General features: G+C 54.7%; 1 protein-coding gene and 1 long non-coding RNA gene across 5 annotated transcripts; one reads left to right on the forward strand and one right to left on the reverse strand.

Annotated features, from left to right (window-relative positions):
• Nucleotides 1-11446: 11446 nt before the first annotated feature.
• Nucleotides 11447-62445, reverse strand: CD82 (CD82 molecule). Of its 4 annotated transcripts, XM_053899814.1 has the most exons (11): nt 62310-62429; nt 46109-46353; nt 41327-41399; nt 35953-36035; nt 30249-30321; nt 25325-25449; nt 25162-25236; nt 15784-15885; nt 13532-13735; nt 12700-12783; nt 11447-12391 (listed from the first exon to the last, which is right to left on the reverse strand). In XM_053899814.1, the coding sequence occupies exons 4-11, from the start codon at nt 36013-36015 to the stop codon at nt 12314-12316; spliced, it is 804 nt and encodes a 267-aa protein (XP_053755789.1). In that variant the 5' UTR covers nt 36016-36035; nt 41327-41399; nt 46109-46353; nt 62310-62429; the 3' UTR covers nt 11447-12313. The 4 variants fall into 4 exon arrangements, with proteins under 4 accessions (XP_053755789.1, XP_019325723.1, XP_019325724.1 ...); XM_019470178.2 differs by lacking the exon at nt 46109-46353 and having other exon boundaries at nt 62310-62445; XM_019470179.2 differs by lacking the exons at nt 46109-46353; nt 62310-62429 and adding an exon at nt 44085-44108.
• A 3479-nt stretch (nt 62446-65924) lies between these two features.
• LOC109279214 (uncharacterized) lies at nt 65925-67649 on the forward strand. Its single transcript, XR_002086077.2, has 2 exons — nt 65925-66588; nt 67431-67649. It is a non-coding gene; the product is annotated as an uncharacterized LOC109279214 (long non-coding RNA).
• Nucleotides 67650-141532: the final 73883 nt, after the last annotated feature.

Below are 141532 nucleotides of genomic sequence, written 5' to 3' on the forward strand. Positions count from 1 at the left end.
GACTCACGGGCTGGAAGTGGAGAGCAACTGTTTTCTGGGCTCCCGATGTCCCTTTATGATTCATTCTTGGGAGGAAGTTCTTCCTCTGTTCCTGGATGGAAACTTCTGGTAGTGCCACAAGGTTTCTGAGCTCTGTTAGGTGACAAAAAACTCTTAGGTCCCTTTAGGTTGCAAACACAGGGTCCGGTGAACAATGAAAAGCATCTGGGCCCAGGTAATACTCACAGCCTTGAGCTTAGGTTAGAGTTTACACATCTACCCGTGCTCCCCTCCCCTCCACGGGCAGTGAGCCCTGAAGGGGGTTTGGCCTTCCTGCCCCCACTGCATGCGTCCTCCCTCCTCCGCCCCTCTTCCTCGTCCTGCTCTTTGCAGTGTCAGAGGCTGCTTAGAGAGGGAGAGAGAGAAGGAGAGGCGGAGGAAGGAAAAGTTTACTTCGCTCGTCCTGTTGTGAGCTGGCTCTGCTCACGGGGCCTTGAAGAGGGTGGGACTGACTCGAGGGTCTTCGGGCCCCTTCCCGACCGAGAACATTCACCTGTGCCTCCCAGACGTGGACCATGTACCTCCTTCACCGGGCTGCTCCCCAGTCTTCTCTGGCTTTCTAGGTCCATACACGCTCTCTGTGTTTTGTTCCCCAAATTTGCTAGACCACATAACCTTGATGATGATGAGGAGGAGGAGGAGGAGGAAGAGGAGGACGAGGAGGGGCATGTTCTGTGTCTTGTGAAACACATTGGAAGACCAGGCCCGTGTTTGGTCCTCAGAAAACACGTGTCCTGTACTCTGACGAGCTGTGGGCATCCTGGCCCATCCCGCCTCAGACACGTCTCCTCTCGTTCAGCCCGGGCCCCAGTGCCTAGAGGAGCATCTCACACCCCAGCACACGCTGTGCCCCTGCCCTCTGTCCCCCATGGCCTGGTGGACGTTGCCCATTTCCATGAAACCCTTGGCTGTCAAGGCTCTCTGTCTCCTGCAGGTGCCTCCTTCCTGTCTCCCCAGACAGCTAAACCTTAAAGATACGAGCGGTCCTGTCTTGCCTGGAGCTCTCAGAAGGCTGTCGGTGGGTCCTAGAGACCCGGATCCCTGGACCACGGTGCTGACGTCTATGTGGACACCTTGGAACTCCTCTACGCATTCACTGAGCACATCCTGCAACCAATTCTAGCCTTAATGACTGCTCTGCGGCTCTAGATGGGCCATGACAGAAACGGGGAATGTCAACCATGAACCCCCTCGCCCCCAGCCCTCCCAGAACCAGGGGAACCTCCTCCAGGTGAGGCCAGTTGGCCTAGTCATAGGCCTGAGGCTTTTTCCCGACTGGGATTCCTTTAGAAAGTGCTGCCCTGACCCCATTCCCTCCCAAACAGGACAGACAGGACATCACATTCCTATACTCCCCTGGGACAACCCGATTCATGGAGCCCTGGACTTGGCCCGCAGGGGGGTTACTGCCACCTCCCTCTGTCTTCTGGATGTGGTCATTGTGGTAAAGGAGCTGGACGCCCCTGGCCCCCGTGTCTTCATTCCCAGTCCTCAAGGTTGGCCCCAGCGCTGCCTCCTTCAGGAAGCCCACCAGGTTTGTCTCCTTTGCCCATTCTCTCAGGAGGGCACCCTGGCCCCAAGCCTCTGGGCCATGTTAATGGTGTATCTGCCCCTCCCTCTTCTGTGGATCTCTCTGAGCTTTGTCCTAAGCCAGCATTTCTCAAAATGCCTGCATCTGTGAGTCAGAGGTGCTTGTTAAAAGCACAGGTTCCCAGAGCCCCTCACAATCAAGGAATGAGAATCTCCAAGGGTGGGGCCCAGGAATTTAGATAAGAAAAGGCTTAAGTGGTTGTTAGGCAGATATGGGGCACTCACCGTTGCCTGAGTTAATTTTTTTTTTTTAATGTTTATTTATTTTTGAGAGAGAGAGAGAGAGAGCACAAGCAGGGGAAGGGCAGAGAGAGAAGGAGATACAGAATCCAAAGCAGGCTCCAGGCTCGGAGCTGTCAGCATAGAGCCCGACGCGGGACTCGAACCCACAAAACCGCGAGATCATGACCTGAAGTCGGGCGCTCAACTGACTGAGCCACCCAGGCGCCCCAGTAAATATGTCTTAAATGTCCTTTATGTGCTCAAGCTGGGGCAGGGTGAGGAACGAGCCAGAAGCTCTCTCTGCCCCGAGGAACCCAGAGTCTGGGGAGAAGACGGTGGGGAGCCAGGAGAACAGAGGCCGGAGGAGCAGGACTCCTGTGTGAGCAGGTTAGCACAGCAGAGGAGCGCAGGGCATGAAGGGAGTTTGGGGCTGGCAATGCGCTTCACATCAGGCAAGCAGGTGTGGAAGCAGGACCCGACACGCAGCCGGTGTCCTGGCAGGACGTCGAGGCATTTGTAAAGGCTCCCTCCCCGGAGAAGGGAGGCCAGCAGCCATGAGGCCGAGCCCCCGGGGCTGGGAGTCAGGGTGGCTGAGTTCAAACACCCTCTGGCCATCCACTCACCAGCTGTGTGACCCTGGGCAAGCTACTTAACTGCTCTGAGCCCCCTCGGTTTTCTCATCCGCAAAATGGGGACGAAGCTGAGAACTCTTAGGCCTTAGCGTTGTTGGGGGGAAACAGCTGAGATAACGTGTGCAAAGCAGGAGCGCTCACTCAACCCGGGCTACTTCGTGTCTGTGTGGTAAGTGGCTCTCAGCGTTCTCTGATTTGACGAGGAGATGGAGGTCCAGAGAGGTAGACTTGTCTCAGGTGACCTGTCGAAGGTTTCTCAGCCGATGGGGGCCCCCAGCGTAGGGGTCTTTCCAGCACCCAAGTCGCCCCAGGGGAGGGCAGTCAGGTGCGGTTGTGGGATAAGATTCCCCCATTGCCTAGAAGACCGTCCAGCCTCCTAGCCTCTCATATCTATACGTCTCCTGCTCCCACACACACACACACATCTGCTGAAGTTCCTGGGCCACAAGAAGACTCTTTGTAGCTGGATTCTGATCAACCGGGACACCTGGGTGGGGACAGCCTGGAGGAGGCAGCCTCTGTAGGAGTTGGGCTCTGAGAAACTTGGGAGGCCGATGGCTAAGTGCCTACCCCAGGGATCACCCTGGAAGGCAGAGACGGCTCAGACTGTCCCTGAATACCCCATTTGTAAACAGGTCAGCAGGGAGGGGAAGGGCACTGTGCCCAGCACCCAGGGCCGGCAGGTGGCTTCGGTCCAGCAGCAAAGCAGAGGGGCGGGGCAGGCGGGTGGCGGGGAAGGTTGCCCGGGGCTTGTGGGCCAGACACAAGGGGAGCAGGATGGAGGCTGAGGTTATCTCTCCAGCCCCGGCAACGCCACCTCCTGACGGGCCTGATGCGCACCCCCCCCCCCCCCCCGGCAGCTCCCAGGGCCCGGACGTCGTGCAGGGAGCCGGCCAGCTCCGGGAGTCAGGGCACAGTTTCTAATACCCCACTACCCTTTCTCCTCCCAGCCTCCCAGCCGCCTGCCTGCCATACACAGAGCCCAGGGGAAATTCCAAAACCCCTTCTTCAAAAGCCACAGCTATGGCGATAGAAAAAGAAGAGGCTTGGCCTGAATTCGGCCAGACCTGGAATGGGATCCCGTCCTGGCCACTTACCAGTTCGGTGGCCTCTGGGTGGCCACTTCACTTCTCTGCAACCTCAGTTTTCCCGTCTGTAAAGTGGGGGGTGGCCCTAACTACCGCGGTGCCGTCTGTAAGGACTCTATGTGCTGAGTGAGGGCCTGGCACCCAGCGAGCGTCCGGGAAACGTCACGAAGGAAAGAACATGATGGAAATGGGCTCGTGACAGGCCCTCAATAAATATTTGCTGATTAAATAGGAAGTAGAGTAGAAAAGAAAGACAGATGATCCCAACATCTGTGCTTTTGTCTTTCTTTCTAAAAGCGCGCTGGGATTAGAGGCATCGGCTGGGGGTGAGAGAAGAGCCGGGCGAGACGCGGCATGATTCTTGGGGGACGGAAGGCTGAGAACATTCTAAGTGACGTCAGCCCCTGTGTGCAGAATACATTACTCCCTCTCAGCGCCGCTGGCTTGCCGTGACATTGAGGCTCGTCTGAGAAGGTGATTCAGAGCCGAGTCCAGACTTAGGTTTCAATCCCGCCCCTGCCTCTCACTGTTCAGGTGGGCACGGACGAGGGCCTTCTCCACCCCTCTGTTTTCTTGTCTGTAAAGTGGGGATCGAAGTACCAAGTGTGGGAGCCAATGGGAGGATCCCAGGAGGTGATCTCCATCCAGGGCTGGGAGCTGGGGCTGGCGGACAGCAAGCCCTCTGCAAATGGTAGCCGTCATCGTTATCCTCTGAGGTCATCACCGTATCAGCCAGCTATTGTAATATTGTAATAACTGCCCCCAGATTTAGGGGTGGAAAGTGACCACCGTTTGTTTACCTCCTGACGCGCTGCCTGTCAAAAACGTAGGTTGGGCGCGGCTGGGTGGTCCTTCGGGCCTCCTCTTGCATCTGTGGCTGGCCGTGGGTGGGCTGGGTGGCCCTGCGAGGGCCGGTTGGCTGCCAAGTGGGGTAAAGAGGTGACGAGGCCACCTGCCCTCAGCCCCCGGCAAGCTAACCCGGGCTCCTTCACGTGCGGTGGCAGAGTTTTGAGAAAGGGAGAGAGTGGGAGAAAGGGAGAGTTTTGAGAAAGGGAGAGGTTTACGAAACCTCTCGAGGCTTGGGCTCAGAATTGGCCCCCTGGCCACTCCCCGTCTCCTATTGGCCACGGCAGGATCTCACGGCAGGGTCCGGGGAAGTTCTGGCTGCACGGTCACATTGCGGGGGGCGTTTGTACAAGAAGGGGGACAGAGTGATCATTTCTGCCCGCCACTGGGGTCAGAACTGGGTCTCTGGATTCTCAGTGCAGTGATCCCACCTCGGCTGCCCTCTCTGCCCTGTGACACCAGCAGCAAGGTCCGTGGCTCTCCCAGATGGCTTCACCGCTCCATTTTTAGCCTCAGAAGCAGGTTACCACCTTCAAACTCCTTTACCCTCAGGGGATGGAGACCAGAGTCCAAACAGGGCCCGCCGCACGCATGCCACACGTAGGGTCGTGGGGACCTAATGACCTGCACCCCCTCCGTCCTCAGAGGCAGGACGTACCCCCAGCGCACCTGGACACCCCTCCCCACAGGGCAGCCCCAGCCGTCCCCCAAGCAAACTCAAACTCTCCCGACGAGGCGGTCGACCATCCCAAGCTCCAGATAGTTTCCCTCGGCTGCCTGGGAAAGGTTTCCCTGCCCACGTGGAACCCCCGGGAGGCCGTGACATTTATATCCACATTTTGATTGGCTCCTGTGCCTCCTCCTGAACTCCGGGCCGGCCAGCCTCCTGGTGGAGTGGCCGTCCCCACGTAACCCCAGGCAACGAGGACATCAGGTGACGCCAGCCGGTCTGGGGACAGGCTTCTTCCGCCAGCTTCTGTGCACGTACTGATGGGCAGAGACAGTCCTGATCATCTGTCCCCGACACGGGGCCCATCTTCTGGCTTGTGTTTCTTGCCTGTGCCCCGTCTCTAGACTGCAAGCTCTGTGACACAGGGACTTCGGTCACCTGGCTGCGCCCTGATTCGCTCCCCAGTGCCTGGCATTCAGTGGGTGCCCGACCGTTACTGCACAGATTGTGGATGGAACGTCAGATTTCATTGAGCTGAGCCTCTTCGAAAAGGGACCACCTCCTCAGCTCCTTTTCTGAAACGGGTTGGTGGGGGGGGGGGGTCTTTATGCCCATTGGCATCCCCAGTGGAGAGGGCACTGGACGCTGAGCCACAAGCTCCAGGGACCAATCCCAGCATCCCCACTTGCGTGACCAGAGACACACGGCAGTCACGGGCGGTTTTCTAGCAAGCCAACACTAGGGGAAACCACTTATTTAGACTACAGTGTGAATGACTCCTCCCAGATTCGTGCAGAGGGGCAGCCTGTGGCACACAATGTAGCTTTTCCAAGTCTCAGTTTCCACAACCGACAGGGGGTGGGGGGAGCACTCGTGTCTGCCGTGCTGGCTGGGGGGGGGGGGTTGGACATCAGCACTATGTACAAGGTGGCTGCTGAGATTGTCGCTGCTGCTGCCTGGGTGGGAGGCAGGGTCCAGGGAGATGCACCTGCCCGGGCCTGCTGGCCTCCCGCCCTCTCTCCTCCAGCTGCCCTGCCCGCCCCTTTGCTGCCCAGGGCACGCCTCCCCCTGCAGAGCTCTTCCTCCAGGCTCCACCTTGGGCTGGGGTCCTGTTCACAGTATCCTTCTCACGCCTGCACTCCCTCCCCCCTCAGGTGTGGAGCCGGCCCCTCGGAGGAAAGGCCTCTCTCCTCCCATCCTACCGGACACAGGATACCTCCTGGCCCCAAGGCCCGGCGTCCTCCATAAAGCAGCACCAAGAGGACTGGCTGCTGGGAACACAGGGTCGCTGTCACCCTGGCCAGTCCCAAGCTGGGCTCAGCCATGTGCGTGCTGCAGGGGCAGAGGCTACACCTCTTCACTTCTGTCAGCTGCCACCAGCACCCCCCACCCCCCACAGCCCCCCAAGAGGCTGCTGGGGCCTCTCTAGACCCCACCTTCCATCCGTCCCTCCCCTCCAGCCCCTCTGCACTCCAGCCCCCCACTGTTTCTGCCACTCCACACCACCAGCATCCCGCAGGAAGCCCTTTCCTGCTCCCAGGGGGCCTACTTGAGGCATGTGAGGTGACATAGTGGGCGGGGAGGGACTGGCTTCTGTCCGGACTGCCCTCCCCCAGCCCAAAGCAGGTGCCGGGGGTGGGGGTGGGGGTGCTCACAGCTCAGAGTTCCTCCTACCTGCTTGCTGCACCTTCCCCGGAAGCAAGGGGACCCCACTCCACGGGGCGGGGACTGGGCACAGATCCCTTCCTGGCCCCTCCCAGCCTCTCGGACCCATCCACAGCTCCTGCCCTGGAGGCACCCGAGTTCTCCGCTGGCCTGTTCCTGTCCATCCCGCCGGCGGATGGGGGCTCCCACTGAAGCGGAGGACCAGGCAGGGGGAGAGGCTGCATTGGAAACAGCTCGTTGTGTCTGTTGCCTCACGCAACTCCCAATGTTAACACCGGGAGTTTGGGATTATAGCCTCCGTGTCCCAGCAGAGGGAGAGGTTTGCGGCCGTGGCTCCTGAGCGCGGGAGCTGCCTTGGTTTGACTTGTTTCCATCGGGAGGGGGCTGCCAGGGGGCCCGATTCCTGTGGCGTGTGGCTGCAGGGGGGAAGGGGGCCGAGTAGGAGTGCTTCCGCACGCTTTCCTGTTTGTCCGCTGGCTGTTCATTATTCTGCTTCCTTCCACAGGATGCCAGAGGCCTTGGAGGGGCCCCCCGGGATCCCACGGCAACATTCTGCAAGGACTGTGGTGTCAGCGGGGCGGCGTGTGCACACGTGTCTGGGGGTGGGAGGGGGTGTCCAGGTGAGTGCGCCAGAGCCCTTGTTTTCACCGGAATGCAGGTGCCATGCGGTCGCGGATTTTCTTCACTGCTGTGTCCTCAAGAGCCTCGAACAGTGCCTGGCCTATAGGTGCCCACTTAAGTATTCATAGAATGAACGAACGAACGAAGGAATGGATACGTAAATGGACAACCAATGAACAAAGGAAGCTTAGCCCAAAACCGCCAGAGAGCAGCCAGATAATTTGCCCCGAGGCGGTGCGGCAAGTTGGGTCCCCGTCCCCCTGCAGGGGAAGGATGCGGCGGCAGTCCTTTGGGAGGGGCCCCGGTGACGGGACACTCCAGGGTCATTGGTGACATTAGCCTCCTGCACCATGTCCCTCCTCAGCCTGGGAAACCTGTTCACTTGTAAGACCCCAGGGAGGGGGCTGGAGAAGGCTCTGCTAGGGAACAGGCAGGTTTGGGGTCTGCCAGGGCCGGTCCGGAACATTCCAGGCTGGCAGACGTTTGGCCTTTTCTGCCTGCCCAACACTGGCCACCCACAGCTTAGTCTGAGGACAGGCTCCAGGTTCCCTTACAGATGAGAATGGACCGAGCCTTCAGGGGTGGTGGGGCCTGTGTGTGTGTGTGTGTGTGTGTGCCATGGCAGTTACTGCAAAATTGCCATTCTTCTCTCCTGGTTGACAACAATCGCCTCCGGACTGCCTGCCAGTCTGCACGGGACCTTATTCCAGTTCAAGTCTGGCTTCCACACCCAGGAATGAGAGAAGCCGGACTGTGCTCCCTCCCTCCGGAAGAAACGTCATGAGCCCGGGGGGTGGGGCTGGGGTGTTGGTAAGGAGGGCAGTGGAACCTGGGCCCTCCCCAGGAGGTGGGAGTGAGGGCCCCACAGGCTCGGTGCTCACAGCGCCCAGCCCAGGCGTCACAGAAGTTAGGCCAAGCTCTGACAACACATCCCAGCCTGGGGGCGTGTCCAGGAACCTGGGAGGCAGTGGAGGCAGGGGGACATCTTAGAGTCCCATCTGTACGGTTCCAGTCCTGGCCCTGGCACAGGGACAAGCCTCCGGAGGAAGCAGGCTGGGGGTTCAGCCCACCCTCTTGGTAACTTCTGACATCATCTCAGCCTTATTTTGCAGACACAATTTTGAGCTCACCCCTGCTTTATGTGACCCAGGGTCACACAGACAGAGGTTCAGCTAGACCCAAACCCAGGTCCCGGGCCCCCGATGACAAGGAATTTCTGAAGAGCCATCCTGAGAGGCTCCCTGTACCCTCCCTAAGGGTGAGGTTGTGAGGGCCCATTAGGATGACAGGGCCCTGGAGAATAGGCCAGACAGAATCTTCCAGCTTCCCCTGCACTCTGCCCACCCAAGAGGGAGGCAACCAAGGCCAGAGAGGGCACCTGCAGCCGACACCCCTCAGCTGGTTCCATTTAGGCTGGGGGTCAGCAGACGGCCTGGGAGAGTGCTTACCTCGGACCTCTCTTGTGTCTCCCCTGCACCCCCCACAAAACTCCCAGCCTCAGCCCCAAACACCCAGGCACCGGGGTCACCCACATCTTGGTGCTCTGTTCTTGGCCAGCTGACATCCGCTGCTGCTCTTTGGGCGGACTTGGCTTCCTGGGCCATCCCAGCATCCCATTCTCCCCACTACCCTGGCCTAAAGGGGGTGAGGAGGGGAGACACAAATGGGGGAAGAAACGGGCCCCCAGTTTCTCTGCGTTCTTCTGATTGCTGGCCCCACCCCGGGTATTGTCTCCAGGGGCCTGATGGAACCCTGAGAGATCACGGGGGCAGAGACCTGGTTTGGGACTCTTAACCCCCTCCGCGGCCTCTACTCCCTGGGTCTCATGCCCGGAGTTCCCCACATGGGCATCCCTGAAGGGCAGGAAAGTGGCTCCATCCGGTGGCCTAGACTCTATGTTGCCCCCTAGGACCCCGTGCTCCTCGCTCCCCACCTCCTGCAGACCCTCACCCCCTGTAGGACCCCCTTGACGCCTACTGCCGCGGACCGGGCCGGAGACCGGAAAGTCTGCTCAGCCGGCAATGCTGTGAGACGGGCACCATGGCCGCTAACTCACTCTGGTTCGGGGCTCCCAGGGAACCAGGCACCTTGCTGAGGCCTCTACATCCCTTCACCTGAGCCTCGCACGACCCTGTCTCCATCCCAGCGTTCAGATGGGGAAAGGGAGGTCCCCAGGGGTGAACGGGTTTGCCAGGGGTCGTGTGGCCGCAAAGCACCAGAGCCTCCGCTGGAACACGGGACTGCTCTTCCCACGGCCCAAGCCCCTCCTCAGAGAAGCCCTCCCTGAGACCTGGGGATGTGGGACTGTTGAGTGGGCACCGAGGCACCTCTGAGCTGAATCCAACTGCGTCCCCACCCCACACGGCTCCGAGTCTCCTTGTCTGACCCACAGGCGGGGACTCAGCCTCTCTTCCCCTAGGAGGCCATCATCAGGCCAGGGGTGGCATGTGGGTCCCTCCATGGGCCAGAGTGGGCAGACAGCCAGTGTGGGACAGCTCCCGGATCTACCTCAGCCTGTGGACCGTGCCACCAGAGGGCCGGGGTGTGACTCTGGCTCCTGTCGGCGACAGCAGGATGTTGAAATCATTTGATCACTTGTTCATCATCCTGATCCGTAAACTGGGGAGAATGAGGGATAGGCCCCTCATAGGATTATAGTGAGTAAATCCGCTAACCTATGTCAGGGAGGCCAGGACAGGGCACATGCTATTTAAGCACCGATTACTATGTGAAATGGTCACCCAATTGCTTTGCATGCATTCACTGGGTCTTCCTGTCTACTCCTTGACAGACGCACAGCTTCTGTTCTTGCTGCCAATAACCAGCGTAAGGTCGGGCCCGGTAGGCTCACTTATCCTTTTTGCTCCAGTCACGAAGGGATATCAAAGTCTGTGTGTTTGAGGGTGGTCTTGAATTCTAGATTCCAGCCAGCCACACTCTTCCTAGTAGCTAAGCTAAGGAAACCTTGGGAAATGAGAGCTATAAAGCTGACAGTTTCCCTTTTTGCTTTGACCACCAGGAAGCTCGGAGGCAAAATTAGATATGGCTCAACCAAACAACCAGAGCTCAAAGACGGCAACTGCTTTCATTTTGCATGCCAACTTGATTTATGGATAGTACCGACTAGGGAAGGATTCCGAGGCTGCAATGAGTAACATTTGCTTTGAGCATGGCCTTGGCATCTGGGCTAAGGCGATGAGAATGGCGATCGACTAGTGATGTCTGCTCTGAGTACAGCCATGGAGAACACGTGAGGTGCACAGCACAAATGTGCCACCACCAGGTGGGGCAACTCAGCAGCACTTATCTCACCCATGCCTCTATTTCCTCATAATTTTGTATTTTCCCTGTTATGTTTTATATTTTATTACCCGTACTTCCCCGTGGAATGAAGCAGGTCATAAATAAGCTGGAATGGCTTCACTCAGAGCCCTCAGACCTCCGCACACTGTAAGAGCTCCAGGGAGAGCCTCTGACTGCAGCAGAGAGCGGCCTCCATGGAGCTGCAGGGTTCCTCGGCCCCTGGGGCTGTCCCCGTGCCTTCCGCGGGCTTGAGCCTGTGGAGCAGCCACAGAAAGTCTTTTGCAAGAAATTAATTAGGTTCAGGTCAACAGACACACTGTCCCTAAAGTGTGTGCTCCTACCTCCCGGCTGGAGACAAGGCTGTCTGGCCTGCCCCCCCCCCCCCTTTGGGGAGCATCTGTGGCTACATCTTATCAGGGCCTCATGAATCAGGAATCACTGGCGGGCTGCTAAAAATGCAGATTCTTTTCCAACCCAGATCTGCTGCATCAGAACCCCCGGGCCCTGGAATCTGCATTTTCACCAGTGCTCCCGCTGGTATGAAAGGCTCACCAGCCCGGGGCTGATGGGGTGCCTGGAAGTAGCCATGGAAGAAGAACAACTTCGGGCTCCGCCGGGCTCCTTGGCTGGGACAGCAGCGCCACCTGGTGGGCCCAGCGGAAACACCTCCCAGCCACGGCCCTTGGGGCCCCGCTTCAGGGGCCGCCGGCCTCTTCTCTGTTGGTCCTCCCGACCTCAGACCTCAGAAACCGTATCTCCACGCAGCAAACTGGATTGTTACAAATCCTCTTTAATAGTTAGTTGTCAAACCTCGAACATGTTTTACAGAGCTATGCACAGAGCCTCTCCCCACCCCCTCACAAGGCACAGCCTCACCCACCCATTCCCTAGAGGGCAGACGACAGGCCAGCCTAGCTTCTCCTGGGGGAAAGCATCCTTCCCCCCATCCCTGGATAGCGCGGGATCCTGGCGAATGCAGGGTCAGCTCTGTGTCATGCCCCAAGGGTTCGCCCTTCGGATTCCCTAAGCAGCCCGGGGCCAGTCCAGACTCCCTTGTCTAGGGGGCTCTTCTGCCAGCTCACGGCAGGGCCTAGGCTGAGCTGAGCTGCCAGGGCGGGGCTGGGGCCGCCTGGGGAAGGGTTGCTGCTCCTACGGTCAGGCGAAGCCCGCCCTCTCCCACTGCCTTCAATGAAAATGTGAAAACCAAAGACAGAAGCGTTATCGTGGAAAAAAAGTTTACCCACGTAGTGGGCATCCCCTGACAGCCCAGGGTGCCTATCCACCCCCCACCCCCACCCCGACCCTCAATTTTCAATACACTTTGCCATCCAATATATACAGCTCCCAAGGCAGGTAGAAACCCAGTCCACCTGTGCAGGGACGCTGCGGGGAGCGTTTTCTCTGGATTGCTAAGAGAACCCTGTAGGTAAGCAGAGGATCCACAGAGCACCCGGGGCTCAAGTCTGGAGGCAAAAAGGTAGGGAGAGGGGTCCAGGCCCCAGAAAGCCCCCTGCTTCCAGCCGGCACAGGATGGGTGTGGGGGAGGGAGGTGGGAGGTGAGCCTGGAGGAGAGCCAGGGAGACCCCGAGAAGCCATGAGGCTGGGGGACGGGCAGGGAGGTGGGGGCGGCAGCTGCCTCAGTACTTGGGGACCTTGCTGTAGTCTTCGGAATGGATGTGCCGGCACAGGCAGATGGACAGGAGCATCCCCAGGAGCTGTTGGGGGAGAGGGCAAGAGTCAGAGGGAGGCAGGGCCACCCAGGCCCCCGGAGCGGCATCTCACTGTCCGGGTCAGCGAGGGTCACGGGGTTTGCGCAGGATTAAGCAGACCCACAACTAAAGCCTCATGCCCAGCCTGTGATTCCAGCGGCAGAGGGGCCCGGGGAGGGGCAGTGGTCAGGCCAGGCCTGCTGCAGGGCCTCTAGAAGCTGATGGGCCTCAGCCTCCAGGGGGCCTCAGCAGGGCAAGGACAATGGGATATGGCTGGGGGGGGGGGGGGGAGGGGGGGGGGAAAGGATTCCGACCTCAGTGACAGCCACGCCCACACACACGCCTAGGATGATGCCCATGTTCTCCTGCAGCCACACCTGCACCTTCTTCATGCAGCCCTGCAAGGGGAGAACACAGCCATGTCACCCATGCCCAGCTCTCCTCTCCCATGCTCACCTCTCCATGCCCAATCACCAGGAGGGCCCGCCCCCAGCGCAGAGGGCCTGCAGAGAGGGGAGTATGCTCCTTGAATGGATAAATTAACAAATATGTAGAGGCAGGTACAAATGACAAGCAAACAGATGAATCAAGGGCAGGAACAGCTAAGGGAAGGAAGGGGGGAAGGAGGGAGGGAGGAGGAAGGAAGGAAGGGAGAAAAGAAGGGAGGGAGGAAGGGAAGGGAAGAGGGAAGAAGGAAGGGAAGGGAAGGGAGGAAGGGAGGAAGGTTAGGAGGAAAGGAGAAGGAAAGAAGAAGGTTAGGTGGGAGGGAGGGAAGGAGGAAGAGGGAGGGAGGGAAGAAGGGAGGGAGGAGGAAAGGAGGGAGAGAGGGAGGAAGGAAAGAAGGAGGAAAGGAGAGAGGGAGGAAGGAAGGAGGAAAGGAGGGAGGGGAGGGAAGGGAAGGGAGGAAGGGAGGAAGGTTAGGAGGAAAAGAGAAGGAAAGAAGAAGGTTAGGTGGGAGGGAGGGAAGGAGGGAGGAGGAAAGGAGGGAGAGAGGGACGAAGAAAGGAGGAAAGGAGGGAGGGAGGGAGGGAGGGAAGAAGGAAGGAAGGAGGGAAGGCAGGAAGGAGTAGCCCAGGCAAGCCTGACTGGCCTGTGCCCGAACCCACGAGTGCCCCAGGCCCAGCCCCAGCTCCACCTTGCACGCACCTCACGGTACACGGGCCAGAGCTCAGGGTTGTTCCCGCTCTCGGTCCTGTTGCCATCAGGGGCCTCGCAGAAGCCCGTCTTCACAGGGAAGCTGTCATCCCCCTCCTGGTCCTCACAGGAACAGGGGTAGGTGACACTGGTGTGGTTCATGAGCTCAGCGTTGTCCGTCCAGTTGTAGAAGCTGACCCAGCCGCAGCACTTCACCTGCCGGGGAGACCAGCCGCTTGTGGCCACGGCCCTCAGGCAGGCCGCCCTCCTGGCCAGGGTGGGGTCTCCCAGGACGGAGGCTCGGATCTGCCGCTTTCAGGTACCGCCCCCCCCCCCTTCCCTGCCCAAATCGCCAGGATCAGAGTTCAGGTTTCACTTTGGCTTCTGTGAGCCACGGGGAATTTAAAGGGGCTTTCAGGAAACACATACCATAAATATTAAAACAGGAGGAAAAATAAATTGGGAGCAGTAAAAATAATAAAGGAGAACAGGAGGGACGTTCAAGTTGAAAGACAGAACGTAGTCGTATAGGACACAAGAAAGGTGAACGGCACATAGTTGAAGAGCGGGGGGTGGGGGGGCGTCTAGAGTCGGGCTACAGGGTTCAAATCCCAGCTCTGCCACTGACCAGCGGCTCAACTTTGTGGTCTTTGTGGCTTAGGCGTGTGGTCTGTGCCCCTCGCCTGCTTCCCTCCCATCTCAGGGTGGCAGGTGCCTGACGAGCAGCCCGGTGGCCAGCAGGGGGCGAGCCAAGCACGCTCAGGCTCCCCGGGCTGCAGGCAGCAGTTCCTCCCGGCTTCATCTGCTCCGGTACTTGGCTGCCTCCTCTGGCAGGGAGGCTGACGCCTCTGAGGGGCACCCCCAGGCCCTCACATGCTCAGCAAAAGCAGACAGGTCTCCTGGGCCCTTCCACCACCCCAGGCAGAGCCTCCTACCCTGACTGGTGCCAGGATCTGTCTCCAGCCACCACTGGCCCACGTCTCAGTGGTTGTGCAGGAACAATAAAACCTCCCCACTCACGTGGTGCGTAAGGGCCGTGGGCTTCAGAAACATCTCACGCGGGCATGGATCAACAGCCCCATTTTACAGACGAGGAAACTGAGGCTCAGGAAGTGTCACAGTTGGTATTCCAGCCCCCGGGAGCCTGACTCAGTCAGCTTTCTTAGCCCCAGTTCCAAGCAGCGTCTGACAGAATGATCTGGAGGCCTTGTCTGCCTCGGGAACCCCCCAACCAGTCAGCTACCTCCCACGGTAGGGTGCACGCCATCCCTCGAGGGACCCAGCTCTCCCCCAGACTCCTTGAAGGTGTACGTGCTCATCTTGGGACAGCAGCCTCCTTCTAATCTCAGCAATGGCGGGTCACACGGAGCGCGTGACGAAAACATCTTCCTGCGCGCACCGAGCCTTCCAGCTGACACAGCCCCCCCCACGCCCTGAACTCGCCCCATCTGATCCTCACCATCACTGGGGTCCATTTGTGGGTGTGGTGAATGGTTCACCACCAGGGCAGGCTGGGAACACAGAATGCAAGTCACTCACTCACTCATTCATTCATTCATTCAGCCATTCATTCATTCATTCATTCAGCCATTCATTCATTCATTCAGCCATTCATTCATTCATTCAGCCATTCATTCATCAGCCATTCATTCATTCATCCAGCCATTCATTCATTCATCCAGCCATTCATTCATTCAGCCATTCATTCATTCACTCAGCCATTCATTCATTCAGTCAGTCCATCTCTCTCACTGTAACTGAGGCAGAATACACAAACACTGGCACAAACAGCTTGATGTTCACACACACATACTGGCATTAACTGCCAGTTGCATCAGGATTTGGATAGAACCTTCCTCTCACCCCAGAAGGTTCCCACGGCACCTGTCCTGTCAATACCCTCCCAGAGGTAGCCTCCACTCAGACTCGTGTGAGCATATCAGCCTTGGCACACGGTTCCTCAGCCCCCAGGACGGACTCCCGACACTCCCCAGCCTGGCGTGACACGAGGGCCTTCTTCGTGACCCCAGACCGGAGCGCTGCGAGCCTCGGGCAGCCCCCAGGACCCTGGGCCCCCTGAGCGAGGGACTGTGGTGGCTGGGGCGCCAGGGAAGGGGACGACTCAGGGGCCCCCTTGGCCCCAACAGATACGCACGCACAGACACGGTCACTGGCACGTTCTGTCAGGGACACGGACACCCAGACCCAGACCCACACAGGCCGGGACCCTCACGCCTCCCTGTCCCTGCCACCCCCCGCCTCACCTGAGCCTGCACGTAGTCCCAGGCCTCCTGCAGCCTGTCCTCGTGACCATCCTTGTAGTTCTGAATGAGCTTGGTCACGACGTTGCCCATCTCCTCCTTTAGCTGCAGAGCGGAGAACAAGATCAAGGGCAGATTTCCTGAAACCCGTGCGCCACCTGTGGTCACATCTACTCAGAAGGCCTCTCTCCTCACCCACCCCAACTCTAGGGACACGCTCTTGGCTTGAAGGCATTTCACTGTCCATTCCAACTACTTTCCTGGTACTTCCAGGGTGCCAGCCGCCTGCTGGCCGCCACACTAAGCCCGGAGCGGTCAGGGCCAGCCACTCCCGCCCTATGCTCTATTCAGCAGTCATTGGCTGCAGGACCCTTTAAATGTGCATCTTTCCATGTCACTGCTGCAAACCCTCCAGTGGCCCCCTGTCCCTCTCGGGGAGAACTCCAGCATCATCCCCTCAGTGGCCCACAAGGCCCTACGTTTTTTGGCCCCAGCTCCTCCCAAACCCCCTTTCCTCTGCTCTGGCTGCTTCTGCTTCGATTACACAGGTCTCCTTGCTATCTTCCTGCCAGGCGCACTCCTGCCCCAGGGCCTTTGCACTTATTATTCCCACCAGCTGTTTTTCCCCTTCTCCCAAATATTGACAAGCCTCACTCCTCCACCTCCTCCAGGGCTCTGCTTCAATGCCACCTCTTCAGAAAGGTGTTCCTAGATCACCCTATAGAACACATCCCTTCTCTATCCCCTCCCCCCACCCCTCCCAGGCCCTCCTCGACCTGCAAGGGCAGGCAGACTGTGTTTTCCTTCCTAGTGCTGTCTTCCCGTGCTCATTTGTTTTCAGGATTTATTATCTCTCCCCTTCACTGGGATGTCAGCTCCATGGGAGCATGGGCTGTACCTGCTGAAGCCTGGCCGGAGTAGGAGTGGTGTGCCTGAATAGCGAATGGGTGTGTACTCTGTGACACGCCTCACACAAGGCTGGTACTCACACTCTCCCAAGTAACTAATCTTCATGCCTGCCAAGGCCCCACAAAATCCAGATCCTGACCGTCCTGATCCCCCTCCGTGCTTGGGAATTCGGGGTCCCTCAGTGACGGAGCGAGGCACCTGAACCCCACCAAGAAAACGGCGGTTCGCAGAGAAGGCAGAGAAGGGGTGCAGGGGACAAACGGTTCAACCCCAAAGGCCCTTCAGCAGAGCTCCAAACAGAGGCTCGCAATGTGGCAGCTTTTGAGGAACAAGTCAGCTGTGCAAAGGGAGGCAAACCCGAAACCGGCTTTGAGAACTGAGAACAGGGAGGGCCTCAGGCTCCAGGTAGGAGTGGGGGGGGGGGGGAAGGGGGCAAGAGCCAGCCCCAGCCTGGCCCCGCCTGGCCCTCCTGTGGACTTTGTTCTGGGGCCTTCCTGGCACATCAGCATGAAGAGGCTGGTCACAGCCTCCTGCTGTCACCACAGAACCCCAGGGCGAGGGGCCAGGGGGCCAAGGGGACGGCCGCAAACCTGCCCCTGGGTTCTGGGGAAAGGATTAGGATATGGGACAGGTACTTCCAGGCAGGGGTTTTCAGAGCCAAGCTCATAGTGCAGTGAGTGGGTTTCCGCGAGAACCCCACAGGCGGCTCTCACATAGCGCTCAGAGAACCCACATCCTCCGGATGGACCCACAGCCCTGGCTCCCTGTTTCCTGCCCACCCCCCCTACAACCCTGGGAGACTAGCCTCCTCCCCAGGACGGATCTCTGCCCCCCCCCCCCCCCCGCAACCCTGGGACCCTAGCCCCTCCCCAGGATGGCTCTCTGCCCCCCCTCACTAACCCTAGGACACTAGCCTCTCCCCAGGACGGCTCTCTGCCCCCCCTCACTAACCCTGAGACACTAGCCCCCTCCCCAGGATGGCTCTCTGCAACCCCCCTTACAACCCTGGGACACTAGCCAACCCCCCCCCCCCCAACTAACCCTGGGAGACTAGCCCCCTCCCCAGGAGGGCTCCCTGCCCCTCTCCCTCTTGACACAACTCCCAGCATGGTACTTTCTGTTTTACTCCCCCCCCACCCCCACCCCCGTGAGCTTCACGATTTGTAAAGCTTTCCTGTTGGTATTAATCACAACAACAGTGGCTAGCTTTTATCAAGTGCGTGATCTGCACCAGCACCGTGCTAAGCACTTTGAGGGCATTGATTCATTTTAAGCCTCAGGGCAGACCGGTCCCTCATTTTCAGAGATGCGCAAGGCGAGGCCCAGAAAGATTAAATAACTTGGCCGGGCTCACGCAGTCAACACGTGAAGAGCTGGGATTTAGACCCAGACTTGTCTGATTCCCGGCCTAAGTGTTCACCCATTAAGCCCTGCCAGCACTTAAAACGCATGGCCAGACCTTGCAGTAGGTCAGGGCCGTGTCAAGGAGGGCCCAGAGAAGCTGAGTGGCCGGCCCCTGTCACACAGCTGGGGCCGGCTGCCTGCGGGTCTCGGGCCTTTGGGCCCTGACCGTCTGTTCTCCACCTCTTCTCCCCAGTGGGCAGAGGATCCCCGAGGCGCGGCAAGCAGGGGGTTCCCCAGAGGCATTTGCATGGCGGGCTGCCTCTCCCACGGCTGTCCCACCTGCCCGCCCAAGCGACCTAGACTCTATTTATTCCCCAGCGTGGTTGCCACAGCAGCCCGGACTTCCCTATTTCAGTCCCCCTGAAATGAGAAAGTGATGGAAGCTGGGTGGTTTCCTTCGAGGCTGGGTGGTTTCCATGGAAACACCACACCGTCCTGCAGCCCAGAAGGTAGCTGAAGGACATAGCCGGGCCATAGGGGCCAGGGCGTGGGGCTGGTTCAGCCCAGAGCGGATGTCTGGGGATCCTGAGGCCCAGGAAGCCATGTTGGGAGCTCAGGGAGGTCACCTTGGCAACCAGGTAGTTCTCCTGGGACGCGAAGGAACAGGGAGGGGGAGCAGGAAGATGCCCACTATCTCACCGCACCCCTGCCTCCGCAACTTGTCTGCTCTGCACTGGATTCTCCCTTCTCGAAACGGTACTTGCTTTCCTCAGGGGTAACCACCCCTCAATACGTCCACGGGGGTGGGAAGCTCTGTCCCTCCCCCCGCTGACGCGGGCAAGTCCCAAGCAGCCACTTGGCGCTTTCCACACCCTGAGTAGAGTGAGTGGTTCAAGAACGGGCTCGTTACCCGGGGGGACCTTCTCTTTCCACGAGTCTGGCGGAATGAGGGCCTATGTTGCTGACGGCCACCTCAGGCTCTCCAGGGGACGGCCTGCCTGAGAAGGGAGCCGATGGAGGAGAACAGGAGCGAGGGATGGAGAGGGACAGAGTCCTGGGATCCAGCCAAGCCTCCGGCCAGCTCCGGCCAGTTTGGGTTGTGGCACTATCTGTGCGATGAAGGGTCCTGCCCAGGACCGGCCGTGTAATCAGAGCCCAGTGCAAAACGAAAATGCGGGGCCCCTTGCTTCAAAATGAGTAAGAATTTTGGGGCGCCTGGGTGGCTCAGTCAGTTGAGCGTCCGACTTCGGCTCAGGTCATGATCTCGTGGTCCGTGAGTTCGAGCCCGGCGTCGGGCTCTGTGCCGATAGCTCGGAGCCTGGAGCCTGTTTCAAAACGATTCTGTGTCTCCCTCTCTCTCTCTGACCCTCCCCCGTTCATGCTCTGTCTCAAGAAATAAACGTTAAAAAAAAAATTTTTTTTTTTAAAGAAAAATGATTAAGAATTTCAACACAGCCATCAGAGTATAAACCAAGCATGGACTCTTGTAAGTGTAGGACCCTGTGTCACACACCCAAGGGGCCAGCCCCGGTCCCGCCCAATACTACCACCTTCCCCATTTCCCAGAAAACAGGCCAGAGAGTCAGAACAACTTCCCAAGGTCACGCAGTGAGCGAGCAGCAGAGACACGACTGTAACCTTGATACATGCAGCCCCAGAAGCCTGAGATCTCAACCACAGCACTCCCTGTTACTACAATGCTGGGCTTTTATTTCACCTTGCAGTGGCTTTTCACAGAAAGGTAGAATGAGAAGAGACCTTGGAGTCCCGCACGTCATCCAAATGTAACAGTCCTTCCTACACTTGTCCAGGTTCTGCTTAAATGCTCCCTGTGATGGGGAACTCAGTACTTCACAGAATAGCACATCGCAGGAGCAGGGAGGCTTTTGATACAAGCAATGCACTTTAAGTTGAGCTCAAATGACTTCTACCCATTCCTGTTAGTTCTCATGTTCCCCCTTCCTCCCAAGTCCCAGATGGGAGCATACGGGAACAAATCAAATCACTCTCTCCCAGGACAAACCATTCAGATACTCAAGTCCACACTGTGTCTCCCTTTACCCCCTCCTCTCTGGATCCTCTGACCACTCCTTGGGATGGTGTCCAGACCTCTCTCCACGCTCTTTAATGCAGTCAATTGCCCCCTAGGAACAGGGTGCCCCCCCCCCCACCCCGGCCATGCAATGTAATGGACCCACGTCTTCCTGTCCTCTCCTGGGGTTCTCACAGGATACATTACCAAGGGCTTTGACAGAATGAAGATACAGGGGCGCCTGGGTGGCTCAGTCGGTTGAGCGTCCGACTTCGGCTCAGATCACGATCTCATGTTCCTTGAGCTCGAGGCCCGCATCGGGCTCTGTGCAGAGAGCTCAGAGCCTGGAGCCTGCTTTGGATTCTGTGTCTACCTCTCTCTCTCTCTCTCTCAAAAATAAAAACGAAAGAAAATGAAAAAACAAAAAGGCATGCAGATACAGCAGATCTGAGGCATCATCCTGGGATCCCGATAGGAAACGCGGGCCCTTTGCAATGGTGAACTCAGAGGGGGAAGCCTGTTTATTCCTAGTCCCCACCGCCTACGTCTTTCCTGAAAGCCAGCCACAGTCTACACAAGCAGCTAGCCCAGAACTCCCCAGGCTCCCGTAGTTCCTTCGGGCAGAGTCTGAGTCAGGCACTGCCCTCCACTGCCATGGAACCACACAGGCCCCAGCACCTGACAGGTACGCCAGTCTCCATCCCACTCTCTCCATGATTCCCTTCCAGAAGGGCAGCTTGGACGCCTTCTTCCCTTTCCCAAGGGGGAAGGGAAAGGCCACCTCTCTCTGTCCTGGCTCCAGCTGCCCACACCCAAGGCTGGTAGAAATCCAGGCCGGTGGACCAGGAAGTTTCCAGCACAGTGAGCAGGCATCTCACAGAACTGCATTGTCCTCAAGGAACCCGTCTTACCACCTGTACGTTAGGGTGTGGGCACACTGGCTCTTCTGAGCTTCCTAGGTGGGAAAGAGGAGGTGGGGGAAGGGCATCACAGTTCTCCTGACCAGCCTCCCGGGGGAGCATCCAGCAGTGTGGCCCGGCCACTGTCACCACCTCTACCCCGCAGCTCCCACCCAGCCCACGCAAGCCCTCAGCCCCTAGGCCTTCTGTTCAAGCCCCCGGTGGAACCCACCGAAGCCCCGGTGGCCTCCCCCGTGCGGGTTGTGGGTGGATTAGCAGTATGGCCTCCTTAAGCATGCCAAGGCCAGTGCCCGACATCCTAGCAAACAGTATGTTCACGTGCTTCCTCCTGACCCTCTCCCACTCTCCACTGCCTGCAGAGAACAAGTCAGGATCCCAGAGTGTCAGAGCTGGGAATGGCCCCAGACCACAGCTGAGACTCAGAGAGGCCGGGTAAATCATCCGAGCCCACCCCAGAACACAGGGCCTCTGGAGCCCAGACCTGGGCTGTGTCCACTAAATAGGCTGGATAAAGAGTCAGATGAGGAAACAGCCAGAGGGAATCTTCACTCCCAAATCCCGGTGCCCACAGCTCTTGCTAATACTCAGGTTCCACCAATGGCAACAGGTACGGCTGCCATTTACTGAGCCCTTACTAAGCATCAGTGAAGTTAATGAGGGTGACAATCGCGGTAGACCCTTGCCACGGAGCCAGCAGATGTCCGCCCTGGGCGGGCATGACGCTATGCCCTTCCCACGCGGCGACAGTCTTCACCCTCAGCAGAGCGCTCTGAGGTGGCCCCAAGGGCCACCAGCGTGCCCTGGCACCGAGGGAGGTTCCACTTTTAGAAAGGGACTGGGGTTTGTGCCACACCCCGCGGTCCCTCCCATTCATAATTCCCGAGGGACTCCTAAATGGGGGTAAACAGAGGCCACAAATAGCCTTGCTTCTGCTTAGGTTTCATTTTGCCACCAAATGAGCTGCAAATGGCATTTTTTGCCTTTCAAAGTGGTTCTTGGGTTTTAGGATTGCAGATAAGGGGGGGTGGACACGCACGGTTACCGCTGGTTGACCTGCGAGGCGCGCGAGGCGCGTGCGGCACAGAGAGGTGGGCGGAGTCACTTGCCGGGGGGCCTCACAGCAGGCATCGCCACCCAGGCAGTTAGGTTGTGGACTTGAGGCCTTGGCCCCCACCCTATTTTATACACGTGTTGCAGCGTGTGCTAGCTTCAGCCCTGGGAGTGGGGGCCCAGCAGGCTTCCCCTCGATTTACAGATGCCGTAACCCAGGGCCTGAGAGGCCACGTGTCTTGCCCAAGGCTCCCAGCCTCCCCTGTCGCTCCCCTGGGGACAGTGGCTGCTGAGAACTTGGGGCAGGAAGAACCAATGGCATCCCCGGAGACCTCTTCAGGGGGGGCCCGGTGGCTCGTCCTTCCCACCTGCCTGGGGGGCCTGGAGAGTGAGGGGAAGGATGGGCCCTTGCTTTTAAAAGGCCTCTTCCCTTCAGGCTCAGCAAGGCTCACCTCCCCAGCTGGACCTCATCTGCAGGAATAAACATCATCAAGGGCATGTTTAGTCTTCCACCGGGATTTACAATGTGCTGGGAAAGAAAAAATAAATCATTCATTCCAACTTGGGGTGATAGAGTGGTGCCAGAACTTCCCCAGCAGAGCCAGGAAACATCCCTCTGCCTTCCAGGAGAAGAGGGGGGCCAAGCTGAGGCAGGCTGGGACCCGGAGGCATGAGATGTGGAGCCCGAGGGGGGTGGGCTGCGGTAAGCAGGAGGCAGAGGAGGGAACAGTGGGGTGTGACAGTCTGGACTGGAGTCGGGAGTCCTGATTCTCCAAACAGGCCTTGCTCTGGGGCTGTGGGACGCCTCTGAGGCATAGCTCCTGGTCACTGGCCAAGCAGAGATTATACCAGCCCACAGGGAGGCAGCATACCGTAGCGGGAGGCATGGGCCTTGGGTCAGAGGGATCGGGATGGAATTCTCCACTCTGACGCATCCGAGTTATGTGTGGCTGTGTCTAAAAGTCATTTTGCTTTTCTCAGCCTCAGTTTCTTCAATTGGAAAATGCTTGTACAACTGAACCAAGTACCAAGTTACTACTCAGATCCTGGCACGCGCTTGTCATCCGATAGATGACGGTAGATGGGGAAACACACAGAGGATGAGAAGGGGACCACTCAAAACCCTTATAGAGTCGACCAGCTTCTGAATCACAGGAACTCACTGGGGCCCTGTTTTTATTCACCCTGATTATAAGGTACCACGGACTGGGTCTCAGAGAAGCCCTGGGTGCCAAGAGGGCTGAAATGAAGACCGGATCTCACGAGCTTTCACTGGGAAGAGTTTCCCTCCCTTAAACACTGCCTTCCTGTCTGATCGCCAGGCGAACTTCCTTTCATTGACCGAAACCACTATTTCCCCTTTTGCCTTGGCTGCCAGGAAGCTCAGCATTCAAGTTAGCCCTCAGCTACCATGAGCATCTCGTCCCCTGGCTTCAGGGACACTGGTTTTCCTCTTCCTATCTCTCTTTTTGATTTTAGCGACCCTGTGCCTGTGTTGGAATTCAGCTCTAATTCTCCGGAGAAACAGGCTGGGTGTGATTTATAAATAAATAAGGCAGACTCAGGTAGGGACCACTGCAAAGCAAATTTCACCAATGTGAACCCAGAAAGCGAGCTGCCTGGGTTCAAATCCTGGCTCTGCCACTTACTAGCTGTGTGACCTTTGGTCACGCTGCTTAATTTCTGTGCTCCCATGTCTCAAAACGAGGGTACCATGCCCACGATCTCCTAGGCCTTTTGGTGGGGAAAGCACAGTGACTGTCATGTGCGTGCAGCAGCCAGTACCGGGCCTGTTCCAGACTCTGTTCGCTGTCAGTGGCTGATGATGGTTGAATGCTCTCTCACCTTCCTTGTAAGAGTGATCTGAGGCAACTTGACCTTCAAGTGCTAACAGGCAGGGGCCCGCTAGCCACCAGCTCTGCCTCCCCCATTGGTGGACAAGAACTGTAATGCTGGAGGAAGGCAGGGCCCCCAGGGTCAGCTGGGTCACAGGCCACGTGCAGTGGGTCTGGGGCGAGCTCTGGCCGAGAGTCCGGGAGTCTGTGCCCTCGCCTGGCCCGGCCACCGGCTGGCTGGGTGCCCTCGCCCTGCACCCATAGGACGGGGATTCACATGCTACCCTGAGAGGGAAGGCATGGTGAGGATCAGTCAAAGAATGAAAGTCAAGTGGCCTACTATTATTGTTGTTCTGGCCACACCCACCCCTCTCAACACCTGCCTCCCCGTCTGTCAACATAACACAGTGCACAGCTGCCACAGAACAAGACCGTGTGGGAGAAGCTTCTAGAACATACCATGTGCACATAATAGGCGCTCCATAAACGGTAACTTTGACGGTCACAATCGACTGACCCACCCCACAGCTATTCCCGGCTCCCTTCTCCTTTGTGCCTGTCTTTGGAGACCCCTTAAAGCCAGGGGTGCCTTTGCGACCCTGTCTGGGGAAGGCTGTGGGAGGACTTACTTTGCCTTTGTCCCTTTCCCTTTCTTCTGGCTGCAGCAACACAGATGTTGTGCCTGGTGCTGTGGCAGCCGTCTTGTGACTGTGAGGTGAGTGCTGTCACATAGTGAGTGGCACGCACGGTCTTTGAGACTCCAAACCCGGCTTCTGGTTACGTCGATGACAGACGTCTTTTGGGTTTAAGCCACAGTAAACCTGCTTTTCTATTCCTTAAAGCTGAGTGCCTTCCCTGTGACACAAATGTTTTTGCTGACAGTCCCCTCCCTGGGCCTCATGGCATGATCTAGTACCTGCTGAGGTGCCTAAGAACAAGGACAACCATGCCAAGCGCTGTGCTGGGTTTTACCAGAGTAATCTCACTGAATGCTCACCAGAACCTTGGGAGTTGAATGTATTATCGTCCCTAGTTCCCCAGTTTGCGGAAGGCGAGACGGGCACAGGGGCAAGCGGCTCGCCCACTGCCCCGCAGCTACAAAGTGCTGGGGCACAGCTACCACGTTCAGGCCCTGCAGCAACTCTGCGCGAGACGGGAGATCGCAGGGACCGCAGGCCTGAGAGGCTGCCAGGCACCTCCTGGGTTAGTCTGGGACAACTCAGAGGGCCCCTGTCTCTCGCCCACCCCCGGGGCCCATCCCCGCCCAGCGGGGACCCGGGAGGCTGCTTACCTGGCCCATGTTGAAGTAGAAGAGGGCTCCAGCGGTCACCTGAGCGATGAGGATCAGGAGGAGGAAGGCAAAGTACTGGGGGACACAGAGCAGCACGGAGTCAGCCGGGCACCGCTACCAGGCGCCCCCACCCCGCCCCCCTCGGCGGGCCAGCCGCACTCACCAGCCCCAGCAGGCAGCGGACCTCCTTGATGGCACCGATGCAGCCCAGGAAGCCCATGAACATGGTGACAGCCCCCACGCCGATGAAGACGGAGGCCCCCACCTTGAGCGAGCTGGAGGAGGTCTCTGGGGATGGAAAGAGGGGCGTTGAGTGCAGCCCGGGGCGGCTCACCCTCTTGAAGCGCACCACCGTCAGTCCGGAGCAAAGCCTGCCGGTCTGGGCCCGCTCCTAACCGCCCCACCCTGGAGTCAGAGTGCTGGGGTCAGCCCCCACCCAAGGACCCGCTCCCTCCCCGCTTTGGGAGCTGCCTCCCTTGGATGTCCACGCCCCCTCATCGGTCCTAATCCCCAGCCCTGCTTTGATGCTCTCCTGGGCACTTAGGATTGCAAAGACTATGTTTTACTGATGTATCCTGCTCCTGGCCTACTGGCTCCGAGAAGGGGTGAGCCGGATGAGGGCGGGGACTTTGGTCCCCGCTGAACCCCCAGCTCCCTGAATACTGTCTAGTGCAGCAAAGAGCTACCTGAATGAATATCTGCTGAGTTAATGGACTGCGGACAGGCAGGTTCTGCTGGGGCCACAGACACTGAAGGCCTGCTTTCCTCCTTATCCCTGTCATAATAAACCCCAGCCTCTCCGGCCCACTCTGCCCTCCAGAGCCTCACGCACACCGTCTCTAGCTCTGACGTCATCCTGCCTCGTCTCTAGCTCTGACGTCATCCTGCCTGGTAGGCTGGGGCACAGCCACCTCACAGAGGCTCAGAGAGGCCCAGGGGCAAGCGCCGAGCTGGGGTGTGGAAAGCTGCACGCCCCCAATTCCACGCTCTTTCCGCTGACGCATGGGGCACGCATGCCGACGTAGGCGTGATGCTCGTTCATTCACTCAGCCAACAAACCTACCAGGTGCCCGCTGCATGCCAGACGTCGTGCTGGGCTGCTGGGGGTACAGACTGATGAGGTCCTGACACCGAGGAGCTGACCTCCAGTGGGCTGGGGCGTGGGGGGCCATATGTAAACAGTACAGATCTCTGGTTTGGGGGCAGGCCAAGAAGCCACGGAGGCCGGCTCAGGTAGAGAACCACGGGGCAGGGAGTGGGTTGGCTGGGTCGGGGAGGCCGGTCTGAGCAGCTGACATGTGAACTGAGACCAGGACGGAGAAGTGACCTGGTGAAGACCTGAGGGGAAGGCAGTCCAGGCCGTGGGAACAGCAAGGAGGAAGCAGTGGGCCTGACGTATTTGAAGGAGACAGAAGGCGAGGGTGTGAGTCTGGCAGAAATATGCGTGAAGCAGAGCGAGGGGCCTGATGGCACGAGACCCTCTTCAGGGCCTCGGGCGGGCCGAGTCCACCCCAGCGGGTGCAGGTCGGGGTTCCAACAGAGCACGTGACCAACATTTCCCAAGAAGCCCATCACATCACTCGCGACAACAGGGCACAGCTCCTGCCCGCCTCCAGCCTGCCGGCCTGGGATGCGCTCTACCCGGAGGCCGTCACGTGCCTCCCATTGGCAGGGGCTGCGGACTCCTCCCACGACAGCCCCTGCACTCTCAGGGAGACAGCCGGGACAGGATGTTTCCAGAAACCTGGTGGGCAGCCTGGAGTGTATTGGTGTGGATTCCTGGGTCTGTCACAACTAACAGACTTCCCTGGGGACCACCTGGAATCTGGAAGTTTAACCTGCTCTCCTAATGACTCAGCCTTGGCCAGGGCTGACACAAGTGACCGTCAGCAGGGAGAACACTGGCCGGCTCTCTGGGGGACCTCGGAGAAGCTGAGATCCCCACCCTGGCCACCGAGGGGGTGTTAGTGCCCTTAAGAAAAAACTACAAAGCCGAAATGTGGGTGGATAGGAGGGCCTGATTCAGTTCCACTTCCTGGTCACAGACAGAGTGTTCTGGAGCTCCGGAAAAGCCCTGGACAGCCCACCCCATTCTCGGGGTGCCAGGGCTGGGCTGCCTCCGCCCAGTTCCTCACAGGAGCCCCCAGGCAGGCGGGCAGTGCCCCTGCTGTGGTGAGTGTGGGGGGCTCCGGGCACTGAACCAGTTTTCATTCCAGGCTCTCGGCAATCGGCACAGGCAGGGGGGAGGCCGTCAAGGGTCACTTTCTCTAAGCTTCCCGGGTTTGGGTTCCTCCCAGGGACACCTCCCAGAATAAAGACACTGGCACTGCCTAGAATCCACTGTGTGCCAGCCAGAACAAGGCCCTTTATCCGAATCATCTGCTTAATTTCCACAACAGCCCGATGAGGGTAGATTTACATCCCGATTTGTCCCTACGAGCCTTGAAGCCCAGCGAGGCTAACAGGCGACCCAGGTGCCCAGGGCTGAGACCCCCAACTCGGGTTCTCCCCCAGGAGGCCAGCCCAGATGTGGGGTCGCAGTTTCTCAGAACAGTTAGTGGACACCAGTCCCTGACCTCACCCACGGTCTCAGGCTGGCCCTGGTCTCAGCATCTTGACTTAGGAAGGGGACAAGTGGACATTCTGGGGTGGCCCTCCACTGTGCACAGCAGAAACATCTTGGTCTCACCAGGCCTGGCAGCTACCAGTGAGGTAGGAAGGACCCAGACCGAAAGGGACTGGGGCTCAAATCCCAGCTCTGCTGCTAACAGGCTCAGCCTGGGCAAGCCATTCTCTGGCCTCTATTTCTTGCTCTGTGAAATGGAACGAAATCCTACTTCTTAAAGATGTTGTTATAAATGTAATCACTTGTGTAGGGCTTACTTTTCACCAGGAGCTGTTCTAAATGCTTTTCATGTATGAACTCACTGCATTTCTCACAATAACCTTGAAGTATATTCTATTATCCCCATTTTCCAGATAAAGAGGCACAGAGAGGTGAGGTAACTTGCCCAGGATTACCCAGCTAGTAAGTAAGCAGCAGAGACAGGATTCAAACCATGGCAGCCCAGCTCCAGAGTCTGTGCCCCTAACCACTGCACTCGCTTCCTCTAGTTAAGGCATGAATGTGTGGGACCCTGCAGGACAGGGGCTTGGGGCTCCGGGAGCTCAGGACCCATGCCACCTGGTTCATATCCCAGCTCTGCCTCCTAGCTGTGTGTCCTTGGACAAGTTACTTCCCCTTCCTGTGCCTCAGTTTCCCCCACTGTAAGATGTAACGCCTCGCCCCGTGGACCCACGGTTAGGTAAGGGAAGAGCTATGTCATGCAGGCCAGGGACACAGGTCCCAGCTCTGAGCCTCACTTTGTGTGTGATTCTTAGTAAGTCTTTTTCCTCTGGTAGGTTAGTGTTTACAAGCCCTGGCTGGGGAAGCACCTGGGGAGCTTTTTCAAAACCATAGTACTCCAGGCCCCCACCCACACATCAATGGAGTCAGATCCCTGGGGGCCCTTGTATTTGTGAAAACATTCCAGGTGCCCCTAGGGGACCTCTAAATTCTGGCAGCTCCAGAGTCTGAGAACTGATATGGGAGGAGGCGGGAGAAGCGGCAGGAGGTTCCTGGAGCCTGGGGCAAGGTGCAGAGGGCAGGGATGCAGTGGGCAAGCCGGACCTTAGACTCTGCCCCATGGCGTAGTGCTTGCTGGGTGTAGGCCATGGCCAGGAAGTGGGGAGCCTGGGCCTCATCAGGGCCCATGGAGAGTGGGCACGGGGAGCGTGGGCACCCCGCTGGGGTGGGAAATGCAGACCCTAGCCCCAGAATGGGGGTACAGTCTGCCGCCCCTCAGGAAGAGGCCAGACTACCAGCCCCAGGCCACATCGGATGTGGCTGGAGGGTGGACCGTCCTTGCTTCCTTTCAGGTCTGAGGGGCAGCCTAGCCCCCTGGGGGCACAGTGACAGGTGTGGCCTCTCCATCACCCATCCTAGCCTGGTTCCGCTTTATTCAAATCAAGCAGCTGTCACGGGCCTGAGTCCAAACCTGCTGCCTCAGCAGCAGCTGGGAGGGAAGCGAGCCAAGGATGCACTCACTGATGGGAGTGGCATCCCTGTGCTACTCGGGGGCCCTCGGCCGTGCCTCCCTTCCACCTCAGGGCAGCCATGAGATCAGTGCAGCAAGCCTGGCAGGCTTCCTGGAGGAGGCTGTGTGTGTGTGTGTGTGTGTGTGTGTGTGTGTGTGTGTGTGTGTGTGTGTGTGTGTGTGTGTGTGTAGACCTGGAAGGGCTCTTGTCAGCGGTGCAAGAGTGCCTTGGGCTTCTTTCCTCCTGCTTCAAGAGTGAGAGAAGGGGCCTCCCTGCTGTGGGTCCCCTACCATGGGCAGCGTTCAGGACCAAAGCTCTCGGGGTTCGAATCTCACACCTGTCACTCGAAGCTAAGTGAACTTGAGCCAGGGACATCACTCCTCTGAGCCTCCTTTCTTCATTTGTAAGGCAGGAACAGAAGCGTCCCTACCTCACGGGGCTCTTGAGGGACTAAGGCAATTGTCATGTGTAAAACGTTTGGCCCCATGCCTGGCGCATAAGGAACACAAACAATGGTTGCTGTGCCCGGTGGTTTCCTCCTCAGCCCACAGGCCCCATGAGTCTGTCTGGCACCAGGCACATAGTAGGCATGTCACCAACTCCTGACAATCCGTCTTTCCCGGCCTTTCCTCCATCTACCTAAACTGACTGGGGAGGGACTGTTGCCCACATTTTGCTGAGCCGGCAAATGGAGGGAAGGAGAATATAAGAGGCTTTCTCAAGGTCAGGGCTGAGGGAAGGGCCGGGAATGGGAGAGCAAGCCTCCCTCAACCCCCCACTGTTCTCCAGACAACAGCAGCTTTGTTTAGGGAGGGAGAGAAAATTCCTTCTGAAAACCCCTGCAGAGGGGGCCCAGGGCAGAGTGCTCAGCACAGGACTTGGGCCAGGCCCTGAGGGCAGCTGGAAGAGGGACCGGCTTTGAGGCTCAAGTCCTCGTGTGGTGGCCCTGCCTGCTGCCCCGGACCGCCACTCCAGAGCCAGCCGGGCAGGGGGATCAGAGGGGTCCTTACGCAGCACAGAGATGAAACTGCTCCTGTCGGCCAGGATCCACACCCCGAAACCCAGGATCACCGCGCCCAGGATCTGGAAAGAGAGGGTGCAGTCAATGGGGGCCTCTGAGGGCCCCGCGGGCTGCCCCTGCAGCCAGGCCAGGAGGACACGGCGGGGGGAAGGGGGAGCACCACCTCCATCCCCGCCCCAGCCCAGGGATGTCAGGGTGGCCTCAGGCCCTGCACCCCAAGTCCCGGTGCACCCCAGCCATCCAGACAGCAGGGCCTGCCTCCAGTCTCCCCCACCGTAGGCCCATGGGTGGTTAAACCAAGTCAATCAGCCTCCCCCCAGGGATGCCCTCCTGCTTTACCTCCTGGCTCTTCCCCAGGGCCATCCCCCCTCACCCCCAGCCCATCTCAGGGGCCACAAACATCCCAAACCACCTCTGGGGAAAACCCTGCACGGACTTGAACATCAAGGCCCACTTGCCACTTGCCCCTCAGAGCTCGGCTTCCACAGGAGCCCCCCTGACTCCCCCAGGCCGGCCAAGGGGCCCCTACTCTGTGGCAACCACTCCTGCAACCTTCTGAACAGCCATTCCCGCTGGCTTTATTTTCTTTTATTTTTTCAATGTTAACTTACTTATTTTGAGAGACAGAAAGCGTGCCTACACACGAGAGTGGGGAGGGGCAGAGAGAGAGGGAGAGAGAGAATCTCAGACAGGCTCCACACTGTCAGCAGACTCCCAGCTGAATCCCACAAACCCGTGAGATCATGACCTGAGCGGAAATCTCTAGATGGAAGTTCAAACCAGGGGACTGAGCCACCCAGGCGCCCCTCCTACTGGCTTTCACCAGCTGTGTGTGTCCTCAGGCTACATGGTGAGCTCCCTGAGGGCAGGGCTGGGCTGTATGCAGCTCTGTATCCCCAGGGCACCTATCTCACCAGGTGCTGAGTGCTCAGGAAATGAACGAGATCCGGAACCCACTGTAAAGGCAGGAGTAGAAAGGTAAACCTGGGGAGAATGGGTGGCATAGGCCCAGGGATTCCCTGCCTCACACCAGGGTGGCCCCCAACCTGAGCCTACTCCCCAGGTGGGACCCCAGCAGAGGCTCACATCCCCCCAAGCCAGCAAAGGCTGGGGAAGTGCCTGTAGCCGGGGCAAGAGCACAGGTTCCCTTTGGGAGCAGAGGACCCTGCATCACCCCACAATGCTGGCCTTCACCTGGGGTCTGGCCTGAGCCCACCTGAGGGTCCTAGCATGCCACCTCCCGCCTCCATCACAGGCCCTGGGCTCCCCGCTCAGCCATCAGGTCCTAAGCTGCGAGGCCAGCAGCTGCTGATTGAGCCTCAGCGTGGGGTGAGCACCCCAGCCCACGGGGCTTGAACAGCCTTGCTGTGCTGTCATTAAAGCTGGAGCCAGGACCACAGTAAGGAAAACGGGGTGCTTGCCTTGGGCATAAAAATTAAGAGGACACACACACACACACACACACAGCCCAAGATAAGAATTTGCAGCAATTACTTTTTAAAAACCAAAATTCATTTTAAAAATCTATGATGAATGAATGGGGCGCCTGGGTGGCTCAGTCGGTTGGGCGGTCGACTTCGGCTCAGGTCATGATCTCGCGGTCCGGGGGTTCGAGCCTCGCGTCGGGCTCTGTGCTGACAGCTCGGAGCCTGGAGCCTGTTTCAGATTCTGTGTCTCCCTCTCTCTCTGACCCTCCCCCCGTTCATGCTCTGTCTCTGTCTCAAAAATAAACGTTAAAAAAAAAAATTAAAAAAAAAAAAATCTATGATGAACAAAATATCAAACTTTTAAATAAAGGCAGGATCGGTACCAGTGATGTTTTTCCTTCTGAAAAGAGCAGAGCCCTGAGAGGGCACAGCGCGGGGCTATTTCTCATCCCCAAGTGAGTGCCTCACGCACCTTGCCCTAGTCTTGACCCCCTTAGAGACAATAGCAGCTGATGGCAACCCTACATTTTTCCCCCACTGTCTCCCAGCAGGTCATGAGTCCCCTCCTCCCTCCTTGCCAGATGGGCCCTGTTACTGTCATTTTGCAGATGGGGAAACTGACGCCCCGATTTGCCGGAGGTCGCCCATTCCTCCCATCAGGGGCTGAAAGCCAGGTCTATTACTCTAGGCCAGATGGTGGCCTCAGCAGGGATACCCGGGGTCTGTCCTGGGTCTTCACCTGGAAAGCCAGCCTCTGGGGACAGTGAGGCTACTGGGACCCTGCTGAGCCAGAGGGCTCGAGTCAGGTGGGGGTGCCTCGGACTATATAGCTTGCTGGGAGGAAGCAGGACTTTACAGAACTTGGGAGTTTGATTCCCAAAGACTCCTGAGGCCCTGCCCACCCCAACTCTGCCCCTCACAGCACAGCTGGCCGATGGCCAGGCGTCAGGCCCACAGTCTGCTCCTGTGCACCTCTGACCCGTATGGCATAGCCCCTGACTTGCTCACTCCCTACACTCACAGGGCAGGACAGAAAACTCCCTGTGGGCAAACATAATCCCAAGTAGGTCAAAATCCAGGACTTCCCAGCTAACTTCCTCGGCTCGCCTCAAGACACCCAAAAAGGAAGTCCCCGGCACTCATCCATTCAGCCCCATGTGGGTCTGATGTCCAAAGACTGACATCTGTGTGGCTGGACCAGCCGCCAGGCTGTGAGTCAGCCAGGAACAGCCCCAGCCAGGCAGCCAACCAGAATGGCGGAGGCACCCTGGCACTCTCTTTCTCTGTGAACCAAGGCTGAGACCATGGGGCACCCCCACCTTAACCGACAACGCCCAGCCCCCCAGGTCCACCAGAATCTCCCCTCAGGGCTCAGCCGGGAGCCAGGACCCTTATAGCAACGGCTTCCCCCAGAACAGTACGGCATCAGCAAGCGGCTTCTGGGTTTCTGTGAACCTAAGAAAAGCTGACTGGGCAATTTTCTGGGAAGCCCAGGGTCAGCAGGGAGCCTGGCAAGGATGAACACGTGTACACGTATGCATATGCGAACACACACAGCAGCCAGAGCGACTCTTCCAAACCACAAGTCTGATCACGTAACTACTTCCCACCATGCACCAAATAAAACCAGAATCCTTCCTGGAAGGCTTGCAAGGCCCGCACCCCGGAAAGCCCCACTCTGCCCCCTGCCCCCATACGGGACTCATGCAGAAGCCCGGACTCCTCTCTCCCCACCCCCCACACGTAACTCCAGGGAGCTGCAGCTGGCCATCCTGACAAGGTCAAGTGCCCTATTACCACCTCTCCTGGGGGCCGTATCCTTCATGCCCAGCACACGGGACAAATGCCGTCTTATCATCCATTTGAAGAAATACTTGACTGGAGCCCCCCCAGCTCCACCAAGAACGTAGGACAGAAACCATGGCCCTTCTGTTGGTGAGCGACTACCCGGGACCCATGACAGGGTCTGAATATGCACAGGTGTCTAGGACACACATGGCGAACGAGGGAGGAGTGAGTGAACGAACAAACGTGCACTGTCCCTCTGAGTCTCTCCTTTCCCCTCTCCCTCCTCTGATGAAAGCTCCCCTTCTCCCTGCCCACCCCCTCTCACATCCTGATCGGCCATTCTGGACCCCAGCACGCGGGGAGTTAACACCTGACTCCTGCCAGCCCCCAAAACTCTGGCCGGAGACAAGCTTTTCCAGCCTCTGGCTCCACGGGGCAGGCTAGGAGCAGGATGGGAAGGGACCCCTCGGCCAAAACCATCAAGCCTGCTTCCTTTCTCCAGTCTCTACCCCCTCCCTCCCACTGCACGGGGTGAGACGGGCTGTCTGTGTCCCTGGACTCCAAACCCCGGCGCTCCCCAGGCTGTAGCCCAGACCCCTGTCTTCAGTCCCTAGAGTCCCCACGGGTAGAACCACAGCACTCCCACCCTCCTGTCCCCCCAGTCCTGGCCGGACTTGAAGCCAGGAGGAGGCCCAGGAACCAAGCACCTGCCAGGGAAGGCTTGGCTCCTGCTGCATCGGCAACTGTTTTCCAGAGGCCTGGCCCAGCCAGGAGGGACCTGACCGCCAAGCTGGGGAAGCCCAGGTGCCCAGGCCCTGGCTGCGGTAGCTTCTAGACCCGGCTGCCATCCGGGGAGGACAAGAGCCACAGCAAAGTCTCAGAGGAGGGGGCTGGGTGGACAAACGGCCCAACAGGCAGCACCACAGCTGTGCGTGCACGTGCATGCACATAAGGGTGTGTGTGTGTTTGCGTGTGCCAACACACTCATAAATATCTGTTGGGTTACGGTTATGAGGGGGGATTTAGAATGACTCTTCACTTTCCAAACTGTCTACAATCCTGTGTAACTTGACATAAAACGTCTTTTCCCCACAAGTAATTCATGTGTATTGTAGGAAGATTTGGAAAACGCAGAGAAGCACCCAGAATAAAATCCAAGTTCTGAGGAATCCCAACACTAACACGGAGAGGCATTTTCTTCCCCTCTCAGAAATATTCGTGTGTGTGTGCGTAACTTTTAAAAATTAAGTCGGATCATAATAAATATCTTCTTTTTCAGCCTGATTTTTAACAGTATAGGGTAAACCAGCAACACAGAGGAGACATAGCCCCTAGCACCACCCTGGGCCCAGGAGGGCCTCTCAGGCCACTCCCCCACCCCATCACACACACACACACACACACACACACACACACACACACGCGCGCGCGCGCGCACGCATACATTCACACACACGCTCACACACGCGTGTACATTCACAACTCATGCATACGTGTATAGTCACACACTCGTGCACATACGTGTACATTCACACACGTGCACTCACATGCACATGAACACGTATCACTCTTCCCTTGCCCATCACACACATTAATACATACACACAAGTACAGTTACACACATGCGTCACACTCCCCCCCCACCGCATCACACATGCATGAACACTCACACCCATTGCTCCTACACTCATACACACGTCCATCCTCATACACACTCACACACATACACTCATACACACTCACACACACCCTGTCTCTCTCTCTGTCACACACACACACACACGCACACCCCAACATCATCCTTGCGACTCCAAGCAGGAAGAATCAGTCAGTGCCAGGCCAGAGAGGAAAATTGAGGCCCCAGGAAAACCAGCTCCAGATGTGCACTGGGCTTACATCTGGGCGGCCCCATGGCTTGGGGACCTGGTGAGGCCTGCCAGGGTGGGTCTGGTGAAGGGGGACTGGGTCCCCATGCTGGCCCCAAGCCTGGTCTCTCCTGCACACCCTCTGGGAGCTTGGGTGTGCCCCCCACAACGGGCGTGAGGGAGGAGGGGGGCAGCTGAAATCTCGAACCGTAACAGGAGTTCTTCAGAGGGGACACAGGTAGGGGGAGGGCCAGGACAGGACAGGACAAGAAAGATTTCAGAGAACTCCCTGCTGATGAGTTAGGGGACACCCAGGGGGCTCTTCCACACCCGTGCCTACTTCCAACCCTGACTGCCCAGGACCGCGGTGCTGGGGACAGGAGAGGGGACAGCTGGGAGAGGCATCCAGTGCTCCACCACAGAACCAGCTGGAGGGGAGGCTATCTCCCGGCTGCCCCACCCAGTTCCGTTTGCAGTGGTCTGTCCTCGGCCCTCGCTGACCACGTCCCACTGCCATCGCTGGCCTGGAGCGTCTGGAGGGTCCTCAGGCTGGGCTGCCCCCAGGAGGAGAGTCTCTGTTGGAGGCAATCGTCTGGTGCTTGGTCGTACTTACAAAGAAGAGCAAGTTGAAGAGGAAGAGAAAGTATTTGGTGACTTTGACACAGGCTGACCCCATCCTGCTGGTCCTGGAGCTCCCTGGGGAGGGGAGAGAAGGCAGGTAGGTCAGGGCCAGGCTGGGCCAGGCGGAAAGGGAACAATGCTGACCGCTATCAGTGACCCAGCGGCCCCCAAATCATCCCAGCTCATCCTCACGGCAATCCCAGAGGGAGGAACTAACACGAGGTCTTGTTTTATGGTACCCGGAGGCCCAGAGAGGTTCGATGACTGGCCCAAAGCCACACAGCCAGGAAGTGCGGGCCTACAGGCCATCTCGGTTGCCTGATGTTTGACAGTTAGTCTGGGTTGGCCACTCAACTGGGCAGGGCCTGGAGGGAAGTCACGTAGGACCCTCTTGGGCTTTGGAAATGCCCAGATGGATGCTGGTCAAAGGGAGGAGGCAAGGAAGTTGGCAGGTGGTTGCTGGAGACTCAGAGGTGAGACCACAGCTTATGGCACAGATTTGCAGCCCCGTCTGGGGCCAGGGGGCTGCTGGGAGAGAAGGAGAGTTCTGGCTTCTTAGAAAATGGACCGAGTGCGCCCTCCACCTTTTCCTCAAAGAAGGAACAAATATGCACGGTAGAATATCCAACGAATACAGAATAACACAAAGGGAACAAAAACTTTTATCTTACCCCAAAGATAAAAACTGTCATCATTTTAGGAGCTATACTTCCAGCATGTGTGTTTAACAGATGGTTTTAAACAAAACCGGGCTCATACTGTATAGAGTGGTTTGTAACCCGCCTTTTTCATTCTACAATATACTATCTCTGCATGCTGATAAAATGTTCTATGACACAACTTTACATGTTGTGTAGGATTCCATACTGCTGATCATTTGACACTTTGGAGGGCGAGATTCCTCCAGAAAACTCATGTATAGGCAGCATTTTGCAAATAATTTCCGGAGGTTTATAGGCCCCACAAAGCTCGCTCAGGAACCCCCAAGGATCCTAGGGTTAAAGTCCCGGATACAGATATATCACAAAGCATGTAATCAATACTCTATGATTAGACCCATGGTTGTTCCCAATTTTTCACTGTTTTCCTGGGCAATACACTCGTGCTTCTGAGACACAAACTGTGCTTGAGCACACTGGCTGTACCTCCCCACACTGATGGACCTCAGGCCGGAAGAGGGAAGCTGGAAGCTGGCTGCCCTCGCCCCCTCCCTGAAGACACACAATCCAGGAATGACAACAGCCCAGCTCTTGGGCTCCGTGGGGCGAAAGGAGCCAGGGCCGGGCAGCTGGGGCCGGGACAGCTGCATGGGGCAGCTGCATGGGCAGAGCTGGGCTTGGGGGTGGGGAAGCAGGCACTGGGCCCAGTGCCGTTCCCACTGGCCTGCGGACGGGAGGTGGAGGGGCAGGCCACAGAGCAGAGGGGAGGAGGGCCAAGGGGTGGGCTTTACCCCTTCCTCCTCTTGCAAGGGTAAAAGGCAGCCCTAAGCCTTGTGAATACATCCTGTCCATATGGAGGTCCCCTCTGCCTTTTCTGCATGTAATAATCTTCTATCATCCTTGCCAGTGGGAGCTCCGCTTTGACTTTCCGCACCTCCAGTAACGGGGGAGAGGGCTTAAGGGGGAGGACCCACCACCTCCCAAGGGACCCAGTTCAGTTTTCTCACGTCTCAATTAGAGAACATTTTCCTCAGCTGCCTTTCTGCGCGTCGCATTTGGGCACAACATGAAGCAAAGCCGTCCAAAGAAGGAAAAGGCTATCTGAGTGGTAATGAGCGCCCTGTTACAAGTGGCATGGAAGCAAAGCCTGAACAAAGGCTTGCGGGGATTCAAGTACAACGTGAGGAGAGGGGCCTGAACGGCTCTTCCAGTCTACCAGGGTCCAAGGCTGGGGTCTGAGAAACGCAGGGACAACAACGGGGAGTTAGGAGCCAGGGAAATCCCGGCCATAGCAACTCCCCCCGGGGCCTATCCCAGATCCGGAGCGGGGAGAACAGGGGCTCCCTGTGTCAGGAGGTCTAGAGATCTGAGACCTTGAACCGAGGCCTGGCCTGAGGGAGACCTGCAGGGGACGGTCCCCATGAAGGAGCGTGACTGTTCTCTTCTCCCCCCTCCAGCACAGAAGACCACAGGTTCTTCATGAACTTGTGCGGAACAAGAAACAGCAGAGGAAAGAGTCTCTCTTGGAGGGGAAGGGGGCGTGTTTCTCATGCTAGCCTGGCTAGGTCTCCTCCCTGTAAGTGACGCGGGACGCCCCGGGGGGCTGACCCAGGCTGAGCCCCAAGCAGTCTACAGACAGGTCACGATTCACTGGAAGAGCCTCGCGGAGCTCTGGCAGCGGCCAAGGGCCCGAGCAGCGCGCGCTGGGATCTTGTGCAACCGGAGACACACGCAAACGGTCTTTGGCAACCGTTGTCTGTCTGTTTCTAGGCAGTACGGGAAGGGAGTTTCTACACATTCCACTTCCACATCCTCTGCTCAGGCTGGGGCGCCAGGGCAGCCTCACAGGGTTGTGGGTGCTCAGGAAAGAAAGGGCAGTTGGCGGACGAGAGTAAAGTCTGGGCCCGCTGAGTGAGGAAGAGAGGCCGCCAATGAGTGGCACCGACTCCAGGAGGCCACCCGCGTCTCACGCGCCCAGAAAGCGAGGGAGGTGTTCCTATCCCTGGAGGCCGCGGCTCAGAGAGGTGAAGTAACTCATCCAAGCCGCACAGTGCCCAAGCAGGGGTGGGCTCCAGAGCCCAAGACCCTTCCCCTGTGAAGTGCGTCCTGTCTGAGTGGCCTCGACTATATAAAGGGATCTCTGGGGACGGCTGGGATTCCCAAGCGGGCAAGAAGGAGACAGAACCTGCTAAACTGGTATTCACGGATGCTCCAGACTCTGAGCAACCTCGCTGGTCTCGGGCACTCACATGAATTGTACTAGACATTGGGCAAAGCCCTTCCGTGTCCTATAAGCAAAGAAAGGCACAGAAGGGTGAAGGAGCTTGTCCCCAGTCACTGGTATGTTGACCAGCAAGGGCAGAATTCAGGCCACCTAACCCCTTAGGCCACCCCATCTTCTCTGGGAGGCAGCTGGGGAGGGGGGGTGGGGCTCAGATGTTAGAACAGGAGCCAGCAGCCCCATGACTGGCAGGCAGTTTGGCCAATCTGGGAAGCCCCAGAGGCTCCCTGGGGATCTCCTGAGGGAGGAGAAGGTGCCCAGAACCAGTGGCACACTGGCCAACATCCAAGGGTGCAAAGTCTCTCTTCCCTGTAAGGTACAGACATTTCCCCCTCAAAGCGACACGGAGGAGATGGGTAGCCCCAAGAAGGTCCGGGGTCACAGCCCAGGCTGAGAACGTGCCCCGGTGGCTCTGAGACGGGGTGTGGCAGCAACATCAGGGAGCTCCCAGAGTTGGGGTCAGAAGGCCTGGGGATCTGAGCCTCAGTCTTCTCATCCACGAGACAGGCGGAAGGGCTGGTGTGGGGTGAGAGTTGGCCAACTGGGTCTGTGGAGCAAATCCAACCCACCACCTATTTTTTGTACAACTTGCGACCTAAGAACAGATTGCACATTTTTAAATAGTTGGGGAAAAAACATAAAAAGATTTTGTAGCACATAGAGGTGGCAAAAGTTGAACGTAAGGAACTGCAGTCAGGGAGGAGACAGAGGACCCCGGATAAGAGTTCAAATACTGGCTCTGCCAACACGTGGCCACAGGGAAGGGACTTCTAGGTCCTCGTTCTCCTCACCTACAGAGTGAGGGGCCTGACTGAACCCACTGCTGTAAACGGATAAGTCAGTACCTCGTACGGTCAGGGCTCCCTGGGCCTGTGTCGATCGGTACTTGTGGAAGAAGTAAGGGGTGAGGGTTTCATTTGCAGATGAAGTTGAAGAGAATGTTATGCTTCCTTGTGTATACTTTCCGTAAACACTGGTGGGTCTGCCCACGCCTCCTGGCAAGCGTGTACGGATGGCCGACGATACAAGGGAATGACACGAATGCGCGTTTTATTGGAAAATTCCAGAGCAGTCTCCGACAGCTGTCTGAGCAGTAGGTAGGAGGGACTGTTTTATGTTATACTTTATAGCAGGTAAATTGACCATTTCTAAGCAACCACAATTTAAATTGACCAAATACACCATTTTACGCCTAATCAATTTGTACTGAGAGATTACTGCGCTGATATTTTACCAACGCCTGCTCATCCTTCAAGACTGACTTCAGAAACCACCTCCAGGAAGACGCCTCTACTCCAGCCAGCCTTGTCTCTACCACCATAGTCACCTAGTCCCTGTCAACACAGATTGCTGCTTAGCCACGCCCCCTCTCTGCTTCCTTCCAATAGCTTCGGATACTGGATTCGTTGTTCCAAGAACAGGTTCCGGCATTAGAGGGCCTGCCTGGGTTTGAATGTAATTCTCTCATCTCCCAGCTGCGTGATCTTGAACAGCTGACTTAACCTCTCTGAGCGTCACCTTACTCATTTTTGAAAGGAGGAAAATGAAACCCATTTGGAAGCTTTGTCCGGAGATTAAATTAGATAATGTGGATCAAATGCCTGGCATATGGTAGGCTTTCAATAAATGGAGGTTACCACTAGAATTCATGATGCTGTATGGTAATTGTCTACTTCATTGTCCATCTCCCCTGTGGACCGTGATACTTTGAGGGGAAAGACTATGTATTATTTATGAGACCAAAGTAGGCTCCCGGCAAATGTTGCAGAATCAAAGATGGAACGGGTGGCTGGACAGAGCCACGGATGGGGGTTGGCGGTGGGAGGATGCAGGGATAACTGGCGGGCTGGGTGGATGGAAGGATGATGGACAGACGGATGGAGGGATGGGTGGAGGGGAGAATGGAGGGATGGTGAAGTGAGGAGGGACTTCCAGATAAAACACGTGGACTTTCAAGCGCCCAGCCACCTGAAAGGGGTCTGATACCCACGGCCCCTGAGTCAGCGGAGACTGTTTTTAGACCTCCTCTGTCCTCATCCAAGGGGTGGGGTGGGGGTTTTGTGGGGCGAGCTCCCTGAGCCAGCTCTGGGTGCCAGGACCCACCGCCAAGGCTCCTTCACTTTCCCCGAAGCCCCCTGGGTACAGGAAGCAGGACTGGGAAAGACCTGGTGTCTTCGTGAGCACCGCTGTCCGTGTGGGGCACCTGAGAATTTGCACTCGTAGGGTAGGAGGCTCGGTCTGGCAGGGGCCCTCCAGCCTGACCCTGGAACACGCATGTCCCCAAACGGCCTCGTGGAAAACAGTTACGTGACGGAGCGGCACCGGCAGGCCCAGAGTGGGGAGGTGCGGGTTCAGTGCCCACTCTGGTGGGACACGGGGTACCGGACCCAGCGCGGTGACCGCCCTCCCTGGGCCCGCCTCCTCACCTGTGCGATGCCGGGCTGGAACCAGATCAGCGTTTCCTGGAGTGGCGCCTCACAATGAGTCCTCGAAGACGCGCTGTTAAGAACAGAAGGTTTGCTGTCACCGGGTGTGTAAAGTGCCACTTCTTCTCCCCGAGAGCCACCACACACTAGGCTGTTAACATCCTCAAGATCGCCGCGGCAAACACTGAACTGAAACCACTTTTCACTTAATAGCCCTCAAGGCCACACGGAGCACGTCTTAGGAAATGCCAGACCAGAGGCGCCTGCTCGGGGGCCGGCGCTAAGGATTCTACGTGCTGCAGGGTTCGGGGGCCAGGGATGGGGTGGGGATGGCCTTTCCACCCAACAATTGTCCCAGACCAAACACCCAAAAGCCATACCCACCCACACTCCCTCTCCCTCCTCCCCCTCATCCCGCAGCCTGAAGGTGTCTCCTCTAGTCCCACACCTCACCCAGCCCAAATCTCACCTCCTGCCTGGACCAGTGCAGCTCCCTGCTGGTCACAGGCTCCACTCCTGTCCTCCCCCATCCCTCATCCACGCTGCAGGAAGGGGTTTGAAAACCGTAAACCAGACCTTGTCACTCCCCTGCCTGCAGCCCTGTAACCTTGACGTAGCCAACATGTCCCCTATAAAATCCAGCCTCTTAGGCAGCAGGCGGGGCCCCGTCTGGTTTGCCCTGCCCCTCCCCTGTCCTCAGCACCGCACGCCTTGGCCCTCCCCATACACGCGCTCATTCCTAAGGCCACTCTTTTCTGTGACTTGGTACACTAGGTCCTTGCCTGCTTCAGAGCCTTTGTCCTAGTGGTTCCCCCAAAGCTCCCGGCTGGTTCCTCCACTTCCTATAGGTCAAGTTCCCTCCTCCCTGAGGCCTTCCCTGAACACCTCATCTGCACAGCAGAATCCAAACATGCCAACATCCAGCCCCCGTCCCTGCCCCAACCAAGTTGTCCACATCTCAGGTTGGGGTGAGGGGGTCTCCCCTGTTGACTGTAAGGAACAGCACCCTGGACACTGGGGCCTATCACATGGCCTGCTCACCGCAGTTAGCTTATTGGTTCACTTAGTGCGTCTAGAGCCCCCATTAGAACATGGCTCCTTCAGGGGAGGGCTGTGTCTGTCTCGCTCACCCCGGATCCCAGAGCCTGGAGCTGTGCCTAGTACGTGCTAAGCGCTCGGTATGTATTTGCAGGAAGAAGGAAGGGGAAGGGGGTGTCTGGGGAGCTCAGGAAAGTTTTCTCAGAGGAGATGAGACAAACCAACTTTGATCCTGCACCTGGAGGTTTCTGGTCCTTAAGAATGACGTTGTTGGTTTATGGGAAGGGGAGGCTGCTTACTCCCAAGAATGGATTTTAATCTCCTCTAGGTCAGAAAAGCTGGGAGCCCTATCCCTAGATGCAGATGGGCAGGCGCGTGCTTTCCCTGGGTCACTCACCCTGGAAAGCCAAGAGGTTCGTACTTCGCCCATCTCCCAACTGGCTTAGGGCAGTGGTCCCCAATCTCAGCTGTGCGTAGAATCACCCTGGAAGCTGTACAGCTTGCTCGTGCCTGCCCCCCACTCCCCGAGATCCTGATTAAATTGGTCTGGGTTACAGTCCAGACTACAAGGTCTTTTAAGTTTCCAGGGGATGCTAATGTGTTGAGACCCACTTCCATCGGCCTGGTCCCCAGCGTGGCCTGGTCCCTCTGCTTCCAGTGCGACGCAGACAGGCCTGCGGGTCCTGGGGCAGCAGGGCCTGGCTGGGGAGAATCTCACACGAAGTTCCCTGTACCTCTGCTCCTCTTGCTAGAGGCTCACGCCACCCCTCCCCCACACAACACCGGGGTGATTTATCCCAGGAGGAATATCTGTTCTGCAGAAGACCTTCCAGATCCCCGCATTTCCCAGAGGGGATGGAGACAGCAAGAGCTCACAAGTCACACAGCAAGATCAGGGCTGACGCACAGGGAGGACTTGGACATCCCCAGGCCACCTGCTGCCTGTCCTGGCTCCCCGGGCCTTCTGCATAGACAGGTATAGGACAGTCACACGGCAGCCCTTCGTTCCCACCCCCGAGCTGCCTCATATGCCTCAGCTCAGCCACATCGCCTTGGGAAACACTACAGAGCTGCCTCTGTCAGCAGATGGGCATAGTAAACGTACCTGCCCCACACAGGTATGAAGACGAACCACAGTCAGGTTTATGCATAGTAGGGCTCAGTCTGTGCTGGGCACCCTGGCCATCCCTCCCGCCCTCCCTGCCTGAAGATACCAAATCTGCGCATCGTAGCCAGCTATGTGCCCTTGAGCAATCACTTCACCACGGTGCCTCAGCTTTCCCACTTGTAAAATGGACTAATGGATTATGGCAAGGCTTCCAGGAGCTAATATCTTATCTGTAAAGTGCCTGGCCCCCAGGAAGTGTCAAATAAATGCTATCAAATTACAACAATGATGATTACTACCCAGAGTCATTGATTTCCTGACCAACAGTCCAAAGCGCTCTCACCGGGGGTGGGGGGGGGGCGCGAGGGGGCTGGATCCAGCCTCCAAATGTATGCCTGGCCTGGGGGCCTCCGTGCCAGAGTGTGACCGCTGCTGCTCCTGGGCAAGAGGGTAGGGGTTAAACAGGGCAGGGCAGGGCTGGGCCGGCCAAGGAACAGGGCCTCTGACCTGAGCATGGGCGGTGCCTCTGTCTCTGAGCCTCTGGCTGTGTCTCAGAGGCCTGCCTGAGGCCTGGAGGTCCAGCCAGTTTGGTGAGTTGACAACTGATCTCACCTGATCTCACCAGGAACTCAGAGAAAGCCTGGCCTGGCTGTTGGTTTCTGGAAACCGGCCTATCCTGCGGGCTCTCCACCTGCAAACTAGTCCTCAGCCACTCAGCTCCCCAGTTCTCTGGACTTTGTCCTGGTCATCCATGAAAAGAGGCTGGTCACAGGTGGCTGTGTTTGTTTTCATGTGGGGCAGGTGATGTGTTTCCTGAAACCTCGGCTGGCACCGGGAGCTGGCTTTTTGACCTCTGCATGATCTTATTTTTCATTCCCCAATCTTCCCTTTTGTTGTTGTTGTTGTTAAAAGAGAAAAGAAAAAGTATAATAGGCCGTTTCTCTGGGCAACAGGAAAATCACAAGGCCATAGAACGTGATTAGGCTCATGTTTCCTTTAAGACCTGAGTCTGAATCCCAGCTCTGCTTCCAACTAGCTGTGTGACCTTGAGCAAGGGGATCACAGAACCTCTCCGAGCCTTCCCATCTCATCTCTCACACGGGGGTACGAATGCCACCACCTCCGCCATCCCGGGTCAGAAGACACTCAGACCAGACCCTCCCAGGAATCACAGGATCTTAGAGCCCCAGGCCCTCCTGTTTGTCTTACAGATACGGAACCCGCTTCTGCCGCACCATCCCATGAGCCCAGGTGACAGGTCCTCTCCTAAGGACCTTAACACCTGGAGCTGGGACTGACTCCTGGCATTTGGAGGAAGAAGGCCAGGGACACCCCAGGAACGCAGGCAGCCACCATGCCTGGCCGGACTGTGGCACAGGAGTAACAGCACCTTATAGTTTGTATCATACCATTCCCACTGTCTCTTATTTAATCTCTGTAACGAACCCCACAGAGATACTGTCATACCCATTTAATAGATAAGGAAACTGAGTCTCAGGCGTTCAGTGACCCGCCCAAGGCCACACAAGTAAGTGGCTAAGCTCCCTCCTCCTCACCTGCTGCCGAAGTGAATGAAGTAGATGGTGGAGCCAGCTCAGCCCACCCTTCCGCACCCCTGCCTGCCTGCCCCTCATCCCGCCATGGCTCCAAGGCTGCTTCTTGGCTTCCTGTCAGGAAGGAAAAGATCAGCCCCACCAATCCTGGCCAGAGTGTTCTTTCAGCGTGGCTGATGAGGCTGACAGATGTGGCCCTTCCTGCGAGGCTCTGCTCTGAAACCCAAGCAATGAGACCGGCAGGCCATTAGCATGAGGAGGACGAGGCCACTTTACAGACGGTACGACACCAAGAAGCGCAGACACCTTGAGCCTTCCAGCCTCCCCACCTGGCACCATGCAGCCAAAGGCTCAAACTGAGGCTGAACCATAGCCTCTGACCTCTCCCTGTCCATGGCTCCCTTTCTGGACTGTTTTTGGCCTTCTTAGCAGGCTACTTGGGCCCCATGCAGGCCCTGCCCCCTCCCAATGCTGATCCTAGGGCTTATATATTTTGACTCACAGTGCCAGAAGGATGCCTTTGACATCACCTACTTTGTCCCCATTTCTCAGATGAAAAGACTGAGGCCCAGAGAGGACTATGAATCCCCACCCTTCTGGGGAATGTGTGTGCTCAGTATGTATGGTGGGGGAAGGGAGGGGATTGGTTAGAGCCATCTCCTTCCCAACCTGTTTCACATAACGATACATGTAGAGAAGTATCTGTTTGGTCCCTGGGGTGGATAGAGAGGAATGCTCCTGGTCTGAGTTGGCCAGCCCAGGGCTCTGTCCCCATGGGCTGAGAAGATAACCAACCATCTCAACACATTGGGGACACTCACCACATCGGCTGGGAAGCCCTAACTTGGAGGAATATTTAGAACTCTCTGAGAGGCTATCCAGGAGCCTCAGATTCGAGGGCCCCTAACAGGAAGACCCGGATGGGCCCTCAGAATTTAGCCACCTTCCGAGGACCCCTCCCCATCCCCGTGGCAGAGGACAGAACAATGAACCAGGTCACAGTATGGCCTTTGAATTGAGAGAGACCTAAATTCCAATCCCACTTCACAGAGCTGTGTGACTTTTGGCAAGGTGCCTACCCACCTTGAGCCTCAGTGTCCTCATCTGTAAAATGGGGCTATCAAGCCTTGGCCGGGGAAATGGTGGGATCAGCTTGCCAAACGCTCGGATGCAAGCACACAGAGACGGGGGGCTGTGGGAAGAGTCAGGCGAAATGACTCCCCTCCTCACACGGCAGGAGGAGGGTGTGCACGAAGACTGTCCCTTGAGACGTAGGACACACACGGCTTCCCGCAAACTGCCCCAGGAAGGTTCCTGTCCCCGCAAACCTGAAACAGACATCGGGCAGAGGGAAGACCGATGGATGGCATGAGCGTTTACGGAAGCATCTCCGAGGCAGCGATGCTTCGCTAACTTCAGCCAATCAACCCCATGCTGCTCGGTGAAGCGGAAAGCGTGGCTTCGTCATCCTGGGTTATCAGCGGGGGCCCAGGAAGGTGGTGGCCCTTGCCCTTGTCACATGAGCTTTGCGTTCCAGACCCCCTAACCCTGGAGTCCAGGGTCCTGCCTACTTTGCGGCCCGAGGGGCGGCCCGCCCGGGGGCTCCCAAGTGGCTGTCTCCGCTCAGAGTTTGCGTCCTGCGCCGAGCCCACCGCAGGCCATTGAATCTCCAACTCCAGGCAGGCCCTGAGCCGGACACGGGGAGGAAGGAGGAGACCCCCCTGCCCTCAGGGAGTGCCCCGTTTGGAGGGACCCGGATGTGAACGGGAGCAATCACACACCAACATCATCTTAAAGCGGCACCCAGCCAATACTAACCAAAGCTGACATTTTTGCAGTTACCTGTCACCAGCAATCATGCCAAGCGCGTCACACGGCTCAGTTCACCCTTGCGATGACCCGACGAGGTGGCTTCTGCTTTTATCTCCATTTTACGGAGGGAGAAACTGAGGCTCGGGGTGGGAAAGGGACTTGCCCAAGGTGACACAGACCGTAAAGCTGGGAGTTGAACCCCACCAGTCCGACCCTTTGCTGTCATCTACACTGCCTGCAGAAACAAAGTTACAAATGATAGCCAACTAAAATAGTTTCGCCAAGGCCTAACCCAAGTTCACTGGGTTTTACAGTCTGGCCTCCCAACCAACTGAAGACATTCTGGAACCACACTCGAGAGCCAGGGACCAGCTCGCACACCCATCACAGAGCCTGGAGGCAGGCGGTTAGCAAAGGGTTAACCTCTGCGTCAGGGCTGGGGTTCGTAAGACTCTGAGGCTGGGTGCTAAGTGTGCCCTAGGGAGGCAATCAGGGAGAAGGAAGGGACCCCGCATGGCATCAGGCAAGCTCTTTGGTCACAGCATCCTGTCCCTAGGCACTGGGTTCAGGAAGAAAGAAAAAAGGCAGCAGAGATGCTACCTCCTCCAGGCAGCCTTCCCAGAACATTCTCCTGCACAGACTCTTTCAGGGGCTGTCTGGCAGCCCTAATTATCTCGGCATGAGGAGTTAGGGTGGGCATCAGACAGCCGTGGGGTCAAACCCTAGCTCTGTCTACTCCTAACTGCCACTAAACTTTTCTAGGCCTCAGTTCCCTCATCTGTAAAATGGACTAATACCTCCCACCTCCCAAGGCTACAGTTCTCAGCGCCTCTAGGCCTGAGAGGCATTCTGGCTCCAGGGATATTTGATGGGAAGAGCCAGGGACAGACACGGGGGCGGGGTGAATGAGACGCAGTCCAGGAAAAGTGCTGCGCACACGGGTATGGGGACTGTCTCTCTCATGGGTCCTTGGAGGGAGACACAGAAAAGATGGGGCCAAGGGTGGAGGGCAGGAGCAGGTCTCGAACCCCATGAGCTCTGGGGGCATGGGGGTCTTCCTGGCTGGGACCCAACTAAAGTGGCTCAGGCCAGGAGAGAAGGGAAGAGCGGGGCTCTCTGCTTTTTCCTTCAGTCCTTCCCCTCCCCTGCCTCTTCCCCCGTGTATCTGTCCCTATTTCCCCCCGTGGCTTCCTCTGAGCTTTGCCCTGGCCCCTGTCTCTCCCTGTGTTCAAGACCAGCTCTCAAGCCTCCTTCTCGCGCATCCTTCCTCCTTAGAGCCTCTGAAGTCCGGAATGTCCAGGGCAACCTCACCAGCATACAGGCCCCCGGCTCCAGCCTAGCCAGCCTTCCCTATAGCAGGTCCCAGTTCCAGCAAGGAGCAGCCTGGGGAAATCCATTTCCACAGTCAGCTGTAGGCATCTGGGACCTCCAAGCCTGGGATGAAGGGCTGTACTTCCCATGTGGTGGGTAGAACCCAAGCCCCAGGTTCCCGGGCAGGGTGGTGGCCATTTAGGCAGCCCAGACACCCGACAGCCGGGGCACAGCCTGTTATGGCTCTATTCCCAGGGACAGAGAGCCCCAGGCCTGGGCAGAGCCAGCCAGGGTGGCTTTGGGTCTCGGTACCTCCAGAGACCTTCTGGCTTCAGAGGTACTTGGTGGGTAGGCAGAGGTAGACTGGTAGGGGGTGTTGCTGGGCGGGACAGGGGAGAGGTAAGGAAAGAGAGACAGAGAATGACAGGGAGAGAGGGAGGGACACAGATCCTAGGTGAAGGGAGCCTTCTGTGCATCCAGGACTCCAGCCCTCTCTGGTCTGCACAGGAAGTCCCCAGGGAAGCCTAAGGCAAAACCCGGCCAGGAATGAAGTCCCTGCTTACCCAAGCAGGATCCCACCCCAGGAGCCAGCCCAGCTCGGCCTCCCCCTACCATCTCCTCTAGCCAACAGCCTGCCTCCCCTGTGCCCTCCCTGAGACTGGTGCCCTCCAGTTCTTACCCGCACTGTCCTTCCCCCACCAGCCATTAACAATGGCCCATCCCCTCCCCAGAACATTCTCCTCAGCCTTGGCCTCCCCCAGATTCTGGGAGCACCAGGCAGAGCCATGGCCGGAAACTGCCCCCTCTGAGATTCCCCTTCTGAGAAGTCTGGGTCTGTATCACCAGAGGGGATACTAGAGGCACTCACAGACCCCGAAGATTGCTGAAGCAGGCAGAGGACATGACCTCAGCCTGCAGTGGCTAATCCAAAATGAGCACCCAGGTCCCAAACAGCCCCACGGAGTTCCCCAACTTGAGCCCTCAGGGCCCTGGGGAAGGGGAAGAAGAAAGGAACAGAGCTCAACCTGGGCTACCCTCTACCTTCTAATCACAGCTCTTCCCTAAACTTTAGTTTCCCTATCTGTGCAGTGGGGTAGGCCCTATGCCGGCTCCCGGATCTCCTGGGGCAGGAATCTAGGACCCTTCACCCTGGAGACCTCTACCTCCTCTCAACCGGGCTCCCCATTCCCGGTGGGCATGTCTCTGCAAGGCAAAATGTAGCCAAGACTGCAAACACCGTGGATGGGGGAACGGGGCTGGGTGGAGAGGTCGTGAGTCCCAGCAGCGGGCCTGGGCAAGCCCCCTTCCTTCTCTAGGATAATAACAGTTCATTCCTGCCTTACAGGGAGGTGGGGGGTTTGAGGAATAAAAATGCTCTCGCACAATAAAGGGAAGCGTGTGATTACTATCACCGTGAGAAGGTCCCATGTGCAGACAGATAGGCATGGAAAGGAAAGGTGTGTAGCACTGTAGAAAGGGATCTGTGTCCCCAGTGGGCCCCAGGGCCAGGCTTGGCATTCCAAGAATTGTGAGCATAGGGACCTGCTGGGGGTGGGGGGCACCACCTCGGTCTCAGACAGTCAGGTGGGGCCTCTGGCCCGCTCCCCTAGACAGGCTACTGCCCCCGGGCAACCCAGCACACCAGGCCAGGAGCCAAGAACTCAACGGCCTGGTGAGCCTCCGGGTGTCCAGAGGGGAAGGGGACCGTTCATGCTGCACCAGGAAAACAGACAGGTAAATGAACCATGCTGGGCTCATGAGAGGCAGCCCTCGGGGCTTCGGGTCACCTGGATTCCCACCCCTACCCTACCGGGAAGGCTCCAGGGTGATCCTGAGAATGTAGAAGGTAGGAGTAACCCCCTTCTGAAGATCAGGAAACAGGCTCTAGGAGGGATTATGCCCAGGGTCACAACTTAGAACCGGCAGAGCCTGATTAAACACATTTCTGTTTGGGGGCACCTGGGTGGCTCAGTTGGTTAAACATCCAGCTTGGGCTCAGCTCATGTTCTCGCAGTTGGTGAGTTCGAGCCCCGCGTCAGGCTCTGTGCTCACAGCTCAGGGCCTGGAGCCTGCTTCGGATTCTGTGTCCCCCTCTCTCTGCCCCTGCCCTGCTCGTGCTCTGTCTCTCAAAAATAAACGTTAAAAAAAAACACCTTTTTTTAAAAAAACCCACATTTATGTGTGCAGCTGATTCTGTCCCTCTGCCCAATCCTTCCTCGGTTATCAGCCTAGAACAGCCCCTAGCTAGAGCAGATACAGCGCAGGCCTTAGACCAAGGCCCAACCAGATATGGGCTCAAACGTGTTAGGTGGGTGGAGGCAGAACGAAGCCCGAGCTGACTGCAGGGGAGGGGAGGGGAGGGGAGGGGAGGGGAGGGGAGGGGAAGCAGAGGCATTTCCTGAGCACCTCAACCCCCACAGACGTCAGTGGTGGTAGGTACTTTGCACGCTTTATCTCATGCAAGCTTCACAAATGTCAGTGAGAAAAGTAGCTTCATTTTTAAGAGAAGGGAGCCAGAGGTCAGAGGAGATAGGGCACTTGCTCAAGGTCACCAAGTGTGAGAGCCACAAGTGTGAGGCTGACCCTGAGGGGGTCGGCCATGCCCGGCCCACCCAGACCCAGCACCCTGAGCCCTGCCAGCCTGGTGGACCCTTCAGGGGCTCAGACCTACAGCAGCCACAGCCCCTGGTCTCATGGCCTCAGGGAGGAGTTAACTAACCCGGTTAATTAGCTCACCCGCTGGGCAGAACCCAAGACAGCCGAGTTGGCTTGGCCAGAGCACATGGCTGGCCCCCGAGAGGTAGGTGGCTGGAGCTGGGCCTAGAAGGATGAGGAAGACTTGAGTCGGGGGACAGGGGAGGAGGTGAGGGCATCCGGGCAGAACTGCAGGGCCCAGACACCATTGTCTGGGAGTCTGGAAAATTCTGTACTGTGCAGAAGTACAGGAGGGCAGGCACAATCCCCAGGGGAAGTCAGGAGCTGAGGTAGGAGGGACAGCCGGGCCGGACCCCACCTCCCTCCATCAGCAGGGGCCCCAAATGGCCAGGCAGGAGACGGTAACAGGGACGGCCCGAACCACTCCATCTTCCCTCCGCAGGCTCCTGGCCCAGAGCGAGGATCCCAGTCCAGTCCTTTCCTAGAGCCCCTTGTACGCAAGAGCCACCAGCCCGGGGAAGAGTCCTGGGATGCCCAATGCTGAGGCACAGAATAGAGAGGAGGCCAGAGTTCTCTCTCCTTACTAAGGAGGACAGCTCAGGGTGACAGACCAGGCTCAGGATGGGGAGCAAGGCAACACAGCTTTAAGTCCTGGCCCCAGCGCTCTGTCGCTGTAGGATCCCCGGGCATCTCACTTGCAGCCTGTCATTATCTATAAAATGGGCTCAGAAATAATACCCTCCCTGCACACTTTACAGGGTGTTGCGAGGTCTACAGGAGTAAGTACGTGAGAAAATGTCCACTGCTAAAAGCTATAAAGCGTAAGGTATCATTAGCAGAAATGAGAACCCCCTGAGGAGGGGAGTGACTTCCCCAGGGTCACACAGCCAGACGGTTGCAAAGTGCCATTTGAACTGGGTCTCCCGATGGTGAGGCCAGGGCCCTCCCAGGGCGAGACGCCGAATTCCAGGGCAGCTGTGCCCCTTGGGCCGACCCTCTTTGCAGGAGTCGAGGGTAGGGCATAGGCTGCCCCCCAGCTGTACTGGTCCAGGACCCACCACTACTCTAGACGAGGGGGCCCAGCCTTGGAGTTCGGGATCGAAAGCCCAACTCTGTGCCTTTCAGCTGTGACTTTGGCCAAGTTGCTACGACCCTCCATTTCCCCATCTGTACAATGGGGGCTGGCAGGGAGGTGACTGATACATGGCTACACAGTGTCCAGGGCAGGCCCGGCACATATTAGATGCTCGACAGAGGAGGGTTCTCTCCTCGTCCTCTGCTGTGCCTGCCAGGGGGTGGTCGGGCACACGTTTCCGTGGCTTCCCAGAAAAATGTCCAGAACAATAACTGGGAATATAAACTGGTTGGAGAACACTAGATCTTAGAAGAAGATCATGTTACTGAATGGCTAGTGGGTAGGGACTTGCGGGGGGGGGGGGGGGGATAAAAAATAGAGCAAGACCCTGGCTCAGAGACAGTGTGGAGAAACCTGCCCTCCAAGCCCCCTCACCTGGGGTCCCCTGGGGCAGGCACAGTGTTCAGGGAAGGCACCTCTTGCTCTGCCCCAGATCGGCAGGAGAGAAGCCCAGAGTGTGTGATATAGTGTAGGGGGTGGGGAGGGGTGTTGTAGGGGAGCAGGGAGAGGTGACAAGGACAGGGTTCCTGTATTGGTGCCCCTGCTGACTTTCAGGGCACCCTTGGACATATTAGGTTGCCTGTCAGAGCCTCAGTTTTCCTTTCTGTGAAACGGGGATGGCGATAAACATCTTATCCTCCTGCACATAAATATATAAATAGCACATGCTGGAAAAGGTGACTGGGGTGGCGGCAGGCAGAATGTGAGTTCAGGCCTCACACAAGCCTTTACTAAACAGGACAAGGTTCCTACTGTCAGCAGGACCAGGAGCTGGACTCACCACACAGCCTCCCCTACTCCATGGATTCTTAAATTCGAATTCCCAGACCAGTATCTCCTAGCAACATATTAGCAATGCAACATTCCCGGGCTGCAACTCAGACCAATGGAATCAGAAAACCTTGTGGGTATGATCTGTGCTTTAACAAACCTTCCAGGAGATTCTGCCACATGTCAGAGTTTTAGAACCACTGGACCCCTCCCTGACCCAACTCCTACCCCAGACAAGCATCCTCCCACAGATTCCTCTTCCCATTCCCTGGCTCCCCGAAGGCTGTTGGGAAGGAACGAGTCACCATGGAGAAAGGTCATTAAATAGTAAAGAGATCTCATAATTAGTTAATGACACCACAGGCTCCTGGAAAGGAGACAGGAAGAGGGTCAAAAGTCAGACTACGATTGAAGAGGAAAAGCTCCCCCATATCTGTCTTTCTCTTTCTGTTTCTTACACACACACACACACACACACACACACACACACACACACACACAGAACCAGCCTCCTTCCTTCCATGCACTTGCTCCCTAGCACCCACAGACACAGTGCCCTCTCTCTCCGGTAGTGCTGGAGCTAAGTGTTTGGGGGGGGGGGGTTACATTCTGGTGGATATTGGGGAAAGGGCTTATGGTCCTCAGACCATGAGTTTAAAACCCACCTGACTCGAAAACCACTTCTAGGAATTCACTCCGCGGAGAGCATTAGATTTGAGCGCAAGATATACGGAGGGACAAAGTGGTCACTATAGCAATGTGGAAGCTAATGAAAAATTCAAAATGGCCTAAATGTGCAACAGCAGGAGAATGCTCAACTGGGTCGTGGTAGATCCACGGGGTGTGTTGCTATGGAGCGGGGAAACAGGCTGCGGAAGAATATTGAATAACATGGAAAAATCCTCCCTCTACTCTGCTAACCTAAAGTGGCGGCACAGGACGTGGTTCCTATGGTATAATCCCGATTGTGTGTGTGTGGACACCGAACTACCCCCAGTGCTGCTTTCCGAGTTGTTATTGCCTCCTTTGCATCTATTCTCTAACTTCCAAGTTTTTCCACAAAAATTATTTCTTCAATAATTATAAAGCCTGTGTGTGTGTGTGTGTGTGTGTGTGTGTGTGTGTGTGTGTATGCCCATTTGGTTCAGATGGAGACAGATGTTTTTTGAACAGTTGACAGAAATATCTCCTTCCTACACCAGAGCCACTGGCCTGGGGCCACCTCTGCTGCAAGGGGGACTTGGTCTCCCCTAGGGAGTGTCCACATTCCAGGCGGACATCATCCCAATGAGCATGATCAGGACCATGAGTGGAATCTAAGGGAGGCTGGGTTTGTTCAAATTCTATACCATATGTTTTAAAAGTCACATCTGTGCAGAGATGACAGTTAGTGGGTTCTCCCGGCCTTGAGGTATGCAAACAAAGCCTGGATGCTGTCCACTAGACTGGGCAGGTAGATTGACTCGATGAACCACAGACATGCCCACAAGACCACAATCCCATTAATGCAGGCACAAGCCCCTAACTGTGCGCTCCACTCTAAGCCAGGAACCCTCAAGTCAAAGCTGGGCTCAGACAGTCCGATCGAGGACTAAGCACATGGAAGCCGGAGGCCCTCTTGGCCCTCAGAGCTCCAAACAGTCCTGGAAAGCTCCTTTACGTCAGATCGGAGATCTCAGTCTCCGGGGAGGAGGACTCTGTCATTTCTCAATAGGAGTGGCAGGAGCAGCCTTCATTCATAACCACCTTCATCAGTCTCTGGCTTTTACTGAGGGTGCATTCTGCACTGTGCCCACCGCTAAGCATTTCACCCATATCCATTACCTCATTTAATCCTCCCAAGGGCAAGCAGTGGTAGACGCACCACTATCGTTACCCAGCTCACAGATAAGGAAACCACGGTTCTGAGCGGTTGAGACACTTGCCCAAAGGTGAGCAGATGGTGGGAAGAAGAGCTGGCCCCGTACCTAAGCCCCCTGCTTGCAGCTCGTCCCCAAGGGATTTGATGCAAGGTTTGCAAAACCAGCTACACAGTCTCCCGGCAAACGAGGAGCCTGCTGCTCAACCGTGCCAGGAGCAGGTGTGAGGCAGAGACAAAGGAGATCAGAGGATCTTTCCGAGAGCCTCTAAATGCCCAGCGCAAGTAGACGACACACCCTCCCTGCCCCAGCTGCTCCTCCGTTATGTGTTCAAGAGAGGTCGGGGAGGTGAGTTGTCTATGCAAAACCACAGTGACCCAAGGACTAGCCACCCACTCACGTCTGCAAGGACCTCAGACAAATCAATCCCCCCCCACCCCCACGGAGTTTCTATTTTCTCTATACACCAGGACATCTCATCAGGTCCCACCGCAAAAACATTCTGATAAACCGTCTCTCCTAAAACAGCGGGAAAATGATTTTCCAACTGTAGCAGAATTATTCATTGTTACCATTATTATAAGCAACGACAAATGAACACTTCGTGAGCGCTTACTGAATACCCAGCATCATTCAAAGAGCCTTATGCTTATCAGGGGAACGAACATTCCCCTCTCCACTTGTTTCTCCGTGGAGGGACCTCTACCGGGAGAACACCTCTGGTCTGGCTCTGCGCCCTCCTTTACTTCCAGACCCCAACAGTGGCTTATGTGATTGGCTCATCTAGGAGATGCGCTGGGCGTGCTCTCTGTGGGGTCCCGCCTCCCCCAGAGCCAGGCTGCCTGCATGAAGCCTTCCATCTGGGTTGCTCTCTGTACTACCACCTGCTCCTTGCAGGGAGGTTGGCCCCTGTCCAGCGTTGCCTGTGACCAGACAGGTAACTCTGCCAGCTCGAGGGCAGACGGTTAGCAGGCCCTCTGGGCCCCAGATCGAAAGCCACGTTTTCCGGCCAGCCTTCTCAGTAATGACACTTCCGTGTGGAGCTCCCATCTTTGCCATCTGTTTTCATTTGGTTCCAAATTCAGGAGAAGCGGGGATCGCTCTAAAACCTCAACATGTGTTAAGCTCCTGCCCTGATTAGCTATTACTACTCTCATCCCTAGTTTACACATGAGGAAATTAAGCCCTCTGGTGTCGGCTGTTGAAAAGTTTTCTAAACAAGCATCACTCAGAGCGTATTGCCCACGATGGAAGTCGGAGGACACGCCCATGCAGAGCAGACTCTTCTCTCCCAGGCTCTGGGGCCCACCACAAACACTCCATCTGTCTTCTGAGGCCTGACAAATTGATACTCAACTTCAGACCAAACCCACCCCCTTTGGGGGGAAAAAAATGACATATATATAATTTATTAACAACAAAGACCTGAATTGGACCCCAAGTTCACGGATACATTTTTGTTTAACTATGTATAGCAAGTTCTTTGATAGCTGTATTGTATAAGAGTGTTCCTTCTTTCCGGAGCATAAAAACATGGAAGTCGTTGCAGACGATTCAGAAAATGGGGAAAAGTAAAAAAAATAAATAAATAAAGGTCTGTAACCTGATCTGTATAATCCCATTGTTATGTGAGTATTCAAACGTACTTTTCCATCCACTTTTCAGCCTTGAGTACAGTCATGGGATGGGGCGGGGGGTGGGGGGTGTAGCCCTAGCATTGTGTGTCTGCAGTGCCTCCTTGATGGCATCCGGGACTCACCCACCCACAGTGGCTGTCCCGGTGCAGGAGAATGGGCTGGGCACCCAGAGTCCTCTTTCTGAATAAAACCCTACAAGCACCCACCATGACTCTGCATGTGCCTCACTCGCGAAAGCCAAATGCAGCAAATGCAGGGTAATAGTTAACAGTTAACCCCATGACGGGCTGTAACTCGCCCAGGGTCACGTGGCAGGTAGAGGACGGGCTGGGATCAGAACCTGGGTCTCCTGATCCCCAGACTCAGGCTATTCGCCAAGCTTTCCTGCCCCCGCCCCAAGATTGAAATCCTGCTTCCTATTGATAATAGCACCACTACCAAAACGAGCTGATATATATACAGCACCTACTATGTGCCGGGCACACATCATAAGCGCTTCACATACATTAATTCAGATCATTCTCAACAACCCTATGAAGTGAGTACTATCATGATCCCCACTGTAGATGCTTAAACCGATGCACAGAGGGGCTAAACACTTGCCCAAGGTCATGGCCAGCAGGTAAGCGGCAGGGCCAGGAATCATCCTCAGGCACTTTGGTTTGTGACATTGCTTATGGTTCCTTCCCAACTTGCGCCAAGCCCAGCTCTACCCCAGGCAGGCTTCTGGAGCACTTACTGCCTGAAGAATTAGGAAACCTACCCGGAAGTTCACCTCCCTGGACAAAGTCGTTCTGCAACTCCACAGAGAAGCCAGGATCTGAGCCCAGACTCCCTAACCCCCAGACTCTGACACTTTGTCCACGTTCCTGCATTGGCTCTATAAGCCTAGGTCCAGAAACAGATCACCCCTCAACCCAGCAAGGAAAGTCAGGCACAGGACCCAAAGAAGAGCCAGAAGCCCTCCTGTGGGGAAAGAAGCCAGAGTGAGGTGCCTCCCAGAATTGCACAGCTCATGGCCTGCAAAGATGCTGTCACGGATGGCCTCCCAGAGGGCCCCTCTCCTCCCCCAGCCCCGAGTCCGTGCCCTCACAGGGGAACAGCATTTTACCCCAATAACTGCTGACTTGAAGGCACCTTTTCTGGCTGAGTCAGGGTTCACTAAGGGCCAAAGTGGCCCCTTCACTACTGGAGCTGGAGGAAGTCGGGCTGTTCCCCTCTCAGGAGGGGAAAGGCCAGGCCTCACAAGGGAAGCTGAAGCCCTGACTGAAGCCATCCCATGCCAGCCAAGCCGATCTCGCCTCCCTGGACCCGGGCTCCAGGATCGAGAGGGGCGGGGGCAGGGGGGCGGCTGCGCAGGCATCCAAACCCTGCTTCCCGGCTCCACCTTTGCCAGGCAGCCACCAAGGATCTGGCACCGAGCTGGGTCCTGCTGGGCCACCCCAAGGAGAATCACTTACTTATTCATTCAACCATCACTTCCTGACAGCCTGCTGTGTGCCAGGCCTTGTGCCAGGAGTCAAGGATACAGAGATGGACAGGGCGGTCCCTTCCTGGGAGGGTTCACAGAGACACTCCAGATGCCACAAAATAACATGAAGAGGAAAGTACTCAGTGTAGACAAGCACGGGGTGGTGGGGGGCGGGGGGTGTAGGGAAAGGAAGGGCTTGGAGAAAATCTGCCCCCCATCTTCGGACCTGTTTACCCTCAGAAAGCTTAGAGTGCCACTGGGGAGGCGCATGCTTTTGGCCTCATTTCATGCTATGAGGTCATTACCATTACCCAATTCACAGATTCAGAAACTGAGACTCAGAAAGGGTCACAAAGCCAGCAAGGGGCAGAGCCAAGACTCTAGCTCCAAAGTCCAGCTTTTGGCCACCCTGTTCTACTATCTCCCTAATCTGCAGACAGACAGAAGGTAGGAAAGTTGCTTCCGGTGGGGGAAGCAAGGGAGAGAGGTGGGCCCAACTCTTGCATGTGTGAGAGCCGTCTCCCAGTTCCACGCTATATGGAGACAGGGGCGGGGGGGGGGGGGGGGGTGCGTGTGTGCATGTGCTCACATGTGCCCTACTTTACAAACACAGATCCCAGGCTACAGAACTTCCTAAAAGCCAAGTAAAGGATGGGTCACCAGCACAGAAGGGAAGGAAGCCCAGAGAGAGAAAGAACTTATCAGAGGTCACGCAGCCGGTAACCAAAGGAGCTGGCACAAAATCTAAGAACCAGAATACGGGCCTCTTCCCTCTCCTCAGCTGTGTCTCCAAGTCAGCACAGAGTGAATCAGCACTGACAGGAAAACCATAGTGTAGGGGGAACCCCAGGTGTGAGTCAGGAACCCGCCAGCCCCCAGACAGCAACTGGGTCTGTGACATAGGCCCCGAGCCTGTGGTTGGCCACCTCGCAGGCAGCATCGGGGGACGAGGGCAGGAGGAAAGCAACGCACACCACACTGCAGGCCGTGTTTACCTCTGGGCTTCCCTCCTGGCTCCTCACATCCAGGCTTAGAGGAGGGGAAGCTGGTGGGCAGGGCAGTTCCTGCTGAGATTAAACAGAACCCCCCCCCCCAGCCCCAGCCCTGGCCCCATCCTGTCCCACGGAGGGGCCCAGGCTCTTCCCTCCCTCCCACCTTTCACAGAGCCAACTCCTGACTGTTTGATGCTCTTGATTAAGTCATAACCGCCCCCTCGGAGCTTCTCATGCGGTGGAGGAAGTGGGTATAACGGTTTGGAGCCAGGGGTCAAGGCCAAGCCAAAACCCGGGGGTGCCAGCTGGGCCCAGATGCTCCAAATCCAAAAGAATGCTCAGGGCTTGGCTCCAGTCTTCAGGTGGACTGGGGTTGGGTCCCCAGGGTGGGGAAGAGTGAGGAGGAGGTGGGGGAGCTTCCAGGCGGTGGCTCACACGTCTGTCTGAAACTTCGAGAGAGGGGACTGCCTCATATTGCAGAAACTTCACAAGAGCCAACCAAAATTCAGCGCCCCCCCACACACACACGCGGGAAATGTGTCCCCACTGGCTAACCTCTCACCCCAGCCCTCCTGGACTGCAGCTAGGAGGGGGAGAGCCACGGGCACTTCTTCCCATCGACCTTGCTCTCACACCCACCGCTGATGGGTGCAAGCTCCTACCACTTGGCCTAGATGCCTCCCCCGTGGGCAAGCACAGGGCCTCCCTGGGCGGCTCCCTCCCTATCACTCTGTAGCATGTTATCACCCTCCCCAGCACCTCTGAGCCCCTGCTGTGCACCAGGGTCTAGGCTGGACGGGGAAACCAAGCAAAACAGGGCATCCATAGGGACCCTTTCTCCTCTTCCCACGTGACCCTGGCTCCCCTCCCACCCCTTTGACGGTGCCCCTTCTTTCACGCCCGGCTCCTTCCCCATCACCACAGCCATCAGATCATTCTCCCTTGACTCCTGGGGTCCCTCACCCCAGCACATCAAGCAAGGCTGCCTTTCCTGAAGAGCCCCTCTGATTATGTCACTCCCTGGCTCAAAAACCTTCAGTGGCTCTCACCTTCTACAAATCAGATCTAAACATTTCACCTTGGCATTGAAGGCCTTCCGTGAGTTGACCCAACCTACCACCCCCCCCTTCACATCCCCGCACGATTCCAATTCTTCAGCCAGACTGATCAACGCAGCGATTTCTTAAAAATTCCCTCAACCCACTGACCTCCTGGACTTTGCCAAGGTATTTTCCTCTGCCCAAAACTTTCACTGGCGCTGCTGAAACCTTCCCAATCCTGAAGACCCACCCAAAACTCCACCTCCTCCATGAAAGTTCCCAGTAATACTTTCTTCATTTATCTCTTATCAGAGTCACTGGTGTCCCTTCCCAGACCGTAAACAACTAAGGATGGGGGCAATGTGTCATCCTTCATCATTCGTCATGTGAGCTGGTGGGGTAGTGGGGAAGGCTTTCCAGTATTTGCTTACTAAGTTCTGTTTGAGACTAACGTCTTCTCCTCCCCCATGGGCTCCACCTACTGACCCTCTTCCTCCCACCACACCACACTCTAATCTTATGCCATTCACATGCTTGGACAGGGGAGTCTGTGGCCCCAAGTCGATCCAACCCAGGACTTGGGAGCCCAGGCAGAAAAATGTTGCTCAAGTGTCAGCAACTCCAGGAAGCCCCTCTCCCTCTGCTCTGGTTTCTCCATTGTCTCGCTGCTTCTAAGCACCCTCCCCTCCCATAGACACAGACACTGTCTCCTCCATGCAGTGCAGCCTTCAATCAGCCTCCGTCCCATACTACTTTCTAGCTGCTTCCAAAGTGTAGGGCTCATCTCCCCAGGACATTCAGGGAGTCGACATGCAGCACCCCCAGTCTCCTTCGGTGCCCAGCCTTGATCAAACAGTTTATGGGACGCCCGGGTGGCTCAGTGGGTTAAGCATCTGACTCTTTGATTTCAGCTCAGGTCATGATCTCGAGGTTTGTGAGTTGGAGCCCCGCTCTGGGCTCCGCCTAACAGCGCGGAGCCTGCTTGGGATTCTCCCTCTCTGTCCCTCCCCTGCTCTCTCTCAAAATGAATAAAATAAACTTCAAAAAAATCTTAAAAAAAAAAAAAGCAACAGGTAACACACTAACCCTCACTCTCACCCCAAGCCAAGTATGCAATGGAACAGCTGGATTCCAAACACTAGAGCAACAGACTCACAAAATCTCATCTGGCACCAAGCCCTGGATGTGAGTTATCTTCCCCAGCAGGAGCATGGTGGGGGTGGGGAAGCCCTCATTGTCAGCAACTCAAAATGAGGGCAGAGCCCAGGTCTGGCTAGGTCACCTCTGTATCTCCTAGCTCCATCTAATATATAGTAGGTGCTCAGTAAACATTTTGGGCTTTATTGAATTGGACAACCACCAACCTCAAGCACTATTGCAGAAAACTCAGCCACTCTTTGGTCCAGATGACACACTCCCCAAACCTGAAATGGACAAAGTGATGCGGACCCTTTCATCCGCATGAAAGGGTGGCAATTTCTGGCTCTCACAAGGTCAGGAGGGGCTGCAGCCAGGATCCGGCCCTCCAAAACCAGGCTCGTTCCTAGGCAGGAAGCCAGCCCATCATCACCTGCCCATCTGCATCAGGGCAGCTGTCATATAGTGAGGCCTCGCTGGGTGCCTGGTGCCTTGCTAAACACTGTGTATACATTATTCTATTTAGTCTTTGCTGCTGCCGTTGGGTACTGTCGTTACTCACATTTTACAGATGAGGAAACTGAAGCTTGGAGGAGAATGGAATCCTAGACAGTTTGGTCCCAGGGCCTAAGATCTTGACCACTGAACTAGACTGCCCAGCTACCACAGCCGTGGCACAGATCTACTACCGCCAGGAACAGAAATCCAAGAACTAACCTTGAGCATGCAGCAACAAGAACCCTGGGCCGGGGGCTTGACTCTGGGCCCACTGTTTGGTGGGGCTTTCCCTTCTTTTCCCCACTCACCCTGGTAAGAACTAGTCCCCTGGTTTCCAACCAGGGCCTCCCAGGCCAGCTCACCTGGAAATGCCCCAGGAGGGTGACAAAAGCCCCACCGAGGTTCTGGTCTGAAGCTTACTGGGATCTCAGCGCTGGGGGGAAGGGGAGACTGAAATTTCCCTGATTTAGGCTGCTTCCCAGGGCTTGTGGGCTCAAGGGCCATGCGAAGAACTCGTGTGATCTCTAAAGTAATTCGCTTAACGCTCCAGGAGAGTTCACCTGGCTCCGTGCTGCTCGGCAGGGAGAGAAACCGCAGTTGGGCAGCGTTGTGAACACCCTTCGCCGAACTGCAGGCTGCTCTCATCTGCCAGCCCGCACCTACCAGGGTTTTTGTGAGAAAGGGCAACAAGGAGCACCTGGTTCAACCTCCTCGGTTTACTGAGCCCGTTAAGTCCCGACCCGGGTGGGGGGTCGGGCCCGGGGCCACACTGCGGGTACGTGGCGGAGCTGGAGTACTGGGGGGTCAGGACTCGGAGACTTTATGCTCCCTTTCACCCACCAGCTGCCTCCGTAGCCCTATCTGTCACTTGTTCCGAGAAAGCTGCCCGAGCGGGCTCTGGAAGTGGGAACGAAAACTAACTTTGCTATTGTTTGTCCGGCCGGCCTCCCCCCTGCCCCTTCTCACCGGCTGGCTTTGCTTTCTGCTCGGCGCTGCAAGCCGCAAGCCCCTCGCCGTCCGACTGCGCAGCCCTGGACTCAGTCTCTCTGCTGTCCCCCTCCCGGCGGCCGTCGGGGATGGCTGCGGCGGGGCCAGGCCCCGCCCTCCTGGAGGACACGCCCCGGGAACGCCCCCTGCCCTGCTCCCGGGCCCCGCGGGAATGTAGTCGGCCCCGGGCCAGATCCGGCTCCGCCCACCAGGCCTCCGGTGCAGCCGCCCAGCGGGGGGTGGGCCCGTCTCTTGCCCCGCCCCTCTCCGTTATGGCCTCCCTAATTCAGCCCGGTAGCTCCGCCCCCGGGCCCGCCTCCTCGACCCTGTCCTCTGCGCCCGGAGGAGGCCTGCCTCCCTACCTTGCTAGGCGAGCGCGGGAGCCCGGCTGGTGGGAAGCCCCTACACAGCGCTGCCTAACCGTCCCGCCCCTCCTCGGCCTTCCTCAGCTGTCCCCGCCCCCCCCCAGACCCTACCGCCACCCCGCCTGGGTCACGATCTCCTCTCGGCCTACCCCAGCCCCCTTGGGGGAGGCGCCCCCTCCCCAGGCACGCCTTTCCCCGCCTCAGCGCCTCCCTAATCCTGTTCTGCCCTGCCAACCTCAACCTGGGGCGGGCCGGCCTCGGGCCCCCAAGCTGGCATTCCAGGGCGGGTGCGTCCGGGTGCGACCGGGGACGGCGTGGGAGCGGTTTGCGTTCCAAGTCCGAGCCTTTATCAGCAGGCGACCTGGGCCCGGGCACTTTTTGAAAATACTAACAACTACTACCGACTGGACTCTCGCCAGGGGCCGGGCTCTATGCCAAGCCCCGTTAAAAGTACTGGCCCTTGCTCCCACTTTACCGACGGACGACCTGAGGTTTAGAGAAAGGAAGTCGTGGCCTCCGAGTCTCACGCTGGAGGTGAGCAGGATCCGGCTGCAAGCCCTGAATCACAAGCCTGATACTGCCCCAGCTTGCCTGGACTGGCCCCTGGAGAAGTGGCCTTGGCCAGCCAGCTGTTGGGGCTGTGTTCAGCAGGCTGCCTGAGGTGAGGGAGGAGGCGTGGGTTGATGAGGCGGGTAGCAGGAGGGGCTGCTGGCCTGAGCCCCAGAAGCTGGTTTTCTTCCTTAAGAAGTGACTCAGAATTAAGAAGGGCTGCAAAGATCTCCAGATGGCTGTGGTGCCCAGACCTGCATCCCAGCCCTCTGCACTCCCAGACCCCAGGGGCCAGCCTTAGGCAGGTTTCCTACTTATGACCGGGACCATTCACCTTGCAGCTGACAAAGCTCTTTAACTCCCATTATCTCATTGGCATCTCACAAGGACGCCATTATGGGGAAGGTATGATTATGCCGGTTTTGCATGGGTGGAGTTAGGGTGGGGAGCTGGATCCCAGCCCAGCACGGTGGTTCCCAAAGCATGGTCCTTAGACCTCCAGCAACAGCAGTGGTGTCTGGGAATTTGTTAGCCATGCGTGTTTGGGAGCCCCATCCCAGGCCTACTGAATGAGAAACTCTGGGAGAGGAGCCTAGCAGTTTGTTTTAACGAGGCCTCCAGGTGATTTTGAATCACAAGCAAGTTGGAGAATCACCATTGAGCACACTGGTGAAGAAATTAGGGTGCTCTGAGAGTCACAAAGGCCTGGTAGCATCCTGGGAGCCTTGCGACCCAAGGCAAGGTAAGGTCCTGAACTCTGGGAGAAACGTGTACAAGGGGAATAACGATAATAATACCAGCCTTGAGGGTGGCCGCTGGGGATTAAACGTGCTGCGTTCACGAAATGTTTGCCCACTCTCGGACACCGTGCATGCTCAGTAAATGTTCTCTTTCCAGTAAAAAGTCTCCTTTATAGAATCTCCACACCAAGTCAAGGGATTGGGGCGAAAGAATCTTTAAGGCCAACAGGGTCCCACTTTGTTGTCTTTCCCACAAAGGGACACCATCATTCCTGCGAGGGGCCAACAGCTTCACAGGTTCCCAGATGATGTCGACACAGCTGGTCCAGGGCTCACATCTTCAGAACCACTGTGCTTTTCTGTCTTGGACTGGGCTCCTGGCCAACCCTTGAAAATGGGCATAAAACACCCTCCTCTTCCACCCTGTTCCCCGTCCCCTCCCCTCAAGCTGGGGGTGTTTGTGATGGTGATTGGCAGTTGGCAAAACAGCTGGATCACGTCAGCCCCTCCCTCGCCTCCAGACAGACGTTCAATCACAGGAGGCCCATCTGCTACCCCTTTGGGTCTGTCACTCCAGATTAGAGACGGGGGCAGCTGTGGCAACATGGAGGCAGGCAGATTTTCGAATCTCTGCCATACCCCCTACCCCCCTCTGCAGCCCCATAGGTGAGGGCCTTCCTATAGGAGCTCAGAGCCTATTTGTCCTATTAAGTACCCTAAATGCTAAAAAAAATGCTTGAATTAAATGCTAAAGTAAATGTTTTGTTAAATGCTAAAAATATCAACATGTTAATGCTAAAAATCGAGACCCACCTATCTTACATCTAAACATGTAAAAGACTATAAAATAAAATATGTTTATTCTCCTACCTTGAGAACTATTCTTCATACTGACCAAGAAGGCCACGTTCAAGTTTAGAATTCTTGGACTCCTTAGAATTCTCTGCAGGAACATGGCAGTGTGGGGTGGGTTTGGTCCTGACCCCTCAACCCTCAGCCCATCCACTCGGATTCTCTTCCCGGCCCCATGTCTGTCCTGTGCATACAAGTAGCCTAGGACCCAGGGATGTAAACACCTCAGCCCACATGCCCAAATTCTGCCCACACTTCTTGCCTACAGCCACCACTTAGTCGCCCCTCCAGGAGTGCACATGGGGGCAAGTTGTACCCTCAGAAGGATGGGCCTTGGGAAGTGTTGGACCATTTAGGCAGAGATTTCTAGGGTTTTTAGATACCTGAAGCATGATTTTGAAAGGCTGCGGGGTATAGGTTTTGAGTAGACACGGGTGGCCCTGTTGCCTGGGTCTGTGAGTGGCCCTGCTGTTTGTCCTTGCCTCCGTAGCACTTAGCACGCTGCCTGGTACATATTAGAAGCGTAAGGAATAGTCATTAAGGAGAGCTGTATCTGAATTATTTACTAAAATATCAAATTGGCTTGGTTCTTCCCCTGTTTCCTCTCTTCTGGCAGGAGTCAGACTTTGTCATGATTTATCCTGGGCATCTTGCAAAGGCAGCCTCTAGGGAGAGACGACTTCCTTCTTTTGTGAAATTCTTCGGTCCATTCCAGAGGTGAAGCCAGGAGTTTGGGAGGTGGGAACAGGGGCAGGAAGAACTACTCTAGAAAGACAAGAGGAGGTATCAAATGGCCAACGTGGAGGTAGGGGAGATGGTGGCTTGGCAAGACCTTCAAAGGGTATGTCTATGGGGTTCCCAGCCTCTCAGAAGATTCCCCCACCCCAGAGTTGGCACAGGAGCTTCAGAGGAGGAGGCCTGAAGGTCCTCGTGGTCATTTATTTAGCCCCCAAATCTGCGATTCGGGGCGGGTTCACTGGGGGGAAGGCTTGTCTCTGTTCTGTGCACTATCAGCTGGTTCAGTTGGAAGCGGAGGACCCTTAACAAGATGGCACACTCACATGGCTAGCCAGTTGGTGCTGTGTGGACCAAGGCCTCAGTTCCTCTGCATGAGGCCCCTCTGCAGGCTGCTGGGGCTTCCTCACTGCAAGACAGCTGGGTTTCAAGAGCAAACAGAGAACAAGGTAGAAGCACGTGGCAGTTTATGACCTAGCCTCGGAAGTCATGTAGCATCACTTCCTTTGTATTCGATCAGTGCACAAAGACACCATGGTTCAAGGGAATGAGAGACATAGCCTCCCTCTGTCGTTGAGGGGGTGGCAAAGTTCTAGAAGAGATTGCAGAACGGAAGATACCGTCGCAGCCATCTCTGGAAAATACAATCTGCACCAAGTGGGTCCTCAGAATAAGTGGAGAAAAATTTCCTCTGGTGGGAACTGAGTGTCTGACTTAGCCGATTTAGAAGGAAAAGGTATATGATGTTCCTTGCACAGCCCTCCGTGCAATCTGTGCACAAGAATACGAATAGGAAGTCCGGTGGACAATGAGTCTGGTGCCCTTGGGTTATTTAGGATTTTCCTTCTTCAGAGAGTCCTCAGAATAAAGACCTCTCTCCTCACCACCTATACTGTTTCTTTGAAGCTGTACATTTAAACACTACTCATTTGATCCTCTTAATAATGACCCCTATGAGCTACATACTATCTATTGTGATGCCCATTTCCAAGATGTGCAAATGGAGGCCCTGAGAAGGTAAGTAATTTGCCCAAGCTCATACAACTAGTCAGTGATGGAAGAAAGAGAAATACCAGTTTGCAGCCAACCCAGTTTTCTGTTGCAGAAACGGTAGGCCCAGGGAATCCAGATTCTGAGCACCCAACACGGAGCCACTCAGTCTTATCCCTAAAAGCCCGCAGTGGGTTAACAAGCACCACCACCCCCCACATCCCACGCCCCAGGGCCTTGCAGGGCCCCTGCTTCCTGCCTGAGAAACTGACCCATGGATTCCTTCCTGTCTCAGTCATTTGACCAAAATCCTTTAGACCCCTACTACACCTCAGGGTGTGAGGGTTAATGCCACCCAGCCCTGATGACTTTTGGCCCAGGGGAAGCTGGCAGAGAAACCAGTGGGGTGATGCGTGGTAGTGTCACAACACCGATAGCAAGGGGACAGCATTAATAGCAACCTTCATTTATTTTTTAACAGCCTTCACTTTAAAATTTTTTTTTTTTAACGTTTATTTATTTTTGAGACAGAGAGAGACAGAGCATGAACAGGGGAGGGGCAGAGAGAGAGGGAGACACAGAATCCGAAACAGGCTCCGGGCTCTGTGCTGTCAGCACAGAGCCTGACGCGGGGCTCGAACTCACGGACCGCGAGATCATGACCTGAGCCGAAGTCGGACACTTAACCGACTGAGCCACCCAGGCGCCACTGGGCCAGACATTTAAAGAATGACCTTGAATATGTTTAACTAACTTGATGACTAGCATTTGCGAAGCACTTTGCATATTATAGAGCTTCTTTGTTTGTTTGTTTGTTTGAAATGATTCAGTGACAGCTCCCTGGACACCTGTTTCTTTCCCCCTTTCAGGCAGCAGCTCAACCCTGTGGCAGGGGCCGGACACCCCAAACAGTCTTGGGTCCACACCCCAACATATGTTAGTCTATTTATTTATCATTGAGACATACGTACTATTTTGCTAGCCAAGCTGCATCGTTTGAACGAGGCACAAAAACAAAATTTAAAAATAGGAGGCAAAAATTGTGTAAAAGTTTCAATGTATGCAAAAATGAAAATAATTATAAAGCAGTCCTGTTATTGTTTCCTTGAATGCCCGTAGATCACATTGGAGTCCATCTACCACAGCCTCCATGCTAACACGTAGGAGTTGTGGGAGCAAACCAACGAGACAAGTCCTCTGGGCAACCCTTTGTCAGTATCTGCAGATACTTAAAAGTCTCTAAGGTGAACAGGGCGGTGCTGCAGAAAGGGGAACAGGAAGGGGAGCTGTTTCTTTTTTTAGTTTTTTAAAGCTTATTTATTTATTTTGAGAGAGAGAGAGAGAGAGAGCGCGCAGGGGAGGGGACGAGAGAGAGAATCCTAAGCAGGATCTACTGTGAGCGTGGAACCCAATGTAGGGCTCGAACCCGCGAACCCTGAGATCATGACCTGAGCCGAAATCTGGAGCTGGATGCTCAACGGACTGAGCCACCCAGGTTCCCCGGGGACCTGCCATTTTACACCTGCCGATGGGTAGAGCTGCACAAAATCAGTGCCAGATCCTTCTCTGGATCAGGCTGAGGTAGAAGAGGTTAAGAGGGATGAGTTGAAAAGGCTTTGAGTTTGTCACCAGCATTTCCAAGTTGGGAAATTTCATGTAACATCTAGATGCCTGGCTTCTGTTGAAAGGAACATCCAAACCCCCTGAGAACGCCTTCCCACAGGGCAACAACTGGAGGGGCCCCAGCGTGGCTGCCCCCTTCGGTTATAATACACGCCCTCGAGCTGACCGCAGTCCCCACCACTCCCTGTTGTCCACCCAGCCTGTTTCCCTTATTTCTGTGAGCTGCCCGCTCGCCCCCCGAAAACTAGCTGGGTTTGCAATCCCGGGTCCGACAGATACTGGTTGAACTGGTGTTCATACTGAGAGCTTTCTGAGGGGCAGCGTCACCACGCAGACCTTTGAGGAAGACCAGAACCCCACATTCTTTTTTCCTCCTTCTCTCCACCACCCTCCCCATGAAAGCTGCAGGGTTAGCACAGGCCCCTGTGACAGATGGGCTAGGCTGCTGTCCCCGCCCTGCTGACTTCACGACCTGAGGCACGTCTCTTCACCTCTCTGCGTCTGTTACCTGGACCGTAAGGTGCACACACAGCACTTGCTACCTTAGCGCTGGAAGATGGACATGTTAGTGGTCTCCAAGTCATTGCTGTCACCAACAGAAATGGAGAGAGAAAAAAAAAAAAAAACAAAAGCTCGCCACACCCTTCCCTCCAAAATGAGCGTGTATTGCCCTCTGGTGTCCACACTGCTCAGTGCAACCAATCCGGAGAAGCCTGGAGAGAGAAAAGGTGGAGGGAGGGGGCAGGGGAAGGGTTCCCACCGGCTCCCCACCTGCTCCTGGCCTCTGTTAGGTCAAGTTCCCCCGGAGCAGAGTGGGGCCCTGGCCTGAGGGCCAGGCTCGGGTAAACATGAAATCAGATCTTCTTAGAGGCTCCAGCTGACTCCCCAGCCATCCCACAAAGGGAAACTTGGGGTGTAGGATTTAAGAGCCGATGCCGGCTGGCCTGCAGTTCCCCTGGTGTCTGGAGGCCTCGAGGACCTGGTGACTCTGATTTAACAATGGTGACTAAATCCCATTAACGACAGCAGGCCCTGTAAGCACAAGACGTGCTAGGAATCTAGTTGTTTCCGTAGAAAACTTTAGTAAAAGGCACTTGCAAAGCCCCCTAAGTTGTTGAGTGGAGCGTCAGGCTCAAACTCCACTGCAGAACTGGCCGAATAAGACCACTGGCCCTGTCACCACGTTCTGCCTGATGCCTCCCTGCCCTAGGAAGCCAACTTCGCGGCCCCTCCTGGGAGACCGCCCCCCCCCCCCCTGCCCGGGAGGTGGCTACCCTCATCACAAGAGCAAAGTGCAGAAGCCCCTCGTGAGAGCCTGTTCCCTCTGAAGCCCAGCCCTGCAAGGGAGCCTCTGGACGCACGGAGGCTGGGGGTGAGAGTTCGATGCCCACTTTGGGAGGTGGAGCTTGGCAGGGGGGAGTTTTTTCACATACAGAAAGCCTATTCAAAAGACACAGGGCAGCTATGAAAGTAACAGGCGTCCACCACAGCTCTTGCTGACGGAAGGTAGACTGCGGTCCGGGCACCGGGAACTAGCTCATCTCACCTTCACCCTGCCCCTCTGGGGTGGGAACATCCCCATCTCCATTCTGTAGAGAAGGAAGCTAAAGCTCGGTGAGTTTAAATCATTGGAATAAGAGCTCGCAGCTGGTCAATGGCAACGCTGGGAACAAGCCAGAGACCGCCTGAGTCCAAAACTTAATAAATGGGTTCTATTGCCTCCCTCCAGTGCCTTCTTTTTCAGGACCCATGTCCCATGTACCGAGAATGACCCAGGGCGTCTAGAATGAGGTCCTGCAAGGGACTTCAGGGGTCAACCTAACCGAACTGCTTCTCCAGGGCCCTCCCCGCCTTCGCCCTGTATTAGTCAGCTTTTGTGAGGTTATGCTACAGTAACGAAGAACCCTGAAAGCCGCACTGACTTATAACAACAAAGGTTTGTTTCTCATGTATGTTAATGACGGCTGAAGATTGCTGTGGGTCAGGTGGCCCCTGCTCCTTGTGTCTTTGTCGTTCATAGGTTCAGGAGGAAAAATCAGCCCCTATCTGGGATACGCTCTTGGCAGTGGCCAAGCCCCATGACGGCTCCCATAACTCCTGCTCAGACATCCCATCCATCCCTTCTGCTCAATTCCATTGGTTAAAGTAAGTCACACAGCAGAATTCCACATCAGCTCCTACAGGTGAGCCCGAACCTGACGACTAGGTCTTCTGGCAGCCGCTGCCATGATAGAAATATAGAAAGAATTTGGTTCAGTGCTTTTCAAAGCAAGCTTTATGGTGACATTCACCTTGTAGTCTTTGAGGATGTGCCTGGAGTCCACTGTGGTGGTCCAGTGGGGAGGGGCTTCGGGCCCACCACCCCCTTCCTCTGGCAGCCCGGCTCTCAGCTGTTTTGTAGATGTCAGAATGAGATTTTTTTCTGAAGAGAGGGAGGGACACACACACACACACACACACACACACACACACACACACTACTTGAACAAATGTTTACCCCGGCAAGCAGCCAGCTCTAAGGAGTCTGCAGGAAAGTGCCATCAGGGCGTCTCTACTGCGGGCGGATCCAGTGAGACCACTGTGAATCACAATTGCATCTCTGCGGTTCTTCCTGGAGAACCACATCCAGTGTCTACACAGCCCAATGGGCCATGAGCCACCATGATCGTCGTCCCCGCATTGGTAGGTATAAATGTTTTCTCTGAAAGAGGCGATGCCTGTGAAGAGAGAAGGTGAGCCAAGAGACCTAGAAAATCGAATCTACTGATAGAAGAGTCTGGTAATAAAGGAAACAAAAGGGTGGGACCATTCCCGTGGCCCCTCACGTGCCTCCACCCTACTGCACGTACTTTTTTCTCATGTCTGAGAAAGTAACGGACGATTACAAGAGTGTAGCTGGTTCTGGAATGCATTACCACATCTCCTGAGCACGACATGATGTTTCTGAAAAACCTAGAAAAACGGTTGGGTGGTGGACAGATGACCTTCGTCCACCAAGGAGCCCCTGAGCGTCAGGTCGGCACCGGGCATGCCCAGTGGGACAAGCAGACAGACTAATGAATCCATTAGGGGTGGAATGATTAGGCCATTGGTGTTTTCGCTGTTTTATGTTATACAGAAATCCTTCGTAGACTGTTTTGTATGTTTACGTGACATTTGGGGAGTTGGTAGGGAATTCTGGGTGGGTTAGGAATGCATTATTTTTCCTTCTTAGAGAAAAAAGAATGTAGTCGCTCGCTACGCAACATGGACGACCTACCACTTCAGGCATGGATTAGATTTTTACACTGAAGCGTACCTCTCTCTATAAAATTATAGACCTGGATATAGTGATATTTAATATTATGAGCACTTCTCATGTCCTCGGCACCATGCCAAGCCTTTAACGTGTACTTTGACACTTGGAACAGGAGAATAGGTGAGATCTGTTTATTGTGATTGATGGTAGGTTACACATGAGGAAAGTGAAGAGAGAGGCTGAGTCATTATCCCAGGGTCACAATTCCTGGCTTGGGTAGAACAGAGACTTGTTTTTAGCATTGTCCTTATAATGAACATACCCATTTTCGTGGTCATTGGTGCATGTCCTAAATTTCGCCATAAATACAAGTAAAAGAAAATAGAAACAGAGGGACTTCTTCCTAACTCATTCTGCAAAGCCAGCATTACCCTAATACCAAAACCAGACAAAGACATTACAAGAAAAGAAAACTGCAGAACACATAGACCTATGGAAGAGAATAGAGAGCCCAGAATTAAACCCATGTGTATATGGTCAATTAATTCACAACAAAGGAGCCAAGAATATAAAGTGGGGGGAAGGACAGTCTCTTCAACAAACAGTGCTGGGAAAATTGGACAGCCACATGCAAAAGGAAGAAACCATCTTACATTATACACAAAAATTAACTCAAAATGGATTGAAGACTTGAAGGTAATCGCTTCTCGGCCTTTTGGCTAAGATCAAGTGAAGACTTGAATGTAAGACCTGAAACCATAAAACTCCTAGAAGAAAACATAGGTGGAGTTCTCCTTGACATCAGTCTTAGCGATGATTTTTTTAATCTAATACCAAAAGTAAAAGCAACAAAAGCAAACATAAATAAGACCATGTCAAGTTAAAAAAAAAAAAAAAAAAAAGGGGGCGCCTGGGTGGCTCAGTCGGTTAAGCGTCCGACTTCGGCTCAGGTCGTGATCTTGCGGTCCATGAGTTCGAGCCCCGTGTCGGGCTCTGTGCTGACAGCTCAGAGCCTGGAGCCTGCTTCCGATTCTGTGTCTCCCTCTCTCTCTGACCCTCCCCCCGTTCATGCTCTGTCTCTCTCTGTCTCAAAAATAAATAAACATTAAAAAAAAGAATGAGATTTAAAAAAAACAAAACAAAAAAACAAAAAACAAAAAAAGAACCCCCCAAAACAAAAACTGCACAGTGAAGGAAACAGTCAACAAAATGAAAAGACAACCTACCAAATGAGAGAATGTACGTGCAAATCATATAACTTATAAGGGGCTAGTATCCGAAATATATAGAGCTCACAATTTAATAGCAAAAAAAAAAAAAAAAAAAAATTAACAATCTGATTTAAAAATGAGCAGATCTGAATAGACATTTTCCCCAAAAAGACACACAGATGGCCAATAGATAAATGAAAAGATGCTTACATCATTAATCATCAGGGAAACTCAAATCAAAACCACAATGAGCTAGCACCCCACACCTGTCAGAATGTCTACAATAAAAAAAAAAAAAAAAAAACACAAGGTAACAGAGTGCTGATGAGGATGCGGAGAAAAGGGAGCCCTTGTGCACAGTTGGTGGGGATGCAAACTGGTGTGGCCACCATGGAAAGCAGTATGGGGGTTCCGCAAAAATTAAAAACAGAACTACCCTCTAATTCAGTAATTCAACTTCTGGGTATTTATCAGAAGAACATGAAAACACGAATGCAAAAACATACGTGCACCCCACGTCCAATGCAGCGTGATTTACAATAGTCATACTGTGGAAACAACCTAAATGTCCATCGATGGAAGAATGGATAAAGAAACTGTGGTATAGATATACGATGGTATAGTATTCAGTCATAAAAATGAATTAGAATTTGCCATTTCATTTGTGAAAATATAGATGGACCTTGAGGGCATTATGCTGAAGAAAATAAGTCAGAGAAAGACAAATACTGTATGATCTCTGTTGTACACTGGAATCTAAAAACAAAACAAAACAATTTTTTTAAAGTTGATTTATTTATTTTGAGAGAGACAGAGGGAGAGCACAAGCGGGGAGGGGCAGAGACAGAGGGGGACAGAGGATCCCAAGTGGGCTCTGGGCTGACAGCAGAGAGCCGATGTGGGGCTCGAATTCACAAACCGTGAGATAATGACCTGAGCCAAAGTGGGACACTTAACTGACTGAGCCACCCAGGTGCCCCCAAACAAACTTTAAATACTTTTTTCTGGATCTGAGAGGAATTCGCCTACAGGTCTTTATGGATAGGAACATCGCCATATAATGAACTTTATCCACAATTGCTGTATTTAAAAGAATGTTGTCCGAGTTCTATTTCAAAAATTTCCAGGTGGTACCCTTAAAAGGCCTGAAGAGTGCCTTTTCCTCTGCCCCCTGCTCCTGCTCACTGCGTTCCCACTGGCTAGAATACAGATGTGATGGCTGGAGTTGCAGCAGCCATCTTAGACCTCAAGCTAGCGGCCAAATGTTGAGGGAGCTGAGCAACACAACAGAAGGCACCAGGGTTTCAACTGTGCACTCGGCTGGGCCCACCTACCTGAATATTCACACCAAAGAGAAATCAGCTTTAGCGACAGGATGACTAGGACCATCACGAACACCCACCATCACTGTCACCGGCCACCGTCATCAGTGTCACCACCGACATCATCAGTGTCACTACTAGCCTCACCATTCACCTTTATTTTTTTTTAGATTTCTTTTTTTAAGTGTGTTTATTTATTTGGGGGGGGGGAGGGGCAGAGAGAGGGAGAGAGAAAGAATCCCAAGCAGGGCCCACACTGTCAGTGCCTGATGCAGGGCTCAGACTCAGGAACCTTGAGACTGAGACCTGAGCTGAGATGTTTACCTGATTGAGCCACCCAGGGGCCCCTCATCAACTTTATCATCATCACCATGGTCATCAAATTAGCATTTGAATCCAGGCATTCTAACTCCAGGACCCTTTTAAACCTGATTCCATGGGTGAGTGAATAGACAAGGCTGCTGACGTCTGACCACCAGCGTTAATATAATAATTCGTATTATTAGAATCCAAACTTTGGATGGACAGAGGCCCCTCTCTCTGGCCACCGGGTGTGCAGAGAAGTGATGTGCACAACTTCTGAGTCATGTCCCCACAGGATATGAGCATGCCTTTCTCACCCCTACTTTCACTGCCCGGAGGGGGGACACAGCTGTGAGAACTGGGACAGCTTTCTTGGGCTGTGAATGGGAAGCTGCATGTTGAGGGTGACGAAGGAATGTGACAGAAAATCTGGGTCTCCCTCAACCTTGGGCGTGCCAGGCTGGCCCGAGACAGAGATAAGTTTCCATCTTACTGATGCCACTGGATTTTGGAGTCTTGCTAGCAGCAGATTATCTGTATCTTTGAAGCTTGTCTTAGAAAGATTCATTCAGTGTCTATGGATTCTGAGAGTGACCTTTTCTCCAAACTCATCTGTAAATTCCAGGACCCCTCACTCAAATCCCCGTTGCCAGACCCAAAACCTCTTATTCCATGGCTCGTCCTGAACAAGGTACTTCCCCTGCTCGAGTCTCTCGTCACCCCCATTTGTAAAGTAAAGAGTGTGAGCTCAACATCACTGAGGAATACTACAGATGAGTGAGATCACAGGCGAAAGGCTTTTGGCTTTGCTGGAAGGATGAAATTCAGGAGCTAATCATGATGAGGACAACAGTCATGGTAGTGGCTACAATGGTGGTGATGGGGGGATGATGGTGGTATGATGGTGATGATAAGGACGGAGGTGATGACTGTAGGGTTACAATGAGGCTGGCAATGGCATTGGTGGTGTTCATGGTGACACTGGCAGTGATGGGGGGTGATGGTGATGATAAGGACAGAGGTGATGACTGTAGGGTTTCAGTGAGGATGGCAATGGCATTGGTGGTGTTCATGGTGACACCGGTGGTGATGGGGGGTGATGGTGATGTTTAGGATGGAGGTGATGACTGTAGGGTTACAACGAGGATGGCAATGGCATTGGTGGTGTTCATGGTGACACTGGTGGTGATGGGGGATGATGGTGATGTTTAGGATGGAGGTGATGACTGTAGGGTTACAACGAGGATGGCAACGGCATTGGTGGTGTTCATGGTGACACTGGCGGTGATGGGGGGTGATGGTGATGACTGTAGGGTTTCAGTGAGGATGGCAATGGCATTGGTGGTGTTCATGGTGACACCGGTGGTGATGGGGGGATGATGGTGGTGATGATAAGGATGGAGGTGATGACTGTAGGGTTACAATGAGGCTGGCAATGGCATTGGTGGTGTTCATGGTGACACTGGCAACCAATGAGGCTGGCAACCAATGAGGATGACTGTAGGGTTTCAGTGAGGATGGCAATGGCATTGGTGGTGTTCATGGTGACACTGGCGGTGATGGGGGGATGATGGTGGTGATGGTGGTGATGATAAGGACGGAGGTGATGACTGTAGGGTTTCAGTGAGGATGGCAATGGCATTGGTGGTGTTCACGGTGACACTGGCGGTGATGGGGGGTGATGGTGATGATAAGGATGGAGGTGATGACTGTAGGGCTTCAGTGAGTCTGGCAATGGCATTGGTGGTGTTCATGGTGACACCGGTGGTGATGGGGGGATGATGGTGGTGATGGTGGTGATGATAAGGATGGAGGTGATGACTGTAGGGTTTCAGTGAGGATGGCAATGGCATTGGTCGTGTTCATGGTGACACTGGCGGTGATGGGGGGTGATGGTGTAATGGTGATGAAAGCAATAGCACGAGCTATAGTGACGAGGAGGGTGGTGGTAAGCTATGAGGTAATGGGGATCATGGTGGTGATGCTGGTGAGGGTGGTAACAGTGATACATTGCTGTCACTGCTGGTGATAAGAGTGTGATAGAGACAGTGATGGTGATTGACGGCACAGGTGGGGGCAAAGGTGACAGAGCTGATTACAGTGATGGCTATAGTAATGCTGGTGGGGATGGTTAGGACGGTGGTGTTGCTGGTGGTGTTGATAGAGAACCGAGAGTGGTGGCGGCCATGGTGATGATTTTGATGACAGCGGCCATGGCGGTGATAATTATCATGGTGATGGCGACGAGGAGGGTGATGCGATGATGGTGACGGTGGTGGTGATGTTGATGATTGTGGTGTTGATGATGGTGGTAATGGAGATTGTAACTGTTGATGACCCTGATGGCTGTGATACTCACATTACCACTGATAATGGTCCGGCATTGACATTGGTGGTATTGATAGTGATCTTGATGAGAGTTCGTTTTGCATCCAGACATAGAATTGTGAGCATCTTCTCCCAGCCCATGGCTTGCCTGTTCTCAATGAGATGACACCCAAGTTTATAATTCCAGATCGGATCTGGTCCATCACTCCCCGATTCACGTATCCATGTGTTTATGTCTCTTCTCTTCTTGCACAACCACACGTGGAGCTCTTGTTCTCCTCAGCCTCTTGCTGCACACCTGTTCCTCCTGCTTCCTTGTCTCCGCAAATCCCAGCACCGATCGTCCACGGTCCGACCTCTGAAACGCACTCTTGATTCCTCCCTTTCCTGTGTGCCCCTCATTAATAACCCATCAGGAAGCCCAGCCAATTCAACCTCCAGATATATCTGAATCCTTCCATTTCTCTTGATCTCTGCCACGTCCACTCTCCTCCAAGTCACCATTCGTCTCCCCCACCCCCATGAAAATAATCAGCTCTTAACTGCTCCTGCTCTTACTACCCTGTAATCTTTTTCTGCTGGGCAGCCGGCGTGCTTGTTAACAAATGCAAATCAGAGCCTGTCCTGCTCCTGCCCCAAACTTTCCTATGGTATCTTTTTGCCCTGGATACAACTCTAAGCTTCTTCCCATGTGTGTGATCTGACCCTTGCCTTGCATCTCGGGCCCCCTGCCCTCCCCTGCTTCAGTCACGCTTTTGTTTCTCTAATACTCCAAGCATCTTCCCACCTCGGGGCCTTTGCACTTGCTGCGCCCTCTGCTAGAAACATTCTATTCCCAGATCTGCATAGTCACGTGGCAATATAAGAATTCAGCTGGTCTGGATCTGAAGTCTACTTTGAATCACTACAAATATTGCCTCTCTGAGCACAGCCCCGTGCTTTATCTGACCCATAACATTTATCACCATCTTCATTTATCTTACTTACTTTTTAGATTACTGTTGGACTCCCCCCACTATCGTGTAAGCTCCAGGAGAGCAAGACCTTGTATCCTTGTGTCCCCACTATATCCCCAGCATCTAGAACAATGGCTGACACATAGCGGGTGTTCTATAAATAGTTATGAATGAATTGATGGCTCAGGAAGCAAACTACAAACATACTCTCCCTCCTCCCAAGTAGATGAAAAGCTAAGCTTGTGTCCACATGATTCCATGGCGAAGACAGATCACCTTTCCGCCTCTGCCCTCCTGCCCTCTACTCCTGCGGCGACTGTCCCAGTCCAGCCCAGTAACTGATCACGGCTTCTGGTCCCGAGCCCCGTGCTCCACTCTGGAGGGACACAGAAATTACAACACAAAAATCGAATTGTTCCTCCTCTCTGCTTAAAACCTGTCAATGTCTCCGCATGAGGTACGCGCTGCTTTCCACACTGAGGTTAACAGCTGTCGATGGCTCTTCGGGTGTCCAGAGGAGGTGGGGGATGAGCTGAACAAGCATGGCTCCTAAATCATCCCCCTCCCTTTCAGCCAGAGAAGCCTCATTTCTTTCTTCTTCTTCTTCTTCTTTTTTTAAGTTTTATCTATTTATTTTGAGAGTGAGAGAGATGCAGAGTGGAGGAGCAGAGAGAGAGGGAGAGAGAGAGAATCCCAAGCAGGCTCTGCACTGTCAGCCTAGAGCCCGATGTGGGGCTTGAACCCACGAACCGTGAGATCATGACCGGAGCCGAAACCAAGAGTCGGATACTTACCGGACTGAGCCACCCAGGCGCCCTAAAGCCTCATTTCTATCAGCTGCACGCAGAGGCGGTCTAACACTGAGATGAAGGGCAAGGATCCTAGAGCCAGTCGGCCTGAGTTCAAACCCTGACTCTGCGTCTCTTGAGCTGCGTGACCCTGGCCACGTAACCCACTGTCTCTGATCACTCGTCTGCAAATGGAGCTAATGATATTATCATGCACGTGACATTATGGGCAGCTAGAAACACGTTTACTCTTGCAAAATGAAGCTGATGATAGTGCCCGCCTCCTAAGGGTTGTCGGGAGAATTGGTTGTTGAATTCAAGCAAAGCACTGAGGACAATGCTTGGCGTGTAGCGAATGCTCCCTAAGTGTTGGCTACTATGCACGTTGCATTTCCATGCAGGATTTCATTTGCTCCGAGGAAAAGGCGAATGCTTGGTTTTCATACTTCGTGTGGTCATTGTGGTTACAGAACAGTATTACATGCTGGAAGTTTCTTGAAGGAAACTTCTCTCTAACTTTGGAACGTTTTTGAGAGAACACATCACATCTAGACACTTAATGCTATGTTCCCAACACCTCAGGCTGAGCCTGGCAGAGTAAGTCTTCAATAAATATGCACCGAGGGAGGAAGGAAGTGGGAGGGAGGGGCGCGGGCATCTTCCCGGCTTATCCTGGGAACTGGTAGCGGCATGTCAGGCTCACACGTCCCCACCAGGTGTCGCCCTTGTCTCTGAAATGGGGCACCTGGGGGCCCTGAGCCTGTGGTCCAGGCTCACCAAGGGGCAGGTGACCCTGAGGATGACGCTGGCCCAGCAGATGGAGGACCAGGGTGAAGTTTTCCTGCAGTCGGGAGGGCAGAAAAGGCCTCGCCATGGCATGCGCTGCGGAGTCTCAAGGCCTGGGCTCTGCTCCCAGCCGGGAACACCAGGCTGCTGTTTACCTCTTGAAGCCTCAGTTTCCTCATCTGCCACATGGGAGCGGTAATACTACGACAGGACTAGGTAGGTTACCAGGCCCTGCCTGATGGTCGGCAAGCGTTTTGATTTGCTTTCTCGTTGCTTGTTCTTCAGCTGATCTTTCCCCCTTATCTGCTGGGGAAGGCTGGGGACAGGGGCAGACCCCCCGCCTTACCAATTCTGGCTCTCTGAGTGGAAATGAAATGAAAAAGTCACCAGCCCAGATTTCTGAGGCAGGAAGGCCAAAGAATGAAGAATGAATGAGACGGTCTCCTGGCCCAAAGACGTCAGGAGAGCCAATGGCCCACGTGGGCCATACCTCTGGGTGACTTCTGTGCCTGCGTGAGCCCACCTGGCGAGACTAAAAAACTTACTTGAGGGGAAAACATGCTAGAGTTACAGGCATAAGGGAGGTGGGATTGGTGCTCCTTCCCACCTCTGTCCCCTCCTTGGCTGTGTGACTCAAGCAAGTCCCTTCCCCTCTCTGGGCCTCTGTCTCTGTGAAATGGGAGAGGCCTAGCTCAGGGATTCTCAGGCTGACCTTTAGCAGCAGAAGCCTGCTTTAAGCCAAAGCACAGGCCAGTTCCTCAAAGTCCCTTCCAAATGCAAGTCTGATGACTCTGCAAGTCCTCCCACAGCCCAGACGGCCCCCACCCCCAAGGGACTTCCTATCTCCCTGGCTTGTCCCCACGCTCACGGGCTTGGAAGGGGGCCCGTGGAAGGGAGTCCGTGGCTGCATCTATTGTCTTTCATAGCCGCGTGGGAAACTGGCCAAGAGGTGAGCCGGGATTATTCCAAGGTCTCCGGGGCCTGAGGGCAGAGCCAGGGATGGAAGCCAGGCCCCCTGACTCCCAGGCTTGAGCTGGGCCCTCTCCACCAACCCGCACCCCACCTCTGCCCCTCACCCTGGAGCCTCTCTTGAGCCTGCTTAAGAGTGGGCCGGATGCCGTGGGTGCTGGCCCGGTGTCGGGCCAGCAGGACGCCAGCCTGCCTCTGAAGGTCACGGACTGCACACGCCCCTTCCAGGGGCTAATTAACTCCAGGCCGCAGCTCCCTGGACGCTCCCGAGTTGGGACCTCGCCCCGACGGGACCATCGCTCCCCAGAGCAGGGGGGAGCCCAGCCTCTGGCGCCTGCCCGGGTCACGGCCCAGCGCCACCAGCACCTGCTTCTCCTCCAGGCCATCTCTCAACACTCCAGACCGCCTCGCCTTCAGCATCCCCTTCATTTGCGGCAGAAAGAGCAGGACGCTCTGAGTCAGGGTCACACAGCAAGGCAGAGGCCACCGGATCCCTGCCCCCAGTTCTCAGCCCGGAACGCCACCCTTCCTACCTTCGGAAGGGCAGCCCAGAGGGCGAGTCAAGGCTCTGTTCCTGCTTCTACCACGGCCCAGCTGTGTGACCTTGAGAAAATCACTTGCCTTCTCTGATCCTCAGTGTCTGTATCCCTAACAGAGATAATAACGGTTGTTGATGACACGAGGGTTGTTCAGAATGCGAAATGATACGGTGTCTAAGCACCTGACACGTTATATGCTATTCGTAGATTGCTTTACTATTTTTTCCAGGGTCTCCTAGGGAGAGAAATCGAAATTTCGCTTCTCAGCATTTCATGCTCTTTGGCCTGGCCCAGGCCGGCTGTCTAAACTTCCCTCCTTTCTTACCACCGTCACCGACCCCACCCCACCCCCGCCTCCCTCTCAGGCCCTGGCCCCTTTGCTCTTCCAGAAAATACCTACGCTGCCTCTGCTGTTTTGCCTGTCCCCACTGTCTCCTGCACATCAAGAACCCCCTCCTTTCCTCCCCCCTTCCTGTCTGCTTGTCTGGTCCCTCCTCGCCCATGCCAGTCTGCTCTGAGGGCCCTCCAAGGTCATTCTGGGGCCTCCCCGATTCCCCATTGGCTGCCCTCTCCACCAGCACTCATCCTGCTGGGTCGGAACATTCTCTCTGGCTGAGTGATCCCCCCTGTCCCCAGCTCATTTCAGCCATGAAGCTTTTCAAGTAGGGCCTGTCTGTACCCTCCATATCAGGGCCAGGCACAAAGGCGGTGCCTATGTGGCCCATCCCCGCCCCTGCCCTCCCTGAGGACAGTCATGCCTTTCCTCATCGCACCTTGTCCCGTCTGAACCAAACTCCCTCCCTATTCAATTGCCGAAGAAAGGAATATCAATGGCAACACTATTTATCGCAAAGGCTCATGTGTATCGAGGACTGACACGATCCAGGCCCTCTCTCAGGGGCTTTTTGTGGGCCAGCTCATTTAATCTGCCCAGCACCCCTTGAGGTGGATGCTATCATCTGCCCCATTCTACAGATGAGGAAACTGAGGCATGGAGAGACTCAACGGCTCCGCCAGGGTCGCACGTTTGGTAGACGGCAGAGTCAGGCCACAGCCCCAGGGGGCCGGGATCCACGTTAGGCCCGGCCCAGCCCCCACTGAGTGGTTAGTATCACCAGGGGAACCAGAACCTGGACTCCAAGACAGGTTGCCCATTGGACCACCCCAGGGGGCACCATTCACACAGAATGCAGCATGAGGGGTGCACCTTGGTATTGTAACTGCCGTCGGTCCAGCCTTAGAGTGGCCCTGCCCTGAAGGGGCGGATGTCCCCTTCCCCCGCCTCCCCCACCTTGTTGGCTGGAATTCTGCCATCTTGTGGACACATTAGGAATTCCTGTGCTGTGTGGGGGTTAGGGTTAGGATTAGGGTTAGCTCGTCGTCTATTTCCTTACCTTCTTACTCACCCAGCAGGCCTGGCCTCCGAAGGGGGCACAAGGCCCAGCAAGACCCAGCCCCGCCCTTGAGTCACTCAGAACGCCCCCCCCGCCCCGGAACACCCATCTACAGGAGCACAGGTAGGTCCATTCAAAACTTCTATCAACCCTCCCTCCAAACGGATGCCTGATCACCTCCAGCCCATCTGTCCCACCTCCAGCCCAGCCACCAGACCATCTCGCCCTGGAGACTGCCTTCCAGCTTCCCCTGGTGTACCTTCCAGGCCATTCTCAGCCAGCAGCCGGAGCCACCTGTCGAAGGAGATCCCATCTACAACTTGCCGAACGCCTCACCCAGGCTCGCTCTGCTCGCCCTGGGCCCAGCTCTCCTCACCCACTGTGACCTATGCCTCCCACACCCTCACCATGTTCCCTCAGCACTGGCTCCCCATGGCTCTCATGCACCAGGTTGGTATTTGCCCCAGGACTCTTGCACTGACCGTCCTCACAGCCTGCAGCAACCCTCCTCCAGAGTGTCACATCATCCGGGTGTCAGCTCAAATGTCTCCTTCTCCAAGAGGCATCTTTAAGGATGTTAACAGGGCCCCGCCCCTCCTAGCCTCACACCACAGGGTCTCTCCCTCACAGCTCTTATCATCTAAAACCATCTCACCCTGTTTCTTGTCTCTCCCCTCATGATCAGGTGTGCACTCTGTGAGAGCAGGACTGCGGTCGCCTCCTTCTGCTGGCTGTGAACCCAGAACAGGTCTAGCTACTCAAGAAGTATGTGTTGCTTTATTGGATGAACGCATGCTTGCATACACAGCTGGCATTTTTTCTAGAGCTGGGAAGTTCTAAGTAGCTCAGGGACCGGATGCTTCATCAGACTTAAAAATACTAATTTCTGGGCCCCTCCTCACTGAGATTCTGGTCTACTAGGTTATGAGTGGGGCCCTGAAATCTGTAGCCCCCCCCCCACCTTTGTATGGGTTGTAAGTGGTCCTGATGCTCAGGTGGCTTAATCTAGTTCAATTTCCCCCTCTTACTGCTGGGGAAACTGAGGCCCAGAGAGGGGGGAGGTGCTGACCTAAATCGTACAGAATAAGAGGCAGAACTGAATTCAGGAGCAGGTGTCACCTCCCCGTGCCTACGGCTCTAAAGCATTGAGCCGTGGGAAAGGTGGGGGGCGGTAGTTTCTCTGCCCTGCCTGAAGCTGGGGGACAGGGCCCTAGTTCAAGGGCAGGACTGGGCTGGAGCAAGCCAGACACAGGGAGCGAAACGTAAGGAGATGCTCGTTGCCGCATGCATGGGGACCCACCTTGCAAGGAGTACCTCCTTCGACTCTGTGCCCTGCCTCGCCTCACCCTGCTCCCAGCCCTGGACCCCTCGCCTCCCCACCCCCAGTACGGATCCTTCTGGAAAGAGGGCTTTGGGGGTCATCTCCCTACTCTGATGGCCAGCCGAGGGGGGAGCTCAGAACTTTCACTTCTTTGCCGTCTCCAGCCCTGGAGCCCCTCTGAGCAAGGGTCCAGTGCCCAGCCATATGGGAAGTTACCACCTGGCCTCAGAAACCCCTCACCCCACAAGCCTCTGTGGAGTCTCGCCAGGGCAAGGCCTGCAGGATGGAGGAAAGGGACAAGATTTGGGGGTCCCACCAGTCCAGCTTGGGTGGCCAACTTTCTCATGATTTGCTGGCAGTGGTCTCGTCTTAACACCCGTAAGCTTCAGTTTCCTCTTCTGTAAAATGGGGGAGTAACGGTCTGCCCTTCTGGTGCTACTGCGGGGCTGAACTGAGGAAGAGCACAGACGGGCCTTGCTGGTCAAGGGCTGTCAACCTTACCTGTGCTCACAGGGTCTCTGGAACAGAGAGGGTCTCAGGTGATGTGCTTGGAACTGGACAGTCTGGAAGCTGGCCGTACGGGAAGGTGGGAGATACAACGTCCAGACAGAAACGGGAGGGGAAGACTCCTGGGCATTTGTAGACGTCAAATCATTCCCTGAGCGGCCTTGTGTCCAGCCTAGAAACACGAGGAATCATGAACCTCGAGAGCGGGAAAGAACCCATATTGTCCAGAGGTGAGCTCAATGGAAAGTTGGGATGGGCTCCATGGTGGGCCATCCCTGGAGTTTCACAGGATGACATTAGAGGGCTGGAAAGACCCAGCACTCAACAGCATGGAGTCACAGACCCAGAGAGTGGTTCCTTTATTCCTTTCTCACCTTCTCATTAAGCCAGTGAGAAGGTCTCACTCTGCTGTCCCCCCCACCCTCAGCCCCCCTTGGATACTCCCCTCCTTCCCTGCTGATAGCAGCCTCCCTGTTACTTCCCTGATCTCAGCTCCTCCTCTTTCCCACAACTCACTCCACACTGGGTTTCTCGTGATTATCCAGACACACCAGCACATTCCTGCCACAGGGCCTTTGCACTTGCTGTTTTCTCTCACCTGAATGCTCTTTTCTTAGAGACCTGCACGGCTCAAGCCCTTGCTTCCTTCAGAGCATTGCTCAGATTCACATCAAGACCTTCCCTGACCCTCCCGGGTAGGGTGGCCACTGCTCCTCCGTTTGCTTTTCTTCCATGGCATGTGTTTGCTACCACCCCCAGCACTGAAGCTCCAAGCGAGCAGGGACCTTGTCTATTCCTTGTAATCGCTGTATCTCCAGCATCGGAACAGTACCTGGCACGTGGAAGGAGCTCAAGGCACATTTGTTAAGTGAATGAGTAAAACAGAGAGGAGAGCCTTGGGACCGCAGCCTTTGGTGAGGAACAATTTCCAACGACGCTAATAACATTATTTTGTCCTCATTGTATTTATTTTTCTGGTTAGCTGTTATTTCCTATGGCAAACGACACGGAGGTGTTTCATGTGCGGAAGTGATTTAAAATTTCCTTTTAAAATAAGTTCATTTAATTGGAAAAAGTACACTTATTTAAAGCATGATATTCTGTTGATAGAGTTACAGGTGGTAGGTGGGCATGGCAAAAATGGAGGAAGTGGAACAGGGAGGAACTCATTCAAGGGGCTGCTGGAGTCCCGGTCTCCCATTTGACAGATAGGGAAGCTGAGGCCCCAGAGGCCAAGAGACTTGTTCAAGGGCACACACACATAGTAAGTTCACGGCAAAGGGAGGGCGTACACCCTGGTCTTTGGATTTCAGGCACGGCTGTTCTATTTCTCTTGTAAGTTCTCTGTTTCATCCATGAGTGGACGCTTATGGGAGGCCCAGGGACAGCCTGAGCTGAAGGTAACAAGAGAGAGGACATTTCCTTCAAGGGTTTTATTTCCATCACCGGAACGGTGCCAGGCACAAAGGAGGAGCTCAACAAACCCTTGTTAGAAGCGTGAATGGAACAGACAACAGAAGACCTGGAACCCCAAGTCCTGCCCTGACAAGCCCCCAGTGCTCCTGGGGAGAGGGGCCAGGCCCCCGGCAGCGGGGCCAGGCTGTGGGTCACCTGTTGGCGTAAATCCCTGTGAGTGGATGTCCCAGGCCAGAGGGACGGCGGAGATGGAAGGTGGGTGCAGGTGGCGGTGCTGAAAATAGGGAGGTCGGCGTGCCCTTGGGGATCCGGAGAGGTCGGGGCCCGTGGGGCTGCAGGGAACAACAAAGGGCAGAAGGCGGAAGTTCATTCTTCCCTGGGACGCCCATGGCCGCTGGTTCCACGACCAGGGAGTAAAGCCTCAGACCCCTTAACTGACAGCTCTTCTCGGTGCCTCTGCTGATCACCGACACCATGTTCTCCATCATCTTCCTCCCTGTCCAAGGAAAGTCTCCAGAGAATGTGTGTTTACCCTCTGGGCCACAGACAGAGCTCAGAAATTGCTCATAGCTGGCCCTTTAGGACAGGGGTCAGGTTCAAGGCTAGGTTGAGGGCACTAGAATGTCGGGTGCGCACATTTTTTGGAAACGACTTTCTACGGGTGCTGTTTCCATTTTTTTGAGAATCGGTGACACTAAAAGGTCCTGTCCCTTTGGGTCTGGGTTTGGGGCTGGGGAGGCAGGAGGCTGGGAGGCTAAATAAGGAGTCTGGAGAGAGCCCAGAAGTAAAAGGGTGGTGGAAACAGTCTCAGAGGGGTCAGACCCATCTGCTGTGGCTACGTGACCGGCTGGAGGTAGAGCTGGAATTGGAGACCAAGTGTGTGGGGCCCCTACTCTATGGGGCCACAGTTCCTGGCTGCTTCCAGACTCAAGAATTAGGAGTTCAGTTGCGTTGGCCAGGCCTCTGAGACATTACAGGTCATCCTGGCGTTGTAGTTGAGCTGGCCCCGAGTGACTCAAGTGAACCTGCGCCTCAGTTTACCCCTGTCTGCAGAAAGACGGAAAGGTTTGGCCCGGACTGTCTCACTCGGTGCCTGAAGGCACAATGAAATTGTTCCTGTTTCCTTTCTAGTCCTCGTCCAACTGTTTGGATCATCTGGTGTCTTAGCTGCCCAGGCTCAGCAGCCGGAGGCGGAGGGACCCCGAGGACTCAGCTGACATCCCCGCCCACCCGGGAGACTCGGGGAGCAGGGTCTCAGAAGCCAGGCCTCAGGGCCCTGCGGAAGCTCGGGGCGCCCTTTCCCAGGGCCACGCCTGAAAAAGGATTTATGGTTTGGCCCGCAGTGTGGTGAATTACGGGGACAAATCCGGGGGTGGCAGGGAAGGCAGCCAGGCGGGGTGGGGGGCGTGCTGGAGACCCGGCCGCCGGACTCTGTGTGCGGGTGGGGCCCCGCTGCTCCGGAAGGGCCTGCACGTGTGCCTGTGCTGAGCGCTGGGAGGGGCCGCAGCCCCGGGCCTCCTTCCCACCTCTTCGGCCTCCCCTGGGCCTCCGGGCCAGGCCGCGGAGTCTTTCCCTGGGGCAGTGGCCGCGGGTGCCTCTGAGTCTGGCACAATGGGAGAGGTGGGTGGGACGGATGGAAGAGGGACAGACACTTTCGCTGCTCAGATGGGGGGAAATCGAGGCACGATAATGCGGAGTTACGTGCCCCACGTCAGTCACAGCAACTCAGTGACCAGATCCGAAACCAAAGGCTGCTCCCCGGGCTCTTGGTCAGGTGGGTCAAGAGGGTGATTCAGACCGTGGGAGCTCATACTCCAAACGACCCAGCGAGCAAGGGGTGGTCATTGTCACACACACACACACACACACACACACACACACAGGGACCGTGAGACACCCTGCCTGAGGGCACCGGCTCGGGTACTGTAGAGTCGGGCTGCGACCACGGGGCTGGCCGTCGCCATGAGACCGGCGCGACCTTCTCCACAGAACGGGGGCAGGAGGCCTCAGGGAGGACGGGTGAGCACAGGGATGCAGATTGCCTTCCTCAGACTGGTTAGGAATTTCATGGAAAACAAAGCTGCATTGCCAGAGGGAAGAGAAATCAGGACGTCATCTTATTTCAAGGGAAGGGTTAGGGTGATGAAGGTAGACAAGGTCCTATAGTCCCAAAGTGGGGACTGTGTGAGGAAGCAGTCATCCCTCCTATTTTTTTCACCTGGGGGACGCAAGGCACAGAGCATGGCAGGCATTTCACTCAAGGAATACAGCAGCTGGGTGGTTCCTTCCCGGGTGCCTCGGGGGAAGGAAAGTGGGTCTGAGTGCTGAGGCTTGAAGGCTCCCTCGTCCTTTGCTAAGCTACGACTTTGGCCAAAGTGTCCCCTCTCAGCCTGACCCTGTGGCTCCCTGGGGATGGTGCAGATCAGGGGTGACTGGGGATCACCCTATCCAGCCAACCCGCCTCCTTCTTGCCAGGAGTCCCCAGCCGTGGGAGCCCCACCCCGTGCAGAAGGAGATGGGCCATGGAACGTGGCTCTCCCCAGCTCCCTGTTTCTGGGTCCGAGACCCCCATGTGCTTGGCCTAATGGGGACCAAGGTGGTGGCAGGGGAGCCAGACTATAGAGACTCAGAGTGATTGAGGTCAGGACGTCCCGGCGGATCCATCACTATGACGTGAGGCTTAGAACTGGAGACCCCGAGGCCCTGGGAAACAGACCCCACTCAGGCGTCTGAGTCCACAAGCTGTTCCCGGAACGCTTGGGTCTTCCCTCAGGGAAAAATGGCGGTGCTCAGAACCTGCCTGGTACAGGCAGGAGCAGAATCTGTCATCATGTACAGCAAGGGCTGCCGAGGAAAGGCGACTGCTGGGGGCTCAGCCCCTGACCCTGCTCTCCCTCCCCATCCTCCCTCACGGCAGGATTCTGACCCAAGTGGCTTCCTCTGCTCTCCGCTCATGGACCCCCACAGTCGGCCTTTCAAGACTCCTTCCCATGCATGGCTTCTGGGGAGACATTCTCAAGGGTGGACTACATTTAGCACGAGCTGAGGGTCTGAATCTGAGTCTCTTTTAGGTGTGTGACCTTAGGCAAGTAACTTAACCGCTCTGAGTCTGTAGAATAAGGTTGCTGTATGCCTGACGCATAGTAGGTGTTCATTAAAATGGCAATCCCTTCCTTTCTTTCTCCTTGAGAGGAAATTGCTGCTGCCTGGCTCTTTGCATTACCAATATCCCATAGGCTCCTTCTCCCCCAACTTGCTTCTTCCCTAGTGACAACAGGACTTTAGGGACGTGACTAAGTAGCGTCCGTAGCTATCAGATCCCGTGCTGGCTGTCTGCGTCACTGCCGCAGAAACTGAAACAGAGAGAGGTGACGATACTTGCTCAAGGCCACACGTCAACAAAGAGGCCAAGGAGACTCAGGTCCAGATCTGTGCGAGCCCAAGGCTTTGTCCTTTAAGCCCACCTTGCTGTTTGCCTCTTCTAGTGAATCATAGACAGACTTCAGACTGAAAAGGTCAATAAGGTGGGGGCGTGGGCACTGGGGCCACGGACATGAGGGCACAGGTGGGTGGGGCCTGAAGAAGGAAGGGGGACTCGGCAGGGCGGGGACGCTGAGGGCAGGCTTTGTCTCTTCACAGTTTTGCCGAAGGGAGGGTCTACACCATGTTCTCGGGTGACTCATAGGCTGGGGGAGTCTAGGGGAGGCTCACCTGGGACCGGTGGGCGGCTGCATAGGCCAGGAAAGGGCCAGAGGTGAGCCCACATCTTGGGTACCCATTGACATTGCTCTTTGCTCCTAGGAGGGCAGGGATCTCTCGGTGGCCTTTGGGGGAAGCTGGGCACCAAACGTCCAACCTGTTCCTGAGTTATCAGAGGAAACTTCAGGCAAAGCTCTGAACTTCAGAAAGTTTCACCGCCCAGCCCCTCAGGCTAGCCACAAGAAGAGGGCTTTTATTCTGGGGGGGGGGGGGGGTGCGCGGAGGGGAAAGCATTTTTTTTCCCATGTCATTTTATTGAATTCAGCAGAGTCTTTTATTTCTAATTCAGGAAGTGTCCTGACAATAAAGACATCATCAATTTATTCACTCACTTCTTCAAATTTTCGAGCACATTCTGGAGAGAGACTTTCCAAATGGAAAACAACACTGCAATAAAGTGAACAGTGTGCTTCCGGCTGTCACTGCTTTTATGGCTGGGCTCTGAGCAGGGAGGGAGTGCTGGGGAGAAGACGACTAAGAACCGATCCAAGCAGCCTGGAAGGGTGAACCCCCACCATCGAGGCGCTCATTCGAGAACTCCTCTGTGACTGGGCATTGCTTTATTTGCATCTGCTTCTGCAAAGACACTATAAGAAGCCATGGCTGTTTGCTAGAGCCCTTGGCCATGATTTAACGCCGTTTACAACCCCACAGGAAGACATTCTGGCTCATTCTCTAACGTCCGAAGGTCACCAATATCTATAAACCTTCTATTGCACACAGGGGGGCTGTGTTAGGACTTATTTGTGGGACCTCATTCAATTCGGGCCTCACAGGATGCTCTGGGAGAGGAAGGTCTCTCCCCATTTTACAGGTGAGGAAAGCTGAGGCTTTCAGAAGCAATTGGCTTGTCCAATGTCACAAAGTGAGAAGGCAACAGAGTCAAGATGGTGTCCCACGTGCTCTGACCCAAAACTCCCTGCCGAGACGAAGGCTCTGGTTCTTGGTGGGTAGTCGAGGGGGGGCCCTCCAGCCTGGTACCCCCGTTTACCTTCAGTGTTAATGTTAGACTAACTTCTTTGTCGGAAGAAGTAAATTCCTTGGAGAATATACTCATTCATTCATTTATGCAACAGAAATGTATGGAGAATCTTCTAGAAGCCAAGTCTTATGCTGGTGCAGGGACAGAGCAATGAAAACACCACGGCCCTCATCCTTGTAGATGTTCAGGGGTCAGGCCCCTCTCTCCTGCCACCCCTGGTGTCCCTCCTCACTAAAGAAGGGGCCGCTGTAGCCTTGATCTGCCCCAGGTTTCTTCCCCACCCACCACGAACGGCCCGCAGCCAGGCGTGGGACCAAGGCCGGTCCCCCCTCACTCCCTTCCCACAGCCCACCCTGGGCCTCTGCCCCAGATCCGTATGGTTTGGGCTCTGCCTGGGACAGGCCAAGGGCAACGGAGGCCCCGGGGATCAGCAGCCATGAGGGGCAGGGGGAAGCGGGGGAGAAGCAGAGGTGTGTTTTGAAATCTGCTTCCTTTTGGCCACGCTTGAACTTCCAAGAGGCTGGGTTTGACTGACAGGCGCAGAAAGGGAGCGCTGACTCCCCGTGGAGCCCAGGGCAGAGATGGAGGGGCTCCGTGGGGGCTGGGGCCCCAGGGCCTGCGTCCTCTGCCCTCCCTCCCCTGCTCTCCGTGGGGGGAGCCTGGGGCTTGGGTGGCGGCGAAGGCCAGGGCAGGGGTGGAGGTCTTGGGGTCAGGAAAATCCCAGAATCACAGTACGACTGAGCCCTTCAGAGCCAGCCTGACAACAGCAGCAGTACCAACAAGGATAGTCAGCGTTCACCGAGCGCCCACTGTTCCTTTTTAACACAAGTGCTCGTTAAGTGAGCTCGTGTCTGGAGAAAGCTTAGAGCAGTGCCCAGTGCCTACTAAACACTACATAATGCATTTGTGAGTAGATCAAGAAGTGAGGCTTGAGCCTGCCGTTTGTCTGTTTCTGCCCAGACCTGTCCCCTGTTCCTCATCCTACTCTGTCTCAGGGCTGACCCTGCCCAACTGCATCTCCCAGGCTCCCTTGCCATTGGCTTCCTGTTAGCCTTGGCCAGTGGGCAGAACAGGTTGGGGACCCGGGGGCCGGAGCCAGGGTACTTCCACCCCCAACCCCCTACTTTCACTGCATCTTGGGCAGTTAATTGGGTCACTTCCATGGTCCCAGGTCCTGGGGACAGGCCCTTCCTCCAAGTCCCGGCTCCCGTGGGCAGGCCTCCGCACAACTGTGTTTCTAGTGTCCCCCGCTGATCCTGGCTCCCGGGCTCTGTTGTCATCACTTCTCCCCTGGTCCTCTGGGGCCCCAGGATGTGGCAGCTTCCTGCCACTGCTTATCTCTGGGGTACCTGACCCCCGGGCTCAGGCCTTACAGCTCCTCCACATCTTCAGAACGAGTTCCCTGTGTTAGATTCCCTCTGTTGAAATACCTGTTCTGGTTTCCTGACTGCATCTAATAGCACCTCCTACTATATGCCACGCTCAGGTCTCTGCCTTCAAGGAGCTTATAATCTAGCAAGGAAGGAGGGCGTTCATCCGATCATCCCACAAATACATCTATAATTACAGACAGCAGTCACTGCCATGAAGGACAGTGTGAAGAAATTCTCAATAGAGGGGCTTGAGCTCACCCTGGGGTCAGGCAGGCAACTCCGAGGAAAGGGTGTGTTTTCTAGGCACCCACTAGATGCTTCCCACATACGAGTTCCTGTCCTTGCCGCAGTTCTGCAAGGTAAGGGACAGCCTTTCACTGCCAGCAGCATAGCCCTCAGGGACCTGGGCCAGGACTGGGATCTGAGTCTGCCTGCTCTTTGCCTGGCCACACGCTGCCTGACGTCTGGAACTGACATTCTGCAGAGGCCAGAATAGGCCCAGGGAAGGACAGTGACATCCCCTGGGGTCTCCAAGCTAGGAGAAGTCAGGTCACCTGGCCCCGGCGTCCGCCCTGTGAAATGTTCCACGTCACTGCTCAACTGCAGACTCAGCGCTTCCTCTCTGCCCCTCCTCCCCCTTCCCCAGCTCCCCTGCAAGCCCCAGGCAGAGGCAGCATCAGAAACCACCGTTCTGGGCCCAAGGCCAGAGCCTGCCCCTCTGCCACCCCTTCCCACTGTCCCGAGCTTCAGAAGTAAGCTCTCTATCTCAGGGGAAAACTTTTGTAGCCCTCCTGAGGCTCTGTGTGTGTATGTGTGTGTGTGTGTGTGTGTGTGCGCGCGCACTTTCCTGGGCCATGTCTCCCCAGGGGAAGAAGTAGAGGGCAAATAGGGCCCTTTCTGAGATTAAGGAACCCCCAGCCCACACTGTGAGTCAAGTCCCTAAAATTAATGACTGCAAGTATAAAAATGACGTCCTCTGCAGGAGGTGGGTGGGAGTTAGGGAATGTGGGGTGCAGGGCGTCCTGGGGGCCCTGGGGCAGAGCAGCCCCTGCAACAGGCACTGGGGGGAGGGGGAAGGGGAGGAGTCAGGGGCTTTCTGGCTAAGAGCCAGCAGGGACAGAGAGCAGGCCCAGAGAGAGCCAAGGAGGCAAGACTCCAGGACATCTGGGCTGGGGGAAGGTGCAAAATATTCATGCAGGAGGTGCAGGCCTGGCTGTGCATGGCCCTGAGGTCTCTGACGGGAAGTTAAGGCCTCAGGGAACAGAGAGCTTGGCTGGGAATGGGCTGGGGGGAGGAGCCTCAGGCTTGGAGAGAAGCGGGCTGACACCTCCACGCCTCCTCAAGCAGATGGGGACACTGAGGCTGAGGGGCAGATGATATGCTCCGGGGAGAGACTGGGAAGGGCCTAGCACTCAGGACTTTAGACTTTTCACCCCATCAGTCCTACACTGAAGCCAACCAGGACCCACTTCTTTCAAATCCTGAACACCTTGGTCTAATTTTCCGCGGGACAGGAGAGGCAGCCCTGGGCTACAACCGCCAGCGTGTGCTAAACGCTCACCACGGGTCAGCTCTCGTCTAAACGGTCCGCAGCTGTCACGCCAGGTGTCCTCACCATAACCCCACAAGGTGGAGGCTGGGTTCGTCCCCATTTTGCAGATGAAGAAACTGAGAATAAGAGAGGATAAACACTGGCTCAAGATCACTCCTACGGCAGGCGGCAGAACTAGGATTTGATCCAAAGATCTACAGCGCCTTGTGGCACCCAGGCTGGCTGGAAAACGCTACCCGCCCTCAAGGGCCCTTCTGGCAGCTTGTGGCGACTCCCCCATAGGGGAACCTCAAAAGAGGCCTTATCAGTTCTCTTGGGCATCCTGGGCTCTACACAGGCTGCCACTCCTCTGCCTCCATTCATTCATCCATTCATTGTTCCCTCATCCTCTACCTGCCAGGTGGTGAAGAAAACAGCACAAAACGGCCTTATCTCCACTCGCATGGTGGGAAAGGTAGGAAAGGAAGAAACACGTATCACCACATACACACACTGCTATTAAGTAATCAAGAAACGGGATGGTGATGGACAGGGTGGGATTTTAAGCCATGGGGGTCAGGGAGAGTCTCTCTGAGGAGGTGACATTTGAGCAGAGCTGTGAGGGAAGTGATTTATCACAGCAGGAGTCAATTATTCTGTCATGGTCTGTCTAATGTCTGTCTTTCCTGCCGGACTGTTGCTCTGTGAAAATCGTCTTGCTCATGACGGTATCCCGATGCTTAGAACAGTGCCTCACACCCAGTAGGTGCTCAGCAAACAGTGCCTTGCACACAGCAGGGGAATGGGTGAACGGGCGAATGGAGGCAGACCCAATTCTAACCACGCTCCTGTCCCAAAGAGGTCGCAGACCAGTCAATTTCCTCCTCAGAGCCTCCTCTCCCTCCTAAACAGTGAGCGGACGGGATCTTGACGAATCCTTTGGGACAGGTGCTGAGAGGAGTTATACACGAGAGCCAGCGAGAGGCGAGGCCGTGGGGCCGTGGAGGGCGAGGAGGGAAGAAGACTGGAGACGCAACCAGCCTGCATGGCTTCACCCCTCCCAGGCGGCCTCGCTGGGGCATCATCCACACCCCCACCGGGGAGGCTGGGGTGGTGGGGGAAGGCTGCTTCCTCACCGCTGTGCTGACTGTGGAGCTGCGGGCCTGGACCGGAAGGGGGGTACAGCAGCACCTCCACCCCAGCACGGAGGGGCTGACGGCGGGCAGGAAGTCGGGGCCACTTGGGATCCTCCCGGGCTCAGGAGAGAACAGGGCTGGCTGCCAGCCAGGGGTTTTATCCCACTAAAGGGAACCATCCCTTCCAGAGTGGGGGTGTGTTAGTAAGGGCCCGGGCTTTGGAAGGTTCCTCTCTGTTCCCCCAGTGGAAGGACCAAGAGCCCACCCGCAGAGTCCCTGCACTACCTCTCCCCTGTCCCCCCCGCCCCAGGTTGGCCTTCCTGAGCTTGGGGAGAAAGAGAAACGTCCAACAGCCCTGGCTCAGCCACCTGCTGGCTGTGACCCTGGCAACACGTGCCCCTTCCCTGAGTCGGATTTTTCAGTCTGTGAAATGGGTGATCATAATAATGCTGACCTCACAGGACTGCTCTGAGGACCAACGGGAGGAGACTACACGGGGAGTCAGATTGTCTCGCAAATGCAAACAGTGGGCGTGGGGTGATGCAGTCAGAGAAGAGAAACTTCCGTCCGTGTTGGCTGATATTCCCACCCACCCCCCGCCGCCCGCCCAGGGCTGGTGCTTAGCTGAGTCGTCTCAAGCACTTGTGTTTTTGGACTCGGACAGACTCAGTTGGGATCACGGCTAAAGATTCTCTGAGCCTCGGTTTCCATGCCTATGAAGCAGATGAGCGCAGTAAACGGCAAAATAGCACTCCCCTCAGCACAGCCACTGGCACGTAGTGAGACCTCAGTGCATGGTGGTTTCGTTCACGTCCCTGAGTAAATGCTGGAGGCCTCAAGACGAAGACAGATGGACTCCCTGCCCTCAAGCTCATGGCCATTCAGGGGTAAATTCAGGGGTTGGCGAGGACCACGAGGAGCAGAACCCTGAGGAGGAAGCCCCACGCCGCCTGCAGGCAGCAGGGGCGTCCCAGGAAGGCTGCCAAGGCTGGACGGGGCTCGTCCAGAGCACCCGCCCTCCGGGCAGAGGCCCGAGTGGACGCCTGGAGGCTGGAACCGCAAGGGGTACTGGGGAAGCACAGAGGCAGACTGGCTGGGGACCGGGGCCATGCAGGGAGTCACCTGGAGGCTGAAGGCCTCAGGGGCCCGCGGACAGAAGGAAGGGGGCCCGGCCTCACGCCCCTCCCTACGTGACCCGTGACCCGAGTCACCGTGGCCCCCGCGGGGCCCGGCCTGCTTTCCCTTCTGTTGCGCGGGGCGGAAATCCAGCAGGGGCAGTCAGGCTGACATCAAACCCTCCCACCGCAGGCCTGGCCTCGGCCCCTCTCCCGGCCTTAACGAAGCCATAAATCCCGGCCGGCGGCGGGCGGGGCGGCGGGAGGGCGCCCCCCTCCCCGTCCTCCCTCCCCCCCCCCCCAAGTCCCGGCGGCCGGACAGAGGCCGGCATCTCGGGCTGGCGGGGACTGAGCGCGCCGACACCCCATCACTCATCCGCCCCCGCCCCGGCCGCAGCCCATCCATCTCCCCCGGCGGCTTTCAAGTCCAGCCTCGGGCCCTCTGCTTAGTGTTAAGATGAGCCCCGGCTCACGCGGACTGTTCTTATTTATCTTCGGGTCCGTCCCCTTGCGGCCATCACTCTGCGGGGCGGCCCCGGTTCTCAGGACAGGCCCCCAGAAGGCGCTCCTCCCCCGGCTTCCTTTCCTGCCCCCACCTGGCGAAGCACAGAGAGGGCCTGCTTCTGGTCTCCCCCCCCCCCCCCCCCCCCCCGCAGGCCCCGCTGGCCCCGCATTTTGGCGTCTCTCTCTTGACAGCCTCAAGAGGGCCCTTTGAAGCATGAGTGTCTGTGCTGCACCATGGGGGAAACTGAGGCACAGAGCAGGAAGGCGCTAGGCTCAGGGCTCCCCTGGCTTTGCTGCAGGTACCAGGGGCCAGCCTTTGGCCAAATCATGCAAGGACTTGTGGGGCCTTCATATCGCTGCCCTGTGGGTTGGGGCAAATCAATGAGTGTCTGGTGACCCTCGTTAGACAGGGTGGTCCTCCGGGCAAGGCTCAGGGTGCCACGGGACCCCCACCCTCACCCCAATCACGGAATCCTAGCTTCAGGCATGGGAAGGTGGTCAGAGGGGTGGTTCTGGAATCAGGCTCGAGCCCCGCCTCTCCACATCCCAGCTCATGGCCTTGGAGGGCTACCGATATCTCTTGAACCTTGGTTCCTCCCGTGTAGTATGAAGATAGGTATAGAACCCTTGGGGTAACCTCCTGGAACCACGTGGGGCACAGAAGCTGAGCTCCATGGTGACCCGAGACTCATTTAGCATCACCGTCACCTCTCAGGGGCTTTCAGCCTGGGGTCCCCGGAGGTAGTACTGGGTCCCGACAGTTCCGAGGCCCTTGCAGGCCCCGCTTGGGGATGCCTGGCTGGACAGACAAAGTCCCGTCTTGGGGGTGGCTGGAATTCTGACGGCCCAGTATGGACTTGGCGGTCATCTCAGAGGGCGACCGCAGGCACGTTTGAGGGATAAGAAGGGGGAAATAAATTAATCATTACTTTAAAACCGAGTTTGTTCAAGAGATAAGATCTTTCAAAACACAGGATAGTAAGAGCAGCCTTCCTTGGGGGAAAAGCCAGGAAGCTCTAATTTGGTCCAGCCCCAAGCCCCATGCCACCGCCCCGGCTCTGTGCCTGATGCTGTCCTGATTACCCCTCCGGTTGTCCTCTGAGAGTGGGCCCATTCTGCAGGTGAGGACAGCGCATCGTGGAGGTAGCCTGATGTGCTCATGGTCACGCTGGCCGAGGAGCAGCCACTCTCTACTCTGCAGAGGTAGAGGCCTCGGGGAGGAGGAGGTCAGTGCTGCCTCCGAGTCAGGCGGGCCTGGATCCCAGCCTGGATCCCACGCCTGCTGCTGTGACCGTTTGAGCAAACCGCATCTCCTCATCTGGTACAAGGGTGCGAAACCGTTGGAGTTACGGAGCGGCTGTGTAGGTGATCTGTGGCTCTTGGGCACATTTCCAGAGATGGGGCCTGGCACTTCCTAGTCAAGGTCCCCAGTCCCCTACCCACCCTGTCAACAGCCTCCGACAACGTCCGCTCCCAGAGCCTGGATAACAGGGTGAGGTGGAGCTTTCCAGAACAGGAGGCTTTGTCCTCTGCTGCGGCCCAGATGTGGCGTTCTCCTCGGTCACAGTCTTTAGAAGACTAAAGATGCTTGGGTCTTTGATTCTCTGGTTATAATCCCCTTTGACCTCGAGGCGCGGGGAAGGTAGGAGAGGGGAGTGGGGGGTGGGGAGAAAACTGACAAGTTCGTTGTCAGGCAGCACGGACACCCCGGCCTCTGATCCTGTAAAATGGGTGAGAAGGCAGGTGATCAGGTGATCGGGTCTCTGCCCAGCTAAGGGCTGGGGGTGCTCCCTCCTGAGGCTGGGGCAGGTGGCAGGCGATTCTGCCCCTCCCACTCATGAGGTCGGAGCCAGGAGAGACTTGAGTGACCACCTCCTTAGACAAATGAGACAAAGAGAAGGAAAGGGACTTGCCCAAGGCCATAGGGGACGTGCATGGTGAATCCCAGGGAGAACCCAGGTGTCCCGACCCCTTCGGAGGGCTCCTGTGCTAAACCTCGCCGTGTGCAATACGGAGCCCGGCTGCTGAATGAATGAATGAAAGCCGAGAAACTCCATCCCCCTCCTCCCCTCCCTCCTTCCTTCCTTCATCCTTTCCTTCCTCCTCTCCTTTGTCTGTCCTTCCTTCCCTCCCTCCACACATACGCATACCCAACGTCTGCCCTGGACCTGGCCCTGTCCCAGATACTGGGGCCACGAAGCTGACCAGATCCCCGTCCTCTGGTGGCTCTCAGACAAGTGGGTAAGATCCCCTTTGGAGCCCCTAGAGCGGGACTGGCCCCCCCAGGAGTCCTTCTTTCCCTGCACACCACGCCCAGGATGGGAAGGGGTTAAAAACCTCAGTGCAGAACAGACCCCCTCCCGGCCACTCCCCTGCCCAGCCAGCCGGGCTGCTTCTGAGGCTTGCTGTGTTTCTTTTTCTCTTCCTCCTGGCTCCTTTTTTTTTTTTTCTTTTTAAGAAACATATGTCACTCGCCATAACTCATGTGCTTATTATAATCATGACCATATGCTTAATGGGATGTAATAAAACCACTGCTAACCTGGCCCCTGCTCGCAAATCTCTCTCCCCACCCCACCCCTACTCTGCTGGCCAGCCCGCCTGCCCCTGAGCTACTCCAACATGTTTCCATGGCAAGACTGACCGGAGGAAAGGGGGAAAAAAGGGAGAGTGAGTGACCTCAGTCATTCGCTTTTTGTTCCTTCGTTCATCCATCCGCTGTTTATTGACTGTTCTCCATACGCCAAGCACGGAAAAGGCACCATGACTGAGGACGGTCGTGGCCTCTGTCCTCCAGTAGGAAAGGTAGCTGTCTTGGAAACAGGTAATTCAACACTTAATTAATTAGAGCCAATTGCAGAGAAGACTGCCTTGGAGGAAGGCCTACCAACACATCGCCTTCAAGAGCAGAACCCTCTGCGTTTGAAGCGCCCACGTACTTACTTCGCTCCTAATAGTTCCTCCGTGAATATTTGTTCAGTGAGCGAGCAAATGAACGAATGGATGAATGAATGAGTTGTAGATCAGAAAAGGCTTTCCTAAAGAACAAGCGTTGGGCTCTAAACTAACATCTCCAGAGGGAAGTGGACGAGAGGACCCGAGGGGGCACATAAAGGAGAGAGCAAAACTTTTTGCTTTTATTCCTCCGTCTTCAACACGAGAAACCGACTTTTTCCGTCTGCTTGATATATAGTCTGATGGTACAAGATGTGGTCTATGTACGACATTTATAAATAGCTATACATACGGGGGTGGAGGTATGCTCAGTGGTGGGAGGTGGGTGATCAAGAATGAGGGAGAGCCCTTGTCTCAGTCTGCGCTGGCTGCCGTAACAAAACGCCGTAGACCGGGGGCTTCAACAGCAGACATTTCTTCCGGTTCTGGAGGCTGGGGAGCCCAAGATCCAGGTGCCGGACCATGCGGTTCCTGGTGAGAGCTCTTCCTGGCTTGCAGGGCCTCCTCCCCACGTCCTCACGTGGCCTGGTGTGCACGTGGTGGGCAGGGGAGCAGGGAGGAGAGAGTTTCTCTCTCTTCCTCTTCTTACAAGGCCACCCATCTTATTGGATTAGGACCCCATCCTCATGACCTCATTTAACCCCAATTACCTCCTAAAAGCCCTGACTCTGAACACAATCACGTTGGCAGTTAGGGCTTCACGGTATGAATCTGGGAAATGGACACACCCCTGCTCTACAAGATGGAAGGGGGAAGCTGTGGGTGAGGGTGCTCATTCTAGAAGCGGTGGCCCCGCCACGGGAAGGAGCCTGGGGGATATGAGGAACAAAATTCCTACCTTTCCCTTCTCCATCCTTTGAAGGGCATTTCTCCCATCTAGTCCAACTTCATGCTGGGGCGAGTCTAATACCTTTTCAGAGGCGAGAGAATATGGGACGTTGAGTCCGAGTGTGAATGGTCTGAGAGTCCAGGCCTTGGTTCCAGGACAGCAGGGTGGCTGAGTGCAGGCACGAATAACACAAAGATGTTGTGTAGGCAGACTGGCCCAGGGCGTGCCCCAGGCAAACACCCAAGGCGTAAGGCTCCATTCTCCATTCTTCTGATGCCAAGACTGCCTCCCCTCCCCCCCACTCCTCCTCTTCCTCCCCTCCCTAGATCAGGCCCCACCTGGGCTGTTCCCTGCATCCCCTCAGCCCTCCCGTTGTTTATCCCATCAGAAGATAGCACACAGAGTAGTCCTTTTAAAATGTAAACATGAGAGTCACTCCCCAGATGAAACCTCCAGAGGTCCTAGGACACTCAGAATACACCCAAAGTCCCTACTGTGGTTGACGGCCCCTGCATGAATTAGCTTCTGGCCACCTCTCCTGACTTCACTCCTGCCACAAGGGCCTTCTTGTACTTACTAGAACAACTTGCATGTTCCTACCGCAGGGCCTTTGCACTTGCTGCCACGTCATCCTTCCTTCTGTCCTGGGGGCTCACATCCTCACTTCCCTCTGATCTCTGCCCAAATGGCACTGCCTCAAAGAGATCTCCTTGGATCGCCCCGTCTGAAATAGCTCCCCTTTCATGCTTTATCCCTTATTCCGCTGTCTTTTTAATAGCACTTACCACCATCCAACATATTATATGTGCTTATTTGTAATATCATCTCTCTTCCACTAAAAATGTAAGCTCTGTAAGGGCAGGAGGTTTTCTCTGCTCCCTACTGTACTCCAAGAGCTTATAAAAGTATCTGACACCTAGCAGGTACTCATGAAACACTTGTTGAATGAATGAATGAATGAATGAATGGATTTTCTCAACTCATCAAGCAAAGGGCAGGGTTATACACGACGATGAGATGGGACGAGGGGGAGGCCCAGACCGCGGAGGTCCTGGGTGACCCTGGCAGGGAGTTTGGATTTTTTTTTTTTTTTTTTTTTTTTTTATTTTTGGGACAGAGAGAGACAGAGCATGAACGGGGAGGGGCAGAGAGAGAGGGAGACACAGAATCGGAAACAGGCTCCAGGCTCCGAGCCATCAGCCCAGAGCCCGACGCGGGGCTCGAACTCACGGACCGCGAGATCGTGACCTGGCTGAAGTCGGACGCTTAACCGACTGCGCCACCCAGGCGCCCCGGGAGTTTGGATTTTGTACCAATGGCGGGAAACAGCTACTCAAGAACTTAGCATGATTTGGGCTTTTGTTTATTTGTTTGTATTCTGGAGACCACCCCCTCTTAGGCGGGCTTGGGCAGAATAAAAGGGGAGATTTTCTGACCATGGAATTGGAAGAAATTGGAGGCACTCCGGTAGGATTGTGGGAAAGCAACAATTCCAATGTCAGTCTCCTCACCCATCCTCCCATCTTTGTCCCCCCGAGGATCTCTCTAAGATCTCTTTTTGGTTTAAACACACACACACACACACACGCACACGCACACGCACACGCACGCACAAAAGGATAAATATCAGGGTTGTAAAATCACCATCTGCCACGTCCAGCCCTCCGGGCATTTCCTATCTGCTCCCTGCGTGTCTTCTCCATTCCTGAGTGTGTGAGAAGAGGGTCCAGCCCTGATTTATGCTGCTGACAGAAAAATCTAATGAATTGAAGACATAAAAGCATACGGGGCTCCCCCCCCCACCCCTCGGGATAAATCCATTCTGGATTCAGGCCTTTGAGAGGGGCACGTGGCCGTGCTGACAGCCCGGGGTCAGTGATGGATGTGGCTCTGGACGCCCGGCTCGGGGGCACCGAGGATCTCGCTGGGGGTGGTAATGGGAGGAGCTGGTGTAGACTTAGGAGGGCTCTAAAACATCCCGAACTTGTAGCAAAAGGAGCTTAAGGCAAATCCAGAACGGAGATTCCAAGCACGTGTGGGTGTGTGCAGGGCCAATGCCGCCGCGGGGGGAGCGGTGCATGGAGAACGAGAGGCGGGGACCGTGGTCTTAGCCCCAGCAGGCACCAATGTCCACGTGTAAAACAAGGCTTTGAACAGGGCAAGGACCGAAAATGTCAGTGCCTGCAGAAGTCCAGGACGCGTTCTGCCTAAATGACAGAAGTGAGGTGGGTGGGAGCTGTAGAAAAACGGAGAACACTTGCCCTGTTTGTGAGAAACAGCCACCGCTCAGCTTCGACCAATGGGACCATTGTCGGAGTCGGTCCTGGGAAGGGGAAGAGGGTGGGGGCGGTTCTTCTCCTCATTGAGGGGAAGTCAGGAAGTGGGATTCGTTCTTCCGTGGAGTCTTCCCCTTTTAAAATACTGACACTGCTTAAAACTGAAAATTTTTAATTATTTTTTAAAGCCTATTTATTTATTTTGAGAGAGAGAGAGAGAGAGAGAGCAGGAGCAAGGGAGGGGCAGAGAGGGGGAAGACAGAGAGAATCCCAAGCAGGCTCTGGGGCTCAAACCCACAAACTGTGAGACCGTGACCTGAGCCAAAATCCCGAGTCGGATGCTTAACCGACTGAATCACCCAGGCGCACCTTAAAATTGAACCAAAAAAACCTTTTAATGTTTGTTTTTGAGAGAGAGAGAGAGAGCGAGCACGGGGTGGGGGCAGAGAGAGAGGGAGACACAGAATTCGAAGCAGGCTCCAGGCTCCGAGCTGTCAGCACAGAGCTTGACGTGGGGCTCGAACCCACAACCCATGAGATCATGAACTGAGCCAAAGTCAGACACTTAACCGACTGAGCCACCGGGGTGCCCCTTAAAATTGAGCTTTAAACGATGCTGGCTGAACCCAGCCCGCGCACCGCCTGTCTGAAACCTTGCGATGGGATGACCACCCGGGGCCCCATCTCATTTTAGTTCAATCAATCCAGCGACTGTTTAGCAGGAAGTTCATACAAGGCAGGTACTGTGCAGACGCTGTGGGGGCCGACAGGACTGACACGGGGCTCAACATTCAACAACGATTTACTGGGTAAATAGTAGGTAAATAGGGTAGGGCAGGGCGAATAACGGCTCAGAGATCTGAGGGCCAGTGGCACATCTGGAAAACAGTCCAGAGGTGTCAAGAGAAGGGTGGGCCTGGAGCTGAGGCCACAGGCAGGCAGTGGCAGACGTGAAGGGCCCAGGAGGCCTGGCGGTGGAGGGCGACTTTGTCTTATGGGTCGCCGCCCTTGGAAGCCAGGGTGGGAGGATGGGGGTTCCAGGTTAGAAAGCGCCCTCTGCTGGCAACGTGCAGGATGGCTAGAGGAGCAACCAAGGAGGCCCCCCGTAGGCGGCGGTCTTAATAACCCAGAGACGGTTGACGTGGCCTTGGGCCCCCGGCAGCGGCAGAGGGGAAGGAAAAGGTGGCACCGCTGAGGGACCAGTGGATTTCTCCCCGTATTCGCTGGGGCCTTTCCCCACGGGCTGATGCCAACCACACAGAGCTCCTGGGGGCAAGCGACAGAAGCCAGATGTGGCTACTTTACACGGAGGAGGGCTGGGGAACCAGTCTCGGAGGCCATGCCACGAGAAGCCATGCCCTCAATGATGCTGTGCAACCCGGTCCACGGAGACACCGCCACGGTCCCTGAGAAGATCTTGCGCGGCAAACTTCACCGTCACAAGATGCCATGGCGGCCTTTGGACCCCAAGTTACTGAGAAAGTGGGGATCATAGTTCTTGCGCTGCTGGGACTGCTTTGAGGCTCGAAGGCAACCCTCTCTGTAAGGCACTCAGCACAGTACCCCGGGGCCTGGCACACCAGCACTCGGGAAATGGCAGCTGTCACCGTGGTCATCGTCGTGGTTACTTTCGGATGACTCGGCTCTCAAGCCAGTTTGACTTGCTCCTGAGGGCACGTCCCTTAGACCGACCGTCCGGTGGCTGGTATGAAGTGACTCCTGAGTGGCTCAGTGGATTGAGTGTCCGAGTTCCGCTCAGGTCACGATCTCACGGGTTGTGAGCTCGAGCCCCGCGTCGGGCTCTGTGCGGACGGCTCGGAGCCTGGAGCTTACTTCCGATTCTGTGTCTCCCTCTCTCTCTCTGCCCCTCCCCTGCTTGTGCTCTCTCTCTCTCTCTGTCAAAAAGGAAATAAATAAACATTAAAAAAATTGAATAACTGAATGGAAGGGCGCGTGGATGCCGCGGCAGGAGAGCGGACGGCAGAAGGAGCAAGTTAAATATGTCAAATGGGTTCTCTTCGGTTGAACGACCACTCTCCTTTTTCATTCACTTTGACCATGCTCCAGACAAAGGGAGAACAGATGTCCCCTTAGTCATACCGAGGATGCCCCAGGATCGGCGAGACACCATCTGTGGCCAGCTCTGTGTCTCCCACTGGGAAACAGGGCTCCCAGATGTTTCTGAGGAGCTGGATGCTCCGCGGAGGGGGAGGGGTGGGCACAGAGGAGAGGTGGGGTCTCTGAATGTCAACTGAGACGCAGATTAAGCCACGGGCAGTGTTTGGGGGCGGGCGCCGGGAAGGTGCTCGCGGCTCGCTGCTCGCGTGGTGCCCCGACATCCCATCAAGGAGTGTGTCGGAGACAGTTGGAACCCGCCAAATATTCCAGGGGCTCCTCCCCTCGCCCAGACTCCCTTGCCGCTGGGATGGGGCCACGGGACTCCTTCGGCCAGGGGACCGCGAATGGAAGACGTGCTGTGCTGTGCCTTCCAGGCAAAGGCACTGAGAGCCAGCGTGCCCTCCGGGTCTTTCTCTTCCCTGCTCTGGACCTTGGCGGCCACATGTTCCACGTGATGCAGCTAACACACAGCAGACACCATGTGAGTGAGAAATACATTGTTAATGTGCTAAGCCGCCGAGATGTCAGGGTTTATCAGCCACCAGCATAGCGGAGCCTCTCCTGACTCACAGAGTCACGTTTAAATAAGTCTCCCACATTTTTCACAGATACTCAAGAGCTCCCACTTTTATCAACGGAGAGCTAATTGCAAAGCCTCTCAGGACCTTCAAGGGCAGCCACCCCCTCTCTCCACGGATGGAGAAACTGAGGCAGGCCCGGAGAGTAGAAGCCACGCGCTCGGTGTTGCAAAAGCGTGGTGCGTGGGTGAGTCCGAAGCTGGGGTCTCCTCCTCTGCAGCCCCTCGTGCCCACTCTGATCAAATAAAACTTCCCTTTCTAAAATTTTTTTTTAATGTTTTTATTTATTTTTGCGACAGAGAGAGACAGAGCATGAGCAGGGGAGGGGCAGAGAGAGAGGGAGACACAGAATGGGAAGCAGGCTCCAGGCTCTGAGTTGTCAGCACAGAGCCCGATGCAGGGCTCGAACCCACAGACCGTGAGATCATGACCTGAGCCGAAGTTGGACGTTTAACCGACTGAGCCACCCAGGCGCCCCAAAACTTCCCTTTTTTTAAAAAAAAAGTTTTATTATTATGACTTTTAAACATTTATTTATTTTTGAGAGACAGAGAGCACGAGCAGGGGAGGGGCAGAGAGCGAGGGAGACACAGACTCCGGAAGCAGGCTCCAGGCCCCGAGCCGTCGCCACAGAGCCCGACGCGGGGCTCGAACCGACGAACTGTGAGATCACGACCTGAGCCAAAGTCGGACACTTAACTGACTGAGCCACCCAGGCGCCCCTCACATAAAACTTTCAGTGGAGAATCAAACGTCCCCTCTTCAGAGAGGGTGCCCCTGACCGCCTTCCTAGTGAGGGTCTTTCCGGCGAAGTTTCCTCTGTCACACCATCTCATTTCCTTTCTTCCCTGCATGTCTCTTGGTCTGGGTAATTTGCTTCTTTGTACGTTTATTTGAGACTCAGTTGTGCTAGAATAGGTGCTTTATAAGATCAGAGAGACCTCGTGGTTCTCCCGCGTCTCCCGAGACTAGAGAGAAACCAGCATGCACTACAGGCTTAGTATACGATTATTGACTAACACAAGGAACTAGGGCTCGTTCCTAATTATACCAAGACCGTTGAGGCCAGAGGAGGAAATTGACTTGCCCAAGGCCACATTCAGGCGAAGGACCTGATCCTCCAAGAACCCGGTTGAGACTGTGCCCCCACATTGCAGCAGGGACAGACACACCTTGGGGGAGACACCACCGGCTCCCTGGCTGCCTCGCCGCCTCCAGGGGCATCCGTGACCTTCCGCCAGCCTGCCTCCTGTGACCCCAGAGCACAGTCCCGAAAGGCCTTTGTCCCTCTCCATCCGGCCCAGCACTGCCCTGCCCGGTCTTCCTGGGAAGAGGAGGGGAAAGGCGCCCTTCGGCGGATGGGCCTTGGGCCACATCTGGAATTAAGAGCCGAAAACCCGGCTCAGTGCTGATAAGGCTTTATTGACAGGAGATGAAAGTCCGAGGCCAGTACCTTTCCACGCTCCAGTTTGCGCTGTTTTACGAGGTGTCGTACACTCTGGAACCTTTGAGAGCCCTCCTTCTCCCCTCCTGTCCCCCCGCCTCCACTCACCTCCAGCGACTCCTCCGGCCCCCTTTCCTGCTCCTGGCCCACACGAGCCACTCCAGGCACCCTTGTCCCGGCTGGGGGCGACTGGTCCTGCCTCAGAAGAGACTGAGCCGGTCCAGGAAGGTCCAGACCCCCGCACCAGATGTCTTACTCTCATCTTGCCCCGTGGGAGCTGGAATCTGGGAGCTGTCTGGGGCCAGGAACATGTCCCGCTCCGGGCTGGGTTAGACATCCAGGAATGGAGGGCAGCTGTCTTGGGGGCCAGGAAATCAAGGGAGGTGGTCGGATGGGGTGAGGGAACGGCAGCAGGGAGGAGGGGAGCAGAGGGAAAGAGCTGTCCCGAGGAAGCGCGTGTGTTGGTTGGCTTTTGCTGCTGTTGCAAACTTAGTTACTGAAACAACACAGATTTATTATTTTGCGATTCCGGAGGTCAAGGTGTTGGACAGGGCTGCATTCCCTTGCCCTCTCCAGCCCCTGGAGGCCCCACAGTCCTTGGCCCCAGGGCCCCCCTCCATCTTCAAAGGCTGCCGACCTCTCTGTGACTCTGACCATGACTCTCCCCCTCCCTCTTTCACTTACCAGGCTCCCGGTGATTCCTGTTGGTCTACCCGGGTAATCCAGGGTAATCTCCCCTTCAAGGTTATGGACTCACAAACATGAGAATTCCTTCTGCAACCTTGCTATCGACTGAATGTCTGTGTCCCCCAGAACTCATATGTTGAAAGCCTAATGTGATGGCATCTGGAGGTGGGGTCTTTGGGACACCACTAGGTCAAGAGGATGGAGAGTAGTGTTCCTATAAGAAGGGGGAGAGAGCTAGCCCTGTCCCTCACCCCCAGGTGAGATACAGCCAGAAGGTAACTGTCTCTAAGCCAGAAGTGGGAAGCTCTCAGCACAGTGCCAGGCACATGGGAAGTTCTGGTAAGTCGTTGTTATTATTACTGGTACCAGTTTTATTTGGGAGCAATCATTTTATGCTAAAATTTTATTTCAAAGTGTCCACACTAACAATCCAACAGAGACCTGACCCTTCCATACCCGATCTGCCCAGGGCTCTGATCTCGCAAGTCCCAGCCCCCAGAACCGTGAGAAGGAAGTCCTCGTTGTCTAAGCTCCCCAGTCTAGGGTACTTTTGTTACAGCCTGAACTAAGACAGGCCTCAATTCTCCCATCATGGAACATAGCACGGCACAGGTTCTGGGAATTGGGACGTGGACATATGTGGGGGTGGCCGTTTTCTGCCATCACAGGGTCAGAGAGAGACCCTCCTGAGTGTGTGTGTGTGTGTGTGTGTGTGTGTGTGTGTGTGTAGGGTGGGTCAGTGTGCAGAGAGCTGGACATTCTATCAGGGACCACCTCACAGCGTGAGATGGCCCAATCAGGCAGGTGTAAGTTTTACAGGCCATACACCCCAGTGTGCAAATACATGAAACCATCTTTTCCTGTGATAAACTTTAATTTATCAGGAGCCCTTATTCTACAGATGCGGTAAAGTTTAGTCTCACGCACCCATTGACAGCCATGAGTCCCTCAGGCTTTTACTGGCGGGAGGAGCCTGAGGTGGGGATCTGTGCCCCCCCCCCAACTTCCATCCTGTGACAGCTCTCAGCTTTCAGCTCCTCTCTCACTGGTACCCTGGAGGCAGCTGCGCCTCCTTCTGGCCTCCCCCTGCCAGCTCCTCCTAGCTCGGGGCTCTCCCAACCTCCCCCTCCTTTCTGTGGCTTAGCCAACATGAGTCCCATGGAGGCAGGGGGGAGGTGTCCTGGACACCGGAGGCCCTCACATCATACTCTGGGCTTGGAGAGATCCCACACACCTAGCTCTGTGCCCCCGCTCCAGGCCCTGATTGCTGGGGGCGGGGGAAGCCGGGGGGGGGGGGGGGGGGGGGGGTTGATGTTGACATGGGCCCCCTCCTGTGGCCATTGTCACACTTGCTGGGACAAAGGGCTGTGCTCCAGGCCTGTGGGCTTACCCTGGGCACCGAGGCACCCTTTCCTTCTGCTTGCCCAGCTCCCAGTGTCAAGGGGACGGTATTCCCACCTTCTGGGGACTCTGCCCCAGGGCTGGCAGCGCCCCTGTTCTGAGACAAAGCGTCCTGTGACGTCCCCAAGTTCTGCTGTTCCCGAAAAAACCCTCTTTCCAAATTGCCCAGCTTTTCACCTGAATGACATCAAATCATAGTTGAATTTGGGAATCTTTGCTCTTTTTCATTTGCCTGCGACACCCTCCTGGGGAGGGACAATAGCTAAGGGCTACTTAAAGCTAAAGGCGCAATATCCTGGGGTGAGAGGTGGAGAGTGTCAAAGGGTTAAGAAAGTTACAGAGAAACTTATTAAGATGTCGCTTCTTCACCTGCCACGATCCCAGCATGATGAGAGCGTGGGCTCCCCTGTCCACCATCGCTGAAGGTCGGTTTCCTTTTCCTTGCCACCTACCTCAGAAGCTTGTGTGAGCGCCGAAGGGGGGGCCTGTGTGTAAGGGTCTCAGCCCACGGCCTGGCCCCCTACATAGGCTGGGTGCTGGTCAGTGGCTGCTACTCAGGTGACAGGTAAGCTGTATATGGGGACTTCCCATTAATAATATGCGATCAGTATTAGGGATGTTCAAAAGAAGTCTGTTCACGTAGATTCAAACTTTGCTCCAGTCGTAGAGCTTTTGTGACATTGCTTATACTCTTTTTTTTTTTTTTTCTAACTCAGAGCTGGCGTAAGGTCAAAGACACGGGGCCCATGTCCCAGTGGGAACATCCCCATCTTGACAAGAATCTCAGGGGTTACCCCAGCTGTTGCCCCCTCTTTCTAAGAGCAGTGACTGTTGCCTTTGGGGAGAGCCCACAGAGCGTGACCTGTGTCTTTGGGATTCCTCTCCTATTTAAGCCACAGAGCAGACAGCACCCAGGGGGTTCGTGTGCCTGTCATCTCATGTGCGTGTACTTGTGGGGTGCTTTTTCACGTTACGCTCTACCTGCGTGGACTTCGCCTTTCAGAGCGTCTCTGTAGAATTACACTGGAGATGCACCCCAATGCCTCGTAACCCCACCTCCACGGACGCCGGCCCATTTTACGGACGTGGACAGTCACAGGTCCAACTTCTTGAAGGCACTATGCAAGGTGGCCAAGGATGCGGACTCTGGAGCTAAGGACATCCGGGTTTAAATCCCAGTTGTGCCTTTCTTCGTGCTGGGCAAGTGACTTTATCAATACCCGCCTCAGTTTTTCTCAAAGAAATGAATATAGCAATATCATCTATTGTTGAGGGAGGCACCCCCTACCTTACACTGTTTGAGGGAGGATTAAATGAGGTTATGCACAGATCCATTTTGCAGATGGGTAAAGTGAGGCTCTATCACTAGACCAGAGACTCATCTAAGGTCACACAAGTCCCTGGAGAAGAATGGAGGTAAGAGTCTGGAACTTCATATCATATCAAAACTTGAAAATCTCTGGCAAATAAAACTCTCCTTTTGGAGGCTGTGAGCTGGGCAGAGCCTCCCCTCAGCTTTCCATCAGGGCCCTTCCTTGCCCCTTCCCTTTCTTTCTTTTTTTTTTTTTTAACTTTTTATTTTATTTTTTAAGAGACAGAGAGGGACAGAGCACGAGCAGGGGAGGGGCAGAGAGAGAGAGGGAGACACAGAAACCGAAGCAGGCTCCAGGCTCTGAGCTGTCAGCACAGAGCCCGACGCGGGGCTTGAACTCGTGAACTGTGAGATCATGACCTGAGCCAAAGTCAGAGGCTCAACTGACTGAGCCACCCAGGCGCCCCGCGCCCCTTCCCTTTCTAACGCCGTCCTCCTCCTCGTCATGATGATGGCATCTGATGTCCATGCCTCCCTGGTTCTTCAGCCAAGGTGACCACGCAAAGACTTGGAACAGGGGTGAGGGCTCAGCATGTGCAAAGACCCTTAGCTGGAAGGACTTGGCATGCTCAGGTAGCACACGGAGCCCGGTGTGAGTGGCGTCCATATCTTCTGGGGCCTCGCAGGCCACGGTAGACTGTGGCAAAATTCTAAGCAGGGGTTACGTGGCCCAGATCGGAATTCTGAAATTTCCATTTTCCGTGGAGTGTAATATGCCTGTGGGGGAGGGGAGCAGCGCAGGAGAGAAAGCAGGGAATCCGGTTCAGGGGTGCATTGGTTCGCTTGTGGCAACAAGGAAACACAGACCGGGCGGCCCGGACAGCAGAAATGATTGTCTCACTCTTCCCGAGGCTGGAAGTCTGAGATCAAGGTGTCCCCAAGGCTGGTTCCTTCGGAAAATGGGAGGGAGAATGTGTTCCATGCCTGTCCCCCCAACTTCCGGTGGTTTGCAGGCAACCTTTGGCCACCCTGATCTCTGCCTCTTCTTCATGTGGTGCTCTCCCTGTGTCCTTGTCCGTGTCCAGATTTGCCCCTTTTTATAAGGACACCAGGCATATTGGATTAGGAGCCCTCCTCCTCCAGGGTGACCTCATCGTAACTAATTACCTCTGCCATGACCCTCTTCCCAAATAAGGCCACATTCCCAGGTACGGGGGAGCTAGGACTTGGACACAGGAATTGAACACGTTTGAATTTTCAACCCGTAACGGGAGGCTACCGCAACCATCAGGAGGGACAGAACGTGGCCTGGCTCGGGCCACGTCAGCGGAGGTGGAGGTGGGGGTGGAGAGAGAGGTTAGGCAGGGACATATTTTGAAAGCAGAGCGGGCGGGATGTGCTGACGGGTCAGACGTGTGGGGGAAAGTGGTGGGAGCAGGGAGGGGGGGGCCCATTCCGATTTCAGATTCTGGCTGGGAGAACCGGGGGACGTCGGGTGAGGGGCGGGGGGCGAGAAGTCAAGAGCAAGGTTCTGCAGCCAGCTGTGGCCGACACATCTGGTGTTTGCCCCGGCTTACCACGCGGGTCCACCTTGTCCTGGGCCGGAGGAAGCAGGCCCTAATGAGAGGCAGCTGCGGCCGGGCGGCCGGCTCACATTCGTTCTGCTTTCGGCATCAAAGGCTTGAGAAGAGGTTGTCCAGCCCCAAAGGCCATGGCCATCCATCTTGGAGGCTGCACTGCCAGGAAGCCGGGTCCCCATGGCCAGCGCCTGTTCACTCTGCGCAGAGGTCCCCCACCCTCGGCACAGTTTCCTGGCTGCAGCTCGGGAACCTTCCCCTCCACCCACCGCCACCCCGGGTTTGGCTCATCCCTGCCCGAGAATCGATCACCTGAGATAAAGAGGAGTGCTGTGAAGGCAGAGGGGTTCGTGGGGACCCGGCTGACTGTCCCCAAGGCGGCCCCAAACACAGCACGCTCTACTGAACAAAGGAAGGGAGCCGTTTAGCAAGATGGTCAGCAGCCTGCGCTCTGGCGTCATCCTGCCTGTGTTACAGCCCAGATGTGCCCCTTACCAGCATCCGTCAAGTGAAGGAGAGATGATGCCACGCTCCAAGGTCATTGCAAGCCCTTAACGAAGCGTAATGTATGTGAGGTTCCTAGTGCTCGTCCCATGGTAAGTTCTCATTAAGTTCTTGTTATTTGGGAGTAATCATTTCATATGAAAATTTTACATCCAAACTGTTCACACTAACAAACCAACAAAGGCCCAGACCCTCGACATCGATCTTCTGCTTAAGTTAGGAGTCTGAACAGTTACGGTGCGACACATCCTCAAAATTAATAATAAAAATACTTCTATCCACGACACGCGCTGATATGGACAGTCACCCCCTGTAGTCGGCAGGCTTGAAATTCCAGTCTCGGCCCTGCTCTTTGCCAGCTGTGTGACCCTGGGCGAGTCACTCCACCTCTCTGAGGCTCTAAATCAGGAGCAGAATGATCAAACTCCTGAGCACTGAAGGTCCTATGTACAAAGGACGTGACTCAGGAGCTGGCTCACAGTAAATACACAGTGAGTGATCAGTTTTGTGGTAGATGGAAGGCATTAAGGCCTCCTCCCCTCCCCCTACTGCCAAGTTCTTTACCCCTCCCTATACCCTCTGCTCTATACCTGTTTGGTGTCCTTCCTCTCTGACTGTGGCTTGGGCATGTGACTTGCTTTGACCAACCGGATGTTAGCAAATGTGACACAGGCATACACTTTGAGAAGCATCTGTGTGTTTCCACTTCCTCCTCTTGTTCCTCTGCACCTGCCCTTGAGAATAGGTCCGGGCTATCCCGCTGGAGGATGGGACTGGTGTAGCAGAGCTGAGTCAGTCCAGCATCTCAGAAAATGCCATCCCAGATCAGCTGAGAGCCAGCCAACTCCAGATATGTGTGCAAACCCAGCCAAGATCAGCAGAGCTGCCCAGACAACCCACAGCTGGCCGCGGGGGCACGGGTGAATGCCGCCGACACCAGCCAAGCCCAGCCAAGCCCGCCCCCAATCAGCAGAACCCTACAGACGCTTGAGCCAAATACACGTTTATTGGTGTATGCCTCTGAGTCTCTGTGGCCATAACTCAGCATTATTGTGGCAACAGATAATGAATAATATTAACATGCCATATTACTAATGCGTGCTTATGAAATACAGACTCTTTTAGATGGCTCTTCGGGGATCTGGGACCCAAAGATATTGACATTTGTAATGAGAGTTCACCCTGCTCCTAATCCCCATAAGATTATTTAACTGTGAACCCATAAATCTCAAAATCTAAAATATAATAAATAAGCTTCATTGTTTTGTTTTGTTTCGTTTGAGGTAAAGAGCCAAGAATAAAAATGCCAGAAACATTAATGATGTCGGCCAGACAGAGGAAGTGAGAGGAGAAAACAGGCCAGGTCATCCTCTCTTTCTAGATCTTCTAACTCAAATTTTTTAGACTTCTTGGCCCCGGAATCATAAACTAAAGACCTCTCCAGAGGACTTTTCTGTTGATTATGTGGATCTGATTCTAAGCATCTTAATACGATGGCTGTAGCCATGTCTTGGATATCGTTGAAACTAACAATCTCCTTGTGGGTCTGGCAACCAGCTCCCAGCAGCCGACCAGGGAGGGGGTCTGGCACGGGGAGCACGTACCTGGACTTGAATCCCAGCTCCCCTGCTCTCCAATGGTGCAACCTCAAGAAAACCACAGAACATCTGAGAAGCAACACGTTGGGAGGGCTTAATGATTCGGATCCGTCGTGATGAGCAGGCCCATCACCCCCGTCGGATGAGCAGGTCCGACATGTAGCTTGTATGCCCCAAACGGTCCGGCAGGGGCAGTCCTGGTACCTGAGGGTCGTAATTGATGTATTGCCCCATCCCTCAACTTTCAGATTTATTGAGGTTTCTCTCTCAGTCTCATTCCGAGTTTATTTCTTGGGTTGGATTTTTCAGGATGATCAGCTGGCCAACTAAGCACTGACAACTGTCACCAGTTAAGGTACGGTTAGTTGATGATACACAAAGAGTAAATCCCACGATCTCAGTGGCTCGACATACGGAAGTGTATTTCTCATTCACATGAAGTCTAAATGGCAGCGAGATGCCAGCAAGATGCTAGCCCTGTGTATTCAGGGACTCAGGTGGATGGAGGTTCTGCCGTCTTCACTCTCCGGGTTCAGATGTCATGCTGGACATCAACATTCGGCCACCGGACGCAAGGGCTGGTATGGAGGAGGGATGGCATGGGTTGAGCCTGGGAGAGATTCCTCCCTTCGACTCAGATCCCACTGACCAGAACAAGTGCGGGCAGACGCCAGAGGGCTGGCAAATGTGGTCCCTGGCTGGACGGCTGTTTGCCAGCAATGACCCTGCACTCTGGAAGGGCAGCATGGATCTTGGTGGACACAGGGCTGCCTCCGTCTCAACGGCTAATACTCCCTGAGCCCCACGACGTGCCTGGCACCACGTGATTGATGCCCTTTACATCTACCCTTCACGGATGCTTGTGACAGCACCATGAGGGAGGATCCTTTTTATCACCCCACCTTCCACCTGTGGAACAAGGCCCTGAGGATGACCCCTTGATGCAGCTCTGGCTCTCAGAAGCAATAGTTTCTCCTGTGTTCTAATTGCGATGGCAAGGAGGCGGGGGTCTATTCACGGACTCTGGCTCGAAGGCTGTCTTACCAAGGCAACAGTGTCATCCCGTCAGCTTCTGCGTATCACATTCTCCATCGCCACCCTGTGCAGAGACCCCGGGCTAATCTCTCTGCCCAGGGTCCCTACCATCGCCACCCTTCAGCTCTCACCAAACCATTAGCCTTTGGACTGGTCAAAATCAACATGGCCTTGCTCTGTTCTCGGTCCCGGCCAAGATCAGACACTAGATTTCAGATCACTAGATTTCAAACCGTAGTGTGTCAAAGAACTATAGGTAGGCTTTCATGCTTGGCTGTCATGAATATGTTGCCTTACATGGCAAAGGGGAATTTGAAGGTGTGGTTAACCTAAGGATTCTGAGACGGGGAGAGAATCCCGGATGACTGAGGTGGGCTCAATTTGATCATAAGAGTCCTTATAAGAGAAAGACAGGAGGACCAGAGTCAGAAAAATGTGATGATGAAAACAGCTTGGAATGATGTGCTTGGAAGATGGCGGAAGGCGGCTGTACTTCCTTTGCTCTAAAGGGGGTCCCTTGGTCCTATGCACTGTTCCGTGGGATCCCGTTGGGTGCGTGAACACACAGCTAGAACCTGCATAACTAGTAGGTATTGGCTAAAGCCCTGCAGGCAGAAAAGACAAGCTCGTTCTCTGAGTTTGTGCCCATCTCAGTCAAGATAGATCTGCTCATTCCTGGATAGAGGGATCCAGCGCCCCGAGTGGCTGTTTGGTCTCCTCGAGGGAAGGTGCCACATCAGGGGCTCAACATCGGTCCCGTCGCTGGCACGTTGGCTATTCAGCAGTGGCAATAGCTAGGCCATCCTTGAGAAGCGGGTCCCTCCCAAGCACAGCCCCCACCCCTGCCACCGTGATTCCTCTGTTTGAGTGCAGGCTGCAGCCGATACCACGTTGGCCGACATCGTCTGGCTGAGTCATTCTCTCTGCTTGGTCATTTAGTGCCTCTTCTGAGGCGGATGCTCTCTGGCGGGTATTAGCATGTGATGGAAAGATCGTCACACTTTATGCCCTTAAATCCATCTACATGTTTCTTCCACAGACTTCCTTGTTCCCAGTCTTCCAAATGTGCTCCTTCCAGGCTTCTGGATAGGCAGTCAAGCCATCCGCCACGGCCCGGGGGTCCGTGTCTATTCCAACCTTGGGCCACTTCTCTTTCTGCACTAAGTGGATTGCCAGGTCACTGCCCAGAACTGCCCAGGGGAGAATTTCCCTCCACACTGTTTTTCAGTGCTAACCCTGAGTGAGGCCGAATGCAGTGGGGATCTATCTGTCACTTGCACCCAACATCAAGCTACCCCAGCTGTGATTTTTTTTTTCCTCCTCTGTCAGGTGTTTGTAAGGGATCCTGCATATGGACACAGGGTGAGAGCTGCAGGTGCCGGTGGAACAATGGCAGATGATGCTGGTTTATCAGCTTGGACGGCTTACTTGCATCGTCTGGCCCTGTGGGGCCTACGCCAGCTCACGGCTTTGCAATATCGTCCGAACTCTGCTAGTGATGGGCAGCTGTGGCTGCAGACAGACCTGACGTCCCATGGTCAGGTGCTCTATCAGTACACAGCATCGTTTCCGGGGCTGTTTTTGAAAACTGTGTAATTCTCCGCTGCAGGTAGCATGACCTTGCCCCAGAACCCTCAAAGGTCTACACTGAGATTCTCCTATCAGAGCTGGCCGTAAAATCTACACAGCACTTTTTCCCCACCATGGAGAGCTCCAACACCACATAGTCTGATGTGTCGTATGGCCCATGCAGCTGGGCTGCTTGCTCTAGAGTCTGGATCTGTTACAGACCCATCCTGCTCTGGTCTCTGCTCAAAGCCGGCCGCTTTCCGTATCATCCGGATCACCATCCATATCATCCGTGTGAAATACGCTGTCTCTAGAACCTGAAGAGGCCTACGGGACGCTGCACTTCTGTTTGAGTGGGGACAGGCGTGCGATGCAATAATCTGACCTTTACTTCAGAGGAAACGTCCTGGGATGCTCTAGACCAGGGCCAGACTGGACCCCCAAGCTTCACTAATGTGGCTCGTGAACCTTCGAAAACCACCTCCCACTCTCTGGAGCACATGTTGTACCAAGGTTTCCAGGGTATTTGCCACTTACTGTTGGATCTTGTCTGGTTAACATTGATGCCGTCCCGGTGAATGTGGACCGTGGCTTCTACTGAGTGAATGCAAACTGTCCCTGACCCTCCTATTTGAGAGAAAATAATACGTTCACCATGTCAAGGGTCATATACCATTTCCTAGAGCCCCCTCTGGTCGGTTCTAGCAAAGAAGCCACATCTGACACGGCTGTGACAGGGGCTTGTCACCCAGTGCGATGTGCAGTAGCACATTGTCATCCTTCAGGATCTCCCTGGATTTTGTAGGGGACCAGGACTTCAAAAGCAGCACTCATTGCTGTCATCCCTCATCCATCCCTCTCAACCCTGGGAGTCAATATTGTTTATTATTGACCATCTTAATCAGGGTGAGGAGGTCAGTTTCCAAAGTCTACACTTGGGTCTTACTCCATATACCAAGGACCCAAAGTGTTCTGCCAACTTCCAAGTATGGACACTCCTGTGAGAAATGTGGGGACCAGGAAAATGGTCTGAGTAACACGATGGACCCATGGACCCACTGTAAGCTGGGCCTGGCTCTCATACACCTCCCACCACTCTAACATAAAGCCCGTGATGATGCTGAGTCCTTGAGTATCAATGTCAATGCCATGCTCTTGTGTTTCATAGTCCTCAAAATGTTTAGTCTTCAAATCTTTCCTCCAATGTTCAATTACCCAAGCGCATGGTTGTAGGTCCCTTTGGTGGAAGGGCTGGGGAAATCCTTTCTGTATCCACCTGCCCTGGGATTACAGGCTCCTTCCTTCTGGAGACCCAGCCTCTTCTTCAGCCAATGGGTTCTAGATGTGAAAACTGACTCGGGATCAGAAACTGGTCAAGGGATCATGGCTTTTTATTTAGGTGGCTTTTCTCAGACTCCTGATTATTTATTCCTTAATTTAATTGTATAGATTAAGAAATATCGTGGTGGTGGCCTATCCAGCCCTAGCGATGCCATTTTCTCTTAACCAACTCTGGCCGGCTATTTCCTTCAGAGTACGGTGACTTCCTCCTCTCGCAGGTCCCGCACACCTCTGCCTGCCTGAGTTATCTTGTGAATCAGTCCTAGTTATTGGTCTGAAGGTCAGGAGGGAAGGTAAGGGGACATCCTAAGGAAGGCATATATTGCTTTGTGAGTCAGACACCTCTTCATTGCCTGCAAACAATGGTCAGAAGATTCAAGGTCATCTGGGGACAGAAGATTTTCATGTGTATCAATCCAGATATCCCCACCTCATGTCTCAGGGTTTTACTCCTGCACAAAGCTCTGGCTTTTCATAGCAATTCCTGCCCTGGAGCTCTTCTGGAGCTCTTCTATTTTTTTTTTTTTAATTTTTTTTTTTAACATTTTATTTATTTTTGAGACACTGAGATACAGAGCATGAACAGGGGAGGGTCAGAGAGAGGGAAACACAGAATCTGAAACAGGCTCCAGGCTCCGAGCTGTCAGCACAGAGCCCGACGCGGGGCTCGAACTCACGGACCGAGAGATCATGACCTGAGCCGAAGTCGGCCGCTTAACCAACTGAGCCACCCAGGGGCCCCTGGAGCTCTTCTATTCTTTTTTTTAAATTTTTTTTTTTTCAACGTTTTTAATTTATTTTTGGGACAGAGAGAGACAGAGCACGAACGGGAGAGGGGCAGAGAGAGAGGGAGACACAGAATCGGAAACAGGCTCCAGGCTCCGAGCCATCAGCCCAGAGCCTGATGCGGGGCTCGAACTCACGGACCGCGAGATCGTGACCTGGCTGAAGTCAGATGCCCAACCGACTGCGCCACCCAGGCGCCCCGGAGCTCTTCTATTCTTAAGCATAGATGTCCTGGACCAGATCCTCAGCTTTTCTTGCCTTCTGGCCCTCAGCTGCCAAAGAGGCCCTCTGGCTTTCACAATTAGTTTTTCATTGCTGATTCAACACCCTCAGCCTGGCCTTGTCTATCTCCAGGGTATCTGTTGCCCTAGCAACAGTCATTCAATTCCATTGTCCTTAGAATTCCTTCCCCCATACTTGTCAAACTCCCATGACATTGTCTGAGTCATCTTAGTTCACCACTAGTCAAAGACTAGTGATGCCAACGCTCCACAAACCAACAGTGATGGGTCCCCACTGCCGTCAGGCGTCAAATAATCCAGCCCCGAGACCCCACTTTAAAGTCTGCCTTCTTGGGGTGCCTGGGCGGCTCAGTCGGTTGAGCATCCGACTTCGGCTCAGGTTATGATCTCACGGTCTGTGAGTTCGAGCCCCACGTCAGGCTCTGTGCTGACAGCTCAGAGCCTGGAGCCTGCTTCGGATTCTGTGTCTCCCTCTCTCTCTGCTCCTCCCCCACTCATGCTCTGTCTCTCTCTCTCAGTCTCAGAAATAAATAAACATTAAAAAAAATTAAAAAAGAATAAAGTCTGCCTTCTTGGATCACTCATGGCACCCAACGTCACAGGTCAGGGGCCCTGGGAATCAGGCTCTGAGACAGAGATTTGCTTGTGGGAGGTTTATCGGGAGATGTTCTCAACATCAACGTCGGAAAGGGGTGCAGGAAGCACGTTTGGGCCCAGGAAGAAATGGGCTGCAATGCAGACACAACAGAAGCCTCGGCCCATCCCGCAGGGAGTTCCGGAGCCAGAGCAACCCTGAAGAGTCACCCCAGATTGGGGCTACAAGCTTAGATCTTCAAGTACCTCCCTTAACCAGTCATTGGACCGCAGGCTGCCCCAGGAGGCCAGCATGACCTTGGGCAAGATGTTCCGTTCCCGCCAAGAGCAATCCCTGGGTGGTTGGGTGGGGCTGGTCACAGCTGTGAGCCCTCAGCCGTCAATCTTCTCAGTAGCTGGAGGGAGCTTTGGGCGACTCACCACAGTGCCCACCACACCACAGCTGTTCTCCCAGGGAAAGATCTGTATTAAGAGCCTAAAAGAGGACGGAGACGTATTCTACACATTTGGCACACTTAAAATGTTTGTTGATCTTGCCAAATTTCTCTCTGAAAAGCTTGAACCAATTTATACGTCCACCAGCAGCGAATGAAAACGCCTGTTTCCCAACCTCTTAGCCAACTCTGAGTATTTGATCTTTGCAAACTGTCAGTGTCGTGGGGAGAATACATTTCATTGTTCCAATTTTCATTTCCTTTATTATTAGAGAGATTGATCATTTTTTTGAATGTTGTTCAGGCTCCTTGCTTTTTTCTTTGCTCATTGATTTGTAGCAGCTCTTTCTATCTTACGGAGAGGAAATCTACCTCTGTCCTATTTTCTCCCAAGCGAAGCTGGTCTTTCAACTTTACTTGCAACGTATTTTACTATAAAATCTGTAAAACCTCAAACTGCCTATCTTTTCCATTAAGGCTTCTGGGTCTCATTTGCCACTTTATAAAGGCTTTATCCTCATAAAATATTCTTCCATAGTTTTTTTTTTTTCTAATACTTTTATGGTGTGGGTTTTTCCATTTAAATTTTATTCCATCTGGAATTTATTCTGGTGAGAGAAGTATGAATCCATCTTTTTCCCCCCCCAAATGGCCAGCCAGTTGCCCACATCATCTATGAAATAATACATCTTTCGCCTCTGATTAGAAGTCTCTTCCAGTGTCCTAGGTTTCCATATGAAGTGGCATTTTCTGCTCCATTCTACTGACCTGCCTGTTTTTGATCCCGCATCCAAGCATCTGTACTGTCCATCCTTACAGTGTGTTTCAATATCTGCTGGTGCAACTTCTCCCTCTTTTCTCATTTGGCCCCAGACGTCTCTTCTCTTCTACCTATTCTTCTGGGTAAAACTCAGGATTGTGCTGTCAGGCTCCAGAAGTAAAAAAAAAAAAAAAAAAAAAAAAAAAAAACAAAAAAACAAACCATGCTGGAATTTTGGTTAAGATTGGGTTGAGTTTTTTGATACCTTTTAGGAAAATTTGCATTTGTATAATTTTGGGTCCTTCCAGACAAGAACAAGCTACAGTGTGTTTTTATTTTTTCAAGTCCTCATTTCTATGCTTTTGGGGATTTTACATGTATATGTCACAGGTGTTGACATTGTCTTAAGATACCGAAAGAATGGCCAAAAAGAAATAAAATGAATAATGAGTCTATGTGGATGTCAAAATCCCCCCCATGAGCGATGGACATTAGACATGCTGGGCATTAAGCGAGTTGCTTAATGGACCCAGGTGAAGACCTTGGATGCCCCTCAGTGGCCAAGACCCAGATCGTTAACCCGCGTATAATAAATATATAAGCATACATTTCATATAAGCCTACACGTTTTTATGGAATTTATTCCCAACACTTCATTTATTATTGTTATTATTCTTGCCTCTGTGGACAGATTTTTAATTTCCATTATACTGGTTATTGTTGCTCTATAAGAAAGCTACCGAGCTTTGTACACTTATTTCGTAACTAAACATCGTACCAAGCTGTCCTATTGTCTATAACAGATTTTCCATGAATTATCTCGCTCTTTGCCGGTGGACGAAAAGAATCTTCTTGCCTCTTGGATCTATGCTTCAAAAAGATTATTCTCTATGCTAGATTGTAGGAGAGGAGGGAGACACAGGGTGGGTCTTAGTCCTAAACGGCCTATCGGGTCGAGTATGTTTTCTTTCTGATGATCTAAGTTAGGACTCTAAACTTTCAGGTTGGTTGACGAGACTCAGACTCCCGACTTAGCACCTGCCTGTCGAAAGGGCAATGCGGTAACAGGCATCTTCAATTGCTTGAGATCTAATTTTATCATGACTTGCTTTAAGATTGTGTTGTGGGAAGTCGATCGGGGCGGATCAAGGATAATATTAAAAGCAAACACTGAAACTGTGGGTAGACAACCGTCGCACTTTATATGCATTCGCTCATTTCATCTTCAAGGCATCTCTTAGAGGTGGGCACAATTGCTATAGCCCCATTTTACAGGCGAAGAAACAGACACAGAAAGGCTGGGTGAATTACCCACGGTCATATAGCTTATAGTTGGGGAACCAAGATTTGAATTCAGTGATGCCAAAGGCCATTACCCACAGCCACCATAGTAGTGTGGAAATCTGTTCCTTATTCAAAACCCCAGAATAACCTCCACATCCCAAGCCCAGATCAACCAGAGTTTGCTGTCTCTTTTTTCTCCATCTCAAAAAGTCAGGGGCTCCCAGCTTTCCAGGCAGCCCCAGGATATCAGACCGGCCAGGCAGAGGCAGCCGGGGAGGCTCCACATACGGGGTGAGGAGTTGAGTTATGGATCAGCAACCAGACACTGAGTTGGTAAAACCAAGCCCTGGAAGATCGCAGTTTTTAAAATGCAAATTTTCTCTGGGTGGCTTTCTCATTTCATTACGTTGCGGTCGGTGGTTGGAGTTTTCTCCCTCTTTTGAAAATTGTTGCTAGTTTTGGGCCCTGACCTCAGCCGCAAGGTGGGGATGGGGCTCCTTGCTTGTGCTAGGCTGTTTCTGGGCGATGTTTCCAGGCCTCTGAGGCAACGGGGTTCAGCGCTTCTCCCAGAGAAACCCTGCAGCTCCTACCAGCAGCTCTGGACCCACTGGTCTGGTTCCAGTTCAACCATAGGGCAGCTAGCCAGTAGACACAGGCACAAAATTCCCTGGGAAATCAGAGACGGCTTCAGAGAGGAGGTGACATTGGAGGCATTTCCAAATTAATTCAGTATGACCAGTATTGATGTTAGTCCCTCCTTTAACAAATATTTACCAAGCCCTTATCATGTGTTGGGGATATAGTAATAAGCCAGAGGGCCCCTTGCCCTCAAGGAACTCACCTTCTAGGCAACAGCAAGTAAGCAAATAAATGAATAAGATAGTTTCAAATAGTCGGAAGGGCTACAGGTAAGGTAAAAGGATAGAAAGTGAGGAGTAGGGGGAGTGACTTAAGACAAGTGGTCAGGAGACACTTACCTGAGGAGCTGAAATTTAAGTTATGCTCGATTGTTAGGAAGGATCCAGAGCCGTGAGGATATGAGGGTCACGGTGGCCATGCAGTGGAGAGTGGGTGGTTGGGGAGGTGGGGGGCAAGCCGGAGACCACTTAGGGGACCATGCAGGGAGCTGAGGGGGTGATGACGGAGAATTGGAAGGAGAGGGATGGGGAAAATGCAGACATGGCGGCAGATTTAGAAAGTGGTGCCATTTGCATGTGGATCAGCCCTGGAGAGTAAAGAAAATGAGCTCTCAAAAAAAAAAAAAAGAAAAAGAAAGAGAAAAAGAAAGAAAAAGGAAAAGGAAAAGGAAACGAAAAAGAAAGAAAAAGAAAGAAAAAGAAAAAGAAAGCAAAAAGAAAAAGAAAAAGAAAAACGAAAAAGAAAAAGAAAAAGAAAGCAAAAAGAAAAAGAAAAAGAAAAAGAAAAACGAAAAAGAAAAAAGAAAAAGAAAGAAAAAGAAAAAGAAAGCAAAAAGAAAAAGAAAAACGAAAACGAAAAAGAAAAAGAAAGCAAAAAGAAAAAGAAAAAGAAAAACGAAAAAGAAAAAAGAAAAAGAAAGAAAAAGAAAAAAGAAAAAGAAAAAGAAACCAAAAAGAAAAAGAAAAAAGAAAAGTGAGCTCTCGATGGTGACTTCTAGAAGTTTGGCTTGAAAAATACTAGTTACGTGGGGAGGTTATTTTCCAGATGAGAAATACAGGGGCTGGAACAGGTTTGTTGATGCCAGGAAATGAGAGTTCATGGGTGATAATGAGAACAATGGTAACTATAGTTAATTGAACACAATGTGCTTGCTCTTTGCTTAAGCTAGTTCCATTAACGTATCAATAATCCTGTGAAATAGATACGTTCCCATCCCCCGCCCCCCCCCCCCCCCCATGAGAACAGAATCTGGGAAAGCGGAAGCTTATGAAGGACAGACCTGGGGTTCAAACCCGAGTCTGTCTGCTCTGAACGGGTACACTCAATAGTGCTTTCATAATTCAACTTTCACAAATAATAAGACTTTTTACAACTGTTGTGTTTAAAAACATTTTTCTATTTTTCAACAACTTTTCAGCACTTGGCTAAATTATTTAACATTTTCTTAAAAAAAAAAAACCACGAAAGAATGGCCAAAAAGAAATAAAATAAATAATGAACCTATGTGGATGTCAAAATCCTCCCATGAGAGATGGACATTAGACACCCTGGGCATTAGGCAAGTTGCCCACTAGGCACATGGACTCTGGTGAAGACCCTGGATGCCCCTCTGTGACCTTTAATATATCTTTCAAAGCCTGGTCTGCCTGTCCCTTCCCTCCTCCATGGTTTTCTAGCCCATCCGCTATGACCTTCCCCCTCATCTCTGTCCTCTCACTAACCAGGACTTCTTTCACTGCCTCCAAACCTCCCTGCCCATCCAAACTGCGATTCTCACTCTCCTGTCTCCTCCCTTGGTTAGCTCCTACTCATGTGACCAAACACAGGCCATGCATCACCTCCTCCAGGAAGCCTTCCCAGACTCCCATCTGGTTCTTCGTTTCAAGGGTCGTAGAATCAAGCTCCTCCTGTCCTCAGCGCTTCCTTGGTTTTAATTCCCACCTATCAGTGTGATTTCTCACCACCTCTCAGCTCAGAGCTGGCCTTGAATAGGGACTCGGTAATTGACTAGTGAATGAATCGTGTTTCTTGGCAGCTTTGAACGGCTCTGCCTCTTGCCTGTGAGTCCTCAGGGGAGACTCGTGGCTCAGACGCAGCTCTGTCCCGGCAAGACCTGGCACCCCCCTCTGGAAGAACTAGCCCGGTCTCCACGCAGCTAGACCCTTACTCCCAGGTCACCTGCTCTCCACGCCGCAGGGCTCCAGGGAGGGCCACAGTGGTGACTGGCAGAACCGGGAGGGTGGGAGAGGAACAGGGAGGGAGTTATGGGGAAAGGGAAAAGCCTTTTGTTGTCATGGGGAGGGGCCTGGGGTCTTGATGGGGGCGTACCCCACCAGCTCAGCCCTGCTATCTGGAAATCCTGCCCCCCTTGGGGCTCCAGACCACCAGCAGCCCTGCTGAGTTGGGGTGGGGAGGGGCATGGGGGTGTGCAGTTACCATTAGGGAAAACGATGATTTCAACAGAGACCTCCCCTTTCTCCGCCTGTAGCCTTGTCCTGGGTCCCTTTCGGAAGGCTTCATTTTGAGGCCCAAGCTGAGGCTGAGTGGGGCGAAACGCTCCGCGGTCCAAATATTTGTAAATGGAGCTGTTTTCCCAAGCTTGAGGCTGGGAAGCTGTGACCTGGAGGCTGGCCAGGGATCGCAACGCGGAGTCCCGGCCAGCCGCTTGCTTGTTAGATAAGATAGTTCTATGCTGCCCGGCCAGACCGCGAGCAGAGGAGGGCAGGGCCTGCCTCTCACACATACCTAGGTTCCTGGCGCACACTGAGGCCAGGCACGCAGCAGGACCTCAGTTGACATCTCCTAAAAGTCCGCCCGGCCAGTTCCTGGACCAGCTCCCGCTGTCACGTCGGGCAGACCTGGACTGGGCCACGCTCAGTAGCTACACAGCCTTGGCCAATTCCCCTGATGGCTCCGTGCCTTACTTGCCTCATCTGTGAAACGGGGACGATGAAGTGCCCACCTCGCAGGGTTGTCAGAGGGCTCAAATCGAGCCCTGTACTTGGCCCCCTGTTGGCTCCTGGAAAATTCTCACTCCTAGTGACCCCCAGCAATCTGGGGGAGCTGGCAAACACCCGGGGAAGTCCTCAGATTGAGAGACACAGCGCCACAGGGGTGACAGCATGCCGATTCTGTGGATACGAGGAAATGGGCAGGTGACAGTGCAAGAGGCAGAGCCCCTAAACGCTGGTGGCCGCAGTGACAACAAGGGGCATTTGTTTTAGAGGCTCAGGCTCGGGGTGTTGGGGGATGCAGAGAGCTGGAGCCTGACGCTTCTCAGACTCTTCTTTTCCATAGAATGTCTTTAAAATTTAAAGTATGTGTGGGGCGCCCGGCGGCTCGGTCGGTTAAGCTCTTGGTTTCCGCTCAGGTCGCGAGCTCACGGTTCACGAGCTCGAGCCCTGCACTGGGCTCTGCACTCTCAGCACAGAGTCTGCTTGGGATCCTCGCTCTCCCTCTCTCTGTCTCTCTGTCTCTGTCCGTCTCTCTCTGCCCCTCGCCAACTCACACCCTTTCTCTCTCAAAATAAATAAATATTTTTTTTAAAAATAACGAGATAAAAGTATGTGTGGGGAGGGGAGGACAGAGGGACACCGGAGGGAGGCCGGACAGGGCCGTGGCCCAGCCTCGGGCTCTGCTGGGCTGCCAGGATTGCCACACCCTGTGCCCTGCTCTTCCCATTTGTCACACGGGGGCTTAGAGGGACTGGCGTCCGAGGGATTCCGTGAGTGGGTGCCCATCAATGCCCAGAACGGTGCCGTGCGTGTTGTGGAGGCTTCTGCGTTCGCCTGAAGAGAGCCAGCACGGTGTAACCGAAAGCGCGTGGCTTTGGCCTCCGTGTCTGAGCTCAAGTCCAGCCTTCTCTCCTCTCGGCCACAGAAGGATGTCGCTGAGTCACTCTGAACGTTGGGGTAAAATGGGAACGATGACGGTGATGATAATAACGGTGGAGACGCTGATGCGAGGAGTCCGCTGTGGCACCCAGCAGGTGACATGCTCCAGGTGGCTGGGATTACCACGGTCCCAGACTTTCCTGGAGTACGAGGTTTTAGGTGTCAGGAAAAACCGATCTACAGGCTGGGTTTTCAAGGATCCTGCGGTGGTTAATTGCATGTGCCAACTTGACTGGGCCACGGCGCCCGGATCGTTGGTTAAACCTTATTCCGGAGGTTTCTGTGAGGGTGTTGACGGATGAAATAAGAGTCAATTTGGTGGCGTTTGGGTCAAGCAGACCGCTCTCTATAATGTGGGTGGGCCTCATCTAATCAGTTGAAGGCTTGATTACAAGAAAAGATGAATCTTCCCTAAGCAAGAGGAAATTTTGCCACAAGACGGCCTTGGTACTTGAACCACAAGAATGGCTAGTCCCTGGGTCTCTACCCTGCTGATCGACGCTGCAGATTTTGGATTGCTGCCTCCAATTGCTGTTTATTTAAGAGAGACAGCACAGGTCAGGGAGAGGCAGAGAGAAAGAGAAAGAGAGAGAGAGAGAGAGAGAGAGAATCCCAAGCAGGCTCCGCACTGTCGGCATGGCGCCTGATGTGGGGCTCGAAACTACAAACCCGAGAGATGATAACCTGAGCCAAAGTCAGACCAGCTGAGCCACCCAGACGCCCCTCAGCAGGGTTCTTTAACATTGAACTGGAAGTATATCCTCAGGAAGTAGACCCTTGGGGCCCCAGACCCTGGGGAGGCCTGGAGTGATGAGGTGGGAGGGCAGACCTGTGTCTTGTTACCCTGTGAAACCACAGCAGATTGAGCAGAAGGCCAGAAAGTTCCTTCTTGGGGAAAACGTCCGGGTAGTGAGTTTGGGGTGATGTCTGAAAGGAGCCTAGACTGTTGTCTACACCCAAGGACCTACCTTGCAGAGAAACACTGTGGATGGAGGGAAGACTGGGGTCCTAGCCTAAGTTCCCTTCTACATCCCGGGCCTCAGTCTCCCCATATATAAGGTATAATAAGGGCTCGGACTCTAAAGTTTCTAAGGCACCCGTCAGGGTAGATGCCCAGGAGGCGCTGGGCGGGACAGTGACCCAGGCAGAGGGTCAGAGAGGACTGGGTAGGAGCAGAGGCAGCTCACAAGCAACAGTAAGGAGAAAAGCTACTTTAAGTCCTGCTGAGTGGATCACTGAGAGAGGGGAAGAGCCCCTCAGGGTCTAGCGATTCCAGAAAAACAAAGCTTTTTTTCCTGAGCTATCAAACGTTTCTATTAAATTTTTCTTCAAAAACATTTTAAAATTATTCAGGCGCCCTCCTCTCTAACCATCTAATTTAATGTTTTGTATGCTGTCATTAAAAAATAACTTTGGTGTTTGTTTTTGCTTCTTACAAAAAGAATGCTCATTTGTTATAGAATGTTAAGAAAATTCACACAAGGGGAAGAAAAGAAGATTGCCCACGCATTAATGAGGGCAGGCCACCTGCTGTTAATAAACAACTCCAAATTTCAGTGGCTTAACATAATAGGTTATTTTTGCTCAAGCAAAAATCCAATGACGGTGTCTCGTACGTGGCCATTTTCTGGATGATTCCAGGACCCAGAATCCTCCTCTCTGTGGCTCCATCATACTCTAGGGCCCTGGGTGCTTTGTCTCTAGCCAGCGGGTGGGAAAAAAGGTCAACGACCGTGCCGCCGGTTTTATGGGTTCAGCTTGGAAAAGGCAAGTATGATTTCTGCTCACGTTTCATTGGACAGAATTCAGTCACATGGCCACATCCGACTGCAATGGAGGGTGGGAAATGGAGTCTAACTATGTGTCCAGAAGAAGAGGGATGGATCCCACGGGGTCCACCACATCCTGAACTTCACCGCTCTGGGAAGCACCACTCGTGCTTTGGGGAATCCCCTTCCATTCTGTTTTCTATGCCACGTACATTTTGTGTAATAAAGCATTTGGCTAACAGGAGTGCCTTTGCTATCCTTGGTGTGCCCATCGGACCAGACCTGATAGTTTAGGCCGACGGGATGACTCAGGGTGGGGGCTGACCATGCCTGAAAGACCAATCGTGTGATTAGAGGCTCAGGGCTTTGAGCCGCGTGATGTCAGCTCAACTTCCGGGGAGGGGCGGGGGTTAGAGATTGAGCTCAGTCCCTTATGCCAATGTAATGAAGCCTCATTAAAAACCCTGGACGTTGAGGCTCTGGTGGGGCTCCTTGTTGGCAGTATTGTGTCATACACGGATGCCAGGAGGGAAGCATGGTGCTTGGAACCCTCCCAGACTGAGCCCCATGCGTCTCTTCTAATGCGTATCCTTCTGCTATCATACAATGCTAATTGTAACTACAGTGCCTTTCTGAGTTCTACGAGCCTTTCTAGAGAATTAATGAACCCAAAGGGAGTCCATGGGGACCTCCAGTTTGTAGCCGGCTGGTCTGAAGTGAAGGTAGCCCTGGGGACCAGCAAACTGGTGGCTGGAGTGTGAAGAGAGGGCAGTCAGGTGGAGGACTGTGCGTTCTTCCTGTGAGGCTTGGCTCCACTCCAGGTCCGTACGGATATAGATACGGATTCGCACGCACAAACACTCGTTGAAAGGCGTGTGTTCCCAAAGACGGGATTGCTCTATAAACCCTACTTTGTAAGATGCTCTTTTCCCCCCACGTGACTGTTGTTGCTGGTGTCTTTCCAAGGACTTGACCTGAATCCCAGGTCACTCCGGAAACCCAGCCAGAATTCTAGGACTCTACTTGTTTTCCCAAGTTGGAGACAGATGGAATGGCCCAGCCCAGCCCAGCCTTTCGCCCTTATCTGGCTCAAACCTCGTCCTCGGCATCACCCGGCAGCACCCCTGGAGGACGGCTGGGTGAGCTTAGCACAGCTAAGTGTGGGCAGAGACATCTAGGCCAGCGGCCGGCTCTCCAGAGCCTGCGATGTCAGGTGCCCGGGCCAGAGCTGTGGCATAGGGAGGGGTCTGGAACAGACCGGGACAGTGTGGGCTGAAGCAGGGGCCCCACCCAGGCTCCAATACTTCACCCATTGCCGTCCTGCCGTGGCCGCTGGGATAGCCCTGGCTCCCTGCGTGCCTGGCCTTCCGCCGCTGCCTCTCGTCGGGCACAGGGAACTTGGGTGGGGCTGGGGGTGGAGAGGCAGACAGAGAGACAGGTAATGCTCGCTACCTTACTGTCACATGCAGAGCCCGAAATTGACCTCAGACATCCTCCAGGTCAGGACTGTCAAATTCTACTGCTGTTAGAATCACCTGAGGAATCTGTTCACAAGGCAGATTCCCAGGCATCACCGGCCCCCACCAGACAGGCTCATCCATTGGCACTGGCGTGAAGATATAAGAACCCGCAATTATCACATCACTTACGGGTGATTCTGACCTAAGTAAGCCCTAAGTCACTTTCTGGTACATCCTCCTTGATTACCTGAGGCTCAGAGAGGGTAGGTAATCCTTGAATCTGTGCCCTGATGACCATGATGTGCCTGACGTTGGGGAGGCGCAGAGAGACGGACAGTCACCCGAGGTCGCTTGCCCTCCCTCTTGGGGCCAGAATGAGTGGCGGCTCCAGGCAGACGGCTTTGTTTGCCAAGGTCCCCTGGCCCCCGGGCATCCACAGGGCCCGGGTTCCACAGAAGAAGAGGCTTTGTCAGCCCCTGGGGGGTTTTTACATTCTTCTCCATTTGGTGCATGTGGAAACTCATCTCTGGCTTTTCTTTTTAGGAGACAACAAAGCTGGGACTCCTGTCCTGGGGGATAGTGCAGCCTTCACCCCACAGGAATGGTGGTGGGGAGAGCCTTTCCGTACCACCCTCCCCCTCCTCCGCCTTGCTAACCACAACTGTACAGCCCCTGACCTCCCTCCCTCCTTCTCCGGCTGGCGGCCGGCAGGGTGGAGGTCCCTGGGAAAACTCCCGTGGCTGAGGAGCCAGCAGACGGTGCCCGGGGCCTTGGCAGGGTCCTGGACTCAGGATGCCTCCTCCGCGGCTCAGCCTCTGGTCTGGATGCGCCGACGGGATGTCTGGTGGCCTGGCGTTGGCACGCGGGGCTGTGCTGTGCAGGTGACGTACGTGCTACTCCGGGTTTCCAGAAAATTCCGTGCCCACGGATGGGGACGGAGTGGCAGAGACCGCAGAGATGGGGGCCAGGGATGATGCTCCAGACTCAGAAAAGAACCGGAGACTTTGGCCTCTGCTGCTGTGCCCGCAAGAAGCCGCTGAGTCACGATGTGTCCTCCAAAGGCAGCCACGGGTCTGGTCTGTGGCCACCGGCTCCGTGGCCATCGGCTCCTGGCTTCTCACCCTGTGCCAGAGCACCTTCTCTCCTACTCCATCAAGCAATGCATATTCATCCCAGCAAAGCTAAAAATACAGACAAGAAGAGGAATTATCACCCCCAACTCACTAGTTAGAGAAAATCACTTTTGACCTTGTATTGCATTTCCTCCCAGTCTTTTATCTAAGATGGGAAGCAGGGCAATTCTAAGTGTGGTCTGCAAACCGTTTCACGAAGAGAAAGTACGAAAAACACGAGTGAGCATGTAGAAACTTCTATCGCAATTTGACGTGGCCAAATCACCGTGTTTGCCAAAAGTATTGGGTTGTAACCAAAGAGAAATCACAAAGCGGTCCTTCAAGGATAGGTAGACTGAGAAGCACGAATATCGATATTATTTTAAGAAACATCCGTGTTTTTTTTTTTTTAATGTTTATTTACTTTTGAGAGAGAGAGAGACAGAGCGCGAGCAGGGGAGGGGCAGAGAGGGAGGGAGACACAGAATCTGAAGCAGGCTCCAGGCTCCGAGCGGTCAGCACAGAGCCCGACGCGGGGCTCGAACCCACGAACCGTGAGATCGTGAGCTGAGCCGAAGGGGGACGCTTAACCGACTGAGCCACCCAGGCGCCCCAAGAAACATCCGGTTTCGCTCCCTGCTCCGTCTTCATTCTGTGTCTCCCTTACCGCCTCACATTGTGTCTAGTGCTGTCTCGCTTTTATGGCATCATTGTCCCCCAATTTTTGTTTACCAGTTCTCGATGCTGGACATTCTGATGGTTTTCGGGATAACGACCGATACGTGATGAACATCTTTGTTCGTGTTCTCCCTGTGCATTTGCGCCATTCCTGCCTTCAGATGAAGTTTCAGAAATGAAATGGCCAGAACAATGGAGGCCCATCTTTTTAAGATTTTAGACACGTGGCTAAAACGATCTAAAGAAAAGCTGACCCAATGTGCCAGCAAGTTAGGAGAGGTCGGGTTTTTAAGGCGGGCATGGCTGGCGGGGGAGGGGAAGGGATTTGTGCAAAACAGCCGCCTCTTCCCATGACAGCCTTTCAGAGATTTGGAGACTGTGACTGCGTCCAGGCTCCTTGTGTCCAGGTCCTTCAGCTACTCCTCATATGGACCCAAGAACAGCAGGGCCAGAAGTGGCCTTGGGAGTTCCCCGCCTGGAAGTTCTCAGTTTGGCTTCTAAGCCGCACTGGTTCTGCAAGGTATGCATTGGTATTGCCAGCCAAAAGGACTCTATGATGAAATCATCTTGAGAACCAGTGAACTAAGCAATCCAAGAAGATGTTCACTGCAGGACTTCTCAGAGCATTTAATACGTTAATGTGCATTTTTTTTTTTTTTTAATCTTCAAAAGGGGCCATAGCGAACAAAGTTTCCCCAGCTCATCTGACCATGGAAACCTTCGGGGAAGGGCAGCTCAAAGAAACAACCGTTCGTGGAACCCCCTCCCCCAACACAGTGGTTTTCAAACTTTCGGAAAGACACAGAACACTTTCTTCAAATTATTTTGTATAAGAAATCCAGTGGATTTTATGCAGAACAGGTAAAAACAGGAATGGAACAACACAGAGGCCTGATGATTCATTGTCTTTCCTGGGAGGACCCCCCGGGAGATATCTCAGAACTCATAGGCAAGCCTGTAGCACTATTTGAAGACCCTAGTCCCCAATCGATGTCCCCTCCCCCACCAAAGACTGTTTGAAAGGTCATTGTAGGGGGAAGAGGGCAACTGTATGCATAGTTAGTAGTATTTGTGGAGCACTTATGTGTCAGACCCTAGTGTGAACTTTAGAGAAAAATAAGAAACATTCTCTTGTCCCCCAAAAGTTCAAGTCTGGCGTGTGAGATGCACGCAGACACGTGCAAAGGGAATCACAAATACAAAAGGTATGTAACAAGGACAAGTGGCATGATAGACATTTGTTTTTTGTCTGCCACGCGTCCCTTCCTTTGGGAAGCTGCCTCTCTCACGCTCCATTACTGGTAAGGTACCTGTGACAATATTCCATATGCTTCCAGCCCACCAGCTGGCAATGTGACTCTTGCCTGGCCGTCACGGCATCCTATTCTCCTGGTCTCAGGGGCCGGTTGGGGACGGCACGTGATGCAAACCTGGCCAGTCAGAACCATTCCCTAGGAGTGTAGGTTGATGCTCTTTTGGGGGGCGGGGACACTGCATTGGGATGGCAGGAGCCCCTCCTCTTTCTGCCCCGCTCTCCCACTTTCTGCCCCCACTTCCCAGAGGGACTCCACCTATAGCAGGAAAGAGTGAGGGCAGTCCCCACAGAGAAAAGGGTCGAGTGACGAAAGGTGAGAGAATCCTGACGTCTTCATTTCCAGGACCCGCTCTAAGCCTGGACTTTGCAGATACGCGAGCCAATTAATTCCCCATAGGGATTTACACCAACATGAACTGCATTTCTGTTGTTTGTTATCAAAGGGGTCATTGACGAATGCAAGGGACAAAAGACGTCGAGGAGGGAGAGGTCTCTTCCGGCTGGAACAGTCAGAAGAGGTATCTCAGAGGATGTTGACCTTGAACTTGATTTGGGAGGATGTAAATCCTCTAGATAGGAGGGGGTGGAGCATTGCAGGTGGAGGGGATGGTGTGAACAGAGACGGGGAGAGAGGTGTGGAAAAAGTATAACAGTTAACCAGGGGACCGGGAGTACCTGGAAAGACAGGCTTGGACCATTCTATAGGATGGCCGTGAAAACCAGGGTGAAAGGTTTGGTTGGCAATGGGGAGCCACTGGGGGTGTCTGACCATGGATGACGCAGACAGAGAAGGAATGGTAGGTCTGACTGGTGTTTTAGGAAGATCCCTCTGACAGCAGGTGACAGGTGGGACATGGCGATGAGGGAGAGGGAGGAGCCACCACTGAAGGACTGGGAGCACTGAGCTGCCACCAGCACAACAGAGAAGTCAAAGGGACGTGTTGACTTGGGGGCAAGGGGACAGATTGGATCAAGCCGCACTGAGGTTGAGACCCACTATGGATTGAACCGTGACCCCTCAAAATCCGTATGTTGAAGCCGTAAGCCCAGCGTGGCTGTATTTGGAGTAAGGAAGTAATTAAGGTTAAATGAGGTCATTAGGGCAGAGCCCTGAACCTATAGGATTAGCGTCATTATAAGAAGATACCAGAGTGCGTGCTCCCTCCCTCCCTCTCTCTGTGCCACGTGAGGACACCGAGAAGTTCTGCCAAGCCAGAGAGAGAGTTCTCCCCAGGAATCAAATTGACCAGCACCTTGATCTTGGACTTCCCAGCCTCCAGAACTGTGAGAACTCACTGTGTTCTTTAAGCCCCCAGCCTACCGTATTCAGTTGCGGCCACCCGAGCTCAGGCAAGGCCACAGGGGGCATGGCGCTCAGGTAGAGACAGAAGTGCACCTGCGTGCACGTCCACCTGGGGGCACTCTTCTTGGTGGCACAGATCTACAAATCTGCCCGGACCTGGGGCCACGTGCCCCAGGTGTAACCATCACCTTTTTCATCATCCCAAACAAAACACCCCAGACCCGTTAAATACAAATTCCCCCTTAAATTCCCCGCCCACCGCCCCCCAGCCCCTGGTAACGCCTATTCTATTTTCTGTCTCTCTGAATTTGCTCATTTTAGGCACCTCACGTTAATGGAAGCGAGCGTGCAATATTTGTCCTTCTGCGTCTGGTTTATTTCCCCTAGTGTCACATTTCCCAGGCCCACCCACTCTGTAGCATCTATCAAGAGTTCATTTCTTCGGGTGGCTGAATAGTATTTTGCCGTACGAACACACCACATTCTGTTTTTCCATTCCCCTGTTGACGGGCAGTTGGGTTGTTTCCACCTTTCGGCTGCTGGGAATAAAATCGGTATGAACACAGTGTCAGTAGCGATCGTCTCGACCATCAGGCTGAACGGTCGCTTTTTTCTCCCCTGAATCACTGACCATCATGTTTATCTCCAAAATAGCTGAGAAGAGAAGTCGTGTTTGAGTCGAGGTTTGATTCTCCGACAGTCTCCCCACACCCTGTGGCAGCTCCACAAACCTGAAACCCTCCCCGATGCTCTGAAAACCCGGGTCTGGCCCTGATGTGCAGCTTCCGGTTGAAGGTGGCACTCCCTCGACCCCCGCCCCCACCCCCACCGCAACAAACGGACGTCGTCATCTGGCCACCTGCTCGAGCCCCGAATCTGAATCCTCTGCCTTCTATCTTCTGACATCTTACATGCCATGGCAGCGCCTGTCGGCTCAACCTTCCAGAATATAGCTTGACTCTGCCCAGCGCTCTCCCTCCCTGGTCCGTGCCATCATCCTCCCCAGCTGGAACTGAAACGGACCCGCGAAGTCTTCCTGATTCCTCCCACTGCTCCTCTATAACCCACTTTCCTCCAGCTGCTAGCGGACTTTGGAAGGCAAAGGCAGATCACACCATGCCTCTCTTTATGGCTCTCTAGTGGCTTCCCATGCCGCTTGGCATTCCTCCCCCCACCCCCACCCCTGAGTTATCTGGCTCCATGTCTACACAGCCACTGCCACCCCGCCAACCCCATCTGGTGCCCCTTCCCCCGTTCACACCAGCCACTCTCCCCTTCCTCGCTTGCTCCTTCCTCGGGGACTTTGCAACTTGATGGGGTGTGTGCTCCAAAGTACCCTTCACCCGATCTTTGCATGGCTGGCTGTTTCTCACCTCTGAGAGATCCGTTCTAATGTCACCTCCTCCAGGAAGCCTCCCTGGCCACCCAACTGGAGCAGCTACCCCATACCCAGGCCTGGACATCTCTGTCCCATGACCACACTTAAGATCTTTATGCCACTGATTGCTATATGAAAGTATCTGCTGTCTGTCTTTATCTCCTTCTTCACTGTCTCTTGTCCCCCTCCTAGATGTAAGCTCCAGGAGAGCAGAGGTCCTTCCTAGTTGCCACTCCACCCCACCCCGCCTCCCTGTTCCCAGAACAGGGCCCGATACGAAGGCACTCAAGTGTTAGTAACAAGCAAACCATCAAACGCACAAGGATGTAAGTAAGCACTGGGGTATATCTGAAGTTTCCCTGTGCTTTCTGAAGTCTGCAGTGGGATCCAGGCTCTGCCAACACTTCCTTATGGCCCGGGGTCTCGCGTGCATAGTAAAAGCATGCGCTGTCTTCTAATGGTGCTTGCACAAGTCTCGCTTTCTTGTCACCAACATCAGCTGTGGGAGGAGGGTGCCTTCAACAGAACATCCACCAGCACAGCCGTGGACCCCCCTCCACGAGGACGCTGGCCCCACGCGCAGGGCTTTGGGGCTCCACCAGGGAAACTGGTCTACCTGGGGTACAGCCTCTTCTCCTGGTGGTTCCAGGAAACCTCGGGGTCTCCAAACATGCAGTCTTTTCTGCTCCAGGGAGGAGGGCGATGCTTCAGAGACAGCGCCTCCCTGTCTTGCGGTCGGGCTATTCTTGGGCCTCAGAATGTTCTTCTCCTCGGTGCTGACAGCTGTCACCTCTCCCGGTGGTAGTGCCCGGCCTCTGGAGCCCCACTCGCTGGGTGGCAAGGGCTTCCTCGGGCCCCACGCCCACCTGGGCTCTGGCAGGCGTGGTAGGAGGAACTCAGAACATGTGGCACTGGGGGCTCCTCTCGGTGCGGCCCGGCTCTTCCTCCTCCTGCCAAACAAAAGCTTCCTGCTCCGGCAGGGACAAGAGCCCGTTTCTAATTGTGGAACAAACAGACCAAGCCCTTTCACCAACTCCAGGGCCCCTGCCTGATTTGCTTGCTTTTTCCTTCCCCCCACTCCCCCTCCGCTGGCCACGTTCCCTTGCGCCTGGGCTCCTACCCCACTCTCTCCTCTCTGGTCTCCGGATGGACGGTCACTGACCTGCGGCTGCCATTTCCTCTTCCTCCAACACCCAGTTTATCATGTCTGGAGTCTTCTAGAAACTGATAATAGCCCCCTTTTCCTCCTGCATTGTTCACTCGGTCAGCAAGCATTAAATCATCATCACCATCATCACCACATTCAGCCATCACCATGGTTACCGTTTACTACCTTTATCCTTATCCCCACGGTTACCACCTACCACCATCACCAGGGTTTGCTACGTGCCCAGCGCCGCGCTGAGAACTTGGTGCGTCTCATTTACTCCTTGTGAAGTAGGCTTTACTCTTAGCTTCATTTCACAGAGGAGGGAACTGAGCTCAGAGAGGTTGCGTAGTTTGTCCGGGGTCACACGGCTGGCACCTGAGAGAGCTGGGATGCTAACGTGATGCCACTGGTCGGCTCAGCCCTCAGGCTCCACGGCTTCCGGTGGCAGAGGGGTTAGAAACTGAATTCTGAAGCGAGGCAGCCCGGGCTGGTCAAAGCCTGGTCAAAGCCCTGCCCCTTCCTGGCTTTGTGGCTTTTGTCACTATTTGACCTATGCCTCAGCTTGCTTGTCTGTGACATGGGGATGACAGTGGTACCTACCCCCCAGGTCGCCATGGGCATTAAAGGAGTTCATAGATGGAGAGCGCATACATTGTCTTAGCAGGTGACTGGGACAACATAAATGCTCTGGGACACGTGCAGAAGGCACAGTAAGACACAGCCTCTTCCCTCAGGAGCTTCTGGTCTAATGGGAAAGACTGTCGCATCGTGGGATGAATTAAGCCACAGAAGGGAACACGGCATGTAGATGGGCAGGGCAGGGACATATCACAGGGGCCTCCACTCAGGGCCATGCCAAGGCCAGCTTAATCGTTTTGTCTGTTTTGTTTTTTTTTTTAGAATTCTTTTATTTTGGGGGCGCCTGGGTGGCTTGGTCAGTTAAGCGTCCGACTTTGGCTCGGGTCATGATCTCGCAGTCCGTGAGTTCGAGCCCCACGTTGGGCTCTGCACTGACTGCTCAGAGCCTGGAGCCTGTTTCAGAGTCTGTGTCTCCCTCTCTCTCTGCCTCTCCCCTGTTCATGCTCTGTCTCTCTCTGTCTCAAAAATAAATAAACATTTAAAAAAAATTTTTTTTAAAGAATTCTTTTATTTTGAAATAACTTCAGATGTACAGAAAAGTTGCAAGGGTGTTATGGAGACTTCTCATACACTCTTCCCCCACCTTCCCCTAATATGAACCTCCTACTTAAGCATGCTACCTTTATCAAAACTAAGGAGTTAGCATCAATGCAATCCTATTCACTAAACTACAGCCTTTGTTTTGATTTCACCCATCTTCCCAATCCAGCACGTACTCCGGGAAAACGGGTTGCATTTGGCCAGCTTAGTTTTGAAGGAGGAATAGGAGTTTGCCAGGGCACAGCTCTAGCCATCGGAGCCGCTGGGCACGACAGGCCAGATGGGACTACAGCTGGGCTTTTAAACACATGCCTGAAGAACGTGCTGTTTCCCCAGAAAGAAGACAAAGGAAACGGGACCACAAAAGAGGTTCGTGATGGTGGTTGTTCCCAGCCACACTCCCTCCAGCTCTGACCCCATGGGAAGGTTATCGGAAGAGGTCAATATGGTGCAGTCAGGCAAAGACCACCTCTGTGGGCCCTTGTCCTACAAGGAGGGCCTGATTTTACAAGGAACCTCAAAAAGCAAATGGAACAGCTCTCCAAACTGGGATCGAGCCCTGGCCCTTTGGGCTCTGCATCTTTGGGCCAAGGTAAGCATGGAACTGATGGCCCCAGGAAGACTCGTGGGGTTGATTTCCTGGCCTTGGGATGCAATTAGCGGTGTTCAGGAGGAAGGTGATGGGATCTACAGAGGGGCAGTGGCAAAGCACGGTCCCCCAGGTTCAGGGAAGCGTCTTCTACGAAACAAACTCCTGCTCTTCTCTTTGAGTCACTTTTTCCATCTTGGCCTTTGCTCACCGTGGGAGCGCTAAGCCACAGAGGGCCTGGGTGAGGGGGCAAAAGCGTAGACGGCGGCAGGGGGTGGGGGACGGGTAGCCTGGTCTGCTTTGCATCTAGGTCAGCCCCAATCTCTACATGTGTAATTCACTTGGCTTCCAGGGCCTCGTCCTCGGTCTTGGGGCCAAAGCCTTAGCTAGAATGATGTATTACTGGCCTCATCTTCCCTGGCTGGAAACCAGGCCAGGGGATCAGGAAATCTGCATTCATTTGTCTTTTTATGCAACACGGATATATTGAACGGCAGCCCGTAGCCCAGCGCTGTGCTAGGCTTCCCATGGAGTGCTGTTCTCTCAATAGCCCACCTTCAACAAGGACATAAAATAAAGGATATAAAACTTTTTGTAGCCCCTAGAATTTCCTACTCTTACCGTAACAACATAACGACAAACTTAGTGTCTTAACACACCGTAAATCTATTGTCATACAGGTTTGGAGGTCCGAAGTCCAAAACCAATCTCACTGGGCTAAAGTCAAGGTATCAGGAGGGCTGGTTTCTTTTGAAGGCTCCAGGGGAGAACCTGTCCCCTTGCCTTTGCTGGCTTCCAGAGGCTGCCTGCATTCCGTAGCTCCTGGCCCCTTCCTCCATCCGCAGAGCCAGTGAGGTAGAATCTTCTCTCCTCCCTGACTGTGCCCTTACATCTTTCGCTGTCATAAGAACCCCTAGAATTACATTAGACCCACCCGAATTTTCCAGGAGAATCTCTCCTTCCCTTCTCAAGATCCTTAATCGTATCTGTGAATTCCCCCTTGCGTTGGAAAGTAACGTGTTCCCGGGTTCCAGGGATGAGGACATAGACATCTTTGGGGGGGAGGGGCGTCCTTCAGCCCACCACAAGCTCGTTTTTGAAGTGGTTGACAGCCCAGGTTCTAACGTCCACAGACCTGGATTTGCATCCCCACCCTGCCCACACCCTTACTGTGTGACCTTGAGCTACTTAATCGCTCCGTGTCGTAGTTTCTTCCCTGTAAAATGAGACTAACAAGGGACCTCAAGGGTTGTCGTGAGAAACATATAAGAAATATATAAGCTAGCGTATGAATTCTAGCCAGAGAACCTTAGCTAGAAACAACAGAAGCTGCCTTTCTGCTGCTTTGAGCAGAAAAGCAGCCGCTCGTAAAGTCATCAGGAAGGCTGGAAATCTAGGGCCAGAAAACGTCAGAACAAGGCAGAACTGTGCCAACGAGGCTTCCTGTGTACCTCCCACTGTCCTGTGCACCCAGTGCCTGCTGCTGCCATCTGTGGCCCTGCCACAGGACACTGGCCGCTCTGGGGACAGACCCTCTGCTGCTCCTGGGCTGAAGCAAGTGCTGGGCAGGAGCGTGGGATTGGCTGGCCCCGGTCACATGTCCTCTTCTGGGCTGCAAGGGCTTCTGGGAAAGCTAGGATTGGCTTTCTCAGCTTCTGGGCAGAAGGCTGGCTCTCCTCCCCTTCTCGATGCATAGGATGGGGAACTCTTCAAACCCAAAAAGGGGTTCAGCTCTCAAGTCAAGCACTCACGCACTGCCACTTGTGATGATGGCTGGTCCGGGCTTTCTACCGATGGATGAGGTACAGTTGTACCCGCTCCCCAGAGCCTACTGGTCCCTGTTGAAAGGTGCCCAGATGTGGCCCGAGATCCCAGGCGCTCTCACCCAGATGCCAGCCAAACGCCGAGGGTGACAGCCACTCCCAGGTAGCCATCTGGCCAGAGAGACCCTGCTTGGGCTGGAGAGCTCGCAGCGCTGGCTAACTTCAGCTTTTGTTGGAAGGAGAAAAAGACAAACCGAGAGAGTGAGAATGAGCACGCAGAGAGGCAAAGGCGTCCGAAAGATGTTTTTAATGTGCATCCGATTATGCAGCCAAGCCAGGGGCCTCTGCCCAGCTTCCCGGCACGTTCCTGCCTGAAGACAGCTTGATGATTTGAAGGCAGCCGCGGTCAGATTGTATACCTGTCAACTGCCTCTCGGCGCTCGCTGGGGCACAGGCTCTAATGAGGCCTGACACCTCAGGAATCCAGCAGGATGCGAAACAGCCGCAGAGGGCAGGAGGGGAGGCAGGCGGGGCCTGCTCCGGCCACTCGGCCCGCCTGGAATGTGCCAGAGGAGTACGGGAGGGAGCCTGGTGGGCCCGGCTCCAAGTTGTGCCATGGCCATTGCTGATAGGATAATGGCAAAGCCACATCACCTCTCTGAACCTCAGTTTCCTCATCTATAAAATGGGGTTTAGTATTCTTTCAAAGGTTTACTGGGGAGATCCAGGATAGAGTGTACAAAGTGCCTAGCTTACAGCAACACCTAATAAACGATAATCATAAATCTTATCAACCTTGTCAACACCCCCATCAACCTGCACATTCTTGTCTGCTTCACTTACTTGCCTGTTGAGGTGCTGAGAATTCGACCTCTCGGATGTTTATCCTCCATGATATATTTTTCCAGCTTTCTGGAGATGTAATTGACATGTAACGTTGTGCAAGCTTAAGGTGGACAAAATGTTGATTTGATACGCTCGTGTATTGCAAAGTGATCACCACCATAGGGTTAGCTAACGCCCTCAACCCGTCGCGTGAATAACTTTTCTAGAGAGAGAGAGAGCGAGTGCGTGCACGTTCACATGCAAGTTTGGGGGGAAGGGCAGAGAGAGAGACTCTCAAGCAGGCGCCATGCTCAGCACGGAGCATGACTCGGGGCTCCATCCCACAACCTTGGGATCATGACCTGAGCCGAGTTCAAGGGTCAGACACTTAGCCGACGGAACCACCCACGCGCCCCTTAACTTCTCTTCTTGGAGGTGACAGCATGTAAGATGTCTCTTAGCAACTTCCAAATATATAATCCAGTATATTAACTATATATGCACCATGACTCATTTTACCTCCTTGAGAGCCTGTTGGGAGAACTTTGAGCCTGAGGTGAAATGTTAGAGATGATGTTGGTCAGCTTGTCCATGTCTCTGTTGAGGACATCCGAGCTCAGGGTGGGGAGGTAACTTACCCCAGGAGGGCAGACAGAGCATGAGGCCCCTTCTTCTTGGAGCTCCTGCCATGACTCCAACCGCAGGCATGTTAGGAAGACGCAGAGAAGGGGAACAGCCAGCATTCTGGGGCCACCAACCATCATTCTGGAAAACGCGGGTGGAGCACGTCAGAGCCCTCAGGGAAGGCACAGAGAGGTATAGGCAAGGGCCGAGAGCACCAGTCCCTGTGCTCTGGTAGAGGGAACAGACACTTGAACAAGCCGTCCTAGGAACCTGCCGAGAAGAGCAGATTGCAGGCCCAGAGCGGGGGAGACCGACCCTTCCTGGGGTCTGGGTGTTGTCATAGGAGCTGGTGGTGAAGCCGGGCTTCAAGGACTTCCCGAGACGGGATTCAGCAGAAAGGGGGAGCAAAGAATCACATCTGGTTAAGGAATAAAGAGGGGCGCTTCACGAAGGAGATGAGATTCGCCCTACCCTGTGAAGGAGGGATCAGGTTTCCAGACAGAGAAAGGTAAAAAGAGCAGACCTGGCCGTGGGCACAGCCTGAGCAAAGGCGGAGAGATGAGAGCATAGGGTGTGCTTGAAAGTGAGTGGTTCGGTCGGACCGGAGAACGAGGGGCAGGAAGCAGAATGGTGGGAGCTAAGGCTGGTACAGCACTTGGGATCAGGTGGGGGTAGCAGGAAACGCCAGGGAAAGGGAAGCTGTGTTTAATTCCAAGGGAAGAGGGAGCCATTGAAGGTTGCAGAGCCCCGCTGCGGCGTGCCTGGGGCTGAGGTGTGATGAGAGGAACTGGCGCAGGGAGAAGCAGGGCAAGGTGGACAAGGAGTTTAGGTTCTCGCCATCACCAAGATTCACCAACGTACAGCCTCCT

Source organism: Panthera pardus, unplaced genomic scaffold (genome assembly GCF_024362965.1).
Source record: "Panthera pardus isolate Hobbes unplaced genomic scaffold, ASM2436296v1 HiC_scaffold_12, whole genome shotgun sequence".
Taxonomy (NCBI): Eukaryota; Metazoa; Chordata; class Mammalia; order Carnivora; family Felidae; genus Panthera; species Panthera pardus.

Coding starts and splice junctions, on each gene's coding strand:
- CD82 (XM_019470178.2), bottom strand. CDS start 36,015: ATGGGGTCAGCCTGTGTCAAAGTCACCAAATACTTTCTCTTCCTCTTC. Junction 25,450..30,248: donor CAGTTTCATCTCTGTGCTGC/GTAAGGACCCCT, acceptor TTCCATCCCCAG/AGACCTCCTCCAGCTCGCTC. Junction 25,237..25,324: donor TCCGCTGCCTGCTGGGGCTG/GTGAGTGCGGCT, acceptor TGTGTCCCCCAG/TACTTTGCCTTCCTCCTCCT.